Source organism: Sorex fumeus, unplaced genomic scaffold, assembly GCF_029834395.1.
Source record: "Sorex fumeus unplaced genomic scaffold, SorFum_2.1 ptg000086l, whole genome shotgun sequence".
Taxonomy (NCBI): Eukaryota; Metazoa; Chordata; class Mammalia; order Eulipotyphla; family Soricidae; genus Sorex; species Sorex fumeus.
In genome coordinates this window covers 32923031-33040824 of record NW_026606143.1, presented here as the reverse complement: position 1 = coordinate 33040824, position 117794 = coordinate 32923031, and the positions used below count along the sequence as shown (strand labels likewise).

At 49.4% G+C, this 117794-nt stretch overlaps 1 protein-coding gene across 1 annotated transcript; it reads right to left on the bottom strand.

The window, feature by feature from the left end:
- Positions 1–30451: 30451 nt before the first annotated feature.
- On the bottom strand, positions 30452–116408 carry PHKA2 (phosphorylase kinase regulatory subunit alpha 2). Its single transcript, XM_056131164.1, has 33 exons — positions 116221–116408; positions 93338–93496; positions 90370–90417; positions 88701–88869; positions 86709–86791; positions 81525–81605; positions 79784–79882; positions 76064–76210; positions 73373–73426; positions 72664–72786; positions 67995–68090; positions 63091–63198; positions 62580–62658; positions 61216–61350; positions 60094–60203; positions 58947–59091; positions 58660–58738; positions 53876–54054; positions 52575–52748; positions 47166–47254; positions 45041–45174; positions 44480–44636; positions 43531–43610; positions 42964–43037; positions 42738–42872; positions 41147–41248; positions 38603–38721; positions 37407–37436; positions 35678–35731; positions 33712–33882; positions 32316–32369; positions 31550–31750; positions 30452–31154 (listed from the first exon to the last, which is right to left on the bottom strand). The coding sequence occupies exons 1-33, from the start codon at positions 116296–116298 to the stop codon at positions 30984–30986; spliced, it is 3717 nt and encodes a 1238-aa protein (XP_055987139.1). The 5' UTR covers positions 116299–116408; the 3' UTR covers positions 30452–30983.
- Between the last annotated feature and the right edge of the window lie 1386 nt (positions 116409–117794).

Genomic DNA, 117794 nt, shown 5'->3' with positions numbered 1-117794 from the left:
AGATGTTTTTAATATGATTCTGTCATTAATTGATCATGTAAGTAAAAATTTGGTACAGGCCCAATATTGTGAGCTCAGTGGTCAAGTACATATTTCTCATGTAGCTTGGAAAACCTACCTAAACATGCATCTATGTGTGTCTGTGCACTCTGCAATCAATTTTAGAGAATATATATTATTCTGAGGCACACATGAAGCATTAATAAAAATTGATCATATATTAGAACATGAAACATATCTTTAATACCAAGCAAAGACATTGTATGTTCTGATAATGCAATTAAACTTGAGACAATATTAAAGGATCATATCAATAAGTCAAGAATCTCTGGTGAAGGATGTGATGTTATAATGTTGTATACATGAAGCTTTATCATGAACAGTATTATAAGTGAACAGTATTATTAAAAAAAGTAAAAGGGAACACAACTCTAGTTTTAACAGAAACTGCTGAAAATAGTTTCACAAGGAAATGGTGAATAACATTATTATGCAGGGATTTTTAAAAAATAGGTGAATTAACTTTAACTTTCCTTGAGCAAAAATATAATCTGCTGAAAGCTGATTTGGGAATCAAAAGCAGATCTGAATACACACAAACCATTCACTAATGTGATGGCTTTGTAATGCATCACTTTGTCTAGACTGACCTACATTTTTCAGGCTTCCCTTTCTTGTATGTCTCTGGGAAAGGCTGGCCACGAGGGAGATTCTTGGGAGATTTGGAAGGCAAAGGGAAATAGCAGCCACGCTGTAGTTCCCACACACTGCGACTGAGGGGCTGATTCACCTTGGCCACAGACACGTGTGTGTGCGTGCATTTGTGCATGTGTGTGCCTCTGTGTGTGTGTGTGTGTGTGTGTGTGTGTTGGGGCTGGGGGGTGGGTGCTTGATGGTGAAGACCCTGCTTCTGCAGGATAAACCTGTCAGAATGAATGCTTAGACTGTTATTGTGGAATGAACTGTGTTTGTGGTGTAGACCTGCTCCTCCTCATTCTCTCCTGCCTGCCTGTCAGATAGACATGGAGCTCCAGCATCAGATATGGAGCCACAACCTGCAAGACTCTGCTTAACCCAATCTCACATTTGCACAAACCTTTTACAAGTTAACTCTGCCAGTCTCAGTCTACCTATAAGCTATTTAATCTATCTATCTATCTATCTATCTATCTATCTATCTATCTATCTATCTATCTAAGTCATGTACTACTTAGGCCTCTGTTGAACCTTGACTGATACACACAGCATGTAGTACTGATTATAATTGTAGATCAGAATTGAGTGTGCACTTACCATGCCAGAGATTCAACCTGGGGCCACACACATGCAGGGCACCTGCCTGTGACTGAGCTCCGTCTCCTGCCCAGAACAGAAGCTTAGAAGTGAGTGCTTTGCTCTCAATGTTTACAACTTGCTGTGGACAGAACTCCTTCTTTCGGGGGGGGGGTGGGAGCACACCCGACAATACTCATGGGTTACTCCTGGCTCTGCACTCAGGAATTACTTCTGGTGGTGCTTGGGGGACCATATGGGATGCTGGAGATCGAACCCGGGTCAGATGCTTGAAAGACAAATGCCCTACCCTCTGTGCGATCGCTCCATGTGATCGCTCCAGCCCCTTTGTATAGAACTTCTGCTCATGATCCTCTGTCCCACAGCCCACAGAGAGACTCAAGTGAGTGAGCCCTGACCCCCAGGTCAACAGTCATAGGATCCTGTGATGGCTGTCCTTCGGTGAACCAGGGTCTTTACCACCAAGCACCCCTCCCAGCCCAACACACACACACACACACACACACACACACACACACACACACCTGCTCTCCAGCAGGACCAAATGAACAAGCTCATATTTGTTGCTCCCTGAACATAATTTGGTCCTTTATTCTCAGGGTTCTTTTTTGGAGCTTGTATTTTTTCTCTTCTTAGAGAAATATAATAAATGTTTAGAATTAATTATATGCCTTTGTCAGAATTTCACCTGAGTGTGTACTTTGACTTTACTAATCATTGTCATTTAATGTTATAAAACTGCCCACTAGAGTTATAATAATCACAGAAATCTTCTAAGTTGTAAAATATCTGACTTTCGAGTTTCTATTTCTTAACTAGCATTGAGATCCAGTATATAGACTATATTTATGTGTATATATACATATATTTAATATGCATTATTTTATTGTATTTATTTATTTTTAACTTTTATTAGTGCAGCACCATGAGGTACAGTTGTAGACTTACAAATTTTTGTGCTTGGGTTTCAGTTATACAATGATCGAGTACTCATCCCTGTACCAGTGCCCATTCTCCACCACCACTGATTCCTGTATCCCTCCCACCCAATCCCCCATACTCCCATCCCACCCTGATTCTGTGGCAGGGCATTCCATTTTGTTCTCTCTCTCCTTTTGGGTGCTGTGGTTTGCAAAAGAGGCATTGAGTGGCAATCATGTTTGGTCTATAGTCTACTTTCAGCATGCTTCTCCCATCCTGGGAGAATCCTCCCAACACCCTTTATTTGGTATTACACATTATTTTAATATGCTGGTCAGCCTGTTAGTGGAAAGCTCCCAATCTGGTGAGCAGAAGAATTACGTGGTAGGGTGAAATAAAATAAAGTAAATAAAATAAAGAAATAAAATCAGTTTATTTCTCCAAGCCAAGAGGGGCCGCTCGAGTGGGGGAACCCCAACCCCCTAGGTCAGCAGTCATAGGTCCTGCGGTGGCATTTCAGAGCTTTTTGGTTTCGGTTCTGAGTCATGCTGTGTGTCCAACTCTGTGCGCTGCCTTTTCTGGCAAGTTTGGGTCCATCGGGGCCTGCAGGTAAATGTTAGAGCTCAAAACTAGAGTTTGGAAATCTCCCTGTGTTCCCATCCTGGTGTCTGGCTGCAGTTGGAGTGGAAATCCCTGCGCCCTCCCAGGTGATGTTCTGACCTGGTCATCATTATCACAAGCATTCCCAGAAGCCCTTGTACGATTGGCCTCATACAAGTGTCGTGGGGTGCTAGAAAGTTCTAGGACCCTGCTTGGTACTGATGTCAGTGGGCCCCACGGGTTGCTCATGTGAAGTGGGGAGGAGAAAGATGGTCACTTTCTCCCCACCCGCTTCTGCCACCCGAGACCCAGTATTACTGGGTTCTTGTCTCGCCTCGCAGAAAGGAATCTCAGGAGCAGATGGGCAGTGAAATTACAGTTTTTATTTGAAGGTTTTGAAGGGAAGGAGGGAGAGAAAGTGGGAGAGAGTGTGTAATATTCTTGAGAGAGGAAACCTGGGCTTCTCCAAGGGTAGAGAGACCCCCTACACATACCCCAGCATTAGACATGAAAGACTGAAAGTACACATCTCAAGAGGGGAGACGCAGGCAACACATGTGCTCAGGCACCGCATGTGCTGGGCCATGTGGGCGCAAGCAGCACATGGGCTTGGGTAGCATATTCCCACACTTCCTTTGTTCAAGATGTCTTTATAGGGTTTCTCCAACGTACCCCCACTTGGGGCTTCTACCTAGGTAAAAGTCCGTTGCTAGGGAGGTTACCAAGGGGGTTGGGAGTGGTGATGGTCTTCTTTGAAATTCCTTTCCTGACTTTTGTTTCTGCAGGAGCTTCTGTTGGAGGGTCCAGCCTTCTCAGCGTCTGTTACAGACTGGCACCAGTTCTCCATGAGGTCAGGGTTACTACTTCCCAGGAAATTTACTGCCATTGCCTTGGGAGGGGGCCTTCCTTATCTGCCTGCCTACATCAGTACAATCCCATCATTAATTTTAAAGTAGAGCTTTCCCCAGACTTGGCTTGTTTATCTTTCTTTCCTCTCCTTTTTTATTTCTCTTTCTTTCTTTCTTTCTTTCTTTCTTTCTTTCTTCCTTTCTCCCATCTCTCTCTCTCTCTCTCTCTCTCTCTCTCTCTCTCTCTCTCTCTCTCTCTCTGTCTGTCTCTCTGTCTCTCTGTCTCTCTCTGTGCTTGGAGCTACTCCTGGCTGGTTCTGTGCTCAGGTCTTGCTCCAGTGCAGTGTCAGGTAGCAATGCATACACTCAGCCTGTTGAGCTATCACTCCAGCCCTGGAATGTATTTTCCAGCAGAACTTGGAAATTTCCCATTTACCCCGTTGGTTCATCTTTTCCTTGATGTATATGTCTAAAGACAAAAATGTCCTTTCAAACCCGGCAAGTAGCCTGATGATACCATCCTAATTTTGTACACATCCTGTAATTGCAAATTCACTTCACTTGAGACATCACCCCCAATCAGCTTTCGTGGTGGCAGTCAGCAGAGCGAACTGCCTGCCTTGGTGCACACACCCCAGCTGAGGTCCAGGTTTCCTCCTGCGAGCAAGGCGTCTGCCCATGGTGTTTTTAGTACCATGGCTTTTGCAATTTGGAGGGATGCTTTTTTTTGAAGGTGATTTCAAGGTAGAAAATCCCCCACTCCCACCCGAAGTCTGGGCTGAAATGCTATGTGGTGAAATTAACGCAATAAGGCTAAGGGGTACCCTTCAGAGAGAATCCATGTCTTAGGTAAATTGCCTTTGGGGCCAAGGAATAGTGCTGCTGATAACTAGTTCAATATTAACGAACCAACAATATATATTACACGTAGTGCCTGCACACAGAAGCACTGATAAAGAAAGGTTATAGTATCTATGCGGTGATGAAAATGCAGTGACCAGTGGCTCATAGGTACCAAGCCCTGTATTTACGAAAGGGACTGTGCTTTAGTCCATGAAAACGCAGTGAGCACACCTTTATTCTGCTTCAAAATGGCTCTCCTCCTCCAGTTCTCTGTCCAAGTAGGAGCAGCCTCAAGTTTGTGCAGTCCCCTGTTGGATTTTGACTGGGACTGCATTGAACGTATGGAGCAGATTGACATCTTTTCTATATTGAGTTTTCCTATTCATGAAACTATGTATTTTCTCTAATTATTTTAATCTTCTCTACTGCATGAAGTCTCCTCCTCCTTGTGATTTTTTTCCTGAAACTGGTGGTGTCAGGGATCAAACCCAGAGCCTCACATATGCAAGGCAAGTGCTCTTATCCTGGTCTCCTATTCCCAGACTCATTATGGGCCATTTGATGTCTTCTATTTTGGTTTCAGTCCTGCTTGCTCATTTTCCATCAGGTTTCGTTCTGTTCTGAGGGACTGACAGCTTTCCTTCTGGTCTTCAATCATCTTCTCCGCTGTTATCTGGTTATAATTTCTGTCTAGCTACCTGGCTGTATTTTGCTAGTGTGTGCAGATTCCAGGATCAGCTGGGGTTGTTCACTCCAGGACTTTGTCTTTTTCTTTCTTTCTTTCTTTCTTTCTTTCTTTCTTTCTTTCTTTCTTTCTTTCTTTTTTTTTGTTTTTTGAACTCACCGTTAGCAGGGCTTGCGTTTTGTTCTGCGCAAAATCCCACGCTACTTGGGAAGCAGGAGCCTCTCTTTAGAGAAGTATTTTGTTTGCTTCTGCCTTGGCCTCAGGAGGATCACCGTGTGAGGAATAATTCTGTGACTGCTTAGGCAGGAGTTTCTGAGCTGTGTGGAGGCAAAGCGATGTGAATTGTGGTCCTGTGGTTTTGCATTCTCGGTGTGCTTTTCTTTGCCTGCCACCCAGAGCTCGATGTCCTGTGGCCTCTTGTTTTTCCAGCCTTTCATAAACAGAATAGTCCTTGGAAAGGTTTGGCTTTCCAAGTCTCCTGGCAGTTCCTGACCTAACAGAGTCCAAGGCCTCGTCTCCACCCCTGGCGGGAATTAACACCAGACCCCCCCAGGCTTGGGAGACAAAAACCTCCCATTAGCTCCAGCACTCACCGCTCTGCTTTGTCATTTTCCTCTTTGTTTCTGGCACCTGGGGATTTGCTTTTATTATTTGGGAGCCTAGCTGTATATTTAAAATAATTACAATACATTTTACCCAGTCCCTTCCAGGTGATTATAATAAAAGGATTTTCAGGTTGCCTGAGTCCATCAGGTTGCCAGGAGCTGATAAACAGACTATTTTGCACTGCTATTTGTTAAGAGCTATTAGGATTGATATTTTGCCTGAACACGGACTGTTCAGAATATGCCCCGGTGCTTGAATTATGCAACCTGTGTCATTTACTTCAACTTTGGGAAAACTTCTTTCCGAATAAATTTACTCCTGAAAGTTGTTTTTGGTGAGGCTCTGAAGACAGCTCCATGGCTGAAGGTACTTGTGAGTTCAAACCCCAGTACTACAGGGACTATCGGGACAGTCCCACCGTTTGGGAACCCCAGGAACCTTAGAGAGAAGGGCCTGGAAGATGGCTTGGTGCTACTTGCAGGTGAGGACGAAGGCCATCCTGAGTGTCCAGCTGCCTTTCTGGGGTCCCCACCAAGGGGAACTAATACAAATAAATAGGTGTTTTTATTTTTACATAAATAGGATCCTATTATACATTTTTTTCTGATCTGAACAGACGCTTCTCCCTTTTACCTTTAACTTCCAACATAAACTTGAACCCGGTTTTCCCTTCTCTCTAACCTGAAGAAATGATTCTGCGTGGCCCTTTCATATTTACCTTCGCCATATACAGCTAGGCAGGTCTAGCTGTCATTAATTTACATACACATGATATGTACTCAGAGAAGGGTTTGTTTGGTTTGCTGTCTAAAGATGGGATTATAAGGGCTGGAGAGATAGTACAGCAGGTGAGTTACTTGCCTTGCATGCAGCCAAACCAGGTTCAAGCCGCAACACACTATGTGGTCCGCCTGAGCCAGGAAGCCCTAAACACAGCCAGGTATGGCCTGAAAACAATTTTTTTAAAAGAGGAGGGGATCATATGACACATTTTCTGCATTCTGCTTTGCTCAGCCAACCATACTTAGTGGAAATTCCTGAAAGCTGTAATGGTTCTAGTTCGTTATCTTGTTTGAGTGCACAAATAAATCATTAGCGAACTGCCTGGTGAATTTCCACAATGAATACACTCATGTTCCCAGAGCCAGATGAAGAAACAGAATACCACCAGCATCCCACAAGTCCTTGTAACTTTTGTTTATCTCCACCCTCTGTTCCCTGCCCAACAGTGACCATCATTCTGACCCGAACCCGCACAGATTGAGTCCATTTGTGCTGTATGTAAACAGACCCATTCGGTACATGCTCTCTTGTATAATATTACCTTTATGACACTCATTACGTTGATTGTGTCATTGTGGTCTGCTCTGTTTGCTGTATATAGTTACTCCAATTTATAAGACACCAGAATTTATTTATCCAAGTTTACTGCTGATGGGATTTGGGATTGTTATAAACATTTACTGCCGCAGCATTTGTTTTGTTTTGTTTGGGGGCCACACCCAGTGGTGCTCAGGGATTATTCCTGACTCTGCTCAGGCATCACTCCTGGCAGGGCTTGAGGGACTATATGTGGTGTCAGGAGTTGAACACAGGTCAACATCGTGGAACCCCTGTGCTATCTTTCCAGCTCTTGCCACAGTATTTTTGTTCATTAATTTATTCTTTTTAAATGGCTCCCTAATCTTTAGTGGTATGGAGGACCACCCTTTATTCAGTCACCTTGAATAAATTTTATAGGTATTTACTTTGTTTACGCCTCTTGACCACGAAGGCACAGCAGCAATAAATATTGAATATATAGTCCTACTAAGGGTACCAAACAACCCAAGCTAAAAGGCTAGGCAGTCAGTGCTGATGGTTGATGTAGTCATTGTCTTTCAAAATGAAGAGGTGCTGTGTGCCGTTCCCATCAACAATGAATGGACATCCCGCACCCCCCACCTCCTGCCTCATTTCTACCTGCATCAGATGCTCTATTTCTATGATTTGGGAGCCTTATGAGTATAAAACAATATCTTATAGAACCAGGGAAGTTACTCGGGGCTAGTGTATACGTCTCCCATGTGCTCAATCCCTGGCACAGTTAAAAAAAATTTACAATGATATCTCTTAACTGTCTTTGTGTGTGGGTGTTGGAAGGGGGGTGTTGGGGATGTTGGGTCATACCCTGTGGTGTTCTGGGTCTATACTTGGCTCTGCTCAGAATGACCTGTCAGTGATCAGGGGATCATAGGGGCTAGGGATCAAATCAGAGTTGGCAGCATTGCAAGGGAAGTACCGTATACTATCTCTCCTGCACCAACTGCCTTAATTTATATTTCCCAACTACTAGAGAATTAGCGCATTATATCATGTGTCCATACTTGCTCCTCTAGGGATTATATTTTCATACTTTCGTTTGCTTTCTTATAAAATTGTAGATGTTTTTGTATAGTGTAAAAAATTGTATAGTGTTAGTGTAAAAAATGTATAGTGTAAAAAATATTTTTGTATAGTGTAAAAAATTGTATAGTGTATAGTTTAAAAATACTATAGTGTAAAAAATATTTTGTATAGTATAAAAAATTGGCCCTTTTTCACATGTGTCACTAACTTTTGTCTATATTATCTATTGACTTTGTTTATGTTACCTTTGCCATCTTAAAATTTTTCTATTTTAAACACCAAAGATATCCACATTTCCTTTTATAATTTGCGTTGTCATAGAAGGTCTTCCTAATATCTCGGGGTGATATGTTTACTGTATTAGATTTTTCTGCAAGACTTTTCATTCTGGCTTTTAAGTTTTTATGTCTAGGAATGTTAACTTTCCTATTCTATAACATGTGGTTTATTTGTCTAAGCATTTATATGAATTTCTTGTTCCAAACTCATTTATTCAATAGTACACATGTTTCCTACCAAAATGAATGACTGCACTTTTGATACACTAAGTTTGCAAATATGCCAGTAATCGATTCTATAATTTTCAGAAGCCTTGATTAATGTGTATATTTTATACTAGTTGACTTCATTTTTGTGGCTTTAGAGAATTCCTAGATAACTGATGAAATAAGTTTCACTCCCCTGTCTTTTTCAGTTTTCTTAGATATTATCAAACATTGATTTCTCTCTGTAAATTTATGATAATTCTTTTTCTTTTCTTTTTAAAGTCTTTTTTTTTCTTTTTGGGTCACACATGGCGATGCACTTTGGCTACTCCTTCCTCTGCACTCAGGAATTACTTCCTGGTAGTGCTGGGGGGGAACCATATGGGATGCTGGGAATCGAATCCGGGTCGGTGGTGTGCAAGGCAAACTCTCTACCCGCTGTACTATCGCTCCAGCCCCAAATTATGATAATTCTTATGTAATTCCAAGAAAGGCCCGATTAAGATGCTAGTTGGAAAATGAATAAAATCTGTTACATTTGGGAAGATAGGATATGAAGTACAAATTGTGTTCTATCTGCTATTTTAGTTCTTTTTATGTGTTTGAGCCACACCCAATCATGCTGAGGGGGAGGGGTTACTCCCCCGCAGTGCTTGGGTGATCTTGTGGTGCTGAGAATCAAACATGTGAAATACTCAGCCCCTTAAGTTCCCAGGTTATTTTGTGGGTTTTTTTTTTGAGGGAAGTACATACCTAGTAGTGTTCAGGGCTTACTCCTGACTCTGCATTCAATGATCCCTCCTGGCAGAGCACAGGGGACCATATCGGATGCCAGAGATCGAATCTATATCAGCTGGCCACGTGCAAGGCAAGAACTTACCCAACGTGCTATCTATCTCTCCAGTTTTAATAGGGTATTACTATAGGTTTCCTTTTGTTGGGTTTTATATCTCTTGTGTGAAACTTATTCCTAAATATTTTATTGAGTTTTGCCTCTATTGTAAGTGGAAAACATATCCATTTGTATTTCTAGGTACTTATTGTTAAAGACATAAGATATTTGTTATTGTAATGTACCTACTATCCAGCCTCTTTACAAAAGATTGTTCATTCTGGAAGCGTTTTAATAGGAACTCCTCGGTTTTCCAGTAGACAATTATAGTATTAGCGAAGTGAACTTAGTCTTTTTAAGAATTACCAGATATAGCAGCAAAATAAAACAAAACAGAATGCCCCATTAAATATGAATTTCAGATGAACAATGAATAATTGTTTAGAATAAGCATGTTCCAAATACTTCGTGGGTTATAGTTATCCTAAAAATTATTCATTGTTTATTTGAACTTCAATTTTCACTGGGTGTTCTTGTTTCATCTGGCAGCCCTACACCTTCCCAGTGATTATTCCTGCTGTTTCCTTTGCTACATTTGCCGAAGGCTCTCAGACAAGGGCTCTTACCCTGGCTGTGCATTAACATTCAATTTCAGCGCTAGGCCCTTAGGTTCAGAGAACGAATCCTTATATGTTTTTGAAAATGCTCCCAGGTGACTCTATTGGGCATCCAGGGTTAAGATCTACCACCCAAGACAAATATAAAATAATGATGAAGTGAACAAATGAAGTAGTCATGGTGTTAGCGTGTGTCCCTGCCTCCCTCTTGATTCTAATTAGATGTTTTTAATGTTGACATTTCAAATAGTATCTGCTGTTGCTTTTTAAACCAATGTCCTTAGTTTTGTTTACATAGCTTCCTTCTATTCCTACTTCCTCTACATTTTTATTAGGAAGGATTGCTGTTAGCTTCAATTAATAAGCTTATGTGGTCTTCTCGGTATATAAGGAGTCCTAATGTAGGTGTCTTCCTACTGAAACACTTGCAAATTCTTTTAGCCAGTCTATTAGCTGCTGTGTTCTTTCAAATTTGCACTTATGTCGATAAACGAAATTGAAATTGAGAAGGTGTTATTAGGGTGAGTTTAACCTAGTTTTGATCTGGAAGTCAGATCTGCCTGTCGGAATCTGCATTTTGACTGGAGCCCCAGGTCTTCCTAGCCAGGTGAAAGGTGGACCTCTCTTCTGTGGCTTTCGGTCTCCTTAAGTTGTTGCTCAGCCGTTCATTCCCTGTAACTTGTTCAAGTGTGTGAATTAGTGATTCTTGGTATTCAAGTGCATGCATGTATGTGTTAATGATTCTTGGGATTCTTTTCATTTCTAAACCTGTAGCCAAGGGGCTGGAGCGATAGCACAGCGGGTAGGGCATTTGCCTTGCATGTGGCTGACCCGGCTTGATTCCCAGCATCCCATATGGTCCCCTGAGCACCACCAGGGGTAATTCCTGAGTGCAGAGCCAGGAGTAACCTCTGTGCATTGCCAGGTGTGACCCAAAAAGCAATAATAATAATAATAATAATAATAAATAATAATAATAATAAACAACTTGTGGCCAAGTCAGCTTTCACCTTCCTCTCTCCTGAATTCCTGCTTACTCACTTGTTCACTGCTCTGCCTGTTTTGTCTTTTCCAAGTACCAGCTTGCACATGTACCTTCCCCATGAACTGTTTTGAGGACAGTGATGTTTGTTTTCTATTATACTGGTCTTGACTTTTTATCTGTACTGATTCTTCTGTTTTCTGTTGGTTTGTTATTTTGCTGCTCTTTCTCGACCATCTCAAGATTGGGAGAGGTTCTTTAATTTAGACCTTTTAAAAATAATCAAGTTATCTAAGGCCACACATTTTCCAGTATGGCCTGTTTTCACTGTGTCCCTTTGATTCGGGTAGAAAATGTTCTCCTTTCCATTAGTTGCTTGGCACTAATTACTCTTTTGAGATCCTTTTTGATCTAAGTGGTTTGTGGCAGTGGTTTTTTTTCTTTTCTTACTTAGAGTAATATGTATTTAAAATTTTCAACTCATTATTTCTTAAGCACTTCATAAGATTTACTTTGTGCTCATGTTCCTGATCTATTTCTGTATATGTTTTATATACATACAAACAAAGTGTGTAATTTCCATTAGAAGAATGCCAGGTTCTCTATATATGCTGCCCCAAATTATTAGTTGTACCAATCATTTCATTTTGCTTATTAAATAGACCTGAGAGGTTTGAAAGGTGAATTGAAGCCTCTAACACACTATGATTACTCTATTCTGTTTGTTTCTCTATATTTCATTGCCTTATGATTTTGACAGCTGACATTTAATGCACATAAATTGTGAATAGTATATATTCTGAATAGTATATTTTCCCAGAATGCCCTTTTAGATCTTTAGTCTTTGGAACCTTAATTTTTCCTTTTTGATGTTCCTCCATTTTTCTGTTTTATTTTTGGGCTTTAGGCCATACTTGGCAGTGCTAGGGCTTTACTCCTGGTTCTCAGGGATTATTCTAGCAGAGTTTATGGTACTGGGGATTGAACCTAGGTTGGCTGCATGCAAGGTAAACACCCTGCCCACTATATTATCTCTCCAGCCTCTGTTCTCACATTTTGGAGAAGTTTCACAGGGTTTCTCCTTACAGGCTGAGTCAGATGACATCCCCACAAACACGGGTTGTCTTTTTATTATGTCCCATTCTCACTAGTGTAAGATGATATCTCATTGTCACTTTGATTTGCACTTCCCTAATAATAAGTGAGAATGAGCACTTGAGCATGTTTATTTCCTATTTGTATGTTTTCTTTGCTGAAGTTCTGTTCATCTTCTCATTTTTTGATCGGGTTATTGACTTTTTGTTGTTGTTGAACATTGTGAGGGATTTAGTAACTTAGGTACTAATCCTTTATCTGAGTATCACTGTAGCACTGTCCTCCCATTGTTCTTCAATTTGCTGAGTGGACACCAGTAACATCTCCATTGTGAGACTTGTTGTTACTGTTTTGGGCATATCAAATATGCCACGGGGGCTTGCCAGGCTCTGCTGTGTGGTTTATCTGAGTATGGTGTACAAATATTTTTCTCCCACATAGTAGAATGTCTTTTTACAGTAAAGTGACCAAGTTTGGTGTTTTTTTTTTCTTTTATCTTTTTGCCATGCAATGCAAAACCTTTTTAGTTTAAGGTAGCTCCATTTTTCCTCGTATTATATTTGCCAGTGGATGCAAATTATTGAAGACATCTTCGATTTCAATAATCCTGGTGAGTTTTGCCTATGTTTTCCTCAATGTATGTTATGGACTCTGTCTCATCTTGAGGCCTTCAATCCATTTTCATTGACTTTTGTGAATGGTGTGAAATACTGCTGCAGTTTCTTTCTTCTTTTTGAGCTTGGCTATCCAGTTTTTCCAGCACCATTTGTCAAAAAGGTTTGTCTTGTTCCACTTCATGCTCCCAACTCCTTTGTCAGACATTTTCTATTTATTTCCAAGCAGCCTATGCCTAGAGTTTTGTTTTTCACCCTGACAGCCTTTTCATTTTTTTTTAAATTTTTATTAGTGAAACACCATGAAGTTCAGGAGGTATAGTTGTAGACTTACAAATTTTTGTGCTTGGGTTTCAGTTATACAATGATCGAGTACCCATCCCTCCACCAGTGCCCATTCTCCACCACCAATGATCCCAGTAGCCCTCCCACCACACACCCCACCCCACCCTCGCCTCTGTGGCAGGGCATTCTCTTTTGTTCTTGCTCTCCTTTTGGGTGTTGTGGTTTGCAAAAAAGGCATTGAGTGGCAATCATGTTTGGTCTATAGTATACTTTGAGCATGCTTCTCCCATCCTGGGAGGATCCTCCCAACACCCTTTATTTGGTGCTTCCTTCTCTGTCTGAGCTGCCTTTTCCCCTGGCATGTGCAGCTGGTCTCCAAGGCATGGAGTAAACCTCCTGGTACTTATCTCGGCTATTCCTGGGTGTTAGTCTCCTATTTTGTTACTTTATGTTCCCCAGATGAATGCAAACTTTCTATGTATGTCCCTCTCTTTCTGACTCATTTTGCTTAGCATGATACTTTCCATGTAGCACCACTTGTATATAAATTTCATGACTTCATCTTTCTAACAGCTACATAGTACTCCATTGTGTAGGTGTACCAAAGTTTCTTTAACCAGTCATCTGTACTCGGGAACTCAGGTTTTTTCCAGATTCTAGCTATTGTAAACAGTGCTGCAATGAACAAACAAGTGCAGATGTCACTTCGACTACACTATCTTAAACTAAGAAGCTTCTGCATCTGAAAAGAAATAGTGACCAAAATACAAAGACAGTCTACAGAATGGGAAAGGATATTCGCCCAATACACATCCGACAAGGGGTTGATATCAAGGGTATACAAAGTACTGGTTGAACTCCACAAGAAGAAAACATCCAACCCCATCAAAAAATGGGGCGACGAAATGAACAGAAACTTTCTCAAAGAAGAAATCCGAATGGCTAAAAGGCACATGAGAAAATGCTCTACATCATTATTCATCAGGGAGATGCAGATCAAAACAACAATGAGATATCATCTCACACCACAGAGACTGGCCCACATCCAAAAGAACAAAATCAACCAGTGTTGGCGCAGATGTGGCGAGAAAGGGACCTTCCTTCATTGCTGGTTGGAATACTGACTGGTTCAGCCCTTTTGGAAAACAGTATGGACGATTCTCAAAAAATTAGAAATTGAGCTCCCATTTGACCCAGCAATACCACTCCTGGGAATATATCCCAGAGAGGCAAAAAAGTATAGTCGAAGTGACATCTGACAGCCTTTTTAATCTGACGGTCTTTGTCTTTTATGACTGAATTCCATTCCACCTGTAGAGAATTAAGAGAATTAAGTACTTGATTTTACTCGTTTTACTCTATATTTACATTAGACTATCGTTTTGTGGATACTTTCTTGGATTTTTCTAGTTAATTAAGTTTCCACTGTCCGCTGAGCAATAGCACAGCAGGTAGGGCGTTTGCCTTGTACGCAGCCAACTGGGGTTTGATTCCTCCATCCCTCTCGGAGAGCCCAGCAAGCTATCGAGAGTATCCCGCCCGCATGGCAGAGCCTGGCAAGCTCCCTGTGGCGTATTCGATATGCCAAAAACAGTAACGACAAGTCTCACAATGGAGACTTTACTTGTTACTGGTGCCCGTTAATCGATGAACAACGGGAGGACAGTGCTACAATGCTACAGTGCAATTAAGTTGCCATCAAATCTTCCCTTGTTATAGACTTTGGGGACAGGGTCCCAGCGGTATTTGGGGGCCATGTGGGCACTGGGCAATGTGCAGCTCTTGCCCTCAGCCCACTGATCTCTCTTCCAACCCTGACAACAGACTTTTAGTTACAGGTATATCGATTTTGTTAAAATCTTTCACATGAGAGGCGTTTTCTTCCATTTGATTTGGGTTTGGTCCTTAGGTCCTCAGGAGGTCCTCCTGGTTCAGTGCTTGGGGACCCGGTGCTACTGGGAGTCAACCCCAGGCCACCAGCCTACCAAGCCTGCCCTTCAGCCTTTCCTGCCAGCTCTCGGGTCCCACATGGGAGTTTTAAGTAACAAAGTAGCAGAGATAAGTTAATGGAATTGGAAGTAAATCTGATGACCTTTTGATTGTAATCCAAGCGTTCTTTCCATAATGCTGAGGATTCCAAGCCCCGCTTACAGCTGACTGAGCGCAGCTGCGGCTCACATGGGCTGCATGTGCTGTGGGAGAGGAGGAGTGGAGGGTGGGGCCTGCCACTCAGGATCCCAGGTGGGACCATTCCAGCTGGGGAGGGGCCTTTGGGTGGTGGGTGGGGAGTTCTTGGGCACATGTAGAGCTTTTAGATCTCTCCATCCAGCAATCTAGGGAGGTGCCTTCAGAGGCGCCCTGCAGCCTTCGGGCCTCTTACCCAGGGAAGAGGAACCCAAATCAGCAGCGTGAGTGACTGTGTCCTGGGTTCAAGCCCTGGTTCGCAGCATCAGCCCCATGCCTTCCTCTCTGGCACTGCGGCCTCCAGGCCTCTTCATCTGACCAGTAATCTCAGGGACTGGGGCTGCCAGGGAGGGAGCGAGCGCCTGGCCCCACTCCTGGACTCCCGGCCCCTCCTGGGAGGGCATCTGGGCCATGTCGTTGTCTGGAATCCTCCAGAGACTGCACATGGGGCTTCAATAAGAGATCTTGGGCCAACAAAAATGTCACATTTCTTCACTTTTGGCAGCGATCCCAGCTCCTCAGCTTGGAAACACCATTTATCCCTTGCTGAACAGACACTTCATTTGGCCATTATTTTGGTTTCCAATTAATAAATTACAGGAGAACAAATTAACTTCACTTATCACTTGGAGCTCAGTGGATGAAATCTTTCAAAGTGTGGGGAACCTGGGGTGAGAATGGAGAAAAGTTGGAGGGTCCCTGAGCTCGTGCCTGTTGGATATGAACAGACTGAACAGCTGTAGGCTTAAGACTCCCCAAGGAAAGCCAAAGAGGGTCAGGGCACCCCCATTCCCCACCCTGTGAGCCCCCCCACGACGCGGGTGTGAGGACAGAGAGGTGCACCCTGAAGCTCGTGTGGCTTGACAAGAGTCCAGAGTGATGTGAGTGGTTTGGTTCCAGCGTGGTTCAGATCTTTACAGCATGCCGCCGACCCCCGCCCCCCCCCCCCCATGGCAGGCAGCAGCCGGCAGCCCCTTCTGCAAGGTCCAGCCCTGGGGAACTTGCAGCAGGCTGGAAGAGCAGAGACAGGCGGCCCCGAGAAAGCTCTTCAGTTCCCTGCGTGTGGATCCTGCCTCAGCCAGCTGTCCTGCCTGTGGTGCTAGAAAGGAAGTAGACCCTGCATCCACAGTGCTGGACACGGCCACCCAAGGTTTGTCACCGCTGCTGGCCATCCAGAGGAAGAGAAATTTACGAGAGGTGGGGCGGGAGCAATAGCACAGCAGGTAGGGCGTTTGCCTTGCACGCGTCCAACCCGGGTTCGATTCCCAGCATCTCATATGGCCCCCTGAGCACCGCCAGGGGTAATTCCTGAGCGCAGAGCCAGGAGTAACCTCTGTGCATTGCCAGGTGTGACCCAATAAAGCAATTAAAAAATAAATTTAAAAAAAAAGAAAGAAATTTACAAGAGCCAGAGCTTTTTTTTTTTACCAAACAGATTTTGGGCGGTGGGGGCACACCTGTAGCACTCAGGATTGACTCCTGACTCTGTGCTCAGGAGACCCTGTACAACGCCAGGGGATGAATCCAGGTCAGCCATACGCGAGGTGGGTGTCTGCCTGCTGGAATCTCTCTCCAGCCTGTGTTTTTCCAATTTCAGCCAAGGGTTAAAAGTTCAAAACCCGGTCTGGCTGACGGCGAGTACAGGTTGAGGGATATCCCCCTGCTCCTCAGCAGCAGTCAGGGTGTGTGTGTGTGTGTGTGTGTGTGTGTGTGTGTGGAGTTTGTAATCAAAAAGTCAGATGGGGGGGCGCAGAGTGCTAGTACAGCGAATAGAGCATTTGCCTTGCACCCGACCAACTTGGGTTCGATCCCTGGCATCCCATATAGTCCCCCAAGCACCGCCAGAAGTAAGTCCTGAGTGCAGAGCCCTGAGTATCGCTAAGTGTGACCCAAAAAGAAAAAAAAATTAAGAGGGCCTGGGTGTGTGGGTCATTCCCCAGCAGTGCAACAAACAACAATAAACTGTTAAAAAAAAAGTGAGATGGGAAATACTAGGGTGATAGTACAGCACGTAGGGCATTTGCCTTGCACACAGCTGACCAGGTTCAATCCCCGCATACCATCTGGTCCCCTGAGTACCTCTAAGAATAATTCCTGTGTGCAGCGCCAGGAATAACCCCTGAGCATCACCAGGTGTAGCCCACAAACGAAACCCAAAAAGTCAGCTTGGCTTGCCCTGGGGAATGTGTAGGCTGGGTATTGTGTAGCCTCAAGGCCCCACATGTTGGCACTTTACAGGTTGGGCTGGTGCGTTGGGAGAAGGCCCCGGCGCTGCGCAGGCTGTGCGAGCTGGCGCTGCTGAAAGCGTTGCTCGGAGCCAAGCACTGTTCTAATGGCTTCACTCTAACCAGCTCATTCGTCACTCAGCCGTGCACCCAGCCCCCAGCCCGTGCCCCCGCACAGCTGGCCCAGGTGCTGGCCACTGCACTGGGCCGGGTGCAAGCCTGGCCTGGGGGGGTGGACTTCTCCAGAAGCTACACAGCGGCAGGAAACCCCTGAGAGTTCCTCCTCTGCCCTTTAGCCGAATTTTACTGACAACAAGCAAAAAGAGTGAGGTTCTAGTATTCTAGTAACAGTGAAAGTGGCCAAATGTCTTGGCCCTGGGATTCCCAGGGTGGGGGCCAACCCCATCACCCCGCCTTCCTGTGGCTCAGGTGTCCCCTTAGTGACACCCAACCCATCTTTCTAGCGGGGAAGAATGGAGATGAAATGGGAGCAGAGGGTCCAAGAAGCTGGAGCCAAGTGCTAAGACCATCCCCCCCCCCCCAGTGAAGCAAATATAAATGGAAACTCGGAGACTCTGATTCATTTACCCAACATGACTCATGTTCTGCTAAGGCTTCCGCGAACAATATGTTCACAGTCTGATTTAATTATAGCCTCCACTTGAATCTCCCCTCCGGAGCGCCCCCAGTCCCCACTATCCCAGCCCGAGCTACATGTGCCCCGGTTCACAGAACCGCAGAAGACCTGCGCCTGCTCCTGCCCGCCCTCCACCCCCCCCCCCCGCCCCCCAAAGCTGGCTGCTCAGTGGACACACTGAGATTTGCCCCTGGGCTTCCCTCCCTGCGAAGGCTAGAGCTGACGTTCCTGAGGGATGTTTGGAGAGAGGGGGAGAAGGAGGAAAGGAGGGGGCGGGAAGAGGGAAGGAATATGAGAGAGAGAGAGAGAAAGAGAGAGAGAGAGAGAGAAGGAGGGGGAAAGAGCAAGGGAGAGGGAGGGAACTAGAGACAGAGGGAGAAAGGGGGAGGGAGGAGGAGAGGGTGAGAGGGAGAAAGACACAGAGAGCAAAGGAGGAGAGAGGAGAGAGGGAGGGAGAGAAAGGAAGAGAGTGGGGAGAGAGAAGGATGGAGAAGAGAGGGGAGAGAGGGCTGGGGAGAGAGAGACAGAGAGGAGAGGGCAGGAGAGGGGGGAGGCAAGAGAGAGGAGGCAAGGGTGGGGGGAGGGCAGGGTGGGGGCGGGGTGGGGGAGAAAGGAGAGAGGGAGAGGAAGGGGGAGCAAGGGGGGAAGGGGAAAGAGAGGGACAGGACTTGGGGGATGGAGGGAAACTAAGGGTCATTTCCCCCATCTGAGAAGGCTGCTTTGGAGGGACTCAAGTACGCCCTCAGCTCAGTGGCTCAAACCGCAGTGCTCTGCTCTGCAAAGCCCGAAGCCTGAGTGGCACCTCCGAGCTGGTGCCCTCCTTCCTGCCATTCTGCTAGAGTCACCACACCGGCTCACCACAGGGCAGCCAAGGAATCACAGCGCCCCAGCGCACAGGAAGCCAGGTAATGAGCTGTGCTGTGGTGCCCACACGTCCGGTGTCCCGTCCCGTTAGTGTCTAGAGCACGCTGCTACAGGAAACGTCTCCCTACTTCAGTGCAGACTCCCGCTGAGCCGCTGAAGCTTCTTCGATTTGCTTACTCCGGGGACAATGGAAGGCATGCATCTCCCGCCCTCGAGGGACTGCGAACCTGGACAAACAACTAGAACTTTGCAGCCCGTGTTTCTTGTCCTGCGAAATGACAGTGACCACTGCCTCAGGTTCAGGCAGATGGAAACAGCTGATGCTGGGCCCAGGGCCCGCGCTAGATGCAGTGACATGCTTGGTGGCCGCCCATATCCCTTTTGTCAGCGGTGAACCCTGATACTATCTCTTCAGCCCTTCTCTGTTTTCTCGAATAACTTGGACAGCACTTGATCTATTTTGTTATTTTTTCAAAAAAAAGAAACCAACTTGGGCCATGTTATCACACTTGTATCTTTCTTTGCTAATCGATAATCCATGCATGTTCTTGTGATGGACCTTCATTGCTTTTTCTCTAATTTCTTAAAATGAGAACTTGGTTTTTTCATCTCGAAGCTCACATTTTTACTAACATGTCTGTCAGGCATTGCCTTCAAATTCCTGATGATTTTTTCCTATCTCTCAAAGGCTTTGAGAGGTTTCATTTTATTCTAGGTATTTTACATTTCATATTCTTGCCTATTATCTTTTTAGCATTTTTTAAAACTTTCCGAACGCAGTGGGATTATTTACCACTGTAAAGGTCAGAGATCACGTTCTGTAGAACTTTTTTTGAAATCCGTTTCCTTTCTAGCTGAGTATTTATAATCAGAATTGTAAGGCTCTGAGGGTGCCCCGGGAATTCAAGTGTGCACACAGTATCGATGGGTTCAGGAGGTCAAGGTTGCTCACTGTTGTCACTCAGACCTCTGTGTCTTTGATGTTTGACTCCACTGATCTCTGATCTGTCAATAGAGAAGGAATGTGCTGAGTTTCTCCACCAGGCGATGAGTTCTGGATGTTCGAGTCCATGTTTGGAGTCATTGGACTGAGTGGGCATGTGTTTCCGGTGACAGTCTCTTCTCCAGGAAGTGAATAGAGTCGGTGCGGTTCCATTTTCAAGACGAAGCATTGAACTCAAAGTGGAAAACGAGTGGCAGCGTTAATGTAGGCAGGAGGTTAAATAGGAAAGGGTCCCCATGGCAGTCAGAGTTATTCCTGGGAAATAAGAAAATTAGTTCCTGGGAAATAATAAAACCAATAACCCTGAGGGAACTAAGGCCTGAGAAGGCCTCAGCTGGTGCCAACAGGCTGGTGGGGGAGGGAGAGGGAGGAGGACTTTTGACCACTCCCAACTCTACCCCTTTGGCAGCCACCCTAGCAAGGAAGTCTTATCTAGCTAGAAAGCCTCACCAAGCTAGAAAGCCTCACTTGGGGTAGCTAGGGAAAAACCCTCTAAAAGCTACCTTGAACAAAGGAAGGGTGCGCATATACTGCCGGAGCCCATGTGCTGCTTGTGCCCACATGGGTGGAGCACATGTGTCACCTGGACACTTGTGTTGCCCGCATCTCCCCTCTTGAGATGTGTACTGTGGCTCTCTCCATCTCTGGAGAAGTCTGCGTTCTCCCTGGAACGTGTTTCTCTCTCTCTCTCTCTCTCTCTCTCTCTCTCTCTCAATTTTTCTCAGGGGTTACTCCTGGCTTTGCACACAGATATTACTCCTGGCGGTGCTCAAGGAACCATATGGGATGCTGGGAATCAAACCCGGGTCGGCTGTGTGCAAGGCAAACGCCCTACCCGCTGGACTATTGCTCCAGCACCCCACCCATCTCTCTCACTAATTTCCCTCCTTCCTAAAAGCCTGCAAATAAAAGCTGTTTTTACTTCACTGCTTTTTAAAATACACTTCCTGAAATTCTTTTCTGTGAGACAGGACAGGGTACCCAGTAACCCTGGATAAGGCCTAGGATTGACTTTCCTTTACTGTGAAGAGCAATTTCTCACCTCAGCCTGAGTCTGTAGCTCCCGGAGAACTTGGGTGGTGAGGATCAACTCCTGTGCTAAGAAGACCAAGTGCACATCAGGTGTGGCTTGATGACCACCTGCTGGGGCTGGTGGGCTCCTGACCTGTGCTGTGCAGGGGCTCATCCATAGATTTTATCAGTCCTAGCCTTCCCAGCCGGTCCCAGAGTGGAAGAGATGGATTGGGAGTAAGTGACCATTTCGCTCCTCTTCATTTCACATAAGCCACCCGTGGGGGCCCACCGACTTCAGTGTGACTACATACTGACTCACTGACTAATGGAGTGTTTGAAGAATTGGGACTTTAGGGGGTCACTGGAGATACTGCCTACAGGCTAGAAAGCACATACTCCAGGAAAGGAGAACAAAGTGGCGTGAAGGCAACCCAAGACTGCCTCTAAAAACATCAACCAATTCCAATAGGTGCCTGCAATTAAATGACTAAATAAAATTTAAGTGACATCGGAAGATGGTGCACCAGGTGTACTCAGGCAGTGGGGAACCGGAAGTGGTCTTCGCCTCTTACCCTCATGAAACCCTTCCATCCTGCTTGTGGCTTTCTTTCTGAGTCTTGGACCTGCGGGGCAGCACTAGTCCCACTTTGGTGACATCTCCCCAAGAGCCTTTTTTATCATTTCCCCTCCAACTTCCAGTCCTGTGCTGATAGATAACCAGCCCATCTTTGTCTTAGTCCCATTTGTCAATGTTTCCACTGAAACGGCGAGGCTTGCCCATTTGACCATTGATCATAGGCAAGATGCTTCTAAGGGCTTCCCCCGTCTGTGTCTTGGCATTTACCTAATGGCAGAAGGTGGTTAGCATTGTTGGTGTGGTGCAAGAGTGAGCTGGGGGTGGACAGAGAGAGACAGCTCAGGATAGGACAGTGAGTTTATTAGAAGCTCAACACTGAGGACCTCAAGTCAGAAGAGAAAGAGACTAGAAGCCCTGTTTGCTGAGAGGGTCACTCTTAGATTCTCTAAAGGTGGGCTACAATCTACGTATGTTGTTATCAGTGAAACAGGGGAGACACAGCAGAAGAAAAACAATCAATGCATCGACCCCACAAGGTGTGGCCTTCAGGGGCTCAAAAGGAAAAAGTGTCGGTGTGTCTCACCCATGTTGGTGTGGCCTTCAGTTTTCATCTCCTGGGCGCTCCCATTTTAGTATGTCAAGCCCAGTGTGCTCCCATCACTGTGGTGAACTGGTTGATTGGGGTCACAAAAGGAGTGCTTCTCCCTCCCTTCTCTTGTTTAACCTAGGGGTCTGTTTCACTTTCCCAGTCCCATCACATTTTCTTAATTTTTGTTGTCACTGTCCTCCCGTTGTTCATCGATTTTGTTCAAGCGGGCCCAGTAACATTGTGAGACTTGTTACTATATTTGGCATATCGAATACATCACGGGTAGCTTGCCAAGCTTTGCCCTGTGGGTGAGATACTCTCAGTAGCTTGCCGGGCTCTCCGAGAGGGGCAGAGGAATAGAACTCGGGTTGGCTATGTCAGCCGCGTGCAAGACACACGCTCTACCCACTATACTATTGCTCCAGCCCTAATTTTCATTAAAGTTTCATAATTCTCATTACATACAGCTTCTTATTTGTCATTACAGTTGGCAGTGCCGGGGACTCAGTGAGCAAGGCATTGCTGGGCGTTTGAGCCCGTTTTTGGAGTTACTGGATTGAGTGTATTCATGTTTCAGGCAGAAATCTCTTCCAAGGGAAGTGAACCACCTTAGCAATTAAGTCAGTAACAGCCCTTGAACGCCAAGGGCCCTGGGGACAAGCACCAGAGGCTTCAAGGGAACAGGATGGAGGTGGAGACTGTGGGCCTCAGGCTTAGGGCAGACTTGAGGTGTCCCAGTCAACAGCTTCTGGCTTCTTCCTCCGGAAAAAAGACTCCACCTCTGTGTCAGGTCTTTGAGAAAAGACACCAGGCACATTCCCTCAGGCCCACAAGAGCTCTAGATTCAGCACTTCAATGGTTTTATTTATTTATTTATTTTGCTTTTTGGGTCACACCTGGCGATGGATAGGAGTTACTCCTGGCTCTGCACTCAGGAGTTACTCCTGGCAGTGCTCAGGGGACCATATGGGATGCTGGGAATCGAACCCGGGTCGGCCAAGTTCAAGGCAAACGCCCTACCCGCTGTGCTATCTCTCCAGCCCCGCTTCAATGGTTTTAAAGTGCTTCTGTTATCCCTATTATCTCTGCCAGCAAAGGATCTCAGACTGGCACCTGGGCCATCGGAGGTGAGGGACAGTCAGCCAGTGCCTGTAGTGGGCTGGGACCCAGAAGAAATGGGAGGGAGAGAGGGAGGCTGGGGAGAGGGGGAGCGGGAGAGAAACTCCAGAAGGAAGCTCCTCCTGGAAGCCCAAAGCAGAAAAAGCAGCCCGCGGTGCTGAGACCCTGCTGCAGCGGGTGGCAACAGCGCCCCTGGTGGACATGGTGGCATCGCCCTCGAGCCTGTTTCATCTTTTCCGCTCAGCCTCTCAAGCCTGAGTGATACCGCTGCATCTCTAAGTCCCAGGGATCCACGTTTCCATTGAAGTGCAGACTACTGTCCATTTCACTCTGCACACTCTCAGAAGGGTCTCTCAGACAGGAGGGGCGTGCACATAAAACCCCCTACTCTTGTCAAGAGTTTGGCAGTTTCCAAAGCTCTAAGCACATCTCTGCCCATCTGGAGGGGTTCTTGCAAGAGCAGTGCAGGGGGTTCCCATGGGGTGCTAAGAGCCACCCAGGAATCAGAGTGTGGGGGCCCGGGAGACCCCGGGAGCACAGCCTGGCTTGCCATACATTGCCCTCCTTGGCCGTGGACCACCCTCTGCCCTTTGCTTTTTCTCCCCTGGCCTCGCACCCAGAGCTTGTGCAAAGCAGAAAAACAAGTCCACTGCGGTGCGTTTGTAAAGGAGACACCCCAATCTTTGCCCATCACATCTGGCTGAACAGTCTGGGAATCCGGGAGGGTTGAGGAAATGTTCCTGCTTCTGGTGTCAGGGCTGTCTGGGGGTGGGGGGCGGGGCTTGAGCTCTGGGCCCAATCTTCATCCACCTCCATCCTGCCGCAGCTGGTGAGACAAGACTCTCCTCAGGGACCTCGGCGACCCTCCCATTGGCCCAATCTTCCCCCATCTCTATTTGCGTGCTCTTCACTCTCACATTTGCTGCTCCTAGACCAGTCTTCTAGAAAGTTCCCCTGACCAGCACCTTGGAGACGGGAGCTGCTCCCTTCCTCCCCAGAATGACTCACTCCATCACTTCCTTGCTAGCTTTCCATTGTGCTCTTTTGAAGTCCCAAAAAAGAAATGTGTCAAATTTAAAACTCGGCACAGCACATCTATTTCAAGTGCAGAGGAAGCAGCCTTTGGGCTGACTGGAGACCCCGAAGCCTTCTCAGGAGTGGGGTTTTCGAGGGCTCGGACTTGGAAAGGCACCAGGCAAGGTCTAGTCACATCCATGCTGGGAACAAAGACTCAGCCCTGGCTTCTTTGTGGGACCCCCTTACCTTGTACAGGAAGAAAAACCCTGTGTGGGGGCTGAGGGCAGGATGTTGGCTTCAAAATGGCCTGAGAACCTCATGGGGCTTCAGTTCTGTGACGGGGTCGGGGGTGCTGGAGATTAAAAAAATTTTTTTCTTTGCTTTTTTGGGTCACACCCGAAATGCACAGGGGTTACTCCTGGCTGATGCACTCAGGAATTACTCCTGGCAGTGCTCGGGGACCATATGGGATGCTGGGAATCAAACCCGCATTGACCACGTACAAGGCAAACGTCCTACCTGCTGAGCTATTGCTCCAGCCCTAAATTCTTTATTCACTCATGCCCCCCCCCCCCCAGTTTTAGTTCTTTCCCTAAACAGCAGCAAGACTGCTGAGTTTCTCAGAACGGGTGCAACAAAGGTAAATAATTCTGGACACCTGTGCCCTTTATTCCTTCTCCCCCTCCCCCAAGATGCTGTCCCTTCAAGCGCTGTGTGCTGGAACCTTCTCTCCTGTCCTTTAACTATAGGCCTCATTCCCAGCTTCTTTTCAGAGCAGAGCTCTGGGGTGCGAGAGATCTCAAGCCATAGAACACACATCGACCAAGCCCCATGAGTCTGCTTCCGGAACTGGACGTGGTCCTGATCAAAAATAAGACAAAACTAAAACCCAAATCCAGCAAACCTCTCCAGAAGGGTTGACATTGTGTCACAGTGTTCAAATCATCTCCCCCCAGTCGCTTGGGAGGAAGGCAAAGTCTAATCTCCTCTTGCCTCCCCCCCTTCTCCCCCCTCTCCTCCCCCTCTCTTCCCCCCTCCTCCCCACACACCACCTCCAGCGTCTTCTGTCCTCACTGTTATTGGCCAAGTATTTCCCAGGGTAATAAAGGCCTCGGGCTTTTGCTCTGACTTTCCCTTCTACCCAGGGAAAGTTCTTCCCAGGCCACTGCTTGGCTCAGGCCCTAAGGTAACCCTGCCTTTAAAAAGTTTATTTTTAATTGGGTTTTTGGGTCACACCCAATGGTGCACAGGATCTAGTCCAGGCTCTGTGCTCAGCAGTGACCCCTGGTGGCACCGGGGACCCTGCTTAGAGCCTGGCTGGAACTGTGGGCGGGGAAGGGTTCGGGGCTTCCCCCAAGGCCTTTTGCACTGTTTCTCCAGCCCCCAAGGGACCCCTCCCTTAGCAGAACCCCCTCTAGAACCCCACAGACATTGCCCCCCACCTCTCTGCCTTCTTATTTTTTTCTTTTAGGGTCACATTCAGCGATACACAGGGCAGATATACTCCTGGCTCTGCACTCAGGAATTACTCCTGGCGGTGCTCGGGGGACCATATGGGATGCTGGGAATCGAACTTGGGTCGGCCATGTGCAAGGCAAATGCCCTACCCACTGTGCTATCACTCCAGCCCCCTTCCTACCTTCTTCTGCTTTCTTCTTGGCTGTGGCTCTCACGCGGCCTGGTGCGGCACGCATCTGAGTACGTGTTTGCTTACAGCCTGGAGAGGCATTAGGCTTCCCCAGCTCGGCCTCTCTTCCTCCTGGGCCTTGACCACTGCCCCTCTCCCTGATGTGGAGGACACAGGCTCTTCCACATGACCTCCCTGCATCCCTCTCAGCTCCAGCTGCTGCTTTTCTGGCAAGTCTTCGCTGGTCCCAGTGCCCAGAGTGATCCCTTCTCCCCACACTGAGCCTTTCCTCATGACTTGTGCCACGTACTTTCCCTCCCAGGGCTGACTGCCACAAATGAGCACTGGCAGTGCCAAACTGATCTCCAGCCTCCCGGGGGGGGGGGGGGGGACAAGGAGGGGAGGGAGACATGCATGGACACATGTGTGTGCTCATATGTGTACCCCAGGCTGCCGAGTGGTGGCAGCTCTGACGGTTGTGGTCAAGATTCCCCAGCAGGGCTGTATCTGGTGGTGGTGGGGAGGGTCTGGCGGTGGCAGGGGTCCCCGGGGCTAAAGAGGCAAAGGCGAGGCCGAAGGAGCCCTCACCTGTCTCCCTGTGTGCAGCCTGAGAGGCCAGAGGTGCTGGCACAGCCTTGGGGACAGATCCCGGGGACAGCTGGGGGTAATTATTCACCCCGGCAGGAGAGGCTTAATCCTCGGATCTGTTCCAAGTCGTTCTTTTTAAATCCCCCAGCTGGCTAAAGACTTAGAAGGGAAGATGTGACAGCCATTTGCGTCTTGTCCCAGATGGGCTGCCACTCAGAGTCCAGGAAAAGGCCGATGGGGCAGGGCTGCTGGGTGGGGTGGCAAAGCAGGCCGTGTAGTCATACTCCTGCCAAAGCGCACCCCTCCGCTGCCCAGAGGGACCCCGGGAGGTCCCGCACTTCCTGGCAGTTCCCTGTTTCCCTCCTCCCAGAAGCGTGTCCTTCCGCAAAGGACAAACACAAGATCAGTTCCCATGGCAAAGCCCTGCTAATGCTGTGGGGGGCTCTCGGGTCCGTTCTCTTCCGGGCTTTAGAGACGCCTAGTTTAGCTCGCTTGGCTTCGGGACTCCCTTCCTGGCTCTGGGGGACCCCCTCCCATGTGACGAAGCCAACCCCACCTGCGCTTAGAAGCAGGAGCTCTCAGATACCCGTCTTCCCCTCTGCCACCACATGTCCCCACGAAGATGGATGCCACACACCTGGGGTGCCAGGCAGAGGTGTGAGGCGAAGCCTCTGCGCCTCGTTTTAAAAGAGCAGCGGCGCTAAGACGGAATCAGTGACAGTGACTCATGCTAGTGACATCTGCGGGGCCGGGGGGAGCCCGGGAACCCCTAGGGGCAGACCCGGACTGTAGTGAGGACGTGACTTAGCCAAGCTCCTGTCGGGCACCAGCGGAGAGCAGAGCCAGTGTCGGGGATGTCTCTGTGGCAAGTGTCCCGTGGGTGGCACTAGCGGGAGGGGACCAATGGGCGGCCTCACTGCTGGGAGACGAGTGCAGCTGCCCAGGCGGCGGGGTGGAGCAGGTTGGCGGGCCTGGTAGGACAGCGGCGTGCCTTGGGGGCGGGGGGGGGGGGCCTGGCACAGAGGGGCGCCTTCCCAGCAGCCTCCAGGACAGCCCCTCGTGCTGGCACCGTGCCATGCCCGGCCCGCGGGAGGCCCACAGAAACGCTTTCCCAGCCATTCCTCTTTCGGAATCATCAGCACATTGCAGTGAGGCAGAGGGCGAATCACATGACTTCGGAGTTCATTGGTTCCAACGATTCCCCTCTAAGAAGGCGTTGGTGCCAGAATGGCACATATGTTCCTTCAAAAAACACACAGTTGCTGGGGGGATGGAACTTTCCCCTCTCCCAAACCATCCCCGCGTCCGGGCATTGGGCTCTGAAGCACTTTCTGCCTCTTGGTGGCTGGCAGGAGGCCACGGGGGGGAGGCGGGGTGGGGGGGTGAGAGGGTGGCCGTGGGCACTGCTTTCCCTCCGGAGCAGGCTGTGGTGGCCACGACCAGGGAACAGCAGGCCTAGGGGAGTGGTGTGGTGCAGAGCAGCTGAACAGATGGCTTTGAAAGCCAAGTGGCAATTGGCAAGGTCAGGACGCTGAGAGGGGACACTGCTGACCTTTGCTGAGGAAGCCAACCTCTCAGTCAAGATCCCCTCCCCCCCGCTCCCAGGCTTCCTGGCGCTTCCCCTCACGGCCCCCAGGTCTGGGCACCCTCTGTGCAGGCAGCTAATATCTTCTGTCTCTCCCTCCCTCGTGGACCCCTCAGAGGAGCTGCAAAACCTCCAGTTGACAGCCCTGACAGTCCAGCCCCCGAGCCCCTGTCCTGACCAGGACAGCCTGGCCTGGTCCCCCTGCCTTGTCCAGGGTGTCATCTGACACATCCAGCTTCCTGTGATAGGGAACCCCTCGTGCTCTACCAGCCATAGGCAGGGCGGGGTTCCTCCCACACCAGTCTATAGGCCTCTCGCCCATTCTACAGATGGACAAATAGAGGCACACAGAGCCTCAGTAACTGTGCCGGGGTGTGTTGGTGGGGGATGTGGAAGGACGGCTGTTCTATTGGTTGGATTCACCTGGGCCCTACTGCTGGGAGGGGGCTTGGAAAGAAATGTCTGTCCCTGGCAGAACCCCCTACACATACACACACACACACACACACACACACACACACACACACACACACACAGAGCCAGGTCCAAACTGGTTTCTGACTCCATCGTGGCGGAGGAGCCCTGTGGAAAGCTAGTTCTCAAGGCCCGGATGGTGGAAAGACAGAGCCTCTTACCCCCCACCCCTTACCCCAATCTGTTCCTCTGCTCTGCGTGGGCCTCAGCTGCTTGCACAAGGGATCAGCCCTCAGAAGCCTGTTCTCGTGCTTTGAAGCTGACAGCCTGGTGCCTGTGGAAATGTGGGGCTATTTCAGGCCTTCATTTGAAAGAGGTTTCAAAGGAGGGAATCAAAGCCTCGGCTGAACTGCTTATTGCGCTGCTTCTCCTGGTCGGCTTCTCGGTGGGTGAGCCTAGACACCGCATCTGCCGCTCTGCACGTCATCTGTAGGCAGGTGAACGTTCCGAATCGGTACCTGGCTCACTGCGGGTGGCTGAAGGGCTTCTGCAACCTTCTCCCCAGGAGCATCTAGGACTTGGAGACCTTTCTCGTAAGGCCCACCAGAGTCCATCATGACACCAAAAACAAGGGCATGGGAAAAGGCTGATGCCCAGCTTGGTCGACCTGGGCTCCCCCAGGGAGGAAACTGACTTCCTTGGGAAGAGGTGGAGGGGCTCTGTGATTGCTCTGCAGGAGATGGGGAGGCCTTTGGCACAGCAGGATACTGGGCTCTGTGCTCTGTGTCAGGAGCTACTGTAGGAGTCACCTACTTGTGCCAGCACACTGCAGAGCCGCACCTGGTCATGCCCCCTTGCTGGTGTCCCCACCTCACAGAAGTCTGCTATCTTTCATCCCTTTTGTGTCCCCAAAGGGTTCAGCTGGTACTGAAGGATCTAGGATCTGAGGAGAAAGGCCTTGGTGCTGGCATTCCTGAAAAAGCAGGTGAGAGGAAGGCGTGTGGGGTGCGCACTGAAGCAGGAATGCTGAAATTCTGGGGGCTTCTTCTGTCCCCAGCTTTCTGTGCTCAGCTAGGAAAGGTCGCTGCTTTCTAAGAATACAGCCCAGACAAAGGCAGAGTTGGGTTCTCAACTGTCTCCCAAGAGCACACAAAAGAATTTGTGGGTTTGGTTTGGGTTTGGTTTCCGGGTCATGCCCGCTGCTGTGCCATAAGGGGTGCGGAGAATCAGATCGGGGTGGCATGCATGTGAGGCAAGTGCCTTCCCCTGTCCTAGGGGCTCTCCACAGGCAGGCAAGGCTGTCTCAGCCTCAGAACAGGCTTCTAGAAAAGACAGTTCTGCCGGCAACGGATGCTGAGGGCGCTGAGCACCAAAAGTCCCCTACGTAGCATAGGGTTTCCTCCTTTGCAGCAATTTCTGCCTACCCAGCCAATGCGCATGTTTCAGTGACAGTGCTGTCACCAACGTCACCCTCACTCTCACCCAGCCAGTGCCCCCGTGGGCACCCAGGGGACTGATTGCTTTTCAAGGTGCTTCATGGCTAGAACTGTCCCCTTACCCTGGCCAAACAATGCCTGGAGGAAAGTCCATTCACCAGGACCCAAGCAAACAGGGGGGCCCTTCTACCATCAAGAATTGGAAGCTTCCACAGAGGGCTCACCACCGGCCCGCCCACCTCACTCAGAGCAGGGAGCACTGTGCACAAACATCTTCTCTTCCCGAGGGCCCTGGTGCTGCCCGGGTGGCCACTGAGAACTTCCACATACTCGTAACCTGCACCCGAAGTTTGACGACCCAGTTGTAAGGAGGTTGATTCCATCGCCATTCGTTTCCTTCTCAACTAGATACTGGAAGACATGGGCTTTAGATATACGGAACGAATAATCCCTAATTCATGGGCAGCCAGGATGAAGTCCTGGAGGACCACGGCTTACAGTTAACAGGGGCTCGATTTCCTACATCTTAGCAAGAGAGCATTCTGTCACCTGAACGTGGCTACGTCAGACAAACAGCCGACGGCCAAAGGAGTGAGGTACAAGGCCCGAGTCTGCAGAAAGACTCGCTCTATTTGGTTAACCGCTGGGTCCACAGACAGGCTGCACCTTGAGACACATCCGGTCCAGGCCCGCCCTCCTAGCCACTGCTTCTGGAAGCATCTTTGCATCCTTCAGCTGTGTCACAAGCTCATGGAGCCTGTTTTCATAACACGCTTGGAAGATCTGACTGAAGCTGGTGATTCGGTTCACTCTGCGTGCGAGATGCCAGAGTGAACTGGCAGACCCCAAACACAGTGACAGGGCCCCCGGGTGCCAGGAGCAGCTGCCGTTTCCTGGTGATGGGATGTGTTCGGGAGACACCACAGGGGACCGAGGGGAACGGCGCCAAGTTCCCGCAGAGGCTGGGGCAGATGAAAGACTCTGAGCACCGAGGCCCGAGCACCGAAGCCCTACTGCATGTGGCAGCCAGAGTTGGGCAGCAGTTCCTGCAAATGAGAGGCCACGGCCTTGGTCAGGTAGGTCATTGTCCCGTAAGCCCCACTTGGGGCGCTGTCGTAAAAGAAGTGGCAGATGCCCGTGGCTTGGTCTTTCTCCAGGGTCTCCGTGGCCCCCATGGATATCTGCAACACAAAAAGGCAGAGGCGAGGCATGAGCTTAGGGTGAGCATGGGTGCCCCCTGCCGCCAGGGACACCAGCACTCCTGCCTGCCCACCCGCCACCCACATCCCCACGCACTGCCCAGCTGGGGACTGGTCTCAGCTAGCTGGCAGGGGTGTGGACCGGTTGGTTTGGCGGACTTGGGGCCGAACATGCAGCCGGCAGACCCTCACAGAAATAGACCCGCCCATCCCCAAAGGCCCTGACATTTCCCAAGAAGCCTCTGTGCCATTTTCTAACCACATGGCTGACATTTCGGTGCCATCTGCTGTGGCATTTTCTGTGTTCGAGCTAGCCTTTCCCGTCGGATGCGAACTCTCCAGCCGAGGCAGGGACAGGAGGGCCGCCCCGCCCCCACCTGGTCCTGCAGAAAGAGCTGGTTGGCCAAGTGCACGAGCTGGTCCACGTGGATGATGCCGCCGATGCTCTCCATGTCCGAGTCCGACAGCAGTGCCAGCACCAGGATTGCCTCCACCAGCAGCTGCCGGTACTCGGGCTGTGGCACTCGGTTCAGCACCGATTCCACGTGCACAGCGAACTTGATTTCCTGCGGGGTCATCTGTGGAGACGTAGAGGAGGGGAGTGGGGTGGGGAGTGGGGTGGGGAGTGGGCACTGGACACCACCTTGGCCCCAGTGCTGACTACGGCGCTGAGGCCGGAACCCAGTGTGGCAGGAGAGGTGGGCTCTGGGGAGCACCTCTGTGTTAGTGGCCATTACGCCAAGTGGCAAGTAACTGTTTTGAGAAGCGTTGGGCGGGGAGTGGTCAGGCAGATGACTGAAGCTGCATGTGGTTGTGGCAGCTTTTGGTCTTTTACTGGGGAGTCTTAGAGAGGAAAGAGAAGGAAAAGGGGGGTGCCAATTCAGTGGGGGGAAAGGATACTCTGATTTGCTCTCCCGAAGCCTTGTGGGTAAGGCTGGAGACCTAGTACAGGGGTGAGGCACTCGCCTTGTTTGTGGCTGACTCCTGCTTGATCCCAGGCACGTCACACTTCGGGCCCCCTTGCACCCCTCGGCACCCCAACCCCCTCCCCAAACTGCCCTGTGGATCAAGGACCAGGTTGCAAAGCAGCCAACGTGACAAGAGGGGAACCCGCAGCGGGACTCTTGGGGTGTCCCATCATACCTCTCTTGTCGTCGAGGACAGCAGTACATAACCGTCAATGGACAGACCGTGGCACTGGGGACAGAACACACGTCAAGTTTCAGTCAGATCCTCCCCCTCCCCCCAGGTGCTGAGGCAGTGAGTGCGCGCGCACATGTGCATGCACGCATGCGCACCCTTGCTGCCTTGCGTGCCCACCTGCACGAGGGCAGGAACACGCCAGACTGTCAGTTATTTTTAGGGTGCGTGTGCGCACTGCCCACAGGCTGTTTTCCATGGAACAATTCTCGGGAACCAGCAGGCATCTTCCTGAGCACGAACAATGCCCCAGGGAGCACATTTCACTTGGCAGCCTGGCCAGGCGGCTGCAGGCCCCCTTTGGTGCTGTTCAGGGCTCCTGCCGGAGAAGTGATACTTTGGGGGCCTTTGCAGGCATCTATTTTGGAGATTTCTATAATAAGCACCAATCACAAAAGACTCGAGCACATGCACAGACACGCACATGCACACCCGTGCGTATAAATATCAAGCCGCTGCTCCCCCCAAGTGCTGCTTTTTCATAATAAAAGTGTCTCGGATGAAGCCAGTGGCAGTCCGGATGGCAGCGAGCGACGCCCGGGGAAGAGTGGGGAGAGCTTCGAGGAACAGTTTGTTCTCATCTAATTGGCAGCATTATCAAATCCCGGCGCCCTGGCTGGCAGCAGCCGCGCTACCTGTGCGCCCGGTGGGCTGAGGAGCGCCCGGGGGCGGGAACTCCCCAGGCGAGCGGGGGCAGCTGTACCCTGCAGTTTGCCAAGAAGAGGACGGTGCCTGGCTAGGACGGGTCTGCGTGTGCCCTGCCGATGATGAAATGTCTCTGGTTGCTTCTGTGCTGCGCTGCTTCACGCAGACCTACTGGCCCTCACGCTGAGGGGGGCGGGGGAGGGGATCCTGGAGAGAAGTACAAATAGACTAGGGACAGCGGAGGAGGGAGGGGGACGAGAGTGCAAGGGGGCAGCTGACTCATCCTTGGGAACAGGGGTGCCGGCGGGTTCTCCCACGCGCTTGGGGTGGGTGCGGGGTGGAATGAGGCTCAGGGGAGAAGACACTTGGGGGCTGTCGCCTGGCATCTGTCTATAGCACTGATACCTGAAGTGATGGGAACACTCCCCCCCAGGGAGCCTGCTCCGTGCAGGGGGCGCTGGCAGCTCCTAGGTTGGGGAGGGGGGGCCGTCATGTCTGGGGAGTGGCTTCTGGGGGTCACAGCTAATACCTTCCAGCATATTCTCAGGATGGCTGTCCCCAGAGGAGACTAGCAGCAGGTGCCTGGTCTGCCACAGCATTCCCCCACCCAAAGACCCAGGGTCGGGGGTGGGGGTCATGTGCTTCACAAGGGGGGTAGCCCACCACATTCTCCAAAACACATCCCAGCACTCACCTTCTGCAGGATCTCCCACACCTTCTGGTAGAAGCCCACAGGGACCCTGTTGATGGCCCCGTCCAGCCTTCTCCGCCGCAGCCACTGACCCTGCCGCTCCCCACTGCCCAGGTGATGGCCCCCTGAGTCCGTGGACGACGTGCCCGTTGGGGAAGATGGGGTGCTGGACCTCTGCAAGACAGACAGCCAGCCCGTCAGCTCCGAGCACACCCTGATTCTTCCCCAGCTGCACGTGGCCCTAATGCTTCCGCTCTCACGGCTCAGCCTGTCTGGGGGAAGAACTGGAGGCCGCTGTGGAAACCCCATAGGGCACATGTGCCTGCTGCCAAGTGTTTGGGGGCCAGGGCAGGGCACCCCAAGCCTGCCACCTGGTCTGATTGCAGAAGGATCTGGAGCTCTGGGAGCTGGGGAACCCCACCCGCCAGCTTTCCCCACCCTCAGACCCGACAGAGACCCTCCGTGCTGCTCTGCAGTGCCACAGACAAAGCCACACCAAGACTCGCATTCCGGAACTGGGGCAGAGAAAAGATGTTCCTACTGCCCATGCGGCCCCATCAATCTGCCTTCTGCTTTGCCTACTGGCGACACCATGTGCGTTTTGTCCTACTTTGGGCCAACAGCTGCCTCTGAAGCAGAACTCTGCTTGAAGGAAGCAGAGGGAGGTGTCACCTCCAGTCCAAGGTCTCCCTAGGGTAGGGCCAGTAGTTCTGCTTTGAATCTCAGGAGGGAGCACTTCTCAGAGGCTGAGGAGGCAGGTGGGGGGGGGTGTAGAGGTAGACCAGGCCCCAAAGTGGGGTTCACTCAGCGTGGGGGTAAGGCAACACTGATTGTCAACCCAAGCAGTAAAACTCCAGGCCAGTTGCTTCTCTGGGCCCTAAGCACTGGGGTGCTCCGGGTCGGGGTGGCCTGAATTTCTCCCTTCCTCATTATCTTCCTTCTGGCTGACGCACACGCCCATTTCTCCAATTTAAATGTAAGAGCTGAAAGCCAATCCAAAGGGTAATGCTGGGGCTCTCGTGGCAGAGCACATGCCTGGTACACGGGCACCTTTCCTGGCACTGCGGAGAGTGGAGCCACAGAAGATGACAGTGGTGATGGTGATGGAACAGACTCCCAGCGCTAATTATGCTCCCCGGGCATGCGTCTTCTATCTGCACTCCCCTTGACTTCATCGGATCTTATTTTGAAAGGGCTGTTTGGCTGGGTTATTCCATTGGGCTCATTACTGCCATTTAAATACAGCAGCAATTAGATACAAATAAAAGTAATTACTGCTGCACTCATCAATGACTCAGCTGGTTTCTCCTAGTTTCGGGAGGAAGATTCAGACTTGGCTCTGCAATTAGAACACTGCCTAGTCCTCCACTCAATCTGAGGCCCTGAGCCAAGCCAGGCTATATGGGTACACAGTGCTAATCACCGTGAGTGGGCAATGGCTCACCGTGTCTCAATAAAAAGGCCCGGAGCCAATGCCTCGAAGGTTCCAGAAGCTCTTGGGAATGAGTGAGGAGAGTGTTCCTCACCCACACCCCATTGAGGAACAGAATTTAAGATGGAAAATATAGCTCAGTCCAAGAATTTCTTGCTCTTCTCTCTTTCTTTCTTTTCTTTTCTTTTCTTTTCTTTTTTTTTTTTCATTTTAGGTCACACCCGGCATTGCGCAGGGATTACTCCTGGCTCATGCACTCAGGAATTGGTGGTATTTGGGGGCCCATATGTGATGCTGGTAATCAAACCTGGGTCAACCACATGCAAGGCAAATGCCCTACCCACTGTGCTATTGCTCCAGCCCCCTTTTTTCTCTTTCTTGACTGTGTTCAGTATGAGAGGGGAAACGCCAACTCATAGGCCCGCTCAAATCTCTGCAAGTTGGGGATGAGAGGAGAAACAGGGCCCGGAAGAGGCACAGACACCACCGACAAACAAGGAGGAAACTGAGTGGCCGGGGCTGGGACCCGTGATTTACCATGGATTTCGAGGAGTACATGCTGGTGGATGTGGCCTGGTTCACAGAAAAGAACTGCAAAACAAAGAGAATCTGTTTAGTCACATGCAGTGACACAGGAGGACACACACAGGACACACAGAGGAACACAGCAGCCTTGAAAGCCCCCCTGCCAAGGAGGTACAGAGGATGGGGGCAAAGAGTTGGTACCCCCACAAGCAGCAAACTGCCCAGAGTCCAGCCCAGGTGGAGGCTGGGCTGTGCCAGTTCCCTTAGGCCAAGGATTAAGTGCTTCTGGATCCTAGGGGTGTGCAGGGATCTCATCAAATCCTGGCCAGTTATTTTCCAAAGGCCCCAGGATGGAAACCAATCTGAGCGAAGTGAAAATCTACAGAGATTACCTCCAGCCAGAACCAGCAGCAGACCTTTGTTAAATGAGCAAATCATCTCAGCTGCTGACCCAAATTTGACCAAACCAGCGTTTCCTCATCTGACAATCTCTAGTGTACCCTTCACTTGCCTTGGGGGGAGGCACTGAGCACTCACATGTCCCATAGCATTGCCAAAGAGAATAGAAACGCAAAATGCATGGCAGCTCGAACGTTATCAACAGAGTGGAATGCATTTCCCAGGAATGAGTGGCCAAATACAAAACATGTGCTGGCTAATTGACTCTAACCCCATCGAAGAAAGAGGTGAACAGTCTTTGTTGTCAGAATATGCAAGGGTGGCCTTAAATGGAGGCGGAAGGAATCACCCATATTCCTTTATGTGATTGGTGGTCTGCCACCAGTCAAATTTAGATAAACCAAAGGGACGGTGCCACCGGTGCCACCGAGTGGTTGGCAAAGGAAGACGTTTCAGAGCTCTTTTCCTTACTAGGAAAAAGCACAAATTAGAGTGAGTTTTGCTTGCTTTGAATGTCTGCTGTACCCTGGGACAGCACAGAGAAGCCTCACTGCCATGTTTTTTCCATTCCATTGCATGACATTTTCGGTTTCCTCCTGTCTCTGACAGGGGAACATTAAATCATTAGGAGTGTGGCTCCAGTTTCCTGGAGGGAGGAAGGGGAGGAAGTATGTCACAAGGTGAAAGAAGTGAGATCCTTAAATCCTGTTCTTCCCAGCACTCATTGCCTGAGTGATCTGGAGGAAGGCAGGGCCGTGTTCTCCCTATTATACAGGAGTGCCTGTTCCATTGCACTTTGTAGACACTGGATTTCTGACACCACCACCACAAACCCCAAAGATAGCGATCTGCTGGAGGCTCAGATGATGGTTAGCAATACAGCATTTTCAAAGTAAAGCACATGCCTACATATCTATTTTAGCCATCATGCCAGTGCACATACAACAGGCTGATGTGGAACATCAACAGTATTTCTCAAGCATCAGGAAGCCGGAATCGGGGAGACTGGCTAGATGGCGACATCCATGTTACTGAGGTGGTCTGGAGCCAACTCTGTCGCATCGCCAAGGCATGCTTGCCTGTAATCAGTGACCCCAATTTGCATTTCTCTCTTTTGATTCTGTGCTTTGAACAGAAGCACCTGTGGAGGCTGAGCTGGGGACTGTGTCACCTGGCAGAAGGCATTCCTCACGGCGGAACGAGTGCAGCTCACAGCCCGCCACCACCTGCAGAGTCCCAGAGCCCAGCCTGACGCCTCACTTTCCTGGCCCGCTTTCCACATGCAAGCCCCAAAGCACGCAGCCAGCATGCAGCAAAGGGCAGACCCAGACAGACGTTTCACCTGGTCGTCAGCACTAAACCGTCTAGTGATCTGAAAGTGGAAACAAAGCAGCAGTGAACTAGACCCCGCTCGGCATCAAGGCACTGGGACTGGGAGGCCTGCAGTCCCGACGGGGAGTTCAATGAGGGGCATCAAGCAGGGAGCCGTGCGAGGCCCCCGGACAGCAGAAGGCCCCAAACACACGGCTCACTATCTAGCGTTCCCCCACTATCTCATTTGAAAGACACTTGTGACAAAAAGGACATCCGGTGACATTTTACCCTTTTTATTTGATTTCTTTTTCTTTTTTTTCTTTTTTTGGGGGGTCATACCCGGCGATGTTCAGGGGTTACTCCTGGCTCTGCACTCAGGAATTACTCCTAGCGGTGCTCAGGGGACCATATGGGATGCTGGGAATCAAACCCGGGTCGGCTGTGTGCAAGGCAAATGCCCTCCCCGCTGTGCTATGGCTCCAGCCCCCTTTTTACCCTTTTTAAAGGCTTGTGGGCCACTACAAGGAGCGGCTCTTAGCACCATAACCAAACACGCACAAGGGCCTTTTCCAGAATGTTCACAGAACAGGTTAAGAAGAGCATGTATGGCAGGGGCTGGAGAGATAGCACAGCGGGTAGGGCGTATGCCTTGCATGCGGCCGACCCGGGTGCGACTCACAGCATCCCATATGGTCCCCTGAGCACTGCCAGGAGTAACTCCTGAGTGCAGAGCCAGGAGTAACCCCTGTGCATCGCCAGGTGTGACCCAAAAAGCAAAAAAAAAAAAAAAAAAAAAAAAAAAAAAAAAAAAAGAAAAGAATAAGAGCACGTATGGGGCCAGAGCGATGGTACAGCAGGTAGGTGATTTGCCTTGCATGTGGCTGGCCCGGGTTCGATCCCTGGCATCCCATATGGTCCCCCAAGCACCGCTAGGAGTAATTCCTGAGTGCAGAACCAGGAGTAACCCCTGAGCATCGCTGGGTGTGACCCAAAGTAAGCAAAAAAAAAAAAAAGAGCACGTATGGCTCCCTTATATTTGGAGACGGGTGGGGGGAGGGAGGTGGGGGAGGGGGCTGGAAGGGGGTAGGGGGCCGTTCCGGTTCCTGTACAGAAGGGATCTGATGTCTTCCACACGGGATGGGCCGTGCCCTGCTTGCCCTGTGATTCTGTCACGGTTTGATATCTGAGGGGAGTCCCGGCCGCCAAGTCCCTGCAGCCTCTCACCTGCTTCATCTCACTCCTCAGCCTGCTAATGCCGCTTCTCTCCGTTTTGGTGACACCAGTGTGCCCCACCTCATGGATGGAGATGGCAGGGCTGGATGTGCACGAGTGGATAGGTCGCACTGGAGAGAAAACACACACACACACACACACACACACACGCGCGGCTCTTAGAAACGAACAGCATCTCCCGGAGGGTGAGCGGGGTGCCAAGCCTTGGCACACCCACAGGGCTGGCAACTCCATCCCAGTGGGTGTCGCCTCCAGCGGGTGGAGCAAGAGAGAAGGTCGCCCAAGCAGTGTGTGACACACACCTTTCTTCAGTAAACCAAATGTGGGGTTTTCGCTGTTTGTTTTTGCTCTGTCAGTCATCTAACCACGGCTCTGTTTTTATTTTTTTCCTACTTCATTTCCACACCACAGTTGACGAGTTGTTCATAGTCCAGCTGTTCCGGGCTTTCGGTGCTCCAAACCAGGGCTTTAAGTACTGTGCCCTACCACTGATCAACAGCCCCAGCCTGGGAAACCGGATGTTTATTTAAAAATCATGTTTACCTCTCCAAAAGCACAGCATCCGTGTAGAAAGAACGGAGCCCGCTCCATTCAGAAAGCCACAGTGGGTTGCAGACACAGCTCAATGGACTGAGCATATGCTTTGCATGAGCATATGCCATGCGTGTAGGGGACCTGGGTTCGATCTCCAGCACCACATGGTCCCCTTAGCACCACCAGTAGTCCCTGAGGCACTGAGCCCAGAGCAGTTCCTGAGCTCGACCAAGTGAGATCCAAAACCCAAAATAAAAAATCAGCATGGGGACCCAAGCAATAGTATAGCAGATAGGTTTCTTGCTTTGGACAGGCTGACCCGGGTTCAATCCCTGGCACACAGCACAGTCCCCTGAGTTCTACCAAGACTGATACCTGAGCACAGAGCCAGGAGTAACCTCTGAGCACCATAGGGTTTGGCTCCCTTCCATACAAACAAACAAAAATTCTTTCAGATATCTCAGGAATCTCGGGATATAATGTGAAATTCCACAGTGATTTGAGTTTTATAATTGATCAAAATGGAACAAAGAATAAGCAAGGAGCAATGTCCTATGGAAAAGAATAGGTCTCTTCTGGCCTGGTGTGCAAGGAAACAGACGTAGGGGTGCTTTCTTTCCTTTTCTAATTTTTTTTGGTTCTTGCTTTATGGGCCACACCCAGTAGTGCTCAAGGCTCATCCCTGGCTCTGTGCTCAGGGATCACTCCTGGTGGGACTAGGGGAACCATTATAGGATGCCGGGGCCCCCAGATCTGGGGTTTCTGAGCAACATCATTCTCTTCCTCAGTCCCCCAGGATCCTGGGGCTTTCCATTCAATAACACCTTTTCAGTAATTGCATACATCAAGTCTTGTGGCCCGTTTTAATGAGCAGAAGACTTTAAATATTTATCTTGAATATTTACATTTCAAGGATGGGGTACTCAAAAGAATAGAGTAGAACTTCTGGGAAAGGATCTTTCAGGAACAGAGCAAAGCTATCAAAGCACATCTGATTGTCTGCAGTTGGTCTGGGGTGCCGGCTGGTGCTCACTGGGGGGGGGGGGGAAACCAGTGAGTACCCAATGTCCTTCTTATTAAATAAACAGAATGACAGTCCACATCACATCTCTTGGCCTTGATGAAATAAATTCGCAAATGTATCTGCAAATCATTTCACTTTATTATGAGGAGGAGAAATGATAATTGCTTCAATTATAATTAGGGAGCATTTGAGAACAGAATTCTGCCAGGACTTGAGTGATTATATTTCCTAGTACTGCAAACAAGGTTCTGGTACAGATACCAATTGAATGAGTAATACAGGGACAAAATCAGCTCCATTAGCACAAAGGTACTGTGAGGTTGCAAGGCACACCCCCACACACAGGAAGGAGAAGGAGGGTTGCCTGGGAGAGTCTGTACCTAACCATTGTGGGCACACGGATGTCCAGAACGAACAGCCCTTTCAGCCCTGTACACAGGCCAGCTCACCCCCTCCTAATGCCGGGCACAAGGGGCCACCCATTGGCCTAAGCTGAGACATGCACAGCCTGCCACCCTCCGGAACCCCTGGCAGGGCTCTTGGAGCCCTATAGAAGAACCCATATGCCAAATGCTTCCATCTTGGACAGACAGCGCCATTCCTTAAGCTTCTGTTATCTTCCCACTTGCCATCACTGCTGTCAGACTTCACCTCACCCAGTGGTTTTCTACCTTCTTCTCCCCACTGCCCTAGGGGCTCAGCACCACCACCAGCCAGATGGCTATCAACTTTTAGCATACTGGCAGTAGTTTTCTGCTCTTGAAAACCACTGAACTAAAGGAAGCAGTTTCAGGGTCAAGGAGGTGGCTCAAAGCGTTGAACGCTTTCTTTCCTGCAGGAACCCCAGGTTCAATCGCAGCACTGCCTGCTTCCCAGAGCCAGGACTGACCCCTAAGAACCATGGCTCCAGCTAACAAGGCACGAGCAGATCCTCTACTCCCTTCCTCCCCTCAGAGGGAGACCAAGTTTTTACTTACTGCTTCTTTCAACACCAAATTCTTTCCCACTGAGAATATGGTGCAGGAGACTTTTCATATCGAAAGGGCTGAGGTTCATCAAGCTTTCCGAAGCTTCTTCTCCTAAAACCAACAACTTCGTGTAAGTGTCCCAGCCATGGGACTAGTGAAGATGGCAACAGGAGGGACTTAGGGGTAAAGAAATGGAAGATGCTGTGGTTGGTCTCCCTACTCCAGATGACCTCGCCTTAGGGCACTGTGACACCAATCTGGGCTGGTTCTCATTGTTGGTGATCCTGTGCACTTTCCTACCAAAGGCATGCTTTGGTGCGGTGGGACAGGCACACCCTACAGTGCTCAGGGGTTCCTCCTGTCTCTGCACTCAGGGATGACTTCTGGTAATACTTAGGGGACCATATGGGAAGCTGGGGAATGAACCCAGGTGAGCTGTGTGCAAGGCCTACCTGCTGCACTATCTCTCTAGCCCCTGCATGTTTTTTTTTTTAAAAATCTAATTTTTCCCTTAATTTTTAAAATTGATTGAGGTTCTGTGGTTGACTATTCATGCTGTGGTTTACTATACACTATACTATATAATATACTATATACTGTCTGTTCTCCCGTTGTTCATCGATTTGCTCAAGTGGGCCCAGTAACGTCTCCATTTTGAGACTTGTTACAGTGTTTGGCATATTGAATATGTAATGGGTAGGTTGCCAGGCTTTTCTGTGAGAGCAAGATACTCTCGGTAGCTTGCCAGGCTCTCCAAGAGGGGCGGAGGAATAGAACCCGGCTGGGCCGGACTGGCTGCACGCAAGGCAAACGCCCTACCACTGTGCTATACTATATAGTATATATTACATATAATATATTATTTACTATATAATATATTATGGGCTGGAGCGATAGCACAGAGGGTAGGGCGTCTGCCTTGCACGCAGCCAACATGGCCGACCCGAGTTCGATTCCTCCGCCCCTCTCGGAGAGCCCGGCAAGCTACCGAGAGTATTCGATATGCCAGACACAGTAACAACAAAGTCTCCAATGGAGACGTTACTGGGCCCGCTCGAGCAAATCGACGATCAACGGGAGGGCCTTTACCTTTACCTTATAATTCCAATTCCACACCCATCACCAGTATACACACCAGCCTACCCCAAGGACCCCAACACCCCTCCCTTTCAAAGCCCCCATCCCAGCAACTCAATTGTGTGGATCAGTTCTTCTGTTGAGTTGCCTTTGGCTCTGTGTTGCTAACTCGCTGTGTATCTTTAAGGCCCACACATGAGAGAGACCGTCCAGATGTGTGATATTTCACCACGTGATGCTCCCTGATGTTGGACTACAGTGACTTCCAGATTGAAATCTGAGGCACTTCTTGCAGGGGAGGTGCTATCCAATGGAAATGATAGTGCCCAGCAAAGAGGATGTGGAAGTGAGGTGGAAGATTCCAGGGCCTTTCTCCCTGACAGGAAAACCTATACCTTGTGTTGGATGGCTGGGTTGAAAGGTGTAGTCAAATGAGAGATGTGCCCGGGGTGAGGAGCCCTGACTCCAGAATACTTGGGCAGGTGTTCAGGGGGACAGGGAGAGAGGGCAGTGCATGTCCCACCTGAACAGCTGAGGCTCCGCGCCAGCTCTGTGGCCATCACCTGAATGATCAGTCCGATCCGGAGCCTGAGCATCTCCAGGAAGAGGCTGGGCTGAGCCCTGACGTACATGGCCAGATATACCACGATCTCCTGAGGTGGACACACGAGGAGACAGCAGTTCAGAGAGCTGGTGGCAGTGGCCCTATGCAGGTGCCACCCAGCAGCCCGTCCCCCAGCTGACCTGAGTGAGGACAGCAATGCTGATGTCTTGCCCGCTGGCTTCATAGATGAGTCTTGTGAGCTCCTCGGGGGGCAGGGGACTAGGAAGGGCATCAGGACACATGGATGGTGCCAAGGAGCAGTGCCATGTGCCCTACCAAAGGAGCCTAGCTCTGTGCCAGGGCTGGGGGAAAAAGCTTGAAGAATTGTAATGCGGGCTTTGCATGTGGGAGCCCCAGGTTCAAGCCTTGCACCGCATGGTCCCCCAAGCACCACCACAGCAGCCCCTGCAATGCTCCGCTGGGGGTAGGCCCCAGCAACACTGAACATGACCCCCCCCCAATTTAAAAACAAATGTCAATGAAAGGACCCACTTGGACTGGGAATGTGATGTGACTCGCATGGTTGAGCGTACGACTACCACGTGGTAGGTCCTGAGTTTGAGCCCCAGGACTGCATGCTCCCGCCTCAGACCCCAGCTCTGCTAGGTCTAGTCCTCATGCTCCCCAGCATGGTCACTATAGAAAAAAAATTCTCCCTCTTCCCAGATAGCACACCTGAGGCCGACCCCCAGCCCGCATGTCCAAGACTTACGCAGAGATGATCTTCTCACGGGGCTCAGGGGGCAAACCCACTGTCAGCTGCTTCTGGTGTGACAGCAGATCTGTACAGGCCTGATGATTAGGAAAAAGGAGAGGGACATGAACAAAGCCAGTGGGGAGTGATCACCAGCCACATGCCCACATGCGCCTACATTCGCCTTCTAAGCTCAGAGCTCAGGAATCCAGGATGCATGGTTTGTTTTTGGTTTTTTGTTTTGTTTTTTTTCCTTTTTGGGTCATACCCAGTGATGCTCAGGGGTTCCTCCTGGCTCTGCACTCGGGAATTACTCCTGGAAGTGCTGGGGGACCATATGGGATGCCTGGGATCGAACCCGGGTTGGCTGTGTGCAAGGCAAATGTCCTACCCACTATTCTATTGCTCCGGTCCTGAATGCATGGGTTTGAAGGCTCTTTGTGTCTCCAGGCTGGTCCTCCACGACCCACAGGTGGGTACTGAAGCCCATTCGCCCTCACAAACACAAGGGAGATGGAAGAGAAAGAACCAGTGACTGTCACAGCCCTCAGCGGGCCCACTGTTCATGTGTGATAAATGCCGTCATTTTACCACGGGGCTGAGCTTTCCCACACCGGCTCTGCAAGTTGGCAGGACCTCAGAGCAGAACCCATTAATGATGGCTGTATTATGCGGGTGCAAAAATGAGAGGGATCTGTCTGTGAGGGTGCCGGGCCACGGAGCGCTCTCACTTCATTTCACAGTAAGCCTTTTTCGGCAGCTAAGGAAGAACAAAACCAATCATCTTCAATTTCATTTCCTCTGCTCGCCTGCAAGAGCAGCGGGAGGTCAGGAGCTGGTGTGCGCTGTGGGAGGGTAGTGGAGAGGTTTTCTCTGCAGCTAACAGGCACCTGCCTTCAGCTTTCCTAATAGGACACGGGTGTGAAGCTGGCCGGGACAGCCGCCAGCCACGCTCGGGCACGCTCACCTCGGCCAGCACCTCCACTTTCTTCCTGAGCAGGCCAGAGATGTAGCGGATCAAAGCCCATTCCTGGTTCAAGCCTGCTTTCCCGTAGAGCTCGCTGAGTAGGTTGTAAACGGTGACCCGGTGCTGTCCAGAGAGATTTGTGTCCCAGGTGGGGCCCCTGTCAAGAAACAGAAGATTCTAGAAGCATGGGCCAGTAGAGTCAAAGAGTCTTCTGGCCGAGCTCACTTGACGGAGAGAAAAATGAATTACTCTCACTTCCACCAAGTGCTCGGGCTCTCCTTGGGCCCAACCCTCAGCAAGTGGACTACCTGTCACTCAAGGAGCCCCACTGACCGCTGAAACACAAGCCGAGCATCAGGACCCGGGACGATGCTGGCCTGCCCAGACTTCTCGTCCAGGGCAGCCGGCATTAACAGGCAGAGAAGGGGATGGAGTCTTGTTCCAGGGGTTCTGGGGTCACAGTCCTGACCGGGGCTTGCCGGCAGGAAGGACAGGAAGACGAGGACAGAGAGTGAAGAACAACAGCAAGAGAGCTCAACTCAGCAAAGGCTGCCGACTTACTTGATAACATACAGAATGTAAAGAATGTCGGCTTGGTCCTGTAAATTCGAACAATCTTTCAGTTGCTCAACCAATTTTTCACAGTCCAAGTCACCATGATCATCTCGGGGTAACTGGTAATCATCTTCTGGCAACTGTCAAAAGGCAAGGGACAGGGGCTGAGCCCATGTGGGAACTTTCAGATCAGGAACGTATACACGAAGCTGCTCTTTCTTTCTTTCTCTCTTTTTTTTCAGTTTTATAATGTAATTATTTTTAACATATATATTTTTAAATTTCATTAGTGAAACACCATGAGGTACAGTTGTAGACTTACAAATTTTTGTGCTTGGGTTTCAGTTATACAATGATCGAGTACCCATCCCTCTATGAGTGCCCACTCTCCACACCAATGATCCCAGCATCCTTCCCACCCCCCACCCCCCATCCCACCCCACCTCTCTCCTTTTGGGTGCTGTGGTTTGCAAAAGAGACATTGAGTGGCAATCATGTTCAGTCTATAGTCCACTTTCAGCATGCATCTCCCATCCTGGGAGGATCCTCCCAACACCCTTTATTTGGTGCTCCCTTCTCTATCTGAGCTTAAGCTGCTCTTTCAACTCTGTGCTGGGCTCCAAGTTTTCTGGGAATCTTCTGTAACTTTCTATTTATAAGCTTTATTATCTTTGGTCAGTGTAGTGGTCAATGTTTGCAAGAGGTGGGATCGATCAGGTTAAAATACATGTGAGTTTTATTTCTGCAAAGTTTAAAAGCAGACAGTCCAACTCCTGGAACCAGAAATCAGACGGATGGTTATCTTTGGAGTGGAGTGGGAGGAAGTGAGTGGGACGGGCACAAAGGGCGACTGGTCAAGACTCTTGGTTTCGTGACGACTCATGAGATATCTACTCCCACTTTATATGTTCTGTACTTTGATAAAATAGTTTTCGGAAAGGAACAAAACAAAAAAGTATACAAGTTGTCTTTGTTTTATTTTCCCCCTGACACTACTAGTGCTGCGCAGGGCTTACACCTGGTTCTGTGTTCAGGTCCTACTCCTGGCAGGGCTCAGGGAACATATGAGGTGCCAGGGATTGAACCTGGGTCAACAGTGTGCAAGGCAAGTGCCTTACCACTGTATTATCACTCTGCCTCCCCGCCAAGTATGTGAGTTTTAAACAACCTAAAATTAAGGATAGGTTAAAATTGTGTTTCCCCAATAGATAATACTGTCTGCGGGGAGGAACTGGAATAATCCAGAGAGCTGACAGAGGGATTGTAAATTGGGTGTGTGTGTGTGGGGGGGGGGGACTTTCTATTCATTTGCTTAAAGAAAAGAGATTTCAAGAAGGGGATACTGACTGATTTATTTTTTCTGAAAAGGGGGCAGTAGACCAAATAAGTTTGGAAACCTCTCTAAATCTCTGACAGACACTGAATCTTCCTATTCATGTGGGATGAAGTCAGGGGAAACTTTTTGTTTTGTTTTGCTTTGGGGGATCACATCTGGCTGTGCTCTGGGCTTACTCCTGGCTCTGTGCTCAGGGATCATTCCTAGCGGGCTTGGCGGACCATATGTAGTGCCAGGCATTGAGCCTGGGTTGATGTCTGTGTGCAAGGCAAGAGCATTACCCACTATATTATCATTCTGGACCCACTTAGGGGGGACTTCTGGATTAAAGAACAAGTTCTGGGAGCTAGTGAGAAACCGACCTGAAGTCTTCTTCTCTTAAAGAGCCATTCTCTACCTTTGCATCCCGTGTATTCTGCTTGCAAGGACGACTCCCCCCAGCACCACACCCCACTCTCGCCCCCACTGTCTGGCAAGAGAGGACAGGCTTGATCTTGAGTAAATTTATTTCGCTCTTGTGGGAGATTCTGATGAGTGGGCAGAAACCAAGTATGCTTTTTTCCTACACACAGAGCATAAAGGTGGGTGTCAGACTGATGCCCTCACTGGAACAGCAGATTCCGGAGTGACTCTATACCATAGCTCAGCACTTCTGATCCCTGAAGTCCTGGATATCAAGAAACATGATGGGTTTCTTTTTTTTTGGGGGGGGGTTTCCAACCTTTTAAAGGAGTTCACAGAAGTACATGAACATTATAAAACATACTTTTCAAGCAAGGGGTTTGAAATACTCACCTTTTTAAGGAGAGGCTGGGGAGAATCAACAAGATTCAGTGATTTACGATGGGCAGTAAGAACTTTAGTTGGCAAAGTCATGGGAACAACTGGAAAATTTAAAGAAATAGAGTTCTTTTGAGAAAGAGGAGGATAAAATACTTCTTTTGAGACTACCTACTTCTTCTTTAACACAAACCAACTAGAGGAAGAGTCACTAATTTAGCTTAACTGATTTCAACAAGAATTTACCACGAAGTCAACACTGCATGCTTAAATCTGGGAATAAGAAATGACCAGGATGTAAGACACATATCTTGCAATAAGAAGCTGGATTTTACTTTTCCCTCAGGAAATTCAGAGAAATGAACATAATATTTTAGGATTGGAAAGAGACTTAGATATGACTCAGTCCAACCTCTTTTTATTTCAGATGAGGAAACCAGATATGGTAGACCAGTTATCCAAGGACAGGGCCTTCTCATAATCAAGGTGTCTGGGATTCCTGTCCTGTATGTTTCACTTGGCACTGCAGGGTATTAAAGCATCAGTTTTTAAACCAGTTTTGGATGCTCTCATTATTCATATTTATTCATTAATGAATAAGATAGCCTTTCAGGCTATCTTTTTGCATTTTGAGAGAATAGGAAGTTTTCAAGGAAAAGGCAATGCATATTTAAGAGGCATTTATAGAAGTTCAGGTTAAACTAATGAATTGCATATCTTTAATTCTGCTTCTTCTCAAACCTCCACTATAGAATAGAATAGAATGTAATATTTTTAGAGGATAAACAGAATAGAATAGAATGTAATCTTTTTAGAGGATAAACAGAATAGGGAATACAGGGAAGAAGACAATAGTCACACAATTTGGGAAGCAGAAAGTGAATGGACAAGATAAGTGATTCAGCAGACACACGGCAACCAAACGCCCTGAGTCCCATGAGGAAATGTCAGAACCTGTCAGCTTTATATCAGATAATCCTCAGGTGTCTCAGGAGCTTGCTGTGCTGTGTACCTTTGGAGCGAGAGGAGTGGGAGGCGGGAGGTTAGGGATCAGAGATGGCATCCAAAATGAGGAAGGCTGACTGGGAAGAAGCTGTTCTAGAAGCAGTGAGTTCTCTAAATGCCGTTCTCAACATGACACATCTTGGTGACTACCCTTCTCTCTCTGTTAGAAATACAGGGTGTATCTGAAGAGTTTGTAAAGGGGGTGCTCTGAGGATGAGGGAGGAGGGAGAAGGGAAGCTGACTGCCTTATCTCAACACCTGGATACATTTCCTACATGGAATAGCCCCAACAACCTACAAGCTTGCCTGTCAACAAGGGGATTGAATGGGAGACTAGAGTATCTCTGGGAAATCTGGCCTGTAAACATTTGCAACCCCCTCAGTCAATAGACCCCACCCCCACACTCAGGAGATTCTCATGCAGAACAAACAGCCAAGAGATGCTTAGCACTGGAGAAAAGATTCTAATACAGAAGACACAAAAAGGGGCCAGAGCGATAGTATAGTAGTCGAGTGCTTGCCTTGTATGCAGCCAACCCAGGTTTGATTCCCAGCACCCCATATGGGTCCCCAAGCCCTGCCAAGAGTGATCCCTGAGTGCCGAGCCCGGAGTAAGGCCTGAGTACTACTGTGTGTGGCTCAAAATACCAACCAAACAACAACAAAACAGAAGACAGAAACAAACAAACCCCAAACAGGACAAAGGAATATGGTGGAATTGGAAACCATTCAAGGAGAAGAGAATGTAAAAACAAGCCCAAACACCTGCCATTAATATTCTTAGAGAAGAAAAATAAATTCACACTGCACACAGAAACCAGAGTAAATACAATGCAGAGAACAAAGACACGATGGCAAAAAAAACCCCAACAAACTCAATTAAGGGGGTGGACCAAAAAGTTGAAGTTTCCCTAGAACAGAGCAAAGGGTAAAGGGAAGACAGAAGAGAAATGAAAGCTTGCTAGGAGCTTCATGATGGAATCATGGTGCACGGAGAGGGCACGAGAGATTTTACAGGGCTGCAATGTGTATTTCCAGTGTGGAAGAAAATCCACAAAATTGGTCACAGAAAAGGTGAATTTGCAGAGGCTTGGAGTCCTCCACGAAAATAAAAGAAATTCTTCTCTACTGCCTGAGAGGAGCCCGAATGCACCCCCGCCCCGCTGCTATTACAGCTTGAAGGGGTGATCAGAACAGCTGTAAGGACCGGAGCCAAATGTCCACCCACAAAAGAAATCTCAGGCTCTTCATTTGCATTTCCTCACACCTACAATGGCTTCTGTCTCAGAGTATAGGTCTCCTGAGCTCAAATTATGCACTTTCTTGCTGAGCCAGGATGGTAAGGAATTATCATATGCCTATCAAAGAGAAATGCTTTGTTACTTTCATGTCAGATTTTCTTCTATTGAGAATTGGGGTGGGCAGGACAAGGAGCAAATCAGAATGCTCTCTGTATCAGTTTGCTTTTCTCCAGTCAGTCCTCAGCCTTCTCTCTGAGAAATAAGTTCTTCTTTTCTCCCATTCAGTGGTAATTATTCTCTTTTAAGTTAATGCCAGATTGAAAAGGCCCTTGGGTACCCAAAACAGTGGATGAAAACTTACCCAGATAAAGGCACGGAACTGAAAGTTCAGAACTTGGAGGCTGAGAAGAGCCTTCAAACTTGCAAAGTATCGGGGAGAGAGAGAGTATGGGGGGGGGAGAGAGATTTTCCTTGCACATGGCATCCACCAGCACTGCCAGGAGTGATTCCTGAGTAAAGAGCCAGAAGTAAGCCCTGAGCACCATTTCTCCCACCAAAATTTTTTTTCAAGGGGAAAACGATGTATTAGAAGGACCGGAACTCAGAATACATTAACATTTCTCATAGCAATACTAAGGCGGTAAAAGACTGCTTTCAAAATTCCACAGAACAATTTATTTTCAATTGAGAATTCTACTCCCAGATAAACTCTCGTAGTTAAGAGACTGCAGATATTTTCATACTTATGAAGTTTCAACAATTTTATCCATCAAGCGCTCTCAGGAAACTACTGGGCACCCTCCATCAAAAGATTAAACCTAATGAGTTATACCTATATGCCACCACCACCGTCACCTACGAGCCCTATTTCAGAGACTCAGAAACAAATCTCAAAAGAAACCAACTAAACGCAGTAATTTCTTGGATGCCCGGATCCCAGTTGAGACTTCCGGGGTGATCTCGGGACAGAGACAAGCCAAGAACCAACCCTATCAAAGCCCCGGCAGCTGCGTTCACATTCCAACAGCTGCCACCTCTGGCCAGACTGCCCAGTAAACAGTCACGGTCCCAGTCCTACCATTGTTCATCGATTTGTTCGAGCGGGCCCTGTAGCATCTCCATCGTGAGACTTGTTGTTACTGTGTTTGGCATATTGAATACGTCACGGGTAGCTTGCCATGCTTTGCCGTGCGGGCAAGATACTCTGGGTAGCTTGCCGGGCTCTATGCAGGGGCGGAAGAATTGAACCTGCCTTGGCCGGGCCGGATGTGTGCAAGGCAAACGCCCTACTGCTGTGCTATCACTCCAGCCCAGTAAAATAATCTGAATTTTCGGAGCGCATCTCTAAACTCTACAAGACTGAAATCACTGTAATAACACACAAGATTATATGGGATTTAACAGAGAACCAACTAATTTTGACTAACAAAAACAATACAGAAGACCCAACTAGCAACAACAGCTTAGTGAACCCTTGTACAAGGACTTAATGTCCCCATGGTGAGATACAACAATTTTCACAAATTTTCTTTTACTAAGTAATTTTTGCTCATTCTATTAGCCATTTAGTGGTAACAAACAACATAAAATCAATTATTGTGGGCCTGCTATGTACAGGGACAGGCTTGAGGGGTGGCTGGGAAAATGGAGGGCAGGTGACAGTGGTGGTGGGATGGGTGTTGGAATATTGAGTGCCTGTAACAAATCATCATGAATAACTTTGCAAACCACAGTGTTTAAATAAAGTGGGGAAATACCCATTATTTGTTGTAAAAAGAAAAAAAATAAGGCTAAGTTCATAAGAGGAAAAGGCATGACACTTAAAAAATAGGAGCAGCAACACAGATGAGAAGGAAGTGTCACGGCTCTCTGTAGGATGATGGCAGAGGAAAATCAGAGAATAAAACTTACATCCCAGGGAGGGCAACCAAGGTCAAAAGTGGCCATGCATTTCAGATACAAGCAAGCTGAGACTGTGCCCTCTTTCCCGGTAGCCATTCTTATCTTAGCACTAGCACTAGCACTGTCCTCCCGTTGTTCATCGATTTGCTCGAGCGGGCCCAGTAACGTCTCCATTGTGAGACTTGTTGTTACTGTGTTTGGCATATCGAATGTGTCATGGGTAGCTTGCCAGGCTTTGCCATGCAGGCGAGATACTCTCAGTAGCTTGCCGGGCTATTTGAGAGGGGCGGAGGAATCGAACCTGGCTCGACCAGGACGGCCACGCGCAAGGCAAATGCCCTACTGCTGTGCTATCACTCCAGCTTATCTTAACCTATTGAAATAATCTTAGGATAAATGCCGCTAAAAGAACGAATCAGGGAAGGAGAATAAGGGAGTTGGAGAGACAGTACAGTAGGTAAAGTGCTTGCCTTGCACATGGCACTCATGCTTGATCCTCAGCACCTCTAATGTCCTCCAAGTCCGCCACTCTATGGTCCTCCAAGCCCACCACTCTATGGTCTTCCGAGCCGGCCAGGAGTCTCATCTGAGCTCAGAACCAGGAGGAAGCACTGAGCACCACCCCTTTCCCCCAAAAAAGAAACTGTAACTACAGCCCAATGGGCCCAGATAGAATACTCTTTGTCCCTAAGAAGATAAGTGGACAGATATTCAGGGGTATGATCAACAGTATAGAAACTTGTATTGTGAGGCCACGGGAAGGTATAGGAAAGAAGCAAAACAAATGAAAGTATTGGGCCGCTATTTTACTGTTAGAAAAAAAGAAAAAATAAAATATGAGAATACATTCTTTATATGCTATATGCTCAGCTGGAAATAATATTTGCAAACATATAATGACATAAAAAGTGAGTGCGAATTTAACTAACACACAATTATATTGACTGATAGAGGAAGTAAAGCAGAGGACTTGTGATTAAAAATGGCTAAAAACTCATCCTCTTTCTTAAGAGAAAATCAACAGATATTAAATCAAGTCGATGCATCCAAGGATAGGGGCATACACATTATCGAAATATGGAGGCATGTACCTGTCATGATAAATCATTAAAAATATGGAGAGGAGCCAAAAGGATTTGGGGTCAGTGGGGAGGGGGGGAATGGAACGTTTGCATTTGGTGTCTTTTAGGATTCTTTGACTTTGAGATTCTGCTCATGTGTTGCTTTGATTAAAAAAGAAATTATTTGAGGAGGTAGAAAAGAGTGAAGAGCATACATGGCATTTCCAAACCCTTTGCTTTGGCCATCATGGAAAGTATGTCCCGAGTGGAGTGGACAGCACCGAAGACATGGCTATCTTCTTTCTTCTTACAAAGAGGGGGAAGAGAGCATTTCAAAGATGTGCTTTGCAGGAGGTGGTTGATATATTGGTCCAGGTCATCTGGGCTTTCTGTAATTAGGTGGGAGGAAGAGGAAATGTAAACAAGCTGCAGAAATATTTTAAATGAACATTATTCTAAGTAGAACATTCTAGTACATGTGTATAGCATGTAGCCCTGAAGTAGAATTTGTGGATGGGAATGTTTCGTTTTTTGAGGTTTTTTGTTTTGTTTTGTTTTGTTTTTGCTTTGGGTCACACCCGGCATTGCACAGGGGTTACTCCTGGCTGCTGTACTCAGGAATTACTCCTGGCAGTGCTCGGGGGACCATATAGGATGGTGGGAATCGAATTCAGGTTGGCTACGTGCAAGGCAAACACCCTATCTGCTGTGCTATCTCTCCAGCCCCTGGATGGAAATGTTTTGATATAGAGGTTTGCACTTCACCCTCAGAGAGATATTTGCATAGATAACGTTTGTGTTTATAACATTATTATTTGGGAAAAACTCGAACTTAGGGAATGAAAACACAGTAAAGACAGCGTTTCTATCACATTATCCTAAGATGAAGCAAAAACAGTGTAAGACAGTGTGAGGGTCAGCAGCCAATACCTGATGTTTTTATTTTTAGTTTGTCAAGAATAAGTTAAGTGTTATGGCACCTCAAGCCCCAATTTCAAATACTCTCTAAAAGTAAGAAACAGGTCACTGCAATCCAAACTGTATTCAGTTTCATCATTCATCATTCTACCCTTTCTTTGAAAAGCCAAGCAGTGCTTCGCGTTCAGAATATATTTGGGTGGAAAGTCCTCATCCTCGAAAGTCTTTCTGGCTCTATAGTTTTCAAAAAGCCTCTCCCAAGCTAGAGAGATAGCACAGGGCTGAGGTGCTCACCTTGCACGAGGCCTGCTCTGATTCACTCCAGGGCACCACGAGGTCCTCCCAAGACAAAGCTGGGAGTAGCCTGCAAGCACTACTGGATGCGGCTCACACTCTCCTCCAAATAAAACTTATTTGAAAGCAACTCTATGTTGTAGTCAAGGTGTTCAAATGGCATTTAATTTGCTTTAATACATGCAAGTCTTTATCATGATAATTACCGATTATTTTCTGTGCAGGAATTTTCGACAATTTTGATCACAAAGCTGAGAATGAAATAAATTGAATGAACCACCTGCAGAGGCATTGCAACCCTCACCTTGGTTCCCCTGGTTATATACATCTTCCAAATAGCCTCCCAAATCTGAGTCGCTGTCAGGACTCAAGCTGCCTTCACTGGCATCGTCAAACAACTTTTCATCACAGTCCGGATCCAGAAAGGTCAGGTAGGTGTAGAAAGACGTCGTGAGAAATTCCGAAAGGCTCCCCAATTTCACTCTGTCGAAGAGACACGGTGTTACACGTACAGGTGCCACGTGGCCACATTTCCACTCTGAATCATGCGGAGACTTTCAACAACCAGGTGGCGCTTCTGCCAGGATCAATAAACACGTCACCATTCAGACTGCCCCATCTAAGTCAGCCAAGAAATTAAAACGAAAACTCGAGAGCAAGGATAAAGTGAAAACACACAGCACATTAAACGCCAAAATGAGTCATGCGGATTTCTTACTCCCAAACCCAATACAAATAACAATCTGAACCGACCAGTTGACAGAACGCACTGAACCCTTTTCACCCAGAACCACCAGTTGGGTTGTTGTTTCTGCTTCCTCCTTTGCCCTAAAAATGATGGGACTAGAACAAAAGCACAAGCAACTGCTCTAGGGCTGGTCACCCGGTCCTTGAATGTTTGAGTCCCTACCACTGAACAGTGACAGGGGCATAGGCCTGGGTAAGGAAGTGTCTCGGAGTCGAATCTCTCTTGAAGGAATGCCAAGCACAGAACATTCCCAGACTACCACGTGGGTTCCCCAGGACCCTAGTGCATTGCCAGACTGGAGAATGTTCCATAGAAAACTTTGAGCGGGGCTGGAGCGACAGAACAGCACGTAGGGCGTTTGCCTTGCATGCGGCCGACCCAGGTTCGATTCCCAGCATCCCACATGGTCCCCTGAGCACTGCCAGGAGTAATTCCTGAGTGCAGAGCCAGGAGTAACCCCTGTGAATCACTGGGTGTGACAAAAAAAAAAGTAAACTGTGAGCTGTATTTCCCACGTTGGGTCCTGCCACAAAGACAACAGCCTCTGGGCTGTGCAGGTCCCCCGGATGGCACATCCTGAGTGCAAACAGGAAGGAGCAGGAGTCAGAATGCCTGGGAGCTCCCGGCAGCAGATGATGTCACAAGAGCAAATGGACGTGAGAGATGCAAATGAATTCCTAAATGCACACACTCTGGCAGCAAGTGGGCACCTTTAAGAAGCACTGCAGGGAGAGCTAGAAAAGTCTTCCTGTATAAATTGAAAATGAATCACTGGGCTACACCCAGGCTTTGCAGGTGGGAGGCCTGGGTTGGATTCCCCAGCACCACAAGGAGCTGTCCCTAAAATTCCGCGAGGAGGAGCGCTGCTGTGTGAGGCTCCAAACTAGAATCAAAACAACCTCTAGGGAGAACTCAGAACTCTGAAAACTCTGAGAACTCTGGGGCCAGTTCTGATCATTGCTTTGTTTTGGCCTGAGCTTGGTAGGTAGGGCAGAGAAGGTGGCAAATTTCTGTGGGGTGAAGTCGAAAGGGGTCAATTCCAAGGTTTCAGGCAGCAAGTGAGGGGGACAATCTGGCAACTTGAGTGCTTTTGAAAAAAGGCGTATCTGGGGGTTTGGTAGGGTGCTTGCTTTGCGTGTGGCTGACTTGGGTTCAATCCCTGGCAGTTCATATGGTCCCCCAAGTGCAGCCAGGAGTAATACTTGAATGCAGAGCAAGGAACCACTGAGCATTGCCGGGTGTGCCCTCCCTATCCCCACCCCAAAACAAAGTTTATTTGGGGCACACACTCCCAGTCGTGCCTGAAGATGCCCTCAGGATAGAAAGGTTTTGAGTTAAATACGGTAATCTTGCCACAGAGGCCACATCCAGGGATGGGACTGCCTCTGTGGGCCTGGGTGCAGTGGTACTGGGGTTCGAACCCAGGCCTCCCTCATGCAAGGGACACACTCAGCCCTTTGAGTTATCTCCTTTTTCTTTTCTTTTTTTTTGAAGTAAATAGATTTTTATTTGGACGGTTTTTGAGGGAGAGAGACAGAGAGAGAGAGAGAGAGAGAGAGAGAGAGAGAGACATGCTCAAGAGAGAATGTGGGTTTCTCCAAATGTGGAGAGAACCCCCAGATACATCCCATGAAAGTTATTAGACACTAAAGCATGAAAGCACACATCTCAAGAAGGGAGATGCGGGCGACACATGTGCTCGGGCACCACATGTGCTCAGCCACGTGGGCGCAAGCAGCACATGGGCTCAGGCAGCATATGTGCCTCAGATCCTTTTTCTTAAGGATCCTCAAACCTGGAGGAAATGTGAAATGAGAGTCTACCTTAATTACCCAAAAACTCTGTGGGGCAAGTAGATAGGCAGGTGGTGGGGGCTTCGGCAATAACTTTCAAGAAGTCATAAACCAAGATCTGACCTTGAGGCAGCAGGTAGGCAGGGGGCCCTGAGTTCCGGGAAGTAATAAAAACAAGATACTGATCTAGAGATATGAAGTTACTCTGTTGTCAGCCCCAAAGCAGCCCTAAAGCACAAAGGCTGAACCCCCTTCGGAGATAGAGACAGAGGCCCTGAGACTTGATAAGAGTCTGAATGTAGTCCACACCAGTCCAGGACATGAACCCAGAGAAGTTGGACCCTGCAGAAGAGAACAAAAGGGCGAAATAAGAAGATGAAAGACAGGAGGAATCCAAACTAACAACTCTCACTTAGTCTACTGGTGGCTGGAGCAGTTGGGAAACACGGTACGAAGCTGCAAAAGCGAATTGCACACATTCCTCTAGGACCCTGCACTTCAACATGGGTGCATAATTACTTTCTTTTGGTGGGGATGGAATGTGCACATACTTGGGCATGTTCATGCTGTGCTCAGGAGCGACCCCTGGTGGTGCTCAGGGGACTATCGGCAGTACCTGGCTGCCCCTGGCAATTCCTTTGTTTTCTTTCATGGGGCCCTCTGTTCCTCTCTCCACATTCTGTCTTGAATTCTCCCTCCCCTTTTAACAAAATTTCTTTACTTTACTATTTGTCTTTTCAAAAACTGTTCCTTTTTGTTTTGTTGCATAGGGGCCACAGCCAGCAGTGCTCAGGGCTTACTCTTGGTTCTGTGCTCAGGGATCACTCCTGGCAGAGCTCAGGGGACCACAGTGGTATTATGGATCAATCCTGGGCTGGCTATGTGCAAGGCAAACCCCTATTTGCTGTACTATTGATCTCATCCCAAATTCTTTATTGCAAGGTTTGACAATGACTCTGGAGAGTGGCCTGAGGTTGTGATGGACCTCCCTTTTCTGCAAAGAGCAATCCCATGCCCTTGCCTGAGGCCATGGCTGCCCCATAATCCCAATGGTGGGGACCAGTTCCCACACAGTCAGATGATGAGGACCTAGGATATGGTTTAATGACTGTCTCAGTGACAGGGTTGGGCGGGGGCAGGTGGGGGGCGGGTCTTAAGGAGGGGCAGACTTCATTCTTTTCATTAAGTTTCTTACCCACAGAAGGGGAGCACAGCTCAGGGACAGAGTGAAGGGCACATGACAGAACCCATTCTAAGCAGCGGGGTTCAGTGTCCTTCCGAAAACGAGAGCAGTGCAATGAAAGAACTGGTTTCCAGAGGGGTGGGGAGACCACTTAGTGCCACCAGCCAGGAAACTCTGTGTCCCTGGTCCCCAGTGCTGCCTGTGCTTTATGGGCACACAACAGCCGTGTGTGTGAGCAATACAACTAAAGGGCACAACAGCGAGCGAGGACCACGGCGACTAAGATGTGTGAGCCTCACAAGGAGCCCTGCTGAGCCTCACAACTGCAGGAGCACATGTGCAACTGCAGTTCCACCCCACCGAGCACTGCAGCTGAGTGTGGGAGCACCACACCCTGATGTGTGACCTCCAGTGCGCGAGCAACACAACCAACACGTGAGAGCGCTACAACCAACGGGAGGGAGGCTGCCACCCTGATCATCACAACCGCGCCAGCAGGGCCGGGAGAAACTGAATGTGAAAAGCGGTCGCCACCATCTTCTCTTTATTACAGTATCATATGCCTGGCCGGAGGGATGAAAGCAGCCCAGCGCCCTGGAAACACAGATGGCTGGGAGACAGGCTGGGAGAAGTCAGGGGTGTGGGCCACTCGGGGCCGACAGCAACCCCCTCAGCGGGCTCTGTGAGCAGAGAGGCCCCCTTGGGGCTTCCAAACCCAGTTCCTGAACCATGAGGCCATCAAGCAAGGTGCAACACCAGGCCCAGAGACATTTGGACCAATCAGAAGAGGGTTCTAGAAATGGAAGGTCGGCTAGGGGCTGCAGAGCAAGGAACGGGGAGTCGTTCCAATGGCGCAGAGCTGCTGCCCATCAGGCAAGCGTGCTTAGCCCTGCTGAACTGGGAATGTTCAAGCGGCCACGAGGGCACAGAAGAAACCCAGGTCTCGCGACAACTGCAGTGGAGACAAACGTGAAAGGGTTTATGGGTAGCTGAGCGCCCCCATGGCCCTAACACCTGAGTGTCATTCCGCCCCAGGAGGACAGGCTAGGGGGCCCCTGACAATGGCCTAGGTGCTGTGCTCTGAGGACCCTGTGGTCACACATGTTTCCCAAAGAGCGCTTCAGAGACGGCTCTCTCCACCTCCCTGAGCCCCAAACTTCCTAGCGCCCATAAAAATTTCACATTCGTCCCTTACACATGCTGTTTCAGAGTACATTCCAGCTTCCCAAGCCTGGCTGCTTTAGGCAAGCTGCGTTAAAAACAAAACAAAAAACAAAAAAGCATAGCTGCATTTGTGGCTCGAAATTTGTAGGTTTCTAACCACTCTGAGAAATGACCGTGGTGCTGCCCTGTTTACACGTTACCTCGCTCCACCGAAATAGCCGTCCTCTAATTTTCGAATGGTAGAAAGAACCGCAGAATGAATGTCCGAGCCGTCATTTGCTAAGGGTGGGGTGGTGGGGGGAAAGATATGTTAGTTGACATATTCTGGGCACACCTGTTTTCTTCCACATGTGTAATCTGACAACACACGCAGGGCAGAGAACATTCCCCAATTAAGAAGCCAAACTGCCGAGAAGGCCCTGCAGTATTGAACTGGGGGGAGGGGAGGGGCTGGGAGAGTCGGGGTGGGACCCCAGCATCAAGTTACTGAGCATGGTGTGCGTGATGGGGAAGGTGAGCGTGGGCCGGCCTGTCATGCGCCAGCAGGTACACAGGTGCGCCAGCTCGATCCGCAGCATCTCCACCATCATGTCGTTGTCCAGGGCCAGGTAGAAGTGGTGCTGGTCGGTGAACTGCAAGGAAAGCGAGAGCATGCTGGGTAAAGGGTCCGCCCTGGCTTCCGCCGCACAACTCCACTTGTCCCTCCTAGCAGCAGTCTTGGGTTCCCAGAGAAGAGGCTCCCTGGGGCTGGCCTGAGTCCCATCCTGGGGCTCTCCCTGCCACCAGACCAATCGATGGATGGGCCTCCATCATCGGGGAAGAGGCGGGCCCAGCGGGAGTGATTTACAGCTGCCAGGCGAGCGCCTTAAGCACCTGCCCGAGCCTGCTGTCTCTGCAAGGAGATCAATAGCGCCTGAGTTCCTCCTCCTGCCAGGGCTGCTGCCCCAGAGATGCTTCCCAAGCGAGGGCACCGAGAGCAGGCAAGCTGGGGAGCCTCCGTTCATCTGATGGATGGCCCGCTTAATGTCAACTAAAGGCGCTGCCCCCTGAGGTCGATGAAAATCCAATTGTTCTCCTGGTCTCGAGACCAGCCCCTGCTCAGCTCAGCTTTGTCATTGCTTCCGAAAGAAAACAACTCCCCGGGTGGAAGCGAGTGTCACCGGACACAGTCAACATGGGGTTCTGACCCTTAACCGGGTGGCTGATGCCCTCCCCACCAGAGTAGGAGGGCTGAGCCACACACGGAGACAACCGCTATTGGTTCTTCTAGCTGAGCAGACGGGTAGAAGCATTTGGTCTGGACTGGTTTCCTTTACAAAGGGAGGTTACACAATCAGTATCTTGAGGAGCCCGTCAGGGGCGCTGGGGCCTGTGAATCAGCCTGGACGCGATTGCAGAGGCTCTGAGGACAGAATAATCAAGGGTCACAGCGACTGTGCCTCAGGGTACCAGGGCAGCGAGTCAACTGCTCCAGCACCGGCAACTTGAAAGCAGTGGCTGGATTTGTCCCTGCGACTGAAGCGACACGCGCAATCCAGAGTCTCTGAGGAAAGCTGTTCTGGGTCAGATGCCTGCCACACACCAAGGGGCATCCAGACAGAAAGGGACCCTCAAACCATACCTGATTGTCTCACCTGGGGTGTGAAGGTGAAGATCTGGTTCCTGATGACATAGAGTTTCGAGGTTCCGAGGATACCAATGTGCCGATAAGGCCGCCCACTCAATTTCATATTCTTATTCCTTCCTATTTGAAAAGGCAAAGAGAAAGGGGGCAAGGGCAAATGCTGAACCCAAGTCATTTCCGTTTCCATTTGCAGGGGGCTGGGGTGCTCATTTTGCCGCTAAGCTTTCTACAGTTGGGGGCAGGTTTTCTAATGTTCTTCTCCTTCTTGAAAAGGGGACAAGGATGGTTTGCAAACCAGCACTACCAGGTAAACACCGGAAGAGCACCCATTCCAACAGCCACATGAAATGAAGCCATTATTCAAAGGAGTAGAAGTGCCATGGGAACTGATTGAGTACTGAGTCATAATGCTTAAACCAAGTCCAATTTCAGAAAACGTCTGGAGGCCCCTCTCCCGTTTTAACGGGTAAAGGAGCACTTTCTGGGCTGCAGAAGAGAATTAGAATAATCTCTCTCTATGTGTGTCTATGACTGTCTGTCTGTCTGTCTGTCTCTCTCTCTCTCTCTCTCTCTCTTTCTTTCTCTCTCTCACACAAACACATACATGCACTCATGCGCACACACACAATGGTCCTAAAGGGGTCTTTCTAAGGGTGCTCCTTCTCTTCCAACAGACCTAGCTGAGCTGCAGCAGCATTACCCCAGTGGGCACAGGAAGCAAGTGCCTGTTTGCCCACAGCCCCAACCCGGAAGTACTGGCCCCCTGCTTGAGTATGCCCAACATACATCGGGCTGGAGCAATAGCACAGCGGGTAGGGTGTTTGCCTTGCACAAAGCCAACATGGCCAACCCAAGTTCTATTCCTCTGCCCCTCTCGGAGAGCCGAGCAAGCTACCGGAGTATCTCGCCCACACGGCAAAGCCTGGCAAGCTACCCGTGACGTATTCGATATGCCAAACACAGTAACAACAAAGTCTCACAATGGAGATGTTACTGGGCCCACTCAAGAAAATAAATGAACTATGGGAGGACAGTAACAGTGACATATATCAGTCTCCCCAGGACCCCACCACAATCCTTCTGAATCAAGATGCCCTATCACCAGGAATACCTTGCAATGGCCCACACCTACCAAGCTTGGCATAGAGGTGACTGAGGATGCGGCCCGGCTGGACGCGGATGGGGTGAATGTCAGCGATACTCTGGACATGGATCCCGTGTTTCCCCAACAACTCCTTAATGTGATCGTTCTCGGCCAGCACAGTCACTAAAGAAGAATGCGGAGTCCACGTCAGAGCGGGCCCTGGCCCTCATGCATGGGAGGTCCTGATAAAGCTCTTCTTGGGCCTGGACACACACCGGTAGCAGGCTCGCCATACACCAGTGCCCTCCACACTCATGACACACAGGTACCAAGTGCCTTCCATGTGCCGGACAGTCTGACCCCATCTCAAATAATGCCTCTCCTGTGTGTCTCTGCCCCTGCTCCCCCCAAAAGGCAGCAAAGAAGAGTGATGGCGTAGTACGTGCTGGCTGTGGACACTCTGACACGGTGGACTGTGTGTGTGGCGGCGGGATCTTTGCCCCCCGAGAGATGGGAAAATGGGCCTGCTGATAGGACATTGGGATGGGGAGCAACCTGGTCGTGCAAGCCTGAAGTACTGAAGCAAGTACTGAAGGTGTTGAAGGGGTGTGGGAGAGGTGCCAGACGCCCTGGAGAATCCTCCCTGGACAGAAGGTGGAGATAGGACCTGGGGAAGTGGGTGCTCGCTGGGCCACACTCAGCAGCCAGAGCTGGCATGTGGCGATCCCAGTTTGTCTCCAGACCCACCTGACCAGGTGCCTGGCCATGGCTGGAGAGGAGGCAGGAGGAGACAGGTGGGAACCAAGCCGGGAGCCCTGCAGGACCCAAGACCACACGGGGAGTGCAAGAACCCAGCTTGTTCCTGTACTTGCAACCAGGGAGGGAGACGTGCTCAGCGGTCACCTGTGTCCCAGCTTGCAGTGTGGGTGTGGTCTCAAGAAGACGATGGCTTTGTGCAAAGTATCATGGTGGTGGTGTTGCCTTTAGGAGCTACTGAGTTGTACCAGGTGGTTCACCAAAGTAACTGACATCACACACATACTCATTAAACTGGAATACCAGGAGCCGTTTGTGTTAAGAATAACATTGGTTTGGGGTTAGGGAGAGGGTTCAAAGGCCTTTGTACGTCTCTACATGCAGGAGGCCCAGGTGCCATCCCCAGCATTGATGGGTGTGGCTCCCAATAACAATCTGCTTTTCTGTTTGTAAGTCAAACCTGGTGGTACTGAGGGTTGACTCCTAACTCTGTGCTCAGGGGAGCACTTCTGGCAGTGCTCAGGGGACCATATTGGGTGCTAGGGATAAAACCCAGGTTGGCCGTGCTCAAGGCAAACATCTTACTGGCTGTACTACAGCTCCGGCCCCTAGCATTGCTTTTACAAGTTTAAACAGTAGTAAAGATGCTTCCAAACCTTGTACCACGACATCAGGTTTGACAGAAGTGGAAAATCTTCGATTTAAAGGATCGATTTCACCCACAGCCAGGAATCCCTAGGAAAGAGCAGAAGACGCACTGTGAAGCACTAGGAAGCTGAGGGCTACTTCCCCTTCCACCGAAATTTTGGGGCCATCTCTTTGGATGCCCGGCATGCCCAGAATTTTTCTCCTTTTAATTTCTAAGCCAATGTCTCTTTGCTCGGAAACAGTGTTGCAGACAGCCATGGACGCAGGAATTTCCAAGGCAAATCTCTCTGACACTTCCGGGACTGGTCAGCCCGTACTCATTCTCCCATGGATGAGAATGGCAGGAGCAGCTGACCCTGCGGTGGGTCTCGTGTACAATGGACACCCCAGCTCAGTCCAAACCATGAAGATGTCAACACTTTCACAGCTGCTCTGGCAGACGGTCCCACTGGGCTCTTCCAGGGTCCCCCGTGTTGCATAGGACACGGGTCCCAGCATAGGCAGCTCCCGCGTGCCTACCTCTGCCAGCAGTGAGCTGAGGATGTACAAGGACTGGCCCCACAGGTGGGGCAGCTTCCCCAAGGGCACCCTGTCCACCGTGTGAGGATTCTTATACTCTTCGTCCACCTACAAGAGAAAAAGCACAGGGCCAGAGAGGTAGTAGGGCGGGGCGGGCGCTTAATCTCGGCTGCCCCAGATTTGATCCCTGGAACCTGATTGGAGCCTGCCGGAAGTGGCTCCTGAACACAGAGCCAGGAATAAGCCCTGAGCACCAAGGGGGGTGGCCCCAAAACACATAGAAAGAAAGAAGGGCGGGGATGGGGTGGATGCAGAAGGTAAAAAAGAAAGGCAAGCACAAACACGTGAAAGCTTTACCAAATGCTATTCTTTACTCTTCCAGGCCATTCCCTGTGAGGACTGGGGTCCAGAGGCCAAGGGTGGCTGCCTCATCTAGACCTGCTTCCCGTCACTGCTCTATCCGCCCCCCCCCCCACACACACACACACATCCCACTGATGGTAAGAAACAGAGTCATCGCAATGCCAGCCTTCTCACTGCACAGATCGGAGCAGCAAGAACTTCCGCAGTCCAGCCTTGCATTTGGCTGCTTTATCGGGACAATGATCTCATCCGACAGCTGCAGCACAGCATCGGGGATGCTTAGTCAGGTTTCTTGGAGCTTGCCATCGCCAAGGGTTCAAACTCTGCGTGCAGTGCAAGGAGCCGATCAGAAGGTGGCGCTATTTATAGAGGCTCAACCACCACTGCCTACAGCACTCATTTTTTTTCCATCGGGGTCTCAAAAAGCTGAATCCATTGGGGTCCTGATCATCTGAATAAACTACAGTCCTCTTTCTGCCGGAAGGTGCTAGGCGAACATTACAAAAGTTAGGGTGCGGGGCAGCAGTACAGTGGGGAGAGCATTTGGCTTGCATGTGTCCTACTGGGTTCGATCCCCAGTACCACATACGAGTTCCCTGAGCATCACCAGGAGTGATCCCTGAGTGCAGAGCCAGGAGTAAGTTCTGAGTTCAGCCGGGTGTAGCCCAAAAACAAAACAAAAAAAAATTTTTTTTTAAAAGAGTCTGCAATGTTCCCTGCTGGAAACGGCAGGCTGACCTTTGGGTTTTAGTCATTACAGCTAGTCACCACGCTGTTCCGTCCAGAACACAAAAGTCTGTCAAGGGCAATGGAAACAGTCTTTTTCCAAAAGGACAAATAGTACCAGGAGGGGAGCCATTGTCTGCCCGGCATTCATCAGTGATACTGTTAACATTTACGAACCACGCAGCACTAGTAAACAGAAGACAACCTTCGCCACTTAAACCGAACACAACAGAAAGAAATGTCACTTGTCATCCGATGCCTTCCACAACACTATGGAAGGAGATTCTCCCAAATGCCCTAGTGGCTACTTTACAGCAGTGTGATGACTAAGAAAGCATTTCTTCTCTCTGTGGAAGCCTGGATGCTTCACAACACACAGATTCTTACAATCAGACCTTACACTGAAGGGACTTGAAGTGTAAGAGGCGCAAAGAGAGAACGGGGCGGGGGGGGGGGGCGTTGATAGAAAGAAAGATAATTCTAGAATGAGAACAGATAAGATAAAAGACAAAATCTGCAATGAGGAAAACAAAATCAAACAGAACGAAAGGCAGACAGGTGTCTGGGCCCAAATCAGCTTTGCTCTGCTCCCCTGCTCCCTCTGCAGGCCTTCCCAATGGCGTGCAGGTCCCCAGACGCCCCATGCCTTTGCTGCCACTCATGTCTGCCTCCGTGCCAGCCACTAGCTCCTCCTGGTAGCCAGGGAGCCTACAAGCCGGAAGACACTAGCTGGATCCACGCTAGAATAAGTGCTAGACTCTCTGCTAGCCCTCGAGCCTGAACAAACAGGGCTGACGGGTGCAGCAGTGAGCCATCATCCTGAGCTGGATGCCCAGTGAGGCAGCAGCCAGGCATGCACTGTTGGTCTCCAGCTGTCCACTGGCAGTCCCAGGATGATGTCTGTCTGAGAGAAGGAGTGAGGCTGACATCCAAACTGGATGCCACCTTGGCCCAGGGCTGTGGCCACTCCAAGGACAGGGGCAGCCTGTGTGATCCCACCTGCAGGGAACCGGGCAGGCTACATCCCAGTGGTCACTGTATGTTCCCGGTGTGATGGAGCAGTCTTCCCAGAGATAACCTGGAAGCAGCCCATGGCAGCTGTGGTCAACATACAATGGCCTGCTAGCTTCTGGCGGCCACAGCTGGGGGGAGTGAAGTTGGTCATGACACGTAGAAACCCAAAAGTTAGCATGCGGAATTTAGAAGCAAGAAAACTGCAGATGGGGCCAGAGCCATAATATAGCAGGTAGGGCATTTGCCTTGCACACGACCAACTCCCAGCACCCCGTACGGTTTCCCAAGCACTTCCAGCAGTAACTCCTGAGTGCAGAGCCAAGAGTTACCCTGAAAATCACTGGGTGTGGTTCAAAAACAAATAAACATAAAAGTTGGGGAGCATGTTTGACTCCCTGTTGTCAGGGCTGTTCATCAGAAAGAAAAGCACAGCTTGGGGTGGAGAGGGTACAGAGAGATAGCACAGCGGGTAGGTCACTTGCCTTGCAGGTGGCTGACCCGGGGTCAATGCCCAGCATCCCATATGGTACCCCGAACACTGCCAGGAATATTCCTTAGTGCAGAGCCAGGAGGAACCCATGAGAATCACTGGGTATGACCCAAAAAACAAGAAAGAAAGAAAGAAAGAAAGAAAGAAAGAAAGAAAGAAAGAGGGAGGGAGGGAGAAAGAAAGAAAGAAAAGAAAAGAAAGAAAGAAGAGAGAGGAAGGGAGGGAGGAAGGAGGAAGGAAGGAAGGGAGGAAGGGAAAGAGGAAGGTAGGGAGGAAGGGAGGAAGGAAGGAGGGAGGAAGGGAGGGAGGGAAAGAGGAAGAAAAGGAGGAAGGGAGGAAGGGAGGGAAGGAGGAAGGGAGGGAGGGAGGGAGGGAGGGAGGAAGGAAGGAAGAAAGAAAGAAAAAAGAAAGAAAGGAGAGAAAGAAGGGAGGAAGGAAGGAAGGGAGGGAGGGAGGGAGGGAGGGAGGGGGAAGGGAGGAAGGGAGGGAGGGAGGGAGGGGGAAGGGAGGAAGGGAGGGAGGGAGGGAGGAAGGAAGGAAGGGAGGAAGGGAAAGAGGAATGTAGGGAGGAAGGGAGGAAGGAAGGTATGGAGGGAGGAAGGGAGGGAGGAAAAGAGGAAGGAAGGGAGGAAGGGAGGAAGGGAGGGAAGGAGGAAGGGAGGGAGGGAGGGAGGGAGGGAGGGAGGGAGGAAGGAAGAAAGAAAGAAAGAAAGAAAGAAAGGAGAGAAGGGAGGAAGGAAGGAAGGAAGGAAGGAAGGGAGGGAGGGAGGGAGGGATGGAGGAAGGGAGGGAGGGAGGAAAGAATGAAGGAAGGGAGGGAGGGAGGGAGGGATGGAGGAAGGGAGGGAGGGAGGGAGGGAGTAAGGGAGGGAGGGAGGGATGGAGGAAGGGAGGGAGGGAGGGATGGAGTAAGGGAGGGAGGGAGGAAGGGAGGAAGGAAGGTATGGAGGGAGGGAAGGGATGGAGAGAAAGAGGGAGGGAGGGAGGGAAAGAGGAAGGAAGGGAGGGAGGGAGGGAGAGAAAGAGGGAGGGAGGGAGGGAAAGAGGAAGGAAGGGAGGGAGGGAGGGAGGAAGGAAGGAAGGAAGGAAGGAAGGAAGGAAGGATGGATGGAAGGGAGGGAGGAAGGAAGGATGGAACGAAGGATGGAAGGGAGGGAGGAAGGGGGAAGGGAGGGAGGGAGGGAGGGAAGGAAGGAAGGAAGGAAGGAAGGAAGGAAGGAGAGAAAGACAAAGCACAGGTTGGGCCAAGTTGATGCTCAAAGGGCTGGAACATGGACATCGCGTGAGGGCATCCCACGGCTAATCATTGGCATTGCATGATTCCCCCACCCCCTCCCAGCATCTCTGGGAGAGAATCCCAAGCACTGCTGGGTGTGGCCCACAAAGCGGGGGGGGGGGGGGGGGGGAAGCTGCTTATACCACCCAGAGGGCACAGGCAGAACGTCATTTCTTTCCCCTTCCTCTGCTTTGGGTTCTGAAGTCCCTCCTGCTGCTACTTCTCTTGTGCCAATGCCCCAGGCGGGCAAGGGACTGGCCTTCCCGGGTGTGTGCTTGCAGGTGTCTCTGCACCCACACATTCCCACAAAGCCCCTTGCCAGTGCCCCAGTCCTCAGCTTCCATAGAGAGGGAGAGGATGAGGATTCTCCAGCACTCGGGGAGGCCCTGAATTTGGGATGTGGTCTCAGGAGGGGCCAGGCCTCTGGTCAGACCAGAAGGGCCACATTCAACCACAGAACTCCTAACCCCCAAGCTGGGCTCTGATCCCCCACAAACCCTGGGGGTTGGGGGGCAGGGGGGTGCTCTCTGAACTCTCCTCCTTCCTCCAAAGCAACAAGGAAGGTGAGAAATCACACGGGCCATGAATCCCTGGAAACAGGACACGTGCGGAGGGCCACCGTCCCACAATAAGTCCTTCAAGACCCCGTTGAAGAAAGTGAGTCATGTGGAACCCAGTTCTCTGTGGGGCCCTTCCCGGGAGTGGCGGGGTCCTGGTCCCCGGCAGAGAACTGCAGCAAAGGCTATGATCATGCGGAATCGCGAGACCCTAAAGAACAAGGGCTGCGTGAGCCCTGTGCGGCTGTCCCCAGTGTCCGAGGAGACACTGGCCACTTCCCCCTGGGGTGGCGCACGAGCGTGTGCATTGTCAAGGTCTTTCGCTCTAGGCTCAGGGCCCCATCAAGCATGGCTCTGACACCGCCACTCCGGGCATGGAGAGGAGCATCCTCAGAGTGTTGGCAATCCCTCATCCAGGGAGTCTGTGACAACGCAAATCGTGCAGGGGCCCAGCCGCAGCCGGTCGCCCGCCGCTTACCTTGTGGGGTGGGATGGCGTAGAGTTCAGGCACCAGGCGGATTCCGTTCTTGCCTCTGATTAATACTCCCTCCAGGGCCTCCCGGTATTCCTGGATCTGGAAAAGAACCCCCCATCCGGGCCCCAGTGCTGTGGAAGGGGGCTGGGAGTGGCGGTATGTATGGTGACAGGACACGCAAGCACGCTGTTCCGGCCACAGAGAGGTCAGGGGCCAGGTCCCAAGCCAGCCATGTGCACTGACCTCCAGTTCCTGGAGGGTCGGGGGCCTCTTGCTAAGAGCCCGCGTCACGAGTCACTGCCACAGCTGCCTTTCACTCATAAATATTTCACGCTTCTTGCAGCTTTAAATCTTGCCTTGCCAGCTAGATTATAAGCTGCTTGGAATGGAGGCCAGATCCTAAAATAGCAGCTCTCATTTCCGCCCACTGCTACTTTTCCACGTCCAAGACCCTCATTCAAACATTTCTTGCTCAAGAAAGAGCTGCTGAAGAAATGTGAGGTGAGGGCAAGGAAGTCGGGTGCCACCAACCCTGGGTCCCAGCCTCAAAAGGCAGCGCCCATAGCACCCACACTGGGGCGCTGAGGTGGCACAGTGCTAGAGTATGTCTTTTTGGTTTGGTTTGGTTTGGTTTGGGGACCATACCTGGCAGTGCTCCGGGCTTACTCCTGGCTCTCTGCTCAGGGATCACTCTGGGCAGTGCTTAGGGGATCATCAGGGGTACCAGGGATTGAACCCAAGTTGGCCATCTGCCAGGCAAGTGTCCTACCCGCCGTACTATGTCTCCAGCACCCCCAAGAGCATGTCTTGCACGACACACACACACACACACACACACACACACTATTAAAAAGCAATAATATAATCCTTTCTACTGAGGAGGGGGAAAAGGAAGAAAATAGAGTCTTAGGTATGCGGGTTCCAGGACTAAGACTTCAGGCCTCACGGTAGTGGCAGAGGAGTCGGTCTGTCCCTCCCTCCCCATCTCCCCCCCCCCCCGTCCCCCTCCACCTTGCCCTCCCCCCACTCTGTCTTTGGGGTCTTAGCTGTCACACCCACAAGCTGCCTCCGGGAACCATCTCAGCACACCAACGACCTTGGTCCAGAGACTCCCAAATGAATCCCCAAATGGATTAGCGCCCTACAGAGATGTCTCTGCACCCCAACTATTTACAATTTTAGAATTCCAGAAGCGCGCGGCTGTGTGAACTCTCATGATATTTCAAGTAAGCAATAGAAAATAAATGATCTAGTGTCTGCCCCTGGCAGGCAGGCTTGAATGGTGCTAGAGGGAAAATGTGAGCAAACTATAATGCCCCAAAGCAGAGAGAGAGAGTATCTGGGAAAATGCCATAGAGGCAGGGGGAGGGCTGGGATTGGGGTAGGGGATACCGGGAACACTGGTAGTGGAAAGTGTGCACTGGTAGAGGGATGGGTGCTCGATCATTGTATGGCTGAAACTCAAACATGAAAGCTTTGGAACTGCATCTCATGGTGATTTAATAAAAAAATAACTAAAAGGGGCTGGAGCGATAGCACAGTGGGTAGGGCGTTTGCCTTGCACGCAGCCGACCCGGGTTCGATCCCCAGCATCCCATATGGTCCCCCGAGCACCGCCGGGAGTGATTCCTGAGTGCATGAGACAGGAGTAACCCCTGTGCATCGCCAGGTGTGACCCAAAAAAGCAAAAAAAAAAAAATTAAAATAAAATAAATAAATAAATAAATAAAAGAAAGCGGAGTCTTGAGCAGCCACTTGGGTGGTTCATTAGCATACTCCCCCTCCCCTTTGCCATATTTCCTTTCCCGATATTTCCCCTTCCAGAGCTCCTTTTCTTTTCTTGTAATTTTTGTTTTGCCTTTTGGGCCACACCCAGCGATGCACAGGGGTTATTCCTGGCTCTGCACTCAGGAATTACTCCTGGATGTGCTCGGGGGAACATATGGGATGCTGAGACTCGAACCCCGGCTCTGCACTCAGGAATTACTCCTGGATGTGCTCAGGGGAACATATGGGATGCTGAGACTCGAACCCCGGCTCTGCACTCAGGAATTACTCCTGGATGTGCTCGGGGGAACATATGGGATGCTGAGAATCGAACCCCGGTCGGCTGCCTGCAAGACAAACGCCCTATGCGTTGTGCTATTGCTCCAGCCCCTCCTGTAAGTCCTGCAGAGCCCAGACATGGTGTCAGTGGGAAGCAGGTAGGAGAAAAAAATGAGAGGTAAAAGTCACAGGTTTCGTGAGGCTGAGAAACAGAGGCACCAACGCGGACAGTCTTTTTCATTCTTACTAAATCTCCTTAGCTTTTTATGGGGAGTTGTTTCTGATCCTCATCAAGCCTGCTCATAAAAGACATTCAAACCGACTCCTTTTGGCGATCATTTGGTTCTGGGATAAAAAGACAAAACCCAAGATCATCACTGAAGTCTCAGAGGAAGATTCAACAGGGGGAAATATGAATATTCCAAGCGTGCTGCCCTCTCAGAAGCCAAAATAAATCTCTGAATGCAGCATCGGGGAGCAGAACAGCCTGGAAAAACCCAGCTACGCTGGGCCACTCACAAGAGCTTCTCCTGGGCATGTGCAAATTGCTCTCCCAAGCATGCTCAGGCACAGAGTCAATGCTAAAATATGCACTAAAGTGTCTACAGTAACTACTTCCGGGGCACTCGCTGTGGACCCGGCATGAGTGACATGCCAGGGACTAGACAGAGACCACCTCTACCAGGTTCCCGTCACAGGTAAGTGAAGGGTTTAGACAGACTGAACCACGCTGTTATGTGAGCTCACTTGTAAGGGACAGACACCTGACTCAGATTTGTTTGTTTGGGGTCCACGCCCAGCAGGTCTCGGGGCAACGCCCAGTTTTGTGCTCCAGAGTTTCTCCCACTGGTGCTGGGGGGAGGGACCAGGAGGAGCAGGGCATGGAACCCAGGACCCCTGCAAGCACAGCAGAGCTAGTGATGGGGCCCCAGTTCCAGCTTTCTGCAAGGGGCCCACTGCCAGGGAGTGAAGTGAGCAGGGCATCTGAGCAAGGGAGCGCCCCGTCCCCACACGACACTGCAAAAGGAAAGCGCTGGACCAAACATGATAACCTCTCAGGGTCTGTATTGCAAACCATAATGCACAAAAGTAGAGAGAGAGTATGGGGAATCATGTCTGCCATGGAGGCAGGGGAGGGTGGGAAAGGGGGGTATACTGGGGATATTGGTGGTGGGGAATGTGCACTGGTGGAGGGATGGGTGTTTGATCATTGTGTGATTGTAACCCAAACATGAAAGCTTATAACTATCTCACGGTGATTCAATAAAATTAAAAAAAAAACTTTCTCAGGTTAGATGTGTGCAGAAAGTAGATAAAGGACCAAACATGATAACCTCTCGGAGTCTGTATTGCAAACCATAATGCCCAAAAGTAGAGAGAGATGATGGGGAATCATGTCTGCCATGGAGGCAGGGGGGGTGGGAAAGGGGGGTAAACTGGGGATACTGGTGGTAGGGAATGTGCACTGGTGGAGGGATGGGTGTTTGATCATTGTGTGATTGTGACCCAAACATGAAAGCTTGTAACTATCTCACTGCGATTCAATAAAATTTCCAAAAACAACAACAACAACAAAAAACAAACAAAAGGAAAGCTCAAGCGAGCAATGAGGCGGTGATGGGATGATGGGGCGGCCAAACAAGCAAGAACCAGCACTTCTCCACCCCCCCTCCCCGGCTCCTCCGGTTCCTCCCAGCAATCAGGAAGCCATTCAGGGCGCTGCGGCAAGGCAGCAATAGCAGGAATGGGCCTTTTAAAAAGCTCCCTCTGGCCTGTGCTGTGGGGAGCGGAGACAGCAGGGAGCAAGGCGGGAGGCCGAGACCCCCAACTCAGAGGTTTCTATTAAACAAGACATTAGCTAGGAGGGCCCTCAGACCCAGCTCAAAACATTCTCCCCTCCACACGCCCGACAGGGTGCTGAGCGAAACGCGTCAGCAACCAGGGAGCCTGGCAGCCGCGCCACTCCTTGACAGCCCCTGAAGCTCATGTCCTGGGTCTGTGCATCGTCCATGCTCCCCCCCCACAACCCGAGGCAGGGGACCTACGGAACCAGAGCACACAACCCCAGGGCTGCTGGGCCAGTTCTGGGCCGAAGCTTCAAGAAAGAGCACCAATTTTGGGGGCCGGAGCAATAGCACAGCGGGAAGGGAGTTCAGTCCCCAGCATCCCATAGGGTTCCCCGAGCACTGCCAGGAGTAATTCCTGAGTGCAGAGCCAGGAGTAACCCATGTGTCCCCTGCATTGCTGGGTTTGACTCCAAAAAGCAAACAGATAGATAGATAGATAGATAGAGAGAGAGAGAGAGAGAGAGCACCAGCTTCTGCATTCTCGGGGAAGTTGAGCTACATGGAAAAGAACTGAAGTCCCCACCCGGCTGGGCTCATTCACTGCCAGGATTAACCTGCCAGCCAGGCTGACTGGGCCCCAGATCCCAGACTAAGCAGATTCCCACTGCCCCCCCCCCCGCCCCAACCCCCTCCTCACGCTGCCTGCACACCCCAGAGGAAAGGAATGCAATCATCACTGCCCTCAGCCCTCAGATTTGGGGGAGATCTGTGAGGGAAAAGCAAACAGGGCCCTGAATCCCTGCCACTAACCAGCATGGAGAACTGCAGCCCCGCCTCACCTGCACAGCGTTGCCGCTGAAGAGGCCATCGATGATGAAATAGGTCCAGAACAGAGGCCACTCACACTCAATGTTCTCAAAGAGCTTGAGCTCGGCAGGGTCATAATGCAATCGATTTGGGTCCTGAAATCAAACAGGCAGACCTTCTAGAAAGGTCCAAGTCAGCTGACACACCACAGCACCAGTCAAGCTCCCTGGGTCCCCGTGCTCCCCAGCCCATCTGACTCTGTGGGGCTGTAAGATAGGGAGGATCCTGGTTCCGCTAACGGGAGATGTTCTGCCCGTAGTCAGAAGAGAAAAATCAGAAATTTACACAAGACTCTCCGGTAGTTTATTGCATTACAGCCTTCTATATCTCTAGCAAATAAACAGCAATTTGCTAAGCACAGGGCTTGGCAGACTGCTTTATTGATATCATTATATCAGTCACAGTGCCACAGCAACCCAGGGAGAAGCCCGCGGTTGGTCCTTTAAAAGCGCGTGAGCTCCGGGACTGTTTGTCTATAAGCGGTTTCTAACCACCAGCCTGCTGCCCTCTTGATGATCTTGCTATTCTACTTAGCCTAACTCCAGGCTTGCTGCCTCCAAAATTAAGACGTCCCTTTCCAATGTTCCAACATGTAATTATAATCAATAGAGGGAGAACACCACAGTGGCAACTTGGCACCAAACAGCTAAGGAATGAGAAGAAACAATATTTAAATACAACCTCTCTTGGGGTTTTATAACCATCACGGAGGAAACGGCAGCATCCATATCGTCCCTAAGAAGATAAAGAAAAATCACTTTCATTTGAGGAAATGAGAGGAATGTCCTGCCTTTCCATTTTCATTCACGCCCGCCCATCAATCTCCTTTCCTGTGATTTTTTTTTTTTTTTGGTAGCAGAGGTGGCTGGGCTCGAACTCAGGATTGGCTGCTCTACCTTCGAGCCGACCCCCATGAGTCTTTTGGTAATGAGAAGTGCACAAGTGCTCCATTCTGCCAGTAGCACTGCACTGTAGCACTGTCTTCCCGTTGTTCATCGATTTGCTCAAGCGGGCCCAGTAGTGTCTCCATTTTTTGAGACTTGTTACTGTGTTTGGCATATTGAATACGTCACGGGTAGCTTGCCAGGTTTTGCTGTGCGGGCGAGATACTCCGGTAGCTTGCCGGGCTCTCCGAGAGGGGCGGAGGAATCGAACCTGGCTTGGCCGGGCCGGCTGCACGCATGGCAAATGCCCTACTGCTTTGTTATCGCTCCAGCCCGTTCTGTCAGTAGTGTTTTTAAATTTTTATTTTGAAGGGGCAGGACTGGGGTTATTCTGTGTCTATGCCTGGCTCTGTGCTCAAGAGTCACTGAGATCAAACCAGGGTGAGCCAAGTGCAAGGTGAAGTGCTCTCTCTCTCTCTCCTCTCTCTCTCTCCTCTCTCTCTCTCTCTCTCTCTCTCTCTCTCTCTCTCTCTCTCTCTCTCTCTCTCCCTCCAGTCACTGAAGTAATATTGAAGGCCAGAGATCTCCGTGAGCAAAAGTGGGGCACCAACTTTATACACAGGAAGCCTGCTTCCATCTCCGACACCAAGTGCGTCCCTGAACATGGCCAGGAGCGAAGCCCCAGACGGGAGTAGACCCTACCCAAGGTTGAACGTGGTCCCAAGCAAAACAAAACTCAAGTTCTCTGTTTTTTGCTTTTTGGGTCACACCTGCCAATGCTCAGGGGTTAAGTCCTGGCTCTACACTCAGGAATTACTCCTGGCGGTGCCCGGGGGACCATATGGGATGCTGGGGATCGAACCCAGGTTGGCCGCATGCAAGGCAAACGCCCTACCTGCTGTACTATCACTCCGGCCCTCAAGTTCTCTTAAAGTAATAATACCCCGTGTAAACTGAGGGCTTTGTATGAGTGCACAGTGGCGGAGTGCAGTGTCGCTCTGGCTATTTCGGGCACGGTGCAAAGGGGCCCCTCCACGAGGACAAGCTGTCGAGGCAGAAACTGGGTGGACTGCTTCTCCTGGAGGACGGTCTGCAGTCCCAGGCGGCTGCCGGGACGGGGCGGGAGGTGGGTGGCTCCTCGGTGTCCAGAAAGGGGAGCCTTGCCAGCACTCTCTCCTGCCTCCATGTCCCCAGGATGGCAACACAGGCTTGGGGGGCAGGAGGAGGGGCCACGAAGGCCGGCTAGTGCTGACAACTTTCAGGGCTCGGCACGCCCCCTTGTGGCCATGTCTAGATTGTTCTGGAAGCTGCTCCTCTGTTAAACGGGTCACTCCCTGCCTACTTCCAAGACCCAGAGGTCCTCTTTTGCCACTAAAGGCAACAGGAGACAGCCACCTTCTTTGGGGGATATAAGTGATGATCCTTTAACCCTTTTTTTCCAAGGTGGCATTTTTCACTGAGTCTACGTAGGATCTCCAATATGCAGATTTCGGCCCATGAAGCTTTGGTAATTTTACTGCTAATGCCAGCTGGCTGGAGGATTAAAAGGTAAAAGGTAAAGGCCCTCCCGTTGATCGTCGATTTGCTCGAGCGGGCCCAGTAACGTCTCCATTGGAGACTTTGTTGTTACTGTGTCTGGCATATCGAATACTCTCGGTAGCTTGCCGGGCTCTCCGAGAGGGGCGGAGGAATCGAACTCGGGTTGGCCATGTTGGCCGCTTGTAAGGCGAACGCCCTACCCGCTGTGCTATCGCTCCAGCCTACCAATTACTTTATTACCAATCTTTTATTACCAATACAATCTTCAGCTCGAGCGGGCCCAGTAACGTCTCCATTGGAGACTTTGTTGTTACTGTGTCTGGCATATCGAATACTCTCGGTAGCTTGCCGGGCTCTCCGAGAGGGGCGGAGGAATCGAACTCGGGTCGGCCATGTTGGCCACGTGTAAGGAGAACGCCCTATCGCTCCAGCTGGAGGATTAAGTAACATTATTTTCAGTTCGGTGGAATGTGTCAGAGTTACTGCATTTTACCCCAGAGCAGGGATGTCCTTAAGCTCAAATGAATCTTGAAATTTCCAAGTTCCCTGAAATGGGTATGTAAGGTTTGAGAACATTGGGACAAGGACATTTTTTTCAGATACGAACTTGAAGCTTTTAAGAGATTCTCAAAGGACTGTGTCTGTGATCTCTCAGGAGTTAAAAAGCTTGGGCAATGGTAGTGGTACCAAGTGAGGCTCATAGATGAGGTTTTGGCTTAGGGGTCAAAGTTTACTCCTCAGAAGAGAATGAAGTCCTTTGATCCGTTTGAGGCTATATCCTTGATGTGGCCTCTGCTTTGGACACCTCCCTCTAGGAGGCCACTGAGATTGAGACCAGTCCAGTCGCCAATATCATGGCAGGCCCAGGCATCGAAGAGCTGCTCCATGCCATACGGTTGAAGTGGCACTTAAGACAAGACAGAATGGCACCAGGATGGCCACTGCTTACCTGAAGCTTGGAAATAATCTCATTTTTGGTCACATTCACGAGGTTTATATCTTCTACAGCAAAGGCAGGGAAGGAAATAATGGAAAGCAGCCCCGAGTCGATCTCTTTCGATGTGGACGCTCTGGGCAGCATGGAGAACAGAATTGACTGAAAAACAAATAGGCAACTCTGAGCAGGGAAACCCTAAGAGAAACAGGGTCTAGAAAACACAAATGACCTTAGTGCCTGGCATCTGCCCATATTGAGTAGAGATCGGGCCTACCAATAGGGCCCATGGGCCGTCGCCTACCCAGCCAAAGCCAGAGACTGCTGTCCCTTGGGGGAGAGGGGGGTGCAGGGAGCGCAGAAAGCAGCCTTTAGCTGACTCTGTGCGGCACTTGAGGAGAGAAACCACCAAGCAACCTGCTCGAGAGCTCTCCAGGCAAGACGGAAACTGGGGACATTGATGGGGGACAGTGGGGGATTTAGTGCTGGAGCATGGTAAGCCTGAAACCCAAACGTGAATAACTTTGTCACTCATGGTGACTAAATAAAAAAAATTTTTTTTAAATAGAACTGGTATAGGCTGGAGTGATAGCACAGCGGGTAGGGCGTTTGCCTTGCATGCAGCCAACCTGGTCGACCCGAGTTCGATTCCTCAGCCCCTTCGGAGAGCCCGGCAAGCTACCGAGAGTATCTCGCCCACACGGCAGAGCCTGGCAAGCTCCCCGTGACGTATTCGATATGCCAGACACAGTAACAACAAGGTCTCACAATGGAGACGTTACTGGGCCCGCTCGAGCAACTTGATGAACAATGGGAGGAAGTGCTACAAGAAGTGCTACAGTGTAGTTCTGCAGAGAATGGGTGACTTAATGGCACTAATGAGCTCAATATAAGGTGGCTGGATGGGGCACTGTAAACTGAAGGGGGCTGAGATTATAGGGGAAAGTTCCGGAAGGGCGGGGAAGGGAATGAACACCAAGAGTTAACATGCACAGACATGAGAACACAGTCCTGCAACATTCGCTTCTCAAATCTCCCTTAGGAAGAGGGAATTCAGGTATGTGAGCAATTCATACACGCAAAGTCAGCATCTGAGAACAGGGCCGTGAGGCTTGAAACATGCAGCCAGCAGCGGGAACGGGGCTTCTCAGCCAGGCCTTCCCTCCTGGCCATGCTCCCACAACAACCCCTGGAGCAGGTCTTCAAGCCCACTCCGTGGACCCGGCTGACTCACAGGCAGAGGAAGGCTGAAAACCACAGGTCTGACCAGTTGTTCTACCTGCTTACTGCTCCACCTGATCCACAGGCTGGTTCTTAGGACAGGCCGTGTTCCACAGGTATAAAAAGGCTGGAGCATACTGCACTAGCCTGCACAACCACTAACATGCAACCAGCTCGAGTCTGTGTAACTCCACCCTGCTTACTCTCCACTAAGCTCATGAACTGGAGGGTAGAATGCCAATAAGGTGTGGGGGCAGAGGGGAGAGATTCTTCAGCTTCGAAATAAACCTTCCTTTTCAGTAGTGACTGACCAGCCCATTCTAAGCCGGCTCCGGAACTATTCTCCGCCGCCCAGGTGCCCTCGTTACTAGCTGCTCCAGACCCTCCCCCTCCCCCCCCCCCCCCCCCCCCCCCCACCACCAACGACTGTCATAGCACCTGGCACACCGTGGGCCTTGCTAAACAAGACTTGGTTGACTGATGTGCTGTCTGCTTAACGAAACATCCTGGGCCACATGAAATGATTCCTTTCTTTGATGTGACCTTCGCCAAGGCAGAATTTCCCCCAATTTGCCATTTTCCTTTATTTCATCTCCCTTCTACTCTCTAAGTCTGCCCCTGTCTCCAGCCCAACTAGTGCTTGTCATTCAATTTGGGGGCATTGAAGGAAGAAGGAAAGAAAGAAAGAAAGAAAGAAAGAAAGAAAGAAAGAAAGAGAGAGAGAGAAAGAAGGAAAGAAAGACAGAAAGAAAGAAAGAAAGAAAGAAAGAAAGAAAGAAAGAAAGAAAGAACGAGAGAGAGAGTGGAAATCCTCAATGTGCTAAAAGACTCCTCTACCCTACTCTGCAAAAGAAGTTTGCCTTGATGGCTGGCCTCATGTTGTCAATGGTTTGGTGTCTTTTTTTTTTTCTTTTTGGGTCACACTCAGTGATGCTCAGGAATTACTCACACTCAGGAATTTGAGTCACACTCCTCACTCTGCACTCAGGAATTACTCCTGCTGGTGCTCGGGGGACCATACGGGATGTCGGGGATTGAACTTGGGTTGGCCGCATGCAAGGCAAACACCCTACCTGCTGTACTATGGCTCCAGCCCGACCACAGTGTGTTTTAAGGAGGTTTGCTCCACGGCTTGGAAGCTGGCCTCACATGCTGGAGGAAGAGGCAGCTCAGATAGAGAAGGGAACACCGAGTAAAGTGTAGTTGGAGGACCCGCTTGGGATGGGAGATGCATGCTGAAAGTAGACTATAGGTGGAACACAATGGCCACTCAATACCTCTATTACAAACCACAGCACCCAAAAGGAGAGAGAGAACAAAAGGGAATGCCCTGCCACAGAGGTGGGGTGGGATGGGGGGGATGGAGGATGGGGGGGATGGGGGATGGATGGGAGGGATACTGGGATCATCGGTGGTGGAGAATGGGCACTGGTGGAGGAATGGGTACTCGATCATTGTGTGACTGGAATGCAAGCACGAAAGTTTTTAAGCCTGTAACTGTACCTCACAGTGATTCACTAATAAAATTTTTTTGTTTTGTTTTTTTGTTTGTTATATTTATTGAATCACTGTGGGAAAAATTACAAAGCTTTCAAGATTAAGTCTCGGTCATACAGTGATCAAACACCTTTCCCTCCACCAGTACTTATTTTTCACCACCAAGAAACCCAATATACCCCCCTCCCACCCCTCCCAATGCCTGGGAGGCAGATGATTTCTACTTAACTCTCTCTCTACTTTGATTACATTCATTATTTCGACAAAAGAGGCATCATTATTGTTTAGAATTTCACCCCAACAATCAGAACTGCTGAAAATATTTCTTTTTCTATAGCTGGTTATGATAACCATATGATTTTGGATTTCTGATACTTTACCAGGTAAGTCTGGAGGGATTTCTGCCAAGAGTCAGATAATTACAAGATTGGTTTCTGTGCCTCTGGTGTTATGGCCATGCAGGAGAGCCACTCATGGGGTGGGGGGGGGGGGGGAACTTGTGACCTCGGTAGGGCATGAAGGATGAGCCGGTACCTCCCTCCTTCCCATGAGACTGCAGTTGCCATCTCACCGCCAGCTCATACCTGGCTTTCCAATAAACTCTGAGGCGGTGGCCACCTTGCTGGGGGGGTGAGGGGGGAGGAAGGCGGAAGGGAGCAACACCCTTTCCCTCCTGGGGAGGCATGGCACCATGGTTTAACGCATAGTCCATTCACTTTTCTGCCGCAAGCTGCCGGGCTCTGGATTAAGTCCTTTTGCCTCTGGAGGCATGGCCGTGCCGGAGAGCCACTCATGGATAATAATTTTTTTTAAAAAGTGAGCAACATGCTCTCTTTTCACAAACTGCTTTGACTTGCTCTGATCCTTAAGGCCACCTGGTATGGGCAGGAGGGCAAGGTCTCAGATGCTCATTTTGGGGGTGAGGGAACTGAGCACAACAGTGCCAAGGAGGACCAAGCTACAAAGGACTGCAGGGCAGGTTCCAGGACTCTCTGGGGCTCTCAAGGTGAGGGCTACCTGGCAGTGTTCAACCTCATCTGGCAGGACGTGGATCACTGACTTGCGGGCTCCATGGGCTCCAAAGAGATCCAGCTCATCGATCGCCTCGAGTGCTGCCTACAAACACACAGAAGAGTTACTTTTGCTATCCAGGGAACGTCCACTCCCCTACCTCCTACTCCTTTCACATTAAGTAATCAAGTGTGCAGGTTTGGCCAAAAGTGATGAGGCACATTAAAATCCAGCTCAGGACACAGTCACGTTTTAGCCTTATTGCCAGTGGATGACAACTCGCCTCTATGTTGCTGCTCCCGGTGAGAAGAAGTAGCAAAGAGGAAACAGAAAAACATCTGGCCAAATCACATGACTGTCCTACCAAAAAAAATCTAACAAACTTTAACAAGTTCATAACATGTGTCAGACACACACACGTTATGAACTAATGCTCATGGTCCAGTCTCTTTCACCTATGTCACCACTGATCTTCTAAGCTTTGCATATCTGGCACTGATGGAATTCTTGGGCTAGGAAGATTGCTCAATGGGCCAGAGCACATGCATTGCATGGGGGAGCCCCAGAGTCAACCCAGCACCACCTGGTCCCCCAAGCACAGCTGGGAGTGGCCTCTAAGCACCGTGCCAGGCATAGCGCATGAGCATCATTGGGTGTGGTTCCCGAGCAAAACCAAAATTAATTATTTTAATATGAAAGCATGTGCCCTATGCCAGTAGACCTTAACAGAAAATATTTATTTTTGCATTAAAATTCCTAGCTCTAGAGTCTTGACACTGTCTGAAAATACACTTCAGTCTTGAGCAGGGCAGATGAATAAAGCAGAGGCAAAAGAGGTAACTGGAGGCGGCAGAGCGAGTCTGCCCTGTGGGCCATGTCATATATGGCCTAAGAAGTTTCCTAAGGGCTCTGGGTTCCGTTATGTCTCGCCACGAGTCGAACTCATCCACCTGACTTGGCCCTCAGACCCCCAGAGACTCCTCAACTCTCCGAACTCCCACCAACCAAACCGATTTCAGCTGAAAATCACAAGGAAATCGGGGGAGTCAGCATCAGAGGACCTGTGGGAAAAGGCTTCTAGCTCCTTTACACGACTGCTACACCATCCCCAGCAATTTGTTGGGCTCCTGATTGAAGTTCTCCTGAGATAAACGTTCCCTGTATCCCCACTCCTGTCCATATTTTTCAATCTGGCCCACTTCACTTATTAGTGCTGTGTGACTTTTTCTTTTATGCTTCTTGGGTTACACCTGGCGATGCACAGGGGTTACTCCTGGCTCATGGACTCAGGAATTACTCCTGGCAGTGCTCGGGGAACCATATGGGATGCTGGGAATAGAACCCAGGTCAGCCGTGTGCAAGGCAAACACCCTACCCGCTGTGCTATTGCTCCAGCCCCGCTGTGTGACTTTCGAATTTGTACCCTTTCAAGTGGTACCACCCTTCAGCTGTCTTTGTGACTTGGGAAAAAAAAGACTGGGAATGGGGGTCCCCACTCCAGCTTCTTAAATACACAACAATGGATCAGAAGGGCACAGCACCCTTACTTCCAGGCAGATTTCCATTTAAGCGACCTATTTTCCTCGCCTATTGTACTCTGCTAGGTTACTGTGCCACTGGAATTTCAGGCTTGCTGTCAACTTTGGAAACCTGTGCTAATCAGATTAAATCCACACCCCCAAAAGGTGAAATCCAAATCAAAGCAGTAAAGACACAAAAGGAATAAAAATCCAAAGGGGCCCATCACCTTGGCCATTCCAACAGAGCTCGCATTCAATTCGGGGATGCCTTGATTCGTCTTATCGCCACGTTCCCACATTCCGTAGTCCTGGGGGAGAGAAAGGGAGAAGTCAGAGCAGAAGAAAAAAAATAGTCCCTGAGAAGTGCCATGGAAAATGGTTCCTTTATGTTAACACAGGCAGCATGAAACACAAATAAGTTATCTGGAAGGCCACCAGCCTCACTGCTTGACAGAGCCAGACTGCCTTCTTCCTTGACTCTGGTTCATCTGACATCAGAGCAGGCTTTTGAAAGTAAATGTTCAAGAGGGACAAAACTACATGTGAAAATGCTCTTAAGGGGACCGAAAGGTAGTACGATGAATAGGGTATTAGCTTTGTACGTGGCCAACCTGGCATCCCATTATGGTCCTCTAAGCACCACCAGGAGTGAACCCTGAGTACCACTGGGTAGAACTCAAAAGCCAAAAAAAAAAAAATCAAGCCTCCAAAACAAAAACAAAAAATACACAAATAAAGAAAAACACTCTTAAATGCCCTATTCCTAAAAGTCACTAGTGTATTAGAAATCCTCTTAGAGAACAAAATAGTGTGTTTGGGATCAGAGAGATAGTACAGCAGGTAGGGCTCTTGTCTTGACCATAGCTGATCCAGGTTGGGCCTCCGGCATCCCATATGGTCCCACAAGTACTGCCAGGAGTGATTCCTGAGAGCACAACCAGCAGTAACCCATGAGCACCATTGGTGCTCAAAACTTAAAAAAAAAAAACCTTAAAAAACTTAAAAACTTTAAAAATCTAAAAAAAGTGTATTTATCTTCAAATCAAATAAAATGCTGCTCTTCTGACATTAAATTGTAAAGTGAAATAAAGAAACTAACAAATGGGCTTGACTAGCTGAAGCCAACCAAAGCATTTAAGATCACTTCCTATCCCTCTAGCATTACTACTCGGGGAAAAAATGCTCAGTAAGTAATGAGAGCTAAAGATAAACTCGAGGTGGCGAACACTGTGTGTCTCTGTTTTTCCCTTCAGCTCAGAACACTCAGTGCACACAGAGAACATTATCCACACACACGGAACTTCTAGAACTTCTTTAATCCTACTTTCCATTTCAATAACCCAAGCACCATTTTGCAAGATTATTGCATTTTGCATATTATTGGATGATCACAAGCCAAATAGATTGGGATCGAAGCCAGAATTGTGACTTTCATATGTTTAATCTCGAAAGATGAATATTTCCAAAGGGTGAGAACATAGGTCTCCTCCACCAGCTTCCATGCTGGCGGTAGGACCCCGTCTGCAGAACACGTCACAGCAGGGCCTTTCCTCCTCCTCCAATTCATCACCACTCCAACCTGGAGCCAAGTACTCAGCACCCTTACCCTCTAAGAGTCTAAAATGACAAACTGCTATTCCCTAGAGCCACAGCACTTGTGAGCCTTTCCATAAATGAACACTTGGGTCATTTTGAAATAAATTTCATCACAACTGATGATCGGTAGATAATTGATTTGTATATCTATTTTCTCTACCTGCTGGTGTCCATAAAGTTTCTTGGGTAAAGAATAGCTGAGATTCAATGAGATACCATCTCACACCTCAGAGACTGGCCCACATCCAAAAGAACAAAAGCAACCGATGCTGGTGCGGATGTGGCGAGAAAGGGACACTCTTTCACTGCTGGTGGGAATGTCGACTGGTTCAGCCTTTCTGGAAAACAGTATGGACGATTCTCAAAAAATTAGAAATTGAGCTCCCATTTGACCCAGCAATACCACTCCTGGGAATATATCCCAGAGAGGCAAAAATGTATAGTCGAAGTGATATCTGTACTTGTTTGTTCATTGCAGCACTCTTTACAATAGCCAGAACCTGGAAGAAACCTGAATGCCCAAGAACAGATGACTGGTTAAAGGAACTTTGGTACATCTACACAATGGAGTACTATGTAGCTGTTAGAAAAGATGAAGTCATGAAATTTACATACAAGTGGTACAACATGGAAAGTATCATGCTAAGCGAAATGAGTCAGAAAGAGAGGGATAGACATAGAAAGATTGCATTCATCTGGGGAATATAAAGAAACAAAATATGAGATTAATATCCAAGAATAGGTGAGATCAACACCAGGAGGATTACTCCATAGCTTAGAGGCCAGCCGGGCATTCTAGGGGAAAGGGCAGCTCAGATAGAGAAGGGAGCACCAAATAAAGGGTGTTTGGAGGATCCTCCCAGAAGGGGAGATGCATGTTGAAAGTAGACTATGGACTGAACATGTTTGACACTCAAAGCCTCTTTTGCAGACCACAACACCCAAAAGGAGAGAGAGAACACAGGGGATTGCCCTGCCACAGAGGCAGGGTGAGATGGGAGGGATGGGGGTGGGGGGGATATTATCCATGGTGGTGGAAAATGGGCACTGGTGGAGGGATGGGTATTTGATCACTGTATAATCGAAACCCAAGCACAAAAAATTGTAAATCTACAACTGTACCTCATGGTGTTTCACTAAAAATAATAAAAAAAAGAAAAAAAAAGAAAAAAGAGCACCCTCCCCCCAAAAAGCTGATTTGTTACAAAATAAAGTTTTGACACCTCAAAAAAAAAAGAATAGCTGAGATAAGTACCAGGAGGTTTACTCCATGGCTTGAGGCCAGCCGCACACGCTAGGGGAAAAGGCAGCTCAGATAGAGAAGGGAGAACCAAGTAAAGGGTGTTGGGAGGTTCCTCTCACAATGGGAGATGCGTGATGAGAGTAGACTATAGACCGAACATGATTGCCACTCAATGCCTCTTTTACAAACCACAGCACCCAAAAGGAGAGAGAACAAAAGGGAGTGCCCTGCCACGAGGCAGGGTGGGATTGGGGAGATGGGGGGTGGGAGGGATACTGGGATCATTGGTGGTGGAGAATGGGCACTGGTGGAGGGATGGGTACTCGGTCATTGTATAACTGAAACCCAAGCACAAACATTTATAAGTCTACAACTGTACCTCATGGTGTTTCACTAATAAAAATTTTTTAAAAAGTTTCTTGGGTAAAAAGGACAGAGGAAGAAGCAAAGGAAGAGGGAGCTCAGGTGGTGTCAGTTCTTGGGCTGATCATCCTCCATGGGCTGGTAGCCTCCTTGTACACCCACAGGATCATTGTATTCTATTATTATTATTATTATTATTATTATTATTATTATTATTATTTGCTTTTGGGGTCACACGCAGCAATGCACAGGGGTTACTCCTGGCTCTGCACTCAGGAATTACTCCTGGTGGTGCTTGGGGGACCATATGGGATGCTGGGAATCGAACTTATGTTGGCCTCGTTCATGGTAAACTCCCTACTTGCTGTGCTATGGCTCCAGCCCCACTCACTGTATTCTATACTATTCTCTGGAACCCAAATTTCACCATAGCCCTGCTCTCTTGACTCTGTGTGCCCTGCCCCTAAGCACACCCTGACATCTGCACAGAGCCTGTGGCCTGTCTCTAACTGTAAGGCCACTCAGATCCCCCTTGGTGCTCCAAGGTACGACTCAAGTTCCACCCTTTCCATAAGACTTAAGGGGGCTGGAGAGATAGTACAGGGGTTAGGGTACTTGCCATGCATGCAGCTGACCCTGATTTCATCCCTAGCACCACAAATGGTCACCTGCACACTGACAGGGCTGATCCCTGCGCAATGCTTGGACTGGCACCCAAACTACCCCAACGACAGCAAGACTTTCCTTTTCCATAGAGCGGTGTTGGTCACACTGAGCACCTGCTCATTTCGAGAAAATCCTTCTGGGTCGTGGGGCAGTCCAGTGCACTGTTGGGTGGGCAGCAGCATGTCAAGCCTCCCTAGTTGCCAGTTAGTGCCCACCCCTTGCAGACACTGCCCACAGCCCCTGGGATGGGGAGATGGTCCCTCGTACTCCCACTGAGAATCAATTGCTGTTCACCACTTCTATTGATCATCAAATATGTTTGGGACCCAGCTGCGCTGCACGTGCTTTGCTGGCACTGAAAAGCCGCAAACATTCACTCCCTGGCTCAGGACAGCTGCTCACTGACCCTGGCTTCGGACCTCAGTGGCTTCTTTCTCAAGCCAAATATTACCTTTTCCTTCCTAGCCCGACAACAAGCCTTGTAGTTCCCTTGTTCTTTTGGGTCAGGGGGCTGCCCCAACAGAGCCAGAGAAACTGGGTGTGCCAACCCTTCATCCCCCACACCCCTGGCCCACAGCATGGCTCAGAGCTGGCTGGATGCTCAGACCCCCTCCATCTGCGGGCCTGTGGGGTCTTAGTTGTAAACAAACATAATGCCCAGGAGATTCTCAAGGGCTGAGTGCCAGCTTCGCAGGGAGGAGCCCATGTTTGAGCCCAGCACGGCCTTGGTTCCCCCAAGCATCAAGCCAGGAGCAGTCCCTGAGCACCCATGGGTGTGACCCGAAACACCATAAAATAAAAAAATTAAAACTAAATAACAAAGTAAGCATAGAAGGGCTGGGGTGTAGCTCAGTGGCAGAGTGCTTGTCATGCACGTGGGAGGCCCTGGCTTCAATTCCCATTACCACCAAAAACACCACCCCCCAAAAAAAGAACAAAAAACTTTTCGCCATTACAAAGTCACCTGCCTCCCAGCTTGTAGGGATGGAGATTTTCTTCTTTTCATTTATGGCATTCTATCTCTCTCCCTCCTTCCCTCCTTTTCACTCTCTCTTTCTCTCTCGCTCATGTTTCCTCTTTCATATTTCCTAAATAAAACTATTTAGATAGCACAGCGGGTAGGGCGTTCGCCTTACAAGCGGCCAACATGGCCGACCCGAGTTCGATTCCTCCGCCCCTCTCGGAGAGCCCGGCAAGCTACCGAGAGTATTCGATATGCCAGACACAGTAACAACGAAGTCTCCAATGGAGACGTTACTGGGCCCGCTCGAGCAAATCGACGATCAACGGGAGGGCCTTTACCTTACCTTTACCTTACCTATTTAAGAAAAATAAACTTTAAATATTCAAATGAAGCATGAAATATATTCCCCTAAAGAAAAACTCCCCAACTACCTCTGTCCCAAGATAAAAACACATGCTTGGCATTCAGAGATGATGAATAATCTCACTAATCTTCCACTCAGCCCCCAACAGCCTGGCCCTCCTCAAACTATAGCTTTGTGTTTTGACAACTGGAAAGATAAACAGCGTTGATACTTACAGCAACTTTATATGCGGCTTCTATGTAAAAGACAAGATTCTGTACAAAAGCCACCTCATCAAGGGTGAAAATTATCCGTAAACCTAACAAGGAAAAGCAAACCATGTAGTTTATGAAGTTACATTGAAGAGCCAAATACCAATTACAAATACCATACTAGGTTAGAAATTCTTTCACACCTGGTGGTAGGGAATGTGCACTGGTGGAGGGATGGGTATTTGCTCGTTGTGTGATTGTAACCCAAACATGAAAACTTGTAACTATCTCACGGTGATTCAATAAAATTAAAAAAAAAAAAGAAATTCTTTCACACCCATTTTAGTTTTCTTACACAGCCATCAAAAATCTGAAGGTAAGTTCCAGGAGTGTGAACAGGAGTGAAGGAAGGGAGAAAAGGAGGGAGGGGGAGGAGAAAAGGGAGGGATAAAGTGGGAGGCAGGAAGGAAGCGGAGGAAGGAATAAAGGAATTGTTAAATCAGGTATAACCACTGATAAAGTCACTAAAGGTATTTTATGGATATATATGTATATATATCATGACCTTGAATTTTTAGTTTTGTTTTAGGAGTACCCCAAGTAGTTCTCAGGGTTCATGCCTGACTCTATACACAGAGATAACTCCTGGCTGGTTCAGGGGACCATAGGTGGTACCTGGATTGAATCTGGTCAGCCACATGCAAGGCCTTACCTGCTACACTCCTGCCTCGACCTTGAATTTTTTTTTTTACTTTTCTTTTTCTTTTTTTGCTTTTTGGCTCATACCCGGTGATATGTAGGTGTTACTCCTGGCTCTGCACTCAGGAATTACTCCTGGCGGTGCTCAGGGGGCTATATGAGATGCTGTGAATCGAACCCGGGTTGGCCGCATGCAAGGCAAACACCCTACCCACTGTGCTGTCACTCCAGCCCCTGAATTTTTTTTTTAAAAGCACACAAGAACCAAAAAGCCCCAGAGGACATCCTCCAAATAAAAAACTGGCAGTAGGATATTTTTCTCCCTGTACTTCATTGGCTTTATCCTGCAAAATATCTACAGCGAGCTCATTTAACCTTCATAACCAAAAAATCGTTTAAAATAAAGAGCCTGGTCCAGTCACAGAGAGATGCTCTGAGTGACCTCTGACCTCTTTAGGGTTGCATTTGCAGTCGGAAACATATGGGAAGCCTCTTTTAGGAGTGCTGGGGAGCTGGAGTGGGGACAAGAGCTCTGAGACACAGAGTGCAGTGACCTAAGCCCCGGGGGAGCATTGCAGCCAGCTCAGTGGAGGGCGAGGCCACTTGGCAGAGACTGCCCAGCGCGCTGGAGGCCTGGTGTCCAGGCTGCCACAGGAACAGCGTGAGCCTCGGTGAGTCTCAACAAAGATGATCCAGACTGCTGGGGCCCGCTGGACCTACCGCCAAGGTCCAGTGACTGGAAGAAGGGGAGGGAGGGCTGATATGATAATAACATAAGGAACTGCGGTTGGAGCAATAGACAGCGGGGAGGGCATTTGCCTTGCATGTTGCCAACCCAGGTTGGATCCCGGACATCGCATATGGTCCCCGGCACCACCAGGTGTAACCTCTGAGCATCACCTGGTGTGGTTAAAAAAAAAAAGGAAAGGGTGTGATGATCCTGGAGAAGAGAAAAAGAGGCAGCAATGCACTGCAGCTACTGGAACTGCTGAGGTGTAGGTTGATGTGGTCTTCAACCACTGGTGTGTAGACCACAGCCGATGCACAGGCGTAGAGAGGTTGAAAAGCACCCGCCTACTGCCTTGGTTGTATCTGCTACCCGGTGGCCCTATACATTGGACGCATCTCGTTGCACCGGTGTCAAAATGTTGAAGAACAGTAACAGAGCTGTGACAGTGACAGCAAGGAAGCTTTGGGGTCATGATAAAGAGATGCTCAGGAGGTCACTGTCAAAGAGCATGATGGAAGGAAGAGGCTGGCCGCTGTCCAGGCCTGACCAATGCCTGCCCCACAAAGGCCCACAGGGCCCCAGCTCACCAGAAGCGGTCATCTGGGCCAGGAACAGGAGGAAGAGGGAGGTGGCATCCACCTGGAGGTGGCCCCACTGGTCGTCGCCCACTACGGTGCTGCAGGTGGCGGTGTTGTACTTGGCGTGCAGGCTGTCCTTGGTACTCTGCGTGTACTTGAACTTCTCCACTTTGTCCACCTGCGGGAAGGAGGGTGAGCACGTGCGCCAGGCAGCTCTGCTCTTGGCTAAGGGGGTCGCGGAGGGCACAGCCCGGCTCTGCACTGCTGTCTCATGGGAGTGGACAATGAAGTGCAGTGCGTGTTGGGGTGCAGGGGGTATCTGTCCCCATCACAGAAATTCCAGTGGGATCCCAGCTCAGTGGGGTGTTAGCAAGTTACCTGATCAGCCCAAAGGGTCCCCAAGAATGATACCCAATAGGTATTCAGAGAGAAAGGAGGGAGGGAAGGAGGAAAGCGGGGTGGGGAGACCTGTTTAAATGTCAACTTCTGGGGCTGGAGCAATAGCACAGCAGATAGGGCGTTTGCCTTGCATGCGGCTGACCTGGGTTCGATTCCCAGCATCCCAGATGGTCCCCCAAGCACCGCCAGGAGTAATTCCTGAGTGCAGAGCCAGGAGTAAACCCTGAGCATCACCGGGTGTGACCCAAAGAAGCAAAAAATAAATAAATAATAGCACTGTAGCACTGTCCTCCCATTGTTCATCGATTTGCTCGAGTAGGCCCAGTAACATCTCCATTGTGAGATTTGTTGTTACTGTGTTTGGCATATCGAATACATCGTGGGTAGCTTGCTAGGCTTTGCTGTGCGGGTGAGATACTCTTGGTAGCTTGCTGGGCTTTCCGAGAGGGGCGGAGGAATCGAACCTGGGTCACCTGCGTGCAAGGCAAACACCCCTACCCGCTGTGCTATTGCTCCAGCAACAAATAAAATAAAGTCAAATTCTTGGTGTTTCTTATTTGGAAAGAATGAGTCTGTTTATTTCACTGAGGGCTCCCTAACAGTGCTCAGGGAACTTTGGGCCATTCTAGGCCATTCTAGGAGGATTCGGTGCTGCTCAGCCCCTGCAGTGTTGGGGTTTACCTGAGGCACCCTGCTGCTGCCCAGAGGCCTCCATGGCTGCACCCGGAGCACCTCGAGTGAGCAGAGGTCAGCGACATGCAGGCAAGCACCTCAGGCATCGGGTACACCAATGTCTTTTGACAACACTGCGCTTCTAGAAGAGAACTGACTGAGGAGCCTTTTTAGAAAGCAAAAGTAGGAAGAACAGTCTCTGGTGTTCTTTAGAGTGTGTGTGTGTGTGGGGGGGGGCACACCCTGCATGGTCGGGCTTATTCCTGGCTCTGCGCTAGGGATCACTCCTGAACTGTATGGGGTGCCAAAGATCCAACCCAGGGCAGCTGCATGGAAGGCAAGTTCATCCATTTGCTCGAGTGGGCCCAGTAACCTCTCCATTGTGAGATTTGTTGTTACTGTGTTTGGCATATCAAATACGTCACGGAGAGCTTGCCAGGCTTGGCCCTGCAGGCGAGATACTCTCGGTATCTTACTACCCGCCTTATTATTGCTCTGAGGCCCCCACTTCCCGTTCCTCTTCCTTTTAAGATGAAAAATGTCCCAAAGCTGGCCCCGTGGAAGCGCGTCGTGAAAGTGTCACTGCCTTTGGGCCGTTCACACCTACCTGCCTCATCATGCACTGCAGGAGGCCCCGCATGAGCTTCACCACGTTCTGCGGAAACAAAGGAAACAAAGCGGCATCAGCAGCGGGGCAAGTTACCCCTGCCATGCTCGCCACTGCTGCTCTCTGGTCTGCACCAGCACAGACCCATCACCTGCCGCTCCCCCAGGCCGCCAGTCCGGAGAAAGAACTCTCCACCCGATGAGAAATGTCAAATGAAGCTGCAGGAGCAGATGGCATGGCCCAGCTCCTCCAATGTTTATAAACCTGTCACTGCTCCTGATAACTTATTTGCCTTCTTTACTGGCTGAGTGGAGTGCATTGTGCCAGCTCAAAGGTCAGGGTGCCAGGCCAAGGGTGTGCTCTGACCTGGGCACCCTTGCATGTGGCTTTGATCCCCGGTGCCACCAAAAAATAAAATAAAAGTCAGGATGCCTTTGTGAAAATGGCAATTTGTGACACCATTACTAGACCAGTGAATGAAGTTCTTATTAAATGTAAGAAGCTGCCAAAGTATCTTTTGGTTGTTCTTGCAGTCCTGGGAATTGAACCAAGGGCCTCACACATGCGAGGCAAGAGCTCTACTGCGGAGCTACATCCCTGGCCCCACACGGCTTCTGCAGCCAATGCCTGCAGCTAGGACTACCGTGACAAATCGCAACAACACTGCTCTAGCCACCATGCGCAGCACAGATGACAACATGCCACAAAGGAGGCAGCTGGGCTGAGAGATGCAGTGGCGCTGACCAGTGTCCTGACTAGATCTAGGTCCAGACTCTGTGTGTGGTGAAGACAAAGGCACGTTGGTGGGGGGGCGTGGTGTGGTCACGTGCATTTGAAAAAGCAAGAGAACTTGTACTTCTACAACATGGACAGGCATGTGAGCGGAAGTGCACCTACATGCATGTGCATGCACACACGCGGGCGAACACACACACACACACACACACACACAATGCTACCTTTCACTTCCTCCATAATCCGGGCCCAATGGAAACCAGATCTCTGCCTGTCCTCTTATAAACACTGAAAAATTACTTCCTGTGCCACTAAGAAATGAGTCACTCTGGGGCTCGAGCGATAGCACAGTGGGTAGGGTGTTTGCCTTGCACGTGACCGACCTGGGTTCGATTCCCAGCACCCCATATGGTCCCCCAAGCACCACCAGGAGTAATTCCTGAGTGCATGAGCCAGGAGTAAGCCTGTGCATCACTGGGTGTGACCCAAACAGCTCCTCCCCCCAAAAACAAACAAAACAAATAACAACAAAAAACAAACAACAACAACAACAACAAAAAAAAAAAACAAGAAATGAGTCACTCTAAGTCAAAGTAAAAAAGAGACAGTGTGTGTGTGTGTGTGTGTGTGGCTTTTTTTTTATTCTGTCTCAATCTTAAAGGATTATTCGATACTTGCTACACATATTTGATTTATTTCATTTTACTTGGGTCCCAGGCGCTTGGTGGTGGTGGTGGGGGGCGATGGGGTGCTGGGATTTGACTTCAGGTCACCATATGTGCTAAGTCACGAAGCTATCTCCTTGGCCCATCTCCCTTCCTCCCTCCTTCCCTTCCTTCTTCCTTTCTGGGCCACACTCGGTGGTGCTCAGGGCTAGCTCCTGCTCTATGCTCAGGGATCACTCCTGACAGGGCTCAGGGGAGTATGGTGGGAGGGGGGCGGGGACCAAACCCAGGTTGGCATGTGCAGGGTAAGGGCGCTACCCTCTGTAGATGGCTCCAGCCTTGTCCGTTTTCAGAAACCACCCATTCCTGCCTTACCTGCCAGCATGTCTGCTCAACCCCAAACTGCCCTGCCCTTGCTCCCACATATTTTGTCTTATTGTTGTCCTGTTGCAGTTGGCTGCCTGCCCTCCTGTCCCTTCGGGTTGTCTTCAACAGCACCCAGCAGGTCCCTCAGAACCTGTCCCGGACCTGAAGCGCCACCTATAGGAAAGGCCAACATGGAATGTATGCCATCCAACCCAGAGCCTTGTGGCCAGAGAACTGGCTCTGAGCTTTCCCACGCCAATGCTGCTGACTTCGATGCTAGCACTCCGAGTACTGGAAACACCTCTTGCTCGGGGTAGATGATTTTCTTACAAACTCACAGATGGCAAAACTTTGCTTTGGCAGGCATGTTGGTTTCTGATTTTGGAGAACAATCAAAGGTTCTGTCTGGGTGGTATGGTAGTGTAGGTGTATACAAGCTGACCCCGCCACTGTGATTCGATAGGAAAGAGGGGATTTCCGGAGTTACAGTACTGAGTCAAGGTATGTCACTTACCTGAGCTGATGCTAATTCAATCCCTGGCACCACGAACAGTCCCCAGATACCACCAAGACTCCCCCTCCCCCTCATGAAAGGCGACAGCAAACTAATAAGGCTGGCTCAGACTCCAAAGAAACACTGAAAGGAAATTCTGAAGCAACAGTGTCTGGATAAGTAGCCTTTCAGTCTGACTGCCGAGGCCTATGTGCAGTGGAATGTGTCGCTCAGCAAGAACCATAATCAGATTAGTGCATCATGACACCTCATACGTGGAATCCAGAGGGCATATGTGAGAGTAACAGCATCCTTAAGAGTTCGGATGCTGAGGCCGGAGAGATAGTACAGTGGGTAGGGCGTTTGCCTTGCACGCGGCCGACCCAGGTTCGATCCCCGGCATCCCATATGGTCCCCCAAGCACCACCAGGAGTAATTCTTGAGTGCAGAGTCAAGAGTAACCCCTGAACATCGCTGGGTGTGAACCCAAAAAGCAAAAAAAAAAAATCCTGATGCTTCCCTTTCATTAAGTTTATGGAGTTTCTCACAGAGGGAAAACCATCTCTGAGAGATTTCTCGGTCGTTCCCCAAATATTCCTAGAAGAAATGGAGGTGACATGTACCCAACAGCCCAGCCCCTGCCGCCAGCTCCTTTCTCACCCGCCTTTCGGGGCCAGGCCAGGAGGTATGGGTGGTCAAGCAGTGTTACCTGTTCCAGCTCGTAGGCCTTGGCCTTGTCCTCGTCACGGTCAGCGTTCTTGCGGTAGGCCATAGCCAGGCCCCACACGGCCAGGATGCTGTAGATGTTATCCCGCACCCAGGCATCCTTCTGCTCATGGCTGGCGGCCAGCAGCCCCGTGACCGGATTCTGTTAGAGAAGACACAGAAAGTCACTCCGCACCACCCCTTAGCTGGTGCCCAGGCACCAGTGCTCACCCAAGGGGGCATGCACAGAGGACTGGGGAGCCACGACTTCCAGTTTTTGCCCTGTCAACCACATGATCTCAGGCATGAAAAGACATTACTTGCCTGGGCTTCCGTTTCCTCGTGGCTTAACAAGAATGTTGACTACAAAACCTCGAAGGATCCTTCCATGCTGAAGCCGGTATTCTTTCTGTTTTTCTTTTTAAATATATATATTTTAGAGAACTGTGGTTTACAAAGTGATTGTAAGTTGAGGATGAGAATGTAAGATTTGTGATAGCTAATCGCATGAGGTAAAGGTAAAAAGGTAAAGGCCCTCCCGTTGATCGTCGATTTGCTCGAGCGGGCCCAGTAACGTCTCCATTGGAGACTTTGTTGTTACTGTGTCTGGCATATCGAATACTCTCGGTAGCTTGCCGGGCTCTCCGAGAGGGGCGGAGGAATCGAACTCGGGTTGGCCATGTTGGCCGGAATATTCTTCAAATCATAGGCGTACCAGAAGGAGGGGCAAAGAGAAAGGGGAAGAGCAGCTGTTGGGAGAAATAATAACAGAGAATTTCCCTAACTTCGTGAGAGAGACTCTTGCAGACTCAAGAGGCCCAAAGAGCAGCAAAAAATAAATAAATAAATAATACACAAAACAATGCCAAGACAGAGCAATCCAAATGCTAAAAGCGAAAGACAAAGACACCTCTGAAGCTGGTGGTTTTTTTTTTGTGTGTGTGTGTGTGTGTGTATGTGTGTGTGCATTTTGGGTCACACCTGGCATTTCACAGGGGTTACTCCTGGCTCATGCACTCAGGAATTACTGCTGGCAGTGCTTGGAGGACCATATGGTATGCCCGGGATTGGACCCGGGTTGGCCGCATGTAAGGCAAATGCCTTACCCACTGTACCATCGCTCCAGCCCTTAAGCTGGTATTCTTTCACAAATCTCAGACACCAACTGGAGAAGCACTGACACGGGGAACCCTGGGCAGCCCACTCCAGAACTTTCGCTCTGTGTGTGTGGAATCCTGCCTCATTTCTGCTCCAGATACTTCACGCCCCTAAAGAGGAGGCACTGAGCAAGAGCTCATTTAGGATCCTATTCGCTATCTGATCATATTTGTTTTGGGAGCCACACCTGGCAGTTCTCAGGGCTTCTCCAGCCTCTGCACTCTGGGATCACTCCTTGCAAACTCAGGAGACCATATGGGATGCCGGAGATTGAACTTGGGTTGGTCACGTGCCAAACAAGCACCCTACCCATGGTACTATTGGTCTGCCCCCTGATCACTAGCATTTCAAAGGGCCGAGTCACTAGAAGCCAGACCTTAATGTATTCCTCCGTTCCTAGCAGCATTATTCCTAACATCCTCAATGTAAAACCACCCCAATGTCCACCAGTGAGAAACAGTATTCAGCAATATTCATGAGCCATACTGAAGCACACGGCCACAGGGGAAGCTGGGAAAGCTCATGTTAAATAAGGGAGACGCTCACCAAAGGCCACTGTTTATGATTCTCATTGTGGAATGTTCCAAATAGGTAAATCTCGTAGATAGTGGCTGTCCAGAAAGTGAGGGATTGGTGGGGTAAGGCAGAAATAATTAGGAACTGAAGAGGACTAGCAGGTTTTTCCTTGGGCGGGGGGGGGGGGGGGGGTTGGTGATGAAAATGTTCTAGAATGAATTGTATGGAGGTGCATGAGTCTGCAAATCTACCAAACTTTCGGGGCCCGGGAGATAGTACACTGCTTAAGTTGCATGTCTTACATGTGGCCGACCCTGGTCAATCCCCTGTACCACTATGATTTCACAAGCATCGCGGGAAGCTTCCAAGTACCACTGGAGTAGCCTTTGTGGTCCCTGGCACCGCAGGGACCAAGTGACACCTCCAGGCTCTCACTTTGAACTGTGGTCCCACTGGCCAGATATTGCCAGGAGTGGCCCCCTGGGCCTCGAGCACCAAATTGGAAGTTCTGCTTACAAAAATGAACACAAAATAAACTGCATACTTTAAAGAGATGAATTGCATACTTTAAAGAGATTAATGGTTATTAAATTATTTCAATTATGATGTTAGATTTTTTTTAAATAAAGGTCCAGAGTCTGGAGTAATATAACAGCAGACAGGGCAGTGCCTTGAATGCAATAGACCCAGGTTCAATCTCTGGTACTACATATGCTCCCCCAAGCACCACCAGGAATGATTCCTGAACACAAAGCCAGGAGTAAGCCCCAAACACCACCAGGTGTGGCCCCTCCAGAAACAAAAATAAATAACAGTCCAAATAGGGGCAGGATGGTAATTCAGTGGTAGAGGACATGCCTGGTCTGTGTGAGACCCCAAGTTCAATCCTTAACACTGCATGGTCCCACCAAGCACTACTGGTGTGGCCCTACTTGGCCCCAAGCACCACTGGGTGTAGAGTATATTAAAATTAATTTTTAAAAAGGCATTCCAAATAAATTTTCACCTAGTAATAGATGGATAAGGTAGGAAAAAATGCAAAGTCTCTATTGATTTTTCCTGTAAATAAGCATAGAAATATGATTCCAATCAAATATATTACGGCAATCAGAACCTAGTCAATTTTAAATATATAAATTATTCAAAAGGACACCAAATTACTTACAAAAAGGGCTCAAGAAAAACTGTTGGGTACTTTCAAAGTGATAGTGACAAGGTATTTGGGTAAAAACAATTAGTACAGTTTCAAATAGTTCCACCTAAGGAATGAAAAGTTTAACTTTCTCCTTTAACTTTACCATTCTCCTTTAATAAAAACCCTGCTAAAATCCCACAGATCCTGCCCTCAGGGACAACAGCTTTCAGTGTCCTGACATAGTTCTTCAGACAACTACTAGAATCAATGCTATTAAAGTCAATAGGAACTGAAGTCCGGGAATGTCTGAGTGAAGAAACAAGTCTTAATCCAATTGTGAATTACTGGCACTTTCTTTTTTTTTTTTTTTTGGTTTGTTTTTTGTGGCGGGGGTGGGGGTGGCTTTTTGCGTCACACCCAGCTATGCAGAGGGGTTACTCCTGACCCATGCACTCAGGAAGTACTCCTGGTGGTGGTCAGGGGACCATATGAGATGTTGGGAATTGAACCCGGGTTGACCGTGTGCGAGGCAAACGCCCTACTGGCTGTACTACTGCTCCAGCCTCACTGGCACTCTTTCTTAAAAATGAACCAACCACATGTAATGCGCATTCTGAGGCTAGTTGCTTAACCCCAGGGCAAGAAATCATCAATGGGTCCTGATACAGAGTTCAGCTTCTTCCTGGAGTACCCACCAACCATGAGTCCACAGAGACAAACAGACTTCCTATGACATAGCAGTGACCACATTCTGTGAGTCTTTATCCTGTTAACAGAAAGTTGCCTCTTGGCTGTGTCTTTTGTGGGCACAAACAGCTGAAGTGGATCTGATCAACTTTAGCCAGAGCTAGACTCTCTATCTGAACCCACATTCCGCTACAGACAAAGAATTCTGAGGATCCCTCCATTCAAAAACGCATACACAAGCCAACTTAAATTAGGCTCCTAGAGCTCTCGGGGCAAAGTACCTTATAGGCTGAGCCTGGATCTCCCCAAGGTATCTCGGAATTGGGTCACTGGACAGTAATCAGGCCATGAGGGCAGAGCTCGTGTGAATGGGATAGCATCCCGTAAGAGGCTGAGTTAGTTCATTCTCTTTCTGCCACGTGGATTCAAGTCAGTGGCCTGCAACCTGGGAGACAGACTCTCGCCAGAACCTCATGATGTCAGCACCCTGATCCCTGCACTCTGATGTCCCTGTCTCTGGGAGAGTGAGACGTGTCAGTACAGCCACCCAAACTGACCAAGACTGTTTCCAAGTTTACAGAAACGATGGCTTTTTGTTTTCTGCAATAGAAGAAAATGTGAGAGGTTCCATTTTGATACGATTCATAAAAACTGAAACAGCCAGAGGTTGGGAGACACTCTGCTCCCCAGTTTGCTGGTCCTTCTAAGGATGATCCCGTGGTTCAATCTTCCAGTTGTTCCCTTTAGAGATGGTTGTGCTGCCTCGTCTTGAGTTCTCACTCCCTGATTTTCGAAAACTATTTCTCTCTCTCTCTCTCTCTCTCTCTCTCTCTCTCTCTCTCTCTCTCTCTCTCTCTCCCCTCTCATTTCTTTCATTGGTCTTGACTGTGGGTCATGTCAGTAAAATAAGCAGCAAAAAGAAATACCAAGGATTTAATGTTTCATATGTTCAACATAATCCCATAGTGTCAATTAATCTGCGAGAATAGACATCTGAAAGCTATTAGAATTTTCTTAACATAAACTCTTCACATGCAAAAAAAAAACCATGCAAAACTAAAATACTGTATTTCTGGATGGGATAAAAACATATAACCCTGACCCATACTTAAGGAAATCTGACAACTTTCTGGATCAGTTATTTTATAAAGCTACATCATTGAAATACTGAATCCTAAACTCTGACTATGGAATTAACTTAATTATTGGCAGGAATGCTGAAGAGGAGAATAGGATGTGCATGGCAACTTTTTATAAAATTACATAAAGCCTTGGGGCTGGAGCGATAGTACAACAAATAGGGCGTTTGCCTTGCATGCGGCTGACCCGGGTTCAAAACCCAGCATCCCATATGGTCCCCTGAGCACCGCTAGAAGTAATTCCTGAGGGCAAAGCCAAGAATAACCTCTGTGCATTGCCGGGTGTGACCCAAAAAGCAAAAAAAAAAAAAAAAATTACATAAAGCCTTTACAATATATTTTAGATTTAAAAAAATTTAATTTAATATTTTAGATTTTTTAGTACAATTAGATTTTAAATTTACTAAGAATTTAAAGCATTTGTATTCTGATTTTTTAATTTTAAAAATTATTATATGTTTAAATTTTTATTGAATCACCTTGAGATACACAGTTACAAAGCTGTTCACGATCAGGTTTCAGTCATACAATGTTCCAACACCCACCCCTTCATCCATTGCATATTTCCCATTTCCCACCACCAATGTCCCCAGTTTCCCTCTTGCTGTCCCCACCGCAGCCTGCTTCTATGGTAGGCACTTTTCTTCTCTCTCTCTCTCTCTCTCTCTCTCTCTCTCTCTCTCTCTCTCTCTCTCTCTCCCCTTTTGCCTTTTGGCATTATGGTTTGCACTAAGGTTATCATGTCTGTTCCTTTACCTACTTTCAGCACTTGGTTTTTGTCCAAGGGCTGGAGCGATAGCACAGAAGTAGGGCGTTTGCCTTACAAGTGGCCAACATGGCCAACCCGAGTTCGATTCCTCCGTCTCTCTCAGAGAGCCCAGCAAGCTACTGAGAGTATCTCGCCCACACGGCAGAGCCTGGCAAACTACCCGTGACATATTCGATATGCCAAACACAGTAACAACAAGTCTCATGATGGAGACATTACTGGGCCCGCTCGAGCAAATGGATGAACAACGGGAGGACCGTGACTGACCGTGACCGTTTTTGTCCAAAGTGATCATTTCTAGCTACTGTCATAGTGCTCCCTTCTCTATCCTATCTGCACTCCCTCCCCACAACTTCGGCAAGATTCCAACTGTGGATCCATCCTCCTGGCCCTTGTTTTTACTGTTCTTGGGTATGAGTCTCAGACTGTGTTTTTGTTTTATATCCTACAAATGTGTCCAATCATTCTATGTACATCCCTCTCCATCTGACTCCTTTCACTCAGCATGATACTCTCCATGTCCATCTATTTTTAAGCAAATTTCATTTTTTCCTGTGTACTATTCCATTGTGTAGATGTACCATAGTTTCTTTATCTAGTCATCTGTTGTTTCCAAACTCTGACTATTGTGAACTGTGCTTCAATGAACATAGAAGTGCTGATGGCATTTCTGCTGTGTGTTTTTTGTCCCTGGGGTATGTGGCACTGCTGGGTCATAAGCAAGTTCAATTTCTAGTTTTTTACAAGTTCTATTTCTAGTTTTTTGAGGAATGCCCATATTGTTTTCCAAAATGGCTGAACCAGTCGGCACCCACCAATAATGAATGAGAGTCCTTTTCTCATTGCATCTGCGCCAGCATTGGTTGTTCTTGTTCTTTTGGATGTGTGCTAGTCTCTGTGGTGTGAGATGATATCTCATTGTTGTTTCTATTTGCATCTCCCCGATGATTAGTGATGTAGAGTATTTTTTCATCTACCTTTTGGCCATTTGTATTTCATCTTTGAGGAAGTTTCTGTTTATTTCTTTTCCCCACTTTTTGATGGGGTTGGATTTTTTGTGTGTGAAGTATTACCAGTGCCTTATATATCTTTGATATTCACCCCTTGTCAGATGGGTATTGAGTAAATAATTGTTTCCATTCTGTGGGCTGTCTCTGTATCTTGGTCACCGTTAAACCACTTCTCTTTAGCTCTCTGCATTCTGCTTCCGTGACCTAATGTATTGTGGGTAAGGGACAATAGGCCTCTAGAGCTGGTGGAATTTTGCAAGCAGGGGATTGCTCACAGCACGAAGAACACAAATTTATCCATGCCCAATTAAAGGCTCCACAAGGGTCATTCTAACATATGCTGCTTTTTAATTATTGAGAAATACAGTTTGATGATATCCATACCCACACGTAACCTACAAGGTATCTAAGGTGTCAGAATGTCCTTCCACCAAACAAGTATCAGAATGGCACCCCCACTGCAGAAGTGAGGGGAGGACTCAAGGAGTTATTTGTAGCAAGCATTCTGCATTGTGTCTGGCACAAATTAATGCTCAACAACTGCTAATTATACTGACAGAACTGACCTACTAGGATAGATTTCATTCACATCAGTTCTTTTCTCCTATGAAACATTTCAGGAAATCAGCTGGTAGTGCGTGGGTTTGATTAGCCAGAAACACATAACCTCCAAGCACGGCCATTCCCCCCCATCCCCCCAAACAAAAGAGCTTTGTATAATCTGACATGTTCAAAGCCTCAGGCATTTTAAAATTAATCTTGTAAATTAACGCTCCAAGACTGAGTTACAACAACCTCCCGCTTTACGTAAGGAGACCACAAGTGTGCAATTCTTACTTTCAAGTGCTGCTTTTTCTCTCAACTGCTGCTGATTAGATTTCCCCCGCTTGGGTTTACAAATAATGCACAAGCTTCAAGTTGCCCTGGGCCTAGGCATTTGCACCATCTCACGTGACTAAATAACGGCCTGAAGGGGAATAAAGTGACTCAAGAGCCAAGCTTTACAGACAACCACTTCCTCTCAGCTTTGTTCCAGCCTCACTCCAGATTCCAGTGCTCAGCATTCTTTTTTCTTGGGGGGGGAGGGGGAGGGAGTTTGGGATCACATCTGGTGGTGCTCAGGACTTGCTGCTGGCTCTCTGTTTAGGGATCACGCCTGGTTATGTTCCAGCCTCATTCCAGATTCCAGTGCTCAGCATTCTTTATTCTTGGGGAGGGAGGAAAGAAGGAGATTTGGGGTCATATCTGGTGGTGCTCAGGGCTTGCTGCTGGCTCTCTGTTCAGGGATCGCACCTGGTTATGCCCCAGGGCCCATCTGTTGTGCCAGGGATTGAACAGGGTCCTGTCTATACAGATCTTTCTGGCTCCTGCCCCAGCCCCGCTCATCTTAAGTCTTTCAAAACATACAGAAACAATTTTAGGTCCCTTAACCACAAGGAAATGGTTTTACCACCCTCTTTAGACATCTTAATTTTTTGCCTCTCTTGCCTTTTGCTAGCAAGGTGGGGGGTTCTTGAGATGGGTAAGGACTGGCACTTTGGAAACTTACAGAATACATTTGTTTGGTGCCGTTGTCAGTATCCTCTCAGAGATGTGGAGGGATCATCTGCATAAGCTTCTTGTCATATACAAGGACTTCTGATTTTGTGTACAGTTGAACTGATCAATCCCATTATGTCTGTAACTAGTTTAAGAAATCATTTCCAACCTGGTTGGAGAATAACATCTGCCCAAAGGTAACAGAAACTGGGACCTGCTCTTCACAGGAAGCTTACTATAAGGGGATGAGGAAGCAGGGGGAGGACAGTAGGAAAATAGTGGAGGGCGTGGAAAGTGTATGTATGAAACCCTACGGCCAACTTTGTTTTGCTTATTAGATTTCCAGAGTAAAAATTTAAAAAAATTTTTTAAACCAGGATCACTGTCACTGTTCTCCTGTTGGTCATCGATTTGCTCAAGCAGGCCCAGTAACATCGTGAGACTTGTTACTGTGTTTGGCATATTGAATATATTGAATATGCCACAGAGAGCTTGCCAGGCTTTGGCATGCAGGCGAGATACTCTCAGTAGCTTGCTGGGCTCTCTGAGAGGAGTGGAGGAATCGAACTCGGGTCGGCAATGTTGGCTGCATGTAAGGCAAACGCCCTACCTGCTGTACTATCGCTCCAGCCCCATAATCAGGATACTTGCACGGGTAGCACGGTCCTCCCGTTGTTCATCAATTTGCTCGAGCGGGCCCAGTAACGTCTCCATTGTGAGACTTGTTGTTACTGTGTTTGGCATATCGAATATGTCACGGGTAGCTTGCCAGGCTTTGCCGTGCGGGCGAGATACTCTTGATAGTTTGCCGGGCTCCCTGAGAGGGGCGGAGGAATCGAACCCGCTCTGCCAGGTTGGCTGCATGCAAGGCTAACTCCCTACCACTGTGCTATCACTCCAGCCCAGGATACTTGAACTTTTAAAAAATTAAGTCAAAAACATTTTGACTTAACTTTTACAGGGGCTGGAGTGATAGCCCAGGATACTTGAACTTTTTAAAAATTAAGTCAAAAATATTTTGACTTAACTTTTACAGGGCCTGGAGCGATAGCCACAGCAGGTAGGGCGTTTTATGACAAATTTTATCAGTTTCTATAATGCTTTTTTACATCTATTGAAATGGTCACACTATTTTTCTTTCTTTTTTTTTGTTTTAAAATAAAAGAAGATTGTATATGGAGGTTTTTAGGAAGGGGGAGAGAAAGTGAGAGAGAGTAATGCGCTCAAGTAAGAGCACAGGTTTCTCCAGTAGTGCAGAGAGCCCCTACACACATCCCAGCATTCGCTATGGAAGCATGCAAGTACGCATCTCAAGAGGGGAGATGTGGGTGTATATGTGCTTAGGCGCTACATGTGCTCGGCCACGTGGGCAAAAGTAGCACATGAACTCGGGCAGCATATACACCCATACTCTTTTTCCTCCTTTAATATATTAACGTGATTCTTGGGTTAGAGAGATGGCACAGCAGCGCTTATCTTCATGCACCCACCCTGGGTTCGATCTCTGGTATGTCATACGGTCCCCTGAGCACCATCAGGAGTGATTCCTAAGTGCAGAGCCAGAAATAATCCCTGAGCATCATTCTCTCTCTCTCTCTCTATATATATATACATACATAAATATTAATATGGAAAATGATATTAGCAGATTTTCTTACTAGTAAATTTCTTTTTATTTCTGAGATAAACACCACCCGGTCATAACATGGTTATTATATACTGCTGAATTCCTTTTATATTTAACTTTGTATTTTTGCTTCAATATTCATAAGTGAACTTCTTCATAAATATTATTTTATTATGCTTTGTTTGACCAGGATAGCTCAGAACATTGGTCATATAAAATAAACTAGGAGTTAACTCTCGTTTATCTTTTATTCAGAATAATTTATTTAAAATAGAATTCCTTTTTTTTGGTGCTGGAGCGATAGCACAGCGGTAGGACGTTTGCCTTGCATGTAGCCAGCCCAGCCAATCCAGGTTCGATTCCTCCACCCCTCTCAGAGAGCCCGGCAAGCTACCGAGAGTATCTCACCCGCATGGTCATATTCAATAAGCCAAACACAGTAACAACAAGTCTCAAAAAATGGAGACATTACTGGGCCCGCTCAAGCAAATCGATGAACAATGGGAGGACATTCATTCATTCATTCATCATCCTGTTAATCGTCGATTGCCTCGAGCAGGCCCCAGTAACGTCTCTTTCATCCTAGCCCTGAGATTATATTCAAGGCTTTTTAGGAGAATGAGACCCATCATTGTTACTGGTATTTGGCATATTTGGTGCGCCACGGGGAGTTTGCCAGACTCTGCCCTGTGGGCAGGCTATATTCGATAGCCTACAAGTTTGTCCAGAGTAGGAATGGGATAATGAGATATCATAAAAAGATGTTCTGATAAGATGTTGCGCGGCCGCGAATGCGGCCGCGCGGTTCCGGGAGCTGCATTTTGTAGTCTCTGAGTCTTGGCCGCTGATGGGATTACACGGCGCCAGGGGGCCAGGTGGTGGGTGTGACCCCCGCCTACTGGAATTTGGAGGATCTGGGTGGAGGATGCTCGACTCCAATTCGAGTAGGCTTGGAGATCTCGGCCCCGGAACCCACGTGGCTTTGTCCCTCTGCCAGTACCTTCATGTGTGCGGAGAGTGGCAGCTCCCGGACGAGACCAGTGCAGTCAGTCTCCTGCCCCTGCGCCTGGCTGTTCCTCATCGGGGTCCCTTGGAGGGGAGCGGGTTGAGCTTTCCTCCCCACCCCGACCAGGGCTCCAGCAGCCGAAGACCTCCAGGACCAGCCACCACCATGCTGAGACCACTCTCCGCACACATGAAGGTACTGGCAGAGGGACAAAGCCACGCGGGTTCCGGGGCCGAGATCTCCAAGCCTACTCGAATTGGAGTCGAGCATCCTCCACCCAGATCCTCCAAATTCCAGTAGGCGGGGGTCACACCCACCACCTGGCCCCCTGGCACCGTATAATCCCATCAGCGGCCAAGACTCAGAGACTACAAAATGCAGCTCCCGGACGAGACCAGTGCAGTCAGTCTCCTGCCCCTGCGCCTGGCTGTTCCTCACCGGGGTCCCTTGGAGGGGAGCGGGTTGAGCTTTCCTCCCCGCCCCGACCAGGGCTCCGGCAGCCGAAGACCTCCAGGACCAGCCACCACCATGCTGAAACCACTCTCCGCACACATGAAGGTACTGGCAGAGGGACAAAGCCACGCGGGTTCCGGGGCCGAGATCTCCAAGCCTACTCGAATTGGAGTCGAGCATCCTCCACCCAGATGGGAGGACAGTGTTTGTTTTTGTTTGTTTTGGTGTTGGGGTGGGTGGAAACTCCTAGTGATGCTCAGGGGCTATTCCTTGCTCTGTGCTCAGTGTTGAAACATGACCCATATGTGGTGCCGGGTTTGGAACCAGGGTCCAGTGCCTTACTCCCTGTACTATTTCACTGAACCAAGCTAGGATTACTTCTTAATCTTCGGTCCTCTGCCCAGTTCATTGTAATCCCTGGGCAAAACCCCAGTTTGGTTGCCTCTGATTCTGCCAATTCTGAGGGTATGCCTGTGTAGCTGAATGTGGCAGGGGATAAACATTAGCCAGACTGACTGAGCTCACTTAGGATGAATGCACGTGGTGGTGCCGTTGGATTGTCAATTAGAACTAACCTCTGGCTTGCCATTCTGTCTCCTAAAGCATGCTTCACTCTGCGGCCTCCACTAACTTTCCCATCTCCACTCTCGGCTGATGACTATGTCATGTTTCACAGAAATGATTGAAAGAGAAGAACGAGGTGCCCTTGCACCCTTCCCTCATGTTTTTTGGGAGTAAGGATCTGGGTTCCAGGCTCAGTCCCCCCATCCCACCTCATCCGCCCAGCTCAGATATGCCACTCCATCTCTCAAGGACTCAAGGACTTTGTCCCAGAAACGCTCACTCTGCCTTCCCTGGGTCTTCCTTGGTGTTTCCTCCAAGGTCTTCTTTTCTGAGGCAAACTCCTCTTTGATCGCCACTTCCACTGTATCTACACTCGCGCCAGTGATGTCATTCAGTCTCACAGCCTTTAAACATCACAGATATACAGATAACAACCCAGCCCTGACTTCTAGACTCACCCATGCAACTGCCTACCCACCATTTTTATTAGATGCCTAACGCACCTCAAACTTAAACCTGGTTTTCTTTCCTCCCCAGACTCAGCCATCTGGTATACCACAATTCTATCCTACCAGTTGCTTAGGTTCATAACCTGGGAGTTTCTCTTGACTGTCCCTTTCCCCCAGACACCTTGGACCCAATCCACCAATGAATCCTGTTCTCTAGCTTTAAAATTTCCCTCCACTTTCACAACTCTGAGCTGTCTCCATCGCAGCCACCCTGTCTGAACCATCATCTCTCAAGACAGATCTTCCTAACTGACCAGTCTTCCAGGCACGTAGCAATTCTTCTTGAAAGTTATTCAGATGATATCACCCATCTGTTCAAAACCCTCTCACAGCTTCTTCCCACTCAGAATAAAAGCCTACTACTTCTTTCACTTTTAGAGATGAATGAATAAATAAACTGGCCTCATTTGTAAACCCATCTTGAATTAAGATTTTTTTCTCTTGGTTTCGTTTTGGGGCCACACCCAGTGATGCTCAGGACTTACTCCTGGATCTGTACTCAGGAATCACTACTGACAGGCTCAGAGGACTTACAGGATGCCAGGGATCAAACCAGGGTCAACTGCATGCAAAACAAGCATCCTACCAGCTGTATTATCTCTCTAGTCCCTCATTTTCAAATTTACTTCCCCAAAATATTCATAGTATTTTTTCCACTTTTTTTTGTTTGGGGGCCAGCAATGCTCATGGGTTACTCTGGCAATGTACTCAGGAATTACTCCTGGAAGTGCTCCGGGGACGATATGGGATGCTAGGGATTGAACCCGGGTTGATGTGTGCAAGCCAAGTGCCCTACCTACTATACTATCATTCTGGCACCTTGCTCCCATCAACTCTGACATTTACCTAATAATCTTTATTTTTTAAAACTCTTTGGTTTTGTCAATCTGTATTAGTTATTTATGTGATCTTAATTGCTGCTCTTACTTTTATTTCCTTACATTTTCTTGAGTGCATTCTGCTATTCTTTTCTCAACCTTAGAAAAGACTTTTTTAAATCTTTTTTCTTTCCTAACATTCATTTCAGGATATGAATTTCTCTTTGAAACTCACTTTAGCTATATCCTATAAATTCATACTTGTAAAGATTTTGTTATTCAGTTCTAAATCATCATTTTCATTATAATCTCTTAGATCCATGGCATCATCTATCTAAGCTATAGTCAGATGTGGGCTCAGTAAGATTCCAAACATATCTGGGGGGACATTAGCAGTCTTTTATTATTCCTTTTTAATTTTCTTGCTATTTTTTGGCTTTTTGGGTAACAACCAGCGATGCTCAGGGATTATTCCTGGCTCTGTACTCAGGAATTACTCTTGGCGGTGCTCGGGGGACTACATGGGATGCTGGAAATTGAACCTGGGTTAGCCGCGTGCAAGGAAAACACTCTACCTGTTGTGCTATCACTCCATCCCCTTTCTTGCATTTTTTACTAAACAAGTCATGATGGATGTAAAGTTTGTTCTTCAGTGCTTTTGAGACTTCCTTTATATTCTAATTTATGATCAATTTTTGAAAAATATACTCTGCAGAGTTGAAGCAAGTAGTTTCTGCTGGTTGTCTGCAGAAGTGTAATACGTACACTTGACTGAGCTTGTTTCTTATGTACTCAGATTTCTGTCTTGTGATTATTACTTCTCTTCTTCATCAACTAACATCTATCAGGGGAGTTAGAAAGCACTCCCACTGTACAGCTGGGGATATGAGAGTTCAATAGACTGGAGTGCAAGCAGGAGCCCTGACTTTACTCTCCAGAGCCCTATGGCTTCCTGAGTACTGAGCTGGGATCAACCCCTGAATCCTTAGCTAGGAGTGATCCCTGAGCACCTCCAAAGTGTGGGCCCAAGCCCAAAACAACAAACAAAATATCTGCCCCTGTGATTAGAGATTACTTTTAAACTTCTACAGTTATCACCGGCCACCTTCCAGAACTCACGGCTGTTTCTCCCGGAAGAGAGCATAAAATGAGCCCCCCCCCATAACCATGCCACCGGACTTCATGCAGGCTGTTTTCATTCAGGGCGCCCCAGAGGGGGGCGGGTGAGAGCCCTCCCCGCCCCAAGGGACTCAGTCCCTGACCCAAGGGACTCAGTCCCAGCAGTCAACCTCCACTACCCAACCGCCGCCACGCTCCAGGCTGCTTTCCACATGCTCTGGCCGAGCCTCACATATTTGCCACTGTCACTGTTAGTGACAAATATGTGAGCCTCACATATGAGTGAACATAATCCTGGACACATCATAAGACACTCCCTACCCATTTTTCATAATTACCACACCATATTTGATGAGGTTCAGACAGTAGGCAATAAATCATAGAGGGAAATATATATATCTCGGAGAGCCCAGCAAGCTACTGAGAGTATCCTGCCCTCGTTGCAGAGCCTGGCAAGCTACCTGTGGTGTATTCAACATGCCAAAAACAGGTCTCATTCCCCTGACCTTGAAAGAGCCTCCAATAGTAAGAGGCTCCTTAGAGAGTAATAGTAATAGTAGAGTACTAATAGTAGCCTCCTTAGAGAGGCTGCAAAAATCTCAGGGCTGGGAAGAATGGAGACGTTACTGATGCCCACTCGAGTAAATCAATGAACAACCAGATGACAGTGATACAGTGATACAATTATCAGTTTTGCTTTATACACTTTGGCCAAGTTTTGCTTTATACAATTTGAAGCTATGTTGTTACTGTTCTCTGAGGTATAAATTACCTTATTTTCCAAATAGAAGTGAGGCCAGAAACAAAAATTGCCAAACTTTGCAAAACTTTCTTTCTTTCTTTCTTTCTTTCTTTCTTTCTTTCTTTCTTTTTTTTTTTCTGCTTCTGGGCCACACCTGGTGGAGCTTACTCCCGGCTTGACACTCAGGTCAGAGATCACTCCTGGTAGAGCTCTGGGGACCATAAGGATGCCAGGGATCGAGTCAGGTTCAGTCACATGCAAAGCAAGCATCCTACCTGCTGTATTCTCTCTTTAACCCCAATGCTTCGTTTTTAAAGCACTCTGAGTGCAGTGCATGGTATTACAATTAAGCTTCACTGGTTGAGGAAGAATGATTCACAGCTTCATAACCAGCTGAAACTTGATGTTTATTTTGTGGCAAATCCATTTAATAGATTAAATGAAATTGTGCTAAGAGGATTTGCAAGTTGTTGTTATGATAGAAATTATTGTGGCTCTTTGTGTTAACAACTACTAGAGCAAAGAGACTTGAAACGTGGATGAAGTGAAGCTTCTTACACAGCTACCAGACATTTCCCTGGGACTGTGGAACTTGTCAGGGTTCTACATCTCCTGCCACTGTAACGTCTCAAATATCCCCCACCCTGTGCCCAAATTCTCATCTTCAAAATGGCATCAGAACCAATACTATAGTTCCTCATATACACAATGCTGCTGGAGAGCTGGTTTATTGATTTGAGAGAAACTCTGTTTCAAATACATTTTATACCCTTTAAAAATAAATAAGTTGGTTTCTTTTCTGGTAAATTATATGCTTACCATCTAGTAATGGAATTCTTAATCTCTAATAATATAATTTTTAACACTCAAAAATGTATTCTGATATTAGCATGACTATGCCAATTTCTATTTGGTTAGTATTTGTTTAACATAGCTTCTTCCACTGAATTACTTTCAACTTTTTAGTATCCTCTGTTCTAGATTTTGTCTACCTTGAAAATGAATATTTTAAATAATTTACAGGGCCAGGTAGTACAGAGATTAGAGAATTTCTTTGCATGCTGGTCGACCCTAATTAGATCCTTGGCCCAGATTATCCCCTATACACCACCAGGAGTGATCCCTGAGCACAGAGACAGGAGTAAGTCCTGAGCACTGCTGGGTGTGCCCACCCCTTTAAGTAATTGCCCCTGTCTAATTAAGCACTGACATTTATTGTGGTTACTAATTCATTCAATTATTCATTCATTCATCATCCTGTTATTTGTCGATTGCCTCGAGCAGGCCCCAGTAACGTCTCTTTCATCCTAGCCCTGAGATTATATTCAAGGCTCTTTAGGAGAATGAGACCCATCATTGTTACTGGTATTTGGCATATTTGGTACACCACGGGGAGTTTGCCAGACTCTGCCCTGTGGGCAGGCTACATTCGATAGCCTGCAAGTTTGTCCAAAGTAGGAATGAGATAGTAAATGTCATAAAAAAGATGTCCTGATAAGATGTTGCGCGGCCGCAAATGCGGCCACGCGGTTCCGGAGGCTGGATTTTATAGTCTCTGAGTCTTGGCCGCTGATGGGATTACACGGCGCCAGGGGGCCAGGTGGTGGGTGTGACCCCCGCCTACTGGAATTTGGAGGATCTGGGTGGAGGATGCTGGACTCCAATTCGAGTAGGCTTGGAGCCTGGCTGTTCCTCGCCAGGGTCCCTTGGAGGGGAGCGGGTTGAGCTTTCCTCCCCGCCCCGACCAGGGCTCCGGCAGCCGAAGACCTCCAGGACCAGCCACCACCATGCTGAGACCACTCTCCGCACACATGAAGGTACTGGCAGAGGGACAAAGCCACGCGGGTTCTGGGGCCAGATCTCCAAGCCTAATTGAATTGGAGTCGAGCATCCTCCACCCAGATCCTCCAAATTCCAGTAGGCGGGGGTCACACCCACCACCTGGCCCCCTGACGCCATGTAATCCCAGCAGCGGCCAAGACTCAGAGACTATAAAATCCAGCCCCCGGACGAGACCAGTGCAGTCTCCTGCCCCTGCGCCTGGCTGTTCCTCGCCGGGGTCCCTTGGAGGGGAGCGGGTTGAGCTTTCCTCCCTGCCCCAACCAGGGCTCCGGCAGCCGAAGACCTCCAGGACCAGCCACCACCATGCTGAGACCACTCTCCGCACACATGAAGGTACTGGCAGAGGGACAAAGCCACGTGGGTTCCGGGGCCGAGATCTCCAAGCCTACTCGAATTGGAGTCGAGCATCCTCCACCCAGATCCTCCAAATTCCAGTAGGCGGGGGTCACACCCACCACCTGGCCCCCTGGCGCCGTGTAATCCCATCAGCGGCCAAGACTCAGAGACTATAAAATCCAGCCCCCGGACAAGACCAGTGCAGTCTCCTGCCCCTGCGCCTGGCTGTTCCTCGCCGGGGTCCCTTGGAGGGGAGCGGGTTGAGCTTTCCTCCCCGCCCCGACCAGGGCTCCGGCAGCCAAAGACCTCCAGGACCAGCCACCACCATGCTGAGACCACTCTCCGCACACATGAAGGTGGTTACTAATATGATTCTTATTTGTGTCTCCTAGTGCCCGCACGGCAGAGCCTGGCAAGCTACCCGTGTAGTATTCGATATGCCAAACACAGTGACAACAAGTCTCATGATGGAGACGTCACTGGGCCCGTTCGAGAAAATTGAAGAACAACGGGAGGACAGTGACAGTGACAGTTTTGGCCTTTATTCTTGACAGTGACAGTTTTAGCCTTTATTTTTACCTTTTGTTGTTTTTTTACTTCTCTCTCCCCTTCTCTTTCTTACTCCTGGAGTGATCCAATTTTCTTATTTCTTATTCCTCCGTGTTTTCAGAAAGTTATATATTGCACTTTTATCACTACACTTAAGTATGAACTCTTCACTGAAAATATATACCAACTCCACCCTTTTTTAAATTTTTTTGGGTCACACCCAGAGATGTTCAGGGGTTACTCCTGGCTCTGCACCCCACCCAGGAATTAGTCCTGGTGGTGCTCGGGGGACCATAAGGGATGCTGGGAATCAAACCCGGGTTGGCCGCATGCAAGGCAAACGCCCTACCCGCTGTGCTATTGCTCCAGACAACCCCCCCCCACACACACACTCCACCCTTTTTAAGGTGATAAGGGCCTCAGAAAGTTTCCGCTCCAGTCTCATCCCATTCTTCTGGCCTGCTATTGTTGTCTAGACTTAATTATATTTCCTATAAATGCTCCCTCGAACTGTCGCTGTCACTGTCCTCCCACTGTTCATCGATTTTGCTCAAGCTGGCCCAGTAACGTCTCCACTGTGACACTAGGTACTGTGTTTGGTATATAGAATACATCACGAGTAGCTTGCCAGGCTTTGTCGTGCGGGCGAGATACTCTCAGTAGCTTGCCAGGCTCTCTGAGAGGGGTGGTGGAATCGAACCCGGCTCAGTGGGGCCAGCTGCGTGCAAGGCAAATGCCCTACCCACTGTGCTATCACTCCAGCTAGTCTTTATTATTGCTATCTGCTCCATATTCAATGTTTTAGTTATGTCTTTCTTCTCATTTCAAATTCTACTGCCACTAAATAGGAATGCTGAATTACTGTCCTGGTGTCCTTTATCTGCTTTCTGCATGGTCAGGGAAAAGGTCCTCAAAGCCACTCTCCAGAGCCCTATGGCTTCCTGAGTACTGAGCTGGGATCAACCCCTGAATCCTTAGCTGGGAGTGATCCCTTAGCACTTCCAAAGTGTGGGCCCAAGCCCAAAACAACAAACAAAATACCTGCCCCTGTGATTATAGATTATTTTTAAACTTCTACAGTTATCACTGGCCACCTTCTAGAACTCATGGCTGCTTCTCCCAGAAGGGAGCATAAAATGAGGCCCCCCCATAACCATGCCACCAGACTCCATACCAGGCTTATACCCAGTGGTGCCAGGGGTGTCAGACAGCACCCAGGATGGGACTTGAGACCTCACTCATGCAAGTCATGCACTGCACCCCTACTGAGCTATCTCTCCAACTCTTCTTTTAACTGCTCTTTATATCAAAATATCTGCGGTTCCAATGAACATTGCCTTGAGTAGGATTATCCATATTCTCTTATCACCACTTTGAAATGAACAATTCACGAACCTTCAAACACAGTTGATCTGGAAGAAAAGCATGTAGTTAGCACTTCTTCCCCATGTCAGAATGAATGTGGACATTTTTAAGCTAATAAATATATGTAGGGGCTAGAGCAATAGCACAGTGGGTAGGGAGTTTGCCTTGCACATGGCCAACCTGGGATCTATTCCCAGCATCCCATATGGTCCCCTGAGCACCGCCAGGGGTAATTCCTGAGTGCAGAACCAGGAGTAACTCCTGTGCATTGCCGGGTGTGACCTCAAAAAAAGCAATAAATAAATAAATAAATATGAGTAGACTCCCTGGAACACATATTTTATTCTATATAAACAAAATCGAATCTGTAATAGGTCCCTGTACAAACACGGCTCTTTCCTTCTTTGATGTAAAGAGTCAAGTGATCTTTTGGTACTGGAGATATCTGGCAAATGCCTAATTTCAGTTCTCTTTCACAGACAAGGCAAAGGAATTAGTTGACATGCGAGCTGATATGAACAAACTATTGCCTCTACCACAAGCATGGCTGTGAGCTTGTTACGTTGAACACTGAGCAATTCCTAACAAGCGAACTCAATGTAAATTTATCTCAGTTTATAAAGCAAGTCAGAAACAGAGTCCAGTGCTTGTACCATTTGACAGTGAAAAATGATTCATAAACATATTTGCACGTAGCTAAAGGAGAAGGGGAGACATAGCATGAACTTTAGACACTACTAGTCCAGTTCATTTTTTTTTTATTGTGGGGAAAATAGACACAACATTGCTCATTTTTTTTGGTGGTGCCAGAACAGAAAAGGAACAAATCTGCCCAGTGCCCTGGGCCTTGTGTTTTCACCACATCCGTGGGTGAAGTCTTGTCACCCTCCAAATCAATGAGGTGTCAAAGGGATGGAAGACAGGGCTCACATATGCAAGGCGCACGTTCACCGCCCAGAGTGCTCAGATGAGCTGTGTGAAGTCACTCCGAAAAGACTAGGCAGTATTGAATGCTTGAGGGCGACACTGTCAAGAGGTGGGTGAGGCATTTCCTTTTGTTCTCTCTCTCCTTTTGGGTGTTGTGGTTTGCAAAAGAGGCATTGAATGGCAATCATGTTTGGTCTATAGTCTACTTTCAGCATGCTTCTCCCATCTTGGGAGGATCCTCCCAACACCCTTTATTTGGTGCTCCCTTCTCTATCTGAGCTCCCTTTTCCCCTAGCATTTGTGGCTGGGCCCTGCCACAGAGGCAGGGTGGGATGGGGGGATGGGGGGTGGGAGGGATACTGGGATCCGTGGTGGTGGGAAATGGGCACTGGTGGAGGGATGGGTGTTTGATCATTGTATAATTGAAACCCAAGCACAAAAATTTGTAAGTCTACAACTGTACCTCATGGTGTCTCATTTAAAAAAAAAAAGAGGTGGGTCAGGCAGACAGGAGCAGGATGCTGCCCCATGCAGACGGATGGGACTTGACAGCACTAAATTACCTTAGAAGATTCTGATTAACCAGAAGCTTGACAATGCAGCCAGGAAGGGAAACAGAGGGCAAGACCTGCAGGCTTCTTATCAAACTACCCCCAAAACAAATACAACTAAAGACTCAGACAGCTTTTCCGCTCTTCCCACAACTTATTTTTTTTTTAATCATTAAAATGCTGCAGGGGAAAGTCCAACACGGTAGCTCTGCTGCGCTGAGAGAAAAGGCCATTCCTCGGCTCGGGAGCGGGGGATGTCTGATCAATAGCTGGGCACTGGGCAGGCTCCACGCCGGCGCATAAGCACTTGCTCCACAAGGCTTCAAGGGGGTCCTTTCAGGAGTCTGAAGCACGCACGGGTGGAAATGGAACAAATCTGCCCAGCTCTCTGGGCCTGTCTTTCACTGAGTTGGTGGGCAACCTCATGTCGCCCCCCCCCCCCAAAGCAGTGAGGTGCAGTATGGGTGTCACCAGAAGAAGGCGAACAGGGGCTGGGTGTGAAGTGAGGCGCGAGACCACAGCAAAGGCCTCCCCACCCAGGGCAAGAGCACTGGCTCTGTCCATGTGCAGAGTGAGTGGCAACCCGCAACACACAGGTACTCACTCTTCTTCACCAAACCTCCAGGCAGGTCTGGATCACCCCCACTCAACAGCTGAGGGTAGGGGCTAAGAATGGGGAGCCAAGGGTTTCTACACCATTCAAAGCTGGGACTGGAGAGATAGCACAGCGGGTAGGGCATTTGCCTTGCACGCAGCCAACCCGGGTTCGATTCCCAGCATCCCATATGGTCCCCTGAGCAGAGCCAGGAATAATCCCTGTGCATTGCCGGGTGTGACCTAAAAAGCACTGTCACTGTCACTGTCCTCCTGTTGTTCATCAATTTGCTTGAGTGGGCCCAGTAACGTCTCCATTGTGAGACTTGTTGTTACTGTGTTTGGCATATCGAATACTACGCGGGTAGCTTGCCAGGCTTTGTCGTGTGGGCGAGATACTCTCAGTAGCTTGCTGGGCTCTCTGAGAGGGGCAGAGGAATTGAACTCGGGTCAGCCGTGTCGGCCGCGTGCAAGGCAAAAGCCCTACCCACTGTGCTATCGCTCCAGCCCATTAACAACAACAACAACAACAACAAAAGCAAACCAAAGCGGAGACTAGCATTCAAACACTGGGGAGATGCCAGACCCAAATGTCCTCAGTTCTGCTCCTAGCCCCTGCTGGGGCAAAGTCTGCAGGAAGCTCGCACAGGGCCAGAGACGGCCTGTGTTCAGTCGGTGCTTCTCCTCTCTGTGTGGCTGTTCTTATTCCAAGGCGGGAATGAGAACGCGCTACATGAAGGGGTGCTGCCCCAGCTCGTTTTCTTTTTTCTTTTGTTTTTGTTTTTGTGTTTTGGGTCACACCCAGCGATGCTCAGGGCTTACTCCTGGCTCTGCAATTAGGAATTCCTCCCAGCGGTGCTGGGGGGATCATATGGGATGCCGGGGGATCGAACCGGGTCTGCTGTGTGCAAAGCAAAGCTTCCCAGCTGTACTATTATTGCTCTGGCCTCCCAACTCACTTTCATGCGTGTTTAGTCCCTTTCTGGAATCCAAGTGCTTCTAACTCACAAACCACTTCTGGCCCGGCTATCCTCTCTGCCCAGGCCTCACTGCACACAAGCATTTCTGATTCTTTGTAAGCCCAGAACCTAAGTTAATCTTGCTTATCTGCGGCGGGCATGTAACTGGCCAAACTGAGGCTGCCTATCACAGCTGAAGAGTGCCCACCTCCTCTGGAACTGGCTGAGAAAGGAAAATGGTCAGTGGCTTGGGGGCAGGGATGTTCCCAACTTACCCTGTGGGCCTCTAAGCCTGGAATGCCTCTGCTTTCGCTGATGCTATAAATAGTGGCTGTTGACCAGGGACGAGTAACAGAGCCTGTCTTCACTAGGAATTAAAATAGTCCTGTGGTCTTAGGTGATGGGGCCCACACAACCTGAGCCCAGTTACCCAAAGCAGCAGGGATCTCCAGGCCTCTGGGCACGTGGGCTGCTTCACAGGTCCCCATGTACTTGGGAGCAGAAGACATGCCTTTGGTCTGGCCTACATCAGTCACCGTTTGTGCCGCAATTTGCCCATCTCTGTCATAAAAGCGCAGCCCGAGCAAGCCCTAAGGCCCTCCGAGGTGCGTCTCCAACGAGGCAAGTCACAGGAGCAGCAGGCCACGCTCAGGAGTGGCTGCGAACCCCAGGGGCTTCCCTAATCGGGTCCAGAATCCCCAAGCAGCGGGCTCACCCAAAAGGAAGAGTCCGTGCAAATGACATTTGGCACCCAGGAGTGCCTCTTTCCATCTTGCATCTGCAAGAGTGGTCAAAAATGTTTGCCAGGTGCACAGCCCTTTGGCCCGCCTGTCCCAAGATGACGGGGTGGGAACGCTGGTGGGTCAGCAAGGGGTGGACTGAAAGAGGAAAACTGTATTTTTTCAGTCTTGGGACACGAGAGGGACCTGGGTTAGAGAGCCACGGAGGGCAGATCCGCGTGGCCTCTTCTTACCTGGTAACACAGGATGGTCTGCTGCACCAGGCGCGCGTATCCGTCCAAGCGGACCCCGGAATTGCTCCGGCTCCTCATCTTTGGCAAGGAGCCCGAGGTCTCGGTGGTCGGGCCAGGAGGCCCGAGAGCAGCCGCGGCCCCGGCGGTTCCCGGGATGGAGCCTGGCGGAAGGGGGTCGGGAGTTTTCCAAGAGAGAGAATCGAAGTGTGAGGGCCGAGGCTGCAGGGGGCAGGGGTGGGTATGGGGCTGGCGTTGGCGCTGGGGAGGCCCCGCCTTGTCCAGACCCGCCTGGGCCCCGACGCTCACGGGTTCGGGTCGGGGACGGGTGCAAGGAGAGGCCTCCAGAAAAACGGAGAGCGGGAACGCGGGGCGACGACGCCCGCACCGAGCCTTTTTCTTTTTTTGTCTTCGATCGGGGGTGGGGTCGGGAGCGGGAGAATCCCGGGCGGGCCTCCAACCCCCCACTTGGCCTTCCCTGCCCGCCGCGACCCGCTCCCGGCCCCGCCTCCGGTCCCGCCCCCAGCCCCGCCCCCACGGCGGACCGGAACCCTCCGCGTCGCCGCTCGAGGGAGGCCTGCCAAGGGGGGGCTGCGGGAGCCGCGGAGAACTAGCCCCAGGCGGCAACCAGTCTGCCTCCCGGAGCCCCGTACCTCCCTACCCACCGCCGATCCCCGACCTCCGTGGAGGCTGGACACTCAGGCCTGGCCGTCGCCTAGGCCACCTGGACGCCCGGGACACGCTCCGGTCCCGCCCCCTGCCAGCCCCGGCTCCGCCCCTGCCCCGCCCCCTGCCTGCCCCGGTCCCACCCCCTGCCGGCCCCTGCCCTGGCCCCGGCCCCCGAGCCGGGCTGGACCCGCCGAGCCGGGCTTGAGCATCCAGGTGAGGGCATCCTGGCGGCTCTCCCGCGTCTCTGCAGCCCTGTGTGGAGCCCGGGAGATAACGGACTACGCCCGCCAGCGGGGCGAAGGACTCGATCCTGGGCGCCGCACGACGCAGAGGAGGTCGCCGGGATGTGCCGCCCTCCCTCCGCAGAGGCGGGAGAAACCGGCGCGCGCTCTGGGGCCGCGTGACCCCCATTTTCCGACTCCTGGCGGCCCGGAGACTGCTAGCCAAGCGGTGGGGCCACGACCACCCCCTGCGCGCCCCCGCCCGCCGTGCCTGCTGCTCATCTCATGCCAGCCTGCAACTTGGCGTCCTAGTTTTTTCATGGCTACCATTTACCTGCAGTTTCCACCCCACACCCCCAAAGTATGCATTTTCCACCCAAATCGGTCCATGTGTATCCCGCTGGCCAGCTAGGCTGACTTTCTGCGAGCACTTTGCTAGTTGGTGTGTTACTATGTGGTTACTGTTCGCTGGAGTCAATAAATAGATCCTCCCCACCCCCCACCCCCCCACCCCCGTTCCTTGCCTATTTATTCTAAACTGCCTTTCCCTTTGGGGCTAGCCTTGGCTCTTTCTCCTGATCAGCTTTCCCTTTCTCTGAATTCCTTTAGGAGTGTACGTTTTGGAGTCCATTCTCCTTGAGTTCAGATTCCAGTTGTGCCATTGACAAAGTGGTGTGACCTTTGGCG

Excerpts from the sequence above, each read along its gene's own strand:
- PHKA2 (XM_056131164.1), bottom strand. The coding sequence starts at position 116,298 with ATGAGGAGCCGGAGCAATTCCGGGGTCCGCTTGGACGGATACGCGCGC. Across the intron at positions 86,792-88,700 it reads GGCCCAGATGACCGCTTCTG|GTTTACGGATAATTTTCACC; the intron begins GTGAGCTGGGGC and ends TTTCCTTGTTAG. Across the intron at positions 33,883-35,677 it reads TGTACTCCTCGAAATCCATG|AGGTCCAGCACCCCATCTTC; the intron begins GTAAATCACGGG and ends TCTGTCTTGCAG.